This window comes from Lepisosteus oculatus, chromosome 6, assembly GCF_040954835.1.
Source record: "Lepisosteus oculatus isolate fLepOcu1 chromosome 6, fLepOcu1.hap2, whole genome shotgun sequence".
NCBI lineage: Eukaryota > Metazoa > Chordata > Actinopteri > Semionotiformes > Lepisosteidae > Lepisosteus > Lepisosteus oculatus.
In genome coordinates, this window is record NC_090701.1 from 39,675,981 (window position 1) to 39,803,414 (window position 127,434).

General features: G+C 38.7%; 1 protein-coding gene and 2 long non-coding RNA genes across 4 annotated transcripts in view; all 3 read left to right on the forward strand.

Moving 5' to 3' along the window:
• The first annotated feature begins 17,667 nt into the window (after positions 1-17,667).
• On the forward strand, positions 17,668-88,910 carry znf438 (zinc finger protein 438). Of its 2 annotated transcripts, none has more exons than XM_015354051.2 (5): positions 17,668-17,775; positions 63,915-64,057; positions 77,020-77,111; positions 84,076-85,837; positions 86,616-88,910. In XM_015354051.2, the coding sequence occupies exons 3-5, from the start codon at positions 77,048-77,050 to the stop codon at positions 87,226-87,228; spliced, it is 2,439 nt and encodes an 812-aa protein (XP_015209537.2). In that variant the 5' UTR covers positions 17,668-17,775; positions 63,915-64,057; positions 77,020-77,047; the 3' UTR covers positions 87,229-88,910. The 2 variants fall into 2 exon arrangements, with proteins under 2 accessions (XP_015209537.2, XP_015209539.2); XM_015354053.2 differs by having other exon boundaries at positions 84,271-85,837.
• A 31,349-nt stretch (positions 88,911-120,259) lies between these two features.
• LOC107078199 (uncharacterized) lies at positions 120,260-124,026 on the forward strand. The gene is made up of 3 exons (XR_001479165.2): positions 120,260-120,345; positions 122,326-122,407; positions 123,762-124,026. It is a non-coding gene; the product is annotated as an uncharacterized lncRNA (long non-coding RNA).
• A 180-nt stretch (positions 124,027-124,206) lies between these two features.
• Positions 124,207-127,434, forward strand: part of LOC107078200 (uncharacterized) — a 12,870-nt gene continuing 9,642 nt past the window's right edge. Inside the window, exon 1 of the long non-coding RNA XR_001479166.2 lies at positions 124,207-124,468. This is a non-coding gene — a long non-coding RNA (uncharacterized lncRNA). The remainder of the gene's footprint in view (positions 124,469-127,434) is intronic.

Below are 127,434 nucleotides of genomic sequence, written 5' to 3' on the forward strand. Positions count from 1 at the left end.
AGTTTTGGTCAGTGTTAATAATGTGGTTGATTTTACATTCCATCGGCTATCAATCCGTAAAAAATAAATATTTCATTCAATATTCACTGAACCGTAAGAATGTAGTATTGTACTGTAGTCCTGTGGGCTATAGTATTGTAAAATCATATTAGGCATCTATTTCTAAATAGTCACTGCATGCACTGTTTTCTAAAACACAGCTATCAGCACCCAGTTACAAGCAAATTAGTACAATTAATTTTGCTATTGATGCAAATAGCTAAATCTGTTAAGTACTTATACATATGATTATGAGTGTTTAATATATAATATATACATCATTTACATATGCCATCTACACTGAAGTGTTGGCAATGCTTAAATGCATTTTTCTAATTAATTTCTTTCCCAGTAAGCAGCAGGTTATGATAAGCATATGGAATGGCACCTCTGGTTCTTTCCTCACCTCTCAGCTGTAAACTGAGACCAGAAAGTCCTGCCTGTTCCAAAGCTGTAATCTGTATTGACCTGTGATATGTGATCTGCATGTGGCAGCTGGGACAATTAGGTCAGGCTGCAGGTATGGTGGGGAATAATAATGGCATTGGAACAACACTTTATGTATGAAAAAAACCCTGACTGCAGAGGCAATGAGGCATTGTGGTCAGAAAATAGTTTACTGGATGTGTGATTCATTCTGGCCCTGTTTGTGGAATTGCCAAAACTGAACAGCCAACTTCCTGTGATCATCAATTCTGTGGTGTACAGTAGCTTTTACAAGAGCTGCACAGCCTGGATTGAAACTGGCTGCTCATATTGAATAAGTGAAACAGATTTCATACTGGGCAGGCTGACTAGTAGGCCTGTCCGATCTGTCTGTGAAATGAGAAATAGGGGGCTGCACATATTGGGGACTAACGCAGAATAATGGCGGCAGGATTAATGGGAGGGAGTCAGAAGCTCAGTCAGTTGAGCTGGAGAGTTGAGTACGTCTCCCCTCTTTCTCTGGTATTTTAGTTTGTTCCGCAGCGCCAAAGAAAACATCATGGCTTCTCTGGCTTACCAGGTTAACAAGAATCTCTGCATGTTTTCATCTGAGACCCAAGGTCCACACAAAGAACAAATACATTTCCAACAGCACTCGTGTTGGGTTTTCCTTACTGTTGTGCAGCAGCGACAATTCACTTATGTAGCTGCACACGTAATTGAACGTGTGGCTCATACAGGCGACGTTCTCTTTACTTCTATTCCTATGTATAAATCACAGCTAATGAGGCCATCTTGGTCTGCAGTGATATTATATACTTTATTTATGATTGTTAATCATAACTATGAATTATTAACACGACCCGAGAAGCATGGTTTATACAATGGCACTGCAAGAATTTTGAGATTTTGAGATTTGTGACAAAATATGATTTATTTACTAGTAGATAACTAGTAAATTTACTAGAAAATAAAGAAAACAAACCTGAATTTACCAACTTAAATTCATGCCAAGAGCTTAAATAACAAGATAATTTATTTATAAGGGACAGAATGTTAGTTTTTTGAAAATGAAAACAACTGTGGTTCCAGCTATACTGGAGTATATTCTTCTTTGGTTGGTATTACTTTCAAAGTCATCAGATCTCAGAATTCAGACCACCTGTCAGTCAGTCACTGCTGCTTTCAGGCTAAAGAAACGTATTGTTGGTAGTTTATATGATGATGTGGCCTAACTACCTTTGTCACAGCAAATGCAAATGTGTATGCTGGGGAGAGGGTCTGTTGGAGGTCACTGAAGAAAGGCGATATTCTCTGTACCTAAATAAGTGAACTACTAGTTACACACAAACCACACACTTAGTACAAAAATAAATAAACCATATCAGTGCACTAATGCTTAATGATCTATTGTTCAATATTATGAGAGCTTGCCATTATGTGGGCAATAATTCAAATTTCAAATTAAGGTGGCAAACATGAAACACTTCCTCAAATATAAAGCAGAGAGAAGGAATCCTGTCTGTTTTGTATGCAGCTGGTGCCAAGTCTTCAGTTGCTGTGGTCAGATTCAAATTTTCTGTTTGTACAAGGGCACGTGGACACATCACAGCTACTTTGAGAGAGCATTTGTACCCTGATTAAATCTGAAAATGATTTCAATTCAATAAAGGGTCATTACATTAACAATGCATACAGACTGCAGATTTCTAGGACCCACTATGCCCAAATCTTTTACTAGATCTTGTGTATGTATGTGCAGTATACATATATGTGGACAGTATGTGGAATACAATATGTGCAGTTCATTCTTTGATGAGGTAGACACATCATTCAGACACCACCCATCTCCAAACCACAGACCCCCTCTTGAGACAGCAGTAGATTCCACTAAGGTCTTCTGACAGTTTTCCATCTCAAGAGACTTCAAGGCTACCAAAGTGGATTGAATTGCTCATATGCAGTATGTTGGCGTGTTTGCATATACAGTGTACCGACACAGGCCATGGAGATCCTTACATTCAACGTGCTCACTGAATATAATATTGAATTTGCTTTCGTATAAAAAACTCACATCAATTCTTTCTTTTTCTTTTCCTTTTTAATTTGCTTTCTCCCTCTCAAATACTAGCACAGCGCTGGCGGACCAGACCGCCAGATGACTTAACAGATGTTTCCTCTGGGATTTTATAGTGTGTATAGATCTGTCGCCCGATTGGGAGAGAGGCAGTCTGCAGCAGCTTGTGTCAGAATATTTCGAGGTCCACCAGAAGGCATCTTTGAAGGCTCTACTGATAATGTCTGTTTGGCACACCGACAGTGTGTCTGTATACAAGTACTTTGGAGCAGATACCTTTATAAGGAACTAACAGTCTTAACAACAAGCCTGTTTCATTTACACTGCAGTTTCTGAGTGACCTTTACTGTGAAAGCTGTTGTCATAGTCTTTTTATGAGATTACAATAACGTTATGATACATATATGTGTTTCTATACTTGATTCTAGGTGCAGTGTATATTACAAAGCATTTGTATAATCATGTACAGTACCCTGCAAAAGTATTCAGACTCTTCCTATGGTGTCTTATTATAAAATTACAAAATGATGCAAACACATATTTTTTAATTTAGGATTTTATTTAAAACCTGAATGCTCAAATGAATTCTTCTGAAGGTAAGATAAGTTACAACTAAAGTCTGAAAAAACTAAAAAGATATTTGCGAAAAAGTTGATTCAGACCTGTGAAGTCAGTATTTGGTGGAAGCACCTTTAGATAATATAAGATTACTTTATTAGCCATATACAATTTCTTGCATTAGGAATTTGTTTTTTTTCATACCCCAACGTGCTCTCCATGAGACACACACGTGGGGAGAGAGAAGCTTGGGGTCAGAGTACAGGGTCAGCCATTTATACAGCACCCCTGGTGTAGCTGTGGTTAAGGGCCTTGCTCAGGGGCCCAATGGAGTAGGATTCCTCTGCCAGCCACACGATTTGAACCAGCAACCCGGTGCAGATCCTTAGCCACAGTGCCACTGCTCTGCCCCAAAACATGTGATCGCACACGATCCAGATGTGACTCGAACCCACAATCCCCAGCTTTGGCAACAATTACAGTCTTTTCTGAGTAACTCTGCTGAGTACAGTAAGTCTCTGCAACTTGGTACAATTTTGCCCAGTCGTCTTGGCAGATTTACTCAAACTCTTCCTGGTTGCTTGGGAATTGCTTATGAACAGCAATTTTCAAGTTGTTTTCCAGTTTCTCAATATGTGTCAATACAGGACATTGACTGGGCCACTTAAGGACATTTACTTTCCTATTTCTAAGCCATTCTAGTGTAGCTCTGGCCTTGTACTTTGGATTATCATCCTGCTGAGAGGTGAAGTTTAAGTCATTTTAAAGTTTAAATTACTTTGAATTATGAATTCAAACACATTGTGCATGTGACATTATAGAAATTCTCAGTAACTCGGTTCAGGGCGCCCATAACAAGAAAATAGAAACGGATGAAAGTCAGGTCAGTTACTTTCAGAGTGCAACAGTAGGACTGAACAATGAAATAAAGGAATTGTGCGTTTATGGAGTGAAGATTTTAATTTTATAATTACATTTTAGTTTTATAAAGTAAATTAACAATAAAATGTTAATTTAATCAAATTTAATACCATTTCTATGAGTAATGTTCCATGGTCCATTTGCATAGATAATCACTCACTAGCTCCAAGTTTTTCCCTCACATTATATACTAGTCTAACTGAGATGCAGTTTTTACTATGCTTTGTCATCCTTTGACTGGATGGGCTTTAAAACTTGACAATGATAATGCTATGAGGCGTCATTGAAAAGTACCTGTATCGACACATAAGGTAAGGCGTAACATGATCATAGTCTACTGCAGTAAAGCACAGTCATCACATGGTAAATCTATGTACAATGTAGAGGAAAACAATCGTAAAAGGGTAACGCTACCCAGCACATTAATCACAATACAGTCTCAGGGATTCCAGGAAAGAAAACAACCATGGAGGAACGTATCGAGAACTTCAAGTGAAGATAAGAACACACATGCCGTCATCATTAGTTACCGAATCAGTTGCAGAGAAAGGTACATTGCTGGACTGGCAGTTCTGTCATGTTGTATTCAACAGCAAATCCAGGGTTATACTCCCCAGTCCCGGTTTCAAAAATAAATACTTAAATCTTCTTGACAGTCTCTGGAGAGCTGTCTCGTTTGGTATCCTAAGCAAATCCTTAATAGAAAATGACTTGATTAAGTTCCAACTGTGAGAGGATTGGAAGTATGGAGAGTCGAAAGAAGTGCCACTGCAACTGATGGTTTAGAAGACTGCAGACCCTTCCTTACAGAAGAACAGAACAACTGAACATCAGTCCTTATGTTATGTTGAACCGTTCATCCAGTTTCTAACCACTTTTTATACTATATATACAAACTCTACGCAAAAAACAGCTCAGGAATTGAACTCAAGACCAAGGAACCAATGCTGACCACTGTGCCACTATACTGCGTGAAACGGTGTTTGTGATTACCTGCGGTTTTCAGCAGTGAAGCACATTTTAGGGGACACAAGTGGGAGCTACAGTATGTACCTGTAGTTTGCATGCATGTAAATACTGGAAGCATATGTAACACAAAGAACAAGAGGTTTGTGGGACCCTGGTTCTACCTTTCTGTTTTGTTTAAAAATAAGTAAGGGGTACAAACATGTATATACAGTATCTATGCACTATATATAAATCATATACTATATACTTACACAAATTGTTAATTGTACATATAAAAATACCTTCCCAAATGTTAAATCTTCTAAAGATTTCAGGTTTTCAAAGTCTGGTTGCCTGGCACTGATGACTGAGCAGACAGATTCTTCTTGCACCACCTGACTTTCTGTTTCTGTTTTTTGAGATCCCCCATCTAATTAATGGACTGACTCAGATTGTCTTGTTCAGAACGATAAGACGAGATGAGGGCGAATGCCAGTAAGCTGCAATTTGTAGACTCAGTCCAGCTCAAGAAAATGCAGCATGAGTCATTTGATTTGCTATCAGTTATTTTAAAAGTCCAGCTGTAATCCAGACTGACTGCTTTAAAATTAAATTGCTAATCGTACACCTGCTTTGAAGGACATTCATAATTCTCGCAAGAACAGGGTATCTAAATAGGCCTGGGAGTGTACATTATACAGAGAGTAGGAAGGTCTTCCTTCCACAGACCCAAAATATCAAAAACTGTGCTTTACAACACACATTTATAGTTCTAACATTCAAAATTACATACAGGTACATCTCATCTCTTTTAGTCATACATGCAACAGATAATGTAAAAAAAACACATTAAAACTGCATGGGGACAGAAAGACTTAGGTACTTCAAATTGCATACACATTACCTCTCATCATAATCTCCCGTGACAGTGCTTCTTTCATTGGCTCTCCAAGTCAAATGATGTTTCCTAGCGTACAGAAATGGCAATGTGACATTCCTTGAAACGTCGGGCTCTCAAAAGTAAATACATGTCTAGAAAAAGAAACCAGATGGTAGACCTATCCAATACAGGAAATTTAAATAAAGGAAGTGATAGCTGTTGCCTATCAGGCCTGACACTTACTAAATCATTTTTGTATGTGGTTCTTCAGATGAGGAAACTGAGGCTCAGTAAGTGTGGTAACTTGAGAATACCACCTTTAATTACCTGATATAATGAGTCTGGAGAGTTACGTTTTTACTATTATTTTGTATTCTATGTATTTTGTTGCCTAATTGCTACTGCAGCTTTCATTTCAGTTGTAGAGTTGGTTCCCATATTGTTTGGGTGACTTGCACCCTGTCCCCTTTTCTCACCTTCAGATGTGTCTCTTATATGGTGTTCAAAGACTTTCTGACATTTTCTGAGGATAGTTGATGTTAGTGTTAGATAGATAGATAATACTTTATTAATCCCGTAGGGAAATTGATGTGTTACAGCAGTCCAGCCTAAGACAAGCAAAACAGACATCAGAATAGTTATTAAACAAAAGACAAACAAGATAAATAAAAATAAATACATGGGTGTGTGCAAAATGTGCTGATCGTAGTCACTGTAAAAACAATAAAATATGTGCAAAATGTGCATAGATTTATACAGACTGATTGTCCAAAAAGTACAATGGAGTAAACATGCTATCCATAGAGGAGCAAATGAAGGGCTAACAGTCCTAGCCTAGGGCAGCGTAATACACCCTGACAGCCGCCGGGAGGAAAGACCTGCGGAAACGTTCCCTTGAACACCGTAGTTGGAGCAGTCTATTGCTAAATGTGCTCCGCTGCCCAGTAACAGTCCCATGAAGTGGATGAGAGGTGTTGTTCATGATGGCTGTGAGCTTGGTCAGCATTCTCCTCTCCGCCACCACCTCCATGGGGTCAAGGCTCATCCCCAGCACAGTGCCAGCCTTCTTGATTAGTTTATTGAGCCTATTTGCATCTTTTGTCATGATGCTGCTGCCCCAGCACACCACAGCGTTGAAGATGGCCGCTGCCACCACTGATTCATAAAAAATGTGTAGCAGTGTTCCACACACACCAAAGGACCTGAGTCTCCTAAGAAAATAGAGTTGGCTCTGACCCTTCTTGTACAGGGCATCAGTGTTACCAGACCACTCCAGCTTATCATCCAGGTGTACCCCTAAGTACTTGTAGGAATGTACGCCCTCTATGTCCTCACCCTGGATGGAAACAGTGTTGAAGTTCTCCTTTTTGCAAAATTGACAGTTTTTGGTGCAATTTTTTTTTTGCACCAATGGTTATGGGAGTCTGGAACCAGCTACTCAATCATGTTACGGAAGCTGATGTCCGCTTAGAAATGGCCAGATGACATCCTCCGATCTATTACTGTAGCTGCTAGCAAACAAATGAGCCTAGACGGTCTGATGGGTCTTTTCTTGTTTCCACTGTTTCTTTAAGCTCCAGTTAAAATATTTGAAAATTTGGAGAAAATTCCACAATTCTTTCACAAGATAACAGAAACTTGATAATGGTCAAAAGCTAAAAAAATATGCCCATTTCCATGTTTTGTTCTACACCAGAAATTAGTGTACCCGAAACAGGATTCTCTGAAATGATATGAAACCATTATGACCAGGGGTTAGAAAAGCATTATTGTCATGTGTTGGTAAGCACATATGATTTTATTTACTTGTGTAAAAAGTTGTGTACTTGTTCCATGAACAAATTGTGAGGGCAGCTGAAATTTCCCAGAGGTCCCTGCAGGAAAGAAGGTTAATTATGGAGCCTCAACCTGTGTCACTCCTGTTTCGCAAATTATATGAAAATGGCCAGTATTGATTATGTCAAATGAGTTTTCTATCTTTTACAGATGCTGAAGATAATGTATCTGTCTTTTCTTCTGACTAAGTTGTTACGGGGGAAATTTTGGCTTCTTTTCCCTGCCTGTCATATTAATTCCATTTCCATGAGTAGTTGGCCCAGTGCATCACCGTCAGCTCTGTCATCAAACCTGGACACTCATTTCTGTACTAATTTCTGATGGATGATTTGACACTTGCCAGTAATTGTACACCACTTTTAATGTGCTGGTAAGGTGACCATCACGTTATTTTCCCAGCAGTGGTTTCATGAATGCTGCTGTCGTGCTTTAATGGCGAGATACACATACCATCGATTTTTATGAATAACCTCTCTTTGTACATGAAAGTATGGTAAATGAGAGGTTTGCTTCGCTGTCTTTGATGATATGGCTGCAAATATGGCAGAATACCCGAAGCCAGCTGCTCTTCATCTTGCAGTGTTTCCGATGATGCTTAACACCCAGGTACTGTGTTTCAATTGCAAACCAGCGAGTGTGAGACCAGGCACGGGACAGCCTTTTGGAAACGGGATCTCTCGCAAGTCAGTTCTACCTGAACACTGTGGCTGCAGGGCATTCGCTTCTGCTCTTTTGAAAGTATGTTCTCCTGCCTGCTGCCGCAGTAGGCAACACCTGCCAGGGAGAACTGTGGATTGAGGGGGCTGTTAAACGAGTGGGATGCACAGCCTTCGGAGCAGCGTTAGCTCAGACTGACAGCACTATGGTTGATAACCCAGGACGTTAACGTACAGTGCCAGGAACCATTACCCAGAAGCACAGAGTGCAGGTAGCAGGTAGCAACACAGACACAACTACAGCTGACAGATGTGTTTCTATTAAAGATATGGTACAGCATCTTTATGCTACACTCCACATAAAACTCATAAAGCTTTCATGCCTACATATATAAATTGGAGAGAGAAGTGTGTAGAGAGACTGAATGAATCATCCTGTTTGACATAATTAATGTACCTTCTTCGGGTTTCAAAAGGTGTTGGGAGAGATTTTGTGTTTATAGTGTTTAGCAGGCTAAAACAGGGAGGGACCTTCAACACTCCTATTTAGTTTCATAACGGCAGTTGCTGATGTTAATCTTCATCAGCAGGATAAACTTCATAAGTAGGCATCAAATACAGAAATTAAAACTAGTTGAACTGAAATCTTGCTATGGAAATCCTGTAATCCCAGTGACAGAACTCTGGCAAATTCTCATGAGAAGGGGAGGCAAAATGGTGACTTTCGACCTGGAGGGGTCTTTGGTCCTCACCGATCTGACATGATCCCTGAAATTGTCGACCAGTTCTCACAATATTTGAGTAGCACGTAAAGCCAAATTTGCGTATAGTCAAATTTTACTCTACAGCCCTTATAAAACTGCCCTACTAACCTCTAAGGTAATTCAAAATATTAAGTATAAGTATAAAAACCGTAAATAAAAATAAATAAGATATCTGTGTAGGCTCCCTAACTAGCTTTCATAAGCATGCTTGATGTTTTTTCCAGAGAATAAAACATTTTTCAATATTTTTATTTTCCAGAGCTACAGGACTAAATTGTCGACAACAAATTTTATTGCAGGTTATGCATTACAGCACACATCTGGAGTGAAAATCCCTCATCAACAGCTGAGAATAACCCTGTAATTGACACCATTTACATAAATAATCCTAAACAGACCTGCTGAACCCCCCTTGAAATGCTGTGCATCATCAGTTGATTACTTCATTAATCAGTGCAATAACCAAGTTCCTACTACATTGTCTATTCCCAGAAACCACAGCTCCAAATTCATCCAAAGAGAACTCCAGGTGCTCCAATGAATACATACTCCAATGAATACATACAATATTGTAATAAAATCCATAGACAAGGTGGTGTTTTTGTGTAGAAAAATGACCCGTACTGTACACTGCTGAAGCCTCAAGGCATCTTACTCTTCTATCCTTCAAGAAATTAAGACTTTTCTACAAGTGTTCCTCTTTTACATGGGCCATCCACTGACTGCCAGCAGGATTCACTGTCTCATTTCACTACTACTTCCTTCCAAAGATTCACAAGCCTGACTCCCTAACAGTAACAGTAACGCCCACATGTTACTGCTCAGTTACTCGGAATTCCATTTTCCTTGATAGCTTAATGAGACCCCTTGTTGAGGGTCTCCTTTCAAGCATTGAGAATACTAACTACACGTTCCAGCTGTTTGACAGCATTCATTTATAGGGTTACCAGCTCTCTGTACACTGCCATTCCCCCAAGATCTTCCAGCTATCAGACTTACCTTACATTCAACAGATGTACAGAGCATTTGTTGACTGTTTCTTCAATTGGACCAAGTGAAGGCTTATTCCATGCTGAAAAAAGAGAAGAGACACAACTTTTCGGCTGCGGAGCCTTTTTCAGGTACAGCCTTCTTTTCTGAGAGTGCACATTTGAAGAAGGTTCCAGGGCTAAAACGCTGTGTCTCTTTTTTTCAGCACAGAATAAACCTTTACTTGTTCCACTGCAGCCTATGCATGCTGAAGCAGCTACCTGCTTCAACTGTTTCAATTTATGCCCTTATGGGATTAGCTAAATCTGTTCTCACTCTGCATATTTTTTATTCAGCCATGTTTATTACCATCAGGTGATGATAATGTTTACCAACAGGAGGAAGCCATTCAGGGTCATCAAGCTCATTTTGGTTTCATCAGCCAATTGCCCCAGACTTCCTCACCCCTTTGCTTAAAGAGTTCTCAATTTTAAATGAACTACCTCATACTTTCCACTTAGTATAAAAGTAGAATAGAAAAAAAGCTTACAAAAGCTCCGATCCAGCAACTTGTCAGCTGCTAAGAGCTCAACTGGAATGAAACAAAATGTGTAATACACTGATTATTCACATCTGTAGGCTCATCATTAACTACGGATACATGACAGACGTTTTGATTCAGTTCTTGGAAAATGTCAACACGTCAGGAAATACAGACTGGTTTTACTTTGATTGACTGAGGCTAATCAATGCCATGTAGCCAGATCACAAAACTGGAGCCGTTTTGTCCTTTTTAACCACAAATTCCAATCATTGCTGAAGAGAACGTTACTTTATATTTTATATAGTTATTAATTCTATTAAATATTGTGCTCAGACATAACAGCAGGACACATTTTAAAATGCTCCCAGATGATTATTGCTATCTTTTAGTGAAAGTGGAAAATATGCACTTCACCTCGCCTGAAGTATATATGATTATACTGGAGGTATTAACAAATGAAGCAAATAAGACTAAAAGTAAATGCTAAAATCTGTTATAAAGGTTAATAATTAGAGATCACCTGTTGTTGTTGAACACTGAGGGGGATCATGTATAGGCACCTGATTTATTTTTGTTCTTTGTACATTGAGGAAGGCAATGAACATAAGACAAATATTTATTTACAATTATTAACAGAAAAACACAAAAAAAACAAATCTTATACTTCAATTTACCGTTATTAACAGAAACAGTGAGGACCTGGGTCCAGTCGTTTACAGAAGCAGGAAGCAGTTCTTAGCCCTGCAAATGAGGAACAAATACCACAGAGGAAAAACTGGAACCCGCTACTTACGAAATAAATGACCCAAACAAGGACAGAATAACACCCTAAAGAAATGTCGAACGGGAAATTTTCTTCCTGTACCAATTAGCGCATTAAAATACAAGAGAGATTTCTCTCGTCAAGCAGACAACACAAGAAGGCAACGGACATTCCCATAACTACAAAACATGAGACAAAGGTCTCTTTCCTAAACACTAGGATCGGTCTCCTCACTGCTTGGATTTCTGTCATCTGCTCTATAACAGAGTGAGTCCACCCATAGTTAGAGGATTAGAGACCTCCTGTGAAGGTTTGTGGAGTCTTATTTCTATTGCATGGAGGCCCAGCTTTTAGGCCAGGCTGGTTTACTGACCTCTCAAGAACGGTCGGATCATTTCTAGGTGTGTCTAGGCCTGCCTGGCAGCCCGGCCTCTGGCCATTGTGGCAGATCCAGTGGATAAGAAAAGGGACAGCTGTAGGGCCTCACTTCACCAGACCAGCACTCCCAAAGCTACACACAATCTTACCTTAAGAATGAGAAATATCAACAGGTGTAACTATTTCCCTGCTATCCCATCACACACGACAGCATAACAAATAAAGTTGTGGAAAGTTGTTGTGAGACACTAACTTGAGTTTACCTGGTTAAAACAATTTACTGAGTTGATGGCTACATTAGTTAACAGTAAAAGCCAACAGATACATGATGTTTCCATCGTCTGGTTAAAGCTGCTTGAGAACAGACCTGTTTATATCTTAAATACATTTGAAACAGTCTGTTGTTTCTTGAGCTTGCTGGCTGTGGATGTTGCTTTTGTGTCAGGTGTTACTAACACCTGGAAGCAAGAATAGAGCTGTGAATTGTGCTGTGTGGGTACAAAGACATACTGTACATTTGTACACAATCCTATCAGACAGAAACTGAGACCAATACTTACCAACCAAGATCTTAAATTACTGAACTAAGACCTGCATATACAGTATAAGCTGCCTGAAAATTAGACTGGCATTTTTGACAACCCCATTCATATTTGAGATAGAAACTAAATTTTGCATTCATACTTGGCAGCTTAAGAATCAGCCTAAATTTCAGTAAACTGCTTTTTGAGAGTGAACTGTAAATGTGAAAAAATTGGATGGAAATGTGATGTGATAGGAACAGGTAAGAGCAGTTCTACAGTAACTCTTTCATTTCCTTGCTTTAATACAGCTCTGTATTATCTGGTTAGTTAGTCACTTTCTTTTTGTTTGAATTATTGTTTCAAAATAAAAGTAAAATGGCCACCAACTTGTTTAAATCTGTGAAGTGTCAGATGAGATCAAATAGCTTTTTAACATTTCTTTCCATCAGGGGTCCAAAACCATCATCAGCAAGAAACCATTTTATGTAAATTTAAATGAAATGGTGTTTGTGCCCGTCTTACACATTTTGTCTGTGCAGTGCCGAGTAAATGATGTACAACAGACTAAATATGCCTTGCTACTGGTTCTACATTACATTATTATATACAGTAGGCCTACCACCTAACAATACATAAAACCACCAAAAGTATTTTTGAACTTATTGTAATACAAGCTTCTAAAGGCGATACATACAGCTGCAGAAATATGCTCACTGATGATATTATTAAAGCAGGCATGTTGTACTTGGCAGCTCAAAGCACTGTTTGCTTTCCAAACGCAACAGTGCCTTTCTTTCCACTTTTTTGCTTTGCTGCAGGATTCAGGAGTGGCTGGTTACTTACTTAAATTTAGATTGGTCCAAGGCTGCATTTTCAGTTTGGGAGTGTTCACACTTGAGATAAATTGACCCCTAAGGTGACTTAAGTTTGAAAGAAGTCAAAGAAGCCAATCAGCATTTACAGTACGTGCTTTAGATATGATACCTCAGGTCTGAACTTGCTATGCATCGCCCCATTCCCTTAACTAGAGAGTTGCACTGATATTCAATTAAAGAGAAATTGATACTCTACTTATTATACCGGCCTGGGACTCTACTCTATTCCAGACTCAGAACTGTTGCAGATCCTGCTGTTGTACTTTCAACAAGGAACTTTACATCAATTGGTCTAGTTCACCACATTGTACAAATGGAAACAAGCACTGCAGGGGGTAGGCTCTGTGGTGGTCTCCAGGGAGGGATTAATTAATCTCAGAATCTCATCCAGCTCTTTCTTGAAAGAAACTTGGGTATTTTGATTCAACAAAGTGGTTGAATTGCTTGTTTCATCCCCTCACAACCCTTTGTGTAAAGAGAGGTTTGGGAGAATGGAGAAAGCTACCCAGCCATGTTACTGAAGCTGTATTTGATATAATCTTCTCAATTCTTTAGTTTGCAACCAGATTTTAGATCATTGATAAAAACAAAGGACCCTCATCTGTAACTTTCGTTTCCTGTTCATTAATAAATTCTTAATCCAAGCATTTATGTTACCTTGAGTGACAGCTTGGAATTTTAGAATTAATCATTTATAAGGAACTTTATCAAAAGCAACCTAAGAGATAAATATGCCATATCATACATCTTATTAGCATTTATTATCATATTCCTTCTTAAAAGAACTCTTACATTAGTTAAGCAAGACTTAAATGTGTTGACTATCTTTTATAATCTTATAACCATACTGATGAGTTCTAATTTTTGTTTCCATTAGCTTGTTAAGGAGTAAAACATATGGGTCTAGAATTACCTGGCTCAGTTTCGTCACCCTTTTTCTGCATGGGCACTAAATTAATAATACTCCAATCACTAGGCATTATCCTTGTCTGGGGAGACAGCTGGAAGAGTTTTGTTAATGGCCTATAATAACATCTCTTGTTTCCTTAAGTTCAATTGATAGCGTACCATTCACCCCTGGAGATTTGTTTATCTTAAGTGCTTCTAGTACCTGTAACACTTCTGTGCTCAAGCTTTTTACTGTAGAGCTTTGTGCTTGCTCAGCCTGAAGCATGCTGTCTCTTTCTTCCATGGGAAACACCTGAGAGAAATATTCAATTACAACATCAGCCATTTCCTTTCCACCATCTGGAGGTTTGCCACTATTACCTTTGCTTCATCCTTTACTCGTCTTTTGCTAACAACAGAAAAAAAAAGTTTTATTTTAGTGTTTATTACAACATCACTTTCTGTCCCTCTCTTGGCAATTCATTCTATTCCTATAATTTAACTGAATCCTGTTTTTTTGCATTATTTTATAGAGTGCTTCCTTTCTCCTTATATTTATCTTAATGTATTAATCTATTTAGCATACAGTATTTGTCCAGGTTGTGTAAGAGAAATGCTACAGAATCTGACAAGACAGTGTCTGCAACCTGATGCAAAGTATGCACAACAACAATTACTTCAAATAGTAATCTAAGACATCAACAGAAAACCCCATACTGATGAGGGATTTAGCATATTGAATTTATCTATGTTATGTATATTTAATAAAATGTCTGTGCACTTGCTCCAAAATATGTAATTTTTCTGGTAATAACTACTGAATTTGTTGTGAATATGTTGCAGCTATTAGCAGTAAGTTTCTTTTCGATTGTATACATTAAGTTCCAGCTTTGCGCTGCTAGCTTTTAGGGACACTCACAAAATGTGTTAAATGTGTGTGTCACTTTAAAATGAAAATACATCTGTGCCACTATAGAAAAGCATGTGGTAAGCTTTCCAAAAGCCACTGTGATTCAGTGCCAGATCAAACCTTTAAAAGTTGTAAATTCTTCTATACCTTTTTTATACATATGTTTTAGTTATAAAGAGTGTTATCACTTTTTGCAAATGTGTCCATACGTCTGAAACTGATTTCTTAGTGAATAAGGTTACATCATTGATTTAGGAACAGCATTAAACCAAAATTGCTTCAAAGGTTTCCTTTGTTCTTGCGATTTAGCTTTTCTCCTCCAGAAAGACATGCTGCTCTTTAATGGAAACTTGGGGGGAATCCTGAGTATCATGCGTCACCATTTATAGTGGAAATTAGCACCTATCCTGTACACAAGGCAGAGACCACAATACAGTTGGTGGCTGTATATAAGCAATGACTCAATACCCTTTCAAAGTATATTTGTATTTCTTTACTAATGAAAAGAATGGAGCTCCTGACAAAGCTTGATATTTACAATTTTTTAAGTTAGATTTTTTTTGCTTTGGTAATGCATTTGAAATATAGGAGATGATAGTTCAATAAATGGATACAATATATCCAGTCCATGTGCATGGAGCATGGAAATATGATGAATGTACTCCATCACAGATGAGTAAAATACCTAGATGATGCTGATGATGAACAATCAAAGCACACAAAAATCTATTTTCCCCAGGGTTTTCAAATAAACCTTTCGGCAGACCCTTGATTCATCTATCACAGTTTATGAACTACGTGCACTACAGATATCCAGTTTGGCACAATAGCGCAGTGTTGTGACACTATATTTTTTTCTGCCTGTTCGAAACAGGTCATTTCCTGCATTACTCTTTGTTGTGACATTCCCTCCTCTGCCACACTGAGCCCTTTCCCTCTTATTTACTGTACCAGCACTGGTTTTAGACATCTGGAAAATCTCTTCCCTCTAGATCTCAAAATCCCACTCGAAGACTTTCAGATTTATCCACAGCTGGAGAAATTACATATCTCAAACCCAGTGGGATTCGGATTTAAATCTTAACATGAGCCCTCAAAAAATAAATACCCTCCATTTTAACATGGCTATTTACTGTACAGCTAATCGTTTAGAAATTGTACAAGTTCTATTAAATACCTGTATAGAATAGATTTGCTCACTTTTGTCTTAAATAATGAATCATCTATTTTTCACATACACATTTTTGTCCATTTTGTTGCAGGTGGGATTACTGCAGCAATCCAGATGAACTACCCTGTGCTCAAGTGTACATCAGTAGAGCCCCAAGTGAGATTGGAACCAACAACCTACGTAGCCTGACGTCCAGCCTTAACCACCCCCAGGAGCAAAGGGCTGCCGAGAGAAGGGAAATGTGCAAAAAACAATTATAATGATGGAGAGGAAGCTCGCTTTCAGACGGACAATAGGGAGAATGATCTCAGAATTACGAGCAAGAAGTCATCGCCACTTAACGATGCAGCCTGAGGCTGCAGCACTTGAGTCCAAAGACCCAAACCCCACCACTCCTGGAAAGAATAAGGCAACAGACAGGCCGGGGGCAATGTTCTGTTTCAGATCTCCAAACCTTCTGCAAGCCTACTTCGGCACTTTAAGAAGCTCATCGCGACCGTTAAGATAAAGACTGAACTGAGAGGCACCAGTGTAAAAATGCAAGAGCGAGTAACTAAATATAAATTGCCTGTAAACCAGGCTTCTCCAACTTTCGGGAAAAAAAAATCCCGTCTTCTTTCGGTATCATATTTCAATTTTCTCATATTTTACCCTAACAACCTAAACTGTGTCAGTTGTGAATCCAAATTTTCCGAAATAGTTGTTAAAAAATACAAATACAGTTATTAGATACACATTAATAATACAAAGAACGAGTTCTTCAATGTTGCCCTTCTGATCACACGTTGATAACTACCCGGGAGTTAAACATTTTAAAAAACGCCCACAACAAACCCCCACACAGCATCAACTCTTATATAAGCGGAATTCTATAATAACATTAACATAATTTACACTAACCCAGAATGCACCCAAGCAGACTGCACTACTAGACCGAAATAAATCTGAACTGAAGAAACTCCCAAACACTCATCATGCTAAAGAAAACACCAATTTTGCGCCACCTCGGACTCAATTCCAAAAGACCGCGACAAATATTTCACGAGCATGTGAAAGGAACACAGAAATTCATATAAACCTAAACTAAAAAAAAAAAACAACAACTTTCCCACAGGAAAAAAAAAATCCAAATGATTCGCATCTGTTCAGTGACACTACCGGCCAGCCTCCGGGGCTCTAAATACACACTGAGCGGTGCTGGAAAGGGGAGGAGAGAAAGACGGGAAGCCCCTCCTTTAAAGCTCTGATTGGCTATCGCGTTCCTGCCTGTCGCTCATTGGTCACATTGTGCAACATAATGCGGTGTTGTCTGAGCCATACCATTTTTTACGGAGAGGTAGCGTCAGTTTTTATTTCTATACATTTAATAACGTTTTATTAAAATAAGAAAAGAAAATTATATTTTAAAACCTCTTAGATAATTATTCAATGTCTTATTTCATTTTTAAGACAATAAAGAGAGGATAATAGTAACAAATGCACAACGAGTCAACACAAACTCCCCTTTTCTTTTCGTTTAGAAAGTACAGCTCAAAATGGCTGTGGCGAAACAGTTGTGTGAGTGCGCTTTTCAGCATGAGAATTAAACTGTAACACTTTTATAGACGGGAAGAAAAACCCTTTATCGCCCGCAGGACCCAACCGAAAGGTGAGGAATACAAGTTTTGTAGGATTGCTGAGATGGCTGCCGCCGCAGCTGCGGAAAATAAAACCCAATCGCGTTCTTGGGTGACGGGATTACGACAGTAACTTCAGCCAATAGGAGGGTTGAGGGCAGTGGCAGGCTGTGGCCTGCAGAGCACATTCAGGAAAAGCTGCGACGTCTAGACAGAGAGTACAGCGGTTGTGGCAAAGTAGACATTCCTGCTAATGAGGCGTAATTTCTCCTTCGCGGTGCAAACTTTGCTTTCATTTTTGCTGAGAGTGGTTGCTCTAATGTTTACGAGGCCGTATATATTGCACGCATATTCTTATGCATGTAACTTTAAGGCTGTGGCTGCGCTCTGTGTAAACTGCAGATTGGCAGTAGTTTCAAGGAACGCTCGTTGTCCCCCATGACTGAATCCTTCGTACTCATAATTGAACCGGCAAATGCACATTAGCGACGAGTTTAGCCTTGGGTGTAAAGAAGAATGCGATTGTCCAGATTAAAGTGATGCATCGGAATGCACTCAATTCTTCATTGTCGCCCCTGCCCAAGCCCGGTGGTTCCCTCTTCTATTCAGCTGATATTGTGATGTACAGTATGCACACGTCTCCCTGCTCCACACTGTTCTGTGGACAGTGGGTTAACATCTCGGCCTTAACATAACTCATATCTTTATTATTTTAAGCGCTGTAAGGCGGCTGCTTTGTTGGGACTTATCGAAATGATTTTACCCGTAATCACAAACTTTGATTTTGTAATCAATGTAAACATATATATATATTTTGAATTAGAGATCTGTAACGCACATCTTATCCGAAAGACATGCAAAATGTGAGCTGATGTATGCACTGGGACCCTTTATCAGTTGAAATGTTTGTGATCCATTTAGCATCTAAGGAACACTTTAGAAGATACTTGTGAGGTTTGATCAGGCTTAAGGTTTCCTTTCATTCTACACTGAATTACAGAGATGCGGTAGTATTCAAATAGCTTTCTCCCAATCCAATTCCTTGTCTAATGATACTGGTAGTTCCAGGACACTTAGATATGTTACTAAATATTCATACCGTTAAGCAGAAAGTGTTGGACTGAAGTTAGAACATACCAGAATACTAGACGTAGAATACCACACGTGAAATAGGTGATTATCTTTATTTTATCAGTTTTACTTTTTCTCCTCAATAATTCCCACGCAAGATAGTAGAAATATTTTGACTTTGGTTTCCATTTTGCAGTTGTTGATTGTGAAGTTTTTTCTTAGGAAGGAAACACATTCTTCGCATCTGCAAGTGAAGAACACGTTCTATTCTCAACTTTATGGGTGTCCGAATGGTCATCAAAGTGGGCTACACTTGTAACTCGAATGAGTAAATCAATTTCTTTCCTGATTCATGTTCATATGTGGCCTCCCTGTAGTATGGACTGACTCTGAATCTCATTTAGGCTGTTAAGAAGTTTCATTCATTTGGTCCGAAGTGAGAAATTTCACCTTCCAAAAAAAGACTGCTGCATGCAGGTTTTATGTCAAGGGAGATGAAAATGGAAAGTGATGAGGCATCATACCATAACCTTGTCCATAGTTTGATTGGATTTATAGCTGTAGGGTTGATTGATGAATCATTGTTGGGGGGAGGGGGGGGTTAGATGTGTTGTCGCACTGCTGCATTGGTTCACAGTCCAGTCATTGTCCAGTCACGGTCATTGAAGAACTGGTGTCTGTATGGCCTCTCCTGTGCGTTTCACGTGAAATACATGTGAGCAGTACATTTTGGGGTGGCACGTTGTTGCGGTGGTCAGTATCGATGCCTCGCAAGCCTGGGTTCAGTTCAGGACCTGGGGTACTGTCTGTGCGGAGTTTGCATGTTTCCCCATGTTTGCATTGGTTTCCTCCCGCGGTCCAACACAATACTAGTAGGTTGATTGGCTTCTGTAAAATTGGTACGGGGGGTGTCTGAAAGGCCAGTCCAGTCTGTGTGTCTGCCTGCCCTGCGATGGACTGGTGTCCTGTCCAGGTTGTATCCTGCCTTGCGGCCATTGCTTGCTAGGATCCAGCTGCCCCATGAGCCTGTATTGGATGAAGTGCTAAGCAAATGGATGATGGTACATTTTGAAGTAAGAGTGGTAATCACAGTCCAGCAGCTGACAACTGTGGTTTGACTGTTAGTCATCCACTATTTTTTCACAGTAATTTCACAGATGCTGACAAACACTGAACCCTCGAGGTGTATCTCTGGCTCCTGAAATCGTCTTTTGACATCTTCCCAGTTTTTGGATCCATTTTGTATCTCATTGGTTTGTCATGGCGGGAGATAAAGGCATTGTGGTCTCTGAGCAGATTATGAAAATCAAGGGCTTGTTTTATGTGTAGCAGAGACACTAGAATAGCTGATTCTTGTGAAGAGTTTTAAACAAACGAATCAATAATTTATTTCTCAGGAACAGCTGGGTCAGTCTAAGTATTAAGTGTACATAGACTTAATAGTGTACACAATTATTTATGTTTTCATGAATTAGATAGCCAATTGGTTTTCTTTTAGTTAGCAGTCACATTCAGTCCGTTAGCTAGGTCCTTCCTGGCTTGTAAAAGCTATCAATTGTAAAAATGTTATTGTTGTTGTTGCAGAACAGATTTGTCTTGTTGAATGATGATATGACAAACTCAGAGGGCCACGGAAATACTAAGCTCTTTATATTCTCTGGCACAGTTTTGGTGGGAGCGTAATCAAATCAGAGTGAAACTCTGAGAAAAAACATTTATTAATAACGATTAAGACACAGCATCCAATAGGAAACAAAAACACATGTATACAAAGTTGTGTTTTAGGGGCCTACTCTCTGTAGAACTCTTAACCAAGAATGCTGCATCCTAAAACAAGAATATAACCTAGAACTAAAGCTCTCTTCCTGCAGCATCAATGGCCAAAGCTAAATGGAAACCTCTTTCCTAAAGGAGAGAACATATTTAGCCTAAGGGTTCCAGTATACAGGAAATCATAATTTCCAAACCTGAAAAGGACAGAAAGCAACCAACCTGTAACAAACTTCAAATTGCTTAGCCAGAGATTGATCAGAACAAGGTTCTCTCGCATGGTACACGTTAGAGGAAGTCATAGTATTTATTTTTCTCTATTTCTCTCTCTCCCTTCTGTTTCCTTTCTGTCCTCCTGTTTGCTGTCTTTGTCTTTTTGCTGTGTTCCTGTGATGGCTCTAATGATTTATCACTAAGTTAATTAACCAGAGTAAACCAGGAAATGGTCATGATCATCTCTGTTTACCTGTCTCTTAGCCTACCTGCAGCTAGGTAGACATCTCAAATGAAACAAATTGTTTTTAGGTTTTCTGAGATGTGAACTTTCAAGATGTGAGTGGCAAACAATATCGATTTTGTAGCCCACACCTGAATTGTAACAATAACATCCGATTAATTTAGGCTGAGATATTCTGAGAAAATTAAGCAATAAGATACTGTTGAAGTCCATTTTCATTGCAGTGTCAACCATTATAGTTTTTAGGTATGAAGAAAAAATCGAGGCCAATTAATTTACATTTGGATATGCACAGTAAAAAGTCATGTAAGAGATTTTTTTTTTCAATCAGTAATGGGTAATTTCAGTGGTTCATTCAAATAAATTCCCTGAATGAGATATTCACCCAATACAGCTCAAAGTAATGAGGAAAGTTATTAATTCACTTAAAATTATATTTCAGATGTCTCTTAGAGCAGGGAATGTACAGTACCTACTGACTGGGGACAGCACAAAACCAGAGAATTATAGACCAATCAGCTTTATCTCACTTACATCTAAAGGCATCTAATTGCAAGCAGCAGTAGTTCAGGTGGCTAGCTGCGTCAGCATGCGTAGGCTGCAAAGGAACAAGAAATAGGTTTATTCCATGCTAAAAAGAGAAGAAAATAAACTCAATGTTTCAGCTGTGGAGCCTTCTTCGGGTGTAAGCTTTAATTGCAAGCAGCATTCTGCAAAAGAGAGAAAGGATAAATTGCCTAATGCACCTATTAGAAGTTTTCAGCAAGTACCTGGTGCAGGAGATAAATTGAAGGTATATCACAGGTATGTATTTGGACTTTCAGAAAGCCTTTGACAAAACGGATGACTACAGCCAAAGCTGTAGAAATCCAAGGTAATGTGCACTTACCCGGGAAGCTAAAGAAGGGTCCTAATGAGGCTGATAGCCTCATATTGGAGTGGGGTCATGAGCGGGGTACTACAGGGACCTGTTCCAGCTCCACCGCTCTTCTCTTCATCTTCCTGTGATCTAGACTGTTAGAGCAAGAAAGCCTGTAGCATTTGCAGAAGGTGCAAAAGGAGGTAAACTGCAAGCAGTGTACGAACGGCAGGGTTAATACAGGAGTTATTACACGTTGGTATGGAAATGACTTTTTTCAGTGGTTATGTGCACGGTATTACAAGCAAGACGCACGATCATGTGTTTCAAATATAACATGAGTGGTAGCGAGCCTGCAGGAGCAATACGGGAAAGAGATTTAGCAGATGCTGAATAAGGTAGCTGTCGACACCCTAGTGGAAGGTGACTGTGTGACCCTTAAAGGAAGGAGTAAATTAAATTATTCGATCAATAACTTACTACAGCAGAAAAGATAGGTCACATAGCCTCTTGCCATTTTTAGAAATTAACTGCGTATCCCAAATGTGGAATATACCAAAAATGAACTGTACATTCCAAACATGTCCTTATTTCATTCAGCCGTGACAATGAAACACAAAGGGAAGGGATTTCCTCACTGTGATTCCGCCTCAGTAATAAACTACTTTGCCCTTTGGTGTGTTGTACAGAAGTGAGTGACGCTGTCAAGAGAGTCATTTAGTGTCAGATGTATTTAAGAACAGTTTTGCTGTCCTAAATGAAAATGTTTATTTAGTTTCTTGTTACCGTTTTGCTGTAAGATACTTATCTGATTATCGGTTTGAAAGACATAAAAGCCTAGCGCCTTGCAGAATGATGTACCCCCTTCCAATTTTCTTGAATTAGAAACCATGTATTCCTAGTTTTTAAAGTGAAGGTTTTTAATCCAGAACTTGACTGCTCAAACTGAACACTTTGATGGGTGAATAAGGTTAATGCCAGCAGAAGCTGCAACACAAAATTACCCCCGTTGCTATGACAAACCTAAATTAACTCAGGTGCACAAAATTACCTTAATGAGCCACACAATTAGTTAAGTGGCCTCTGTCTCTGTGCATTAATAGTGGTTCACAGGATTTCTGAATAAATATATCTGCCTCTGTAAGGTCCCTCAGTCGCATTGTGAATGTGAACCAAATATTCAATCATGAAGACCAAGGCACTTTCGAAACAACACTGGGCTGGTGTTGCATAAAGACACCGATCAGGAGAAGGGTTTGAAACATTTCAAAGACAGTGAATGTCCCTTAGAGCACTCTGATGTTGATCATTAAGAAGACGCATCGTACCACAGCAACACTGCCAAGATCAGGCTGTCCCTCCAAACTGAGCAGCTGGGAAAGGAGGAAACCAGTGCTGCTTCTGTGAGGGCAACAGTGCCTTTGAAAGAGCTACAGAGTTCAAAGGCTGAGAAGACAGAAAATATACACAAGTCAACAATATCTCGCTTACTGCACAACACCTGTGTAAATGAGAGGGCAGTCCATCTCATACATGTCTGCATGCTTCACCATCCAAGAAGGTCTTCACCTTCAAAGTGATCGCTGCTAATGATCTGAATCATGCAAAAAGATGAATTTCAGATGTTTCCCTTCCAAGCTTAAAAATCTGTTTTTCTCACTTTGCTTATTTCTCCTCAACCAGTAACACAGAGACACAAGGCCGTGTTGTCCCATATAAGTGATATATGTTATGCATCTGTACCCCTGAGAGGGCCCTGAGTCACTACGTCACTGTGTATCAGCACAGGCTCAGGAAATGGCATGTCTGAAGGCTGAGCGTCTACGCTGATGATAATTACGTGGGACATTTGCCTTGTGCCTTTCTACAGATGTGTTGAAACAGTATACTGTGAGCAGCAGTGTTTAATTTGTACATCACAAAGGTGCTGGTTCCCCATATGAATGGGAGAGAGCAGATTTACAATGGGCAACTGAGGTGCTGGAGCACTTAACTGACACGAGCATAACACTTAACATCAATGTAATACGCTTTCAACACGTTTTCAAGCCGCTAAACGTTTTTTAAATGAGGAGATTCAAATACCATAATCCTCTACTATTAGGCCAAGTCTATTTTTTAAACATTTCCAGTCTGACGGACCTCCTCTCATGGGGCTACAGGGTTTCTCAATCTGACTGCACGATCTCCCTCTAGCATTTGCTGTGGACTGTATGTGACTGGACTCATATAGAAGTGTGCTGTGGTAGAAAATCCAGCATCCTGGGGCAGCTGAGCTTTCCTTGGTCTAAGGAGTAGCGCTATGCATCTCTGAGACCATGAGTGACATGATGACATGAATCCTGGCAGGGGAACAGCAGCGCTATGTGTGTTATGTATTTAGCCATGCATAACCGTTTTAACAAAAATCTAGCCTTTTACTTAAGGATAAAATTCTCAATTTTATTAATGCCACAAAACCCGTTTTTGGATTAATAAAGGTACCGGCAACACACACAAGGCACTTTTTTTGTTCAAACTACTAGTCTCATCTATCATTAGCCAGATTTTGGGAGCACATTATATTATCTTCTCAGACGGAATTCTTTTTTCTCCCCACTTCTGAGGAAATGTGTTGCTGAATATTTGAGCACGAAACACCCATCTGTCTTTTTTCTAACCGCTTCTTCCAATTCTGGGTTGTGGGGGAGTCGGACCAAGGCAAGGGTACAAGGGTACACCCAGGGCACACGGACACAGGACATGTACACACTCAGACCAGGGCCAGTTTTCCCAGAAGGCCATTAACCTGTCGGTACACCTTTGGACTGTGGGAGGAAACCCAGGTGACCATGACTAAGGGAGGGGATACACCCAGGGCCCCAGCTCTGCAAGGCAGTAGTGCTAACCACTACACCACCATGCTGCTCACTATGAAACGTTGGAAAGAAAATCCATCCCTGTCAATCCTTTCCAGTTCCTGACAATCTGGCAGCAAGCGCAGTGCGTCAACAGCCCAGTAAAACGCAAGGCTCCACGTCCTGTTCTATACTTTTACACTTCAAGTCTATTTTTGAGGCACTCACACAAAAAGAGAACAGAAGGGTTTTTCACAGAAGTGTAGTCTAGGAGTCAAGCAGCGAAAGCATTCGCTGTCTTCAGAATTTTTTTTCTGTAGACTAGACTTTTTCATGTCATGAGGAGGTGTAAGGGCATGTACATTCTGAACAGCCAGGTTGGAAACTGCGTGTTTCACTTTCAGTGTGGTCTCTTTGTGTTGTTTAATGTAAAGTGCCGAGACCTTGAAAATATTGAGTTCTGAGTGCTTAATACTGTGGTTTTGAATTAGTGAGGGGTTTTGCGGTTGTTGCAATTGAAGCCGTAAAGAAATGAGACAGTAAGTCCTTTGCTTTTGTTCATTGAATCAATGGCCCAGTGGAAAAGGACTTCCTCAGAGGAAGCTTGTGTCCAGGACGCAGCAGAAAGGGTATCGATTTGCATACTGAATCTCAACGGGTCATTATTTGCAAAGCAGGTTTAATTGAGAAAATCATATTGTCTGAAGAAGTCGAGCAGAGAGCAAATTTGAAACAGCTTTTGTTCTGTGAAGGCACTCAGTTTCCCTGGGGTTGTTCACTCTGAGGAGCAGCCTGGGTTTTTGCTGAACTCCTCATTTGTCTTTGGTATCTTTCAACCTATCGGATGAAGGTGTGCAGGAGATCAGGAGATTCTTCCTTTTCTTTTTGTCAAAAATCACTCTGCGGGTGAATGTAGACGTGGCAGGTGGAATCTAGCTGTGCAACTGTCCACCCGTGCAGAAATGCCAGCAGCCATATCACCCTGCAACTCCCAACTGGCAGCCCACTGAAGCTCAACAGGTGTGAGGCTGGTCAGTACCTGGATGGGAGACCTCCTGGGAAAAACTAAGGTTGCTGCTTGAAGAGGTGTCAGTGAAGCCAGCAGGGGGCGCTCACCCCGCGGTCCATGTGGGTCCTAATGCCTCAGTGTAGTGACGGGGACACTATACTGTAAACAGGCGCCGTCCTTCGGATGAGACGTAAAACCGAGGTCCTGACTCTCTGTGGTCATTAAAAATCCCAGGGTGTTTCTCGATAAGAGTAGGGGTGTAACCCCGGCGTCCTGGCCAAATTTCCCATTGGCCTCCTAATAATCCCCATCTATAAACTGGCTTCATTACTCTGCTCTCCTCCCCACTGAGAGCTGGTGTGTGGTGAGCGTTCTGGCGCACTATGGCTGCCGTCGCATCATCCAGGTGGGGCTGCACATTGGTGGTGGTGGAGGGGAGTCCCCATTACCTGTAAAGCACTTTGAGTGGAGTGTCCAGAAAAGCACTATATAAGTGTAAGCAATTATTATAATTATTATTATTATTAATTGTGTGGGATATGTGAAAGAATAACAAAGTGCTCACTACTGCTGCTGTTCCCACAGAACGCTGTGGTCCCATCAATTCCACTTGCGTCTGGCAGTCCCCTGCCCTCCTTTATGTTGTAAAAGATTCTGTTTTTCAATTATTTACATATTTATTTAAGAGGGGAGCTTGGGCGGTGTTTTCCAGTGCTGTGCATAAACGATGAAATTGACATCCATATTGGATTTGCATACCTGTCCGTCATTCATAATTCACTGCAAGAGCTTCTGAATTTGTGATTAGACGTTACAGAAACAGGGAAACTCCATTAAAGCCAAACAAGAGCCCCTTTGGCTTCAGTTAACCCCTGCGTGTTGCGTGGTGAAGATGATGCCAGTCCGGTTGACTGCTGTGAAGTATTTCGTTGGCCCTCTGCAGCCTTTCCCAAACGGAGTGACTCTTAATTGCATTTTTGTCAGAATCCCGCTGCCACGGTATGTTGGTTTTCGCAGTACTTTGACAGTTGATGTAAGCTGCATACAGTTCCTTCTTCTTTAAGGAAGCATACAGTAGCAACCAGCCAGCCACAAGCCTTTAGCCATTGAAGTCAAATGTAATATTAACTTTCCTTTTATAGCCAGGTCTTTAATGCTGTGTTGCTGTACAAAACACCTCCTTCAAAAGTCTGAGAGAAAGTTTGACCATTCCAATTTGATGAAAAATATTGAATTTAAAAACCGTTTGCCTTTCAGCAAAACTGGATGTCATTGAAAGAAGGGGAGAATAATTGTGCAAGGCACTGTGCAGCATATAGTTCATATGCCCATTTGATTTAGAATGCGTTAACCTATCGTCGCATTAGAATACTGTACATGGTTTCCAATTACTTGTAAAATATGTTTTTGTTTTTCTTTACATACAGTTATAAATTGTTTTAAATAAGAGGGTGGCAAACATTCAAAAAACTGAATTACAAGTGGAATGCAGATTGTAGAATAAAATGGGTGTGATAATAGGCCGATGCATATTTAATTCGTGGATAATTGCACTTCCAGCCTAAGTGCAGGAACAAGCTGCTTACTGCTTGCCTTCTAGAATTCTCTTGCAAATGCAGTTCTACATTACAGTCCCTCTCGCGCAGGTGCTCTGTGGGGGTGAAAACTGGAATAAACAGATTGAGTCGATATGTTTTTTTTTTCCTGAAAAAAATACCTTAATTCTGTCATGGGACTCTTACACACAGGAAAACCACTCTTGAGAATTAACACTGCTGCATTCCCAAATTTGGTCTGGGTATGTCAGTCTGTAGTGATTTAAGAAAGCAAAGCATGTGTAGCTGTAGGGATTTAGGATTTAGGAATAACCTAAATTATTCTCCCTGGGTAGCATTGCTTGCCATTACAAATAACACAGATAACAGGCTTTTTGGGTATGTAAGAGTATTTTCAGAAAACGCAGAGCACAAGAATCTCTGTTTTACAAAAGGTGAAGCATATTGAAGATATGAATATTCAAAAATCAAAACTTTAAAAGGCACTGTTTATGCTTGATCCTGTGTGAAATATGGAGTTGTGATATAGAAAAAAAAATCCCAGGAATCATGAGCGCGAGACAAAAAAAAATGAAATTATTTTTTTTTAGATTGGGTATCTTAGCAGGAAGTGCCAGCTTTTGAAAACAAGAAAGAAGGAAAATAATGATAGAAAGTGAAAATTAAATAATTGAAAAGGGTTTGTATTTGAACCTTTTGTTCATAAAATGCTTAAATATCGAGAAAGACTATTTCAGTCTTTGAGGAGCTATTATTACGGTGGATGTTTATTTAATAAAAAGTCTCGAGTGAATTTTGGTTTTCTGCCTTAACAGTTAACTGGATTTCTTGAAACTAGGTATCGATATCTTGCTATGGAAAAGAAGCTTGTATTATAACATTTTAATTCTCCATTTTGTTTGAATAATTAAAAACTTGTTTGCTCTCCAGACAGAGACGTGGCAGAAGTCTAGCAAATTTAATTGCAGGCATTCCGTAACCAAATCAACGGTGTCTCAGTTTGTATTCTTCATGCTGGGGTGGAATGTGTCTTTTACAAGTCACCTGGTCCAGCCAGCTGAAAATTGAACCCACGCGCTCTATAAACAGGAAACCATGTTTAGATGGGAGTAGCTAGGAATTCTTTATTAGTGACTGGGTCACATGAGACAGGAAGTGGGAAAGGCAGCCTAAATACCTGGGTGAGGAATGACTTCACCAAGCCTGTCATTCCTAGGAGCTGCATTCAGACTCCCATATGTGCTCGTGTTGAGGAAACAGAGGAGTGTCGTTTTAACCCAAGGCATCCTTACTCCTGTTAACCTTCTGTCTTTGATTTAAAAGCTAGCATTATCGGTCCTCAAAGCAATCTGGATTCTGTTTCTTAGTGATTACTCAGACCTTCCTGAAACAATTATGCTATTAACAAAGAATCTTGTACGTAGACAAGATGTGGAAATGGCAAATAACCAAAAGTGCACCTGGCCAGGGCTGTGGTTTGTCCACTGGAACATGTTGCTATTTAAATGAAATGGCATTTTTTTTAAACTAAGAAACTAAGCCAACTTGATAGTTCGGTCTTAGTAATGAAAATCAATATGTAAAAACAAAAAATCTTTTGGAATGAATACAACATAGTGAATATTCTCTGCCTGTCACTTAGTGTTGAGAAAGATCACACCATGAAAGCCTTTTTACTTTTATCATGTAAAATGGAAGGCTTATCTTCATGGTTCATCATCAAAATGTTTGAAAAAGATTTCTACTTGGAGCTTGCCACTGGATTTTCATATCAGTAATGTGGAATAAAAGATGTCGCTACAAAACAAACATGGTTTTTACTCACTGTAATGAATGTATTCATTGCTAAATCGAGAACCTATTTATTCAAGAACCATAACTCAACAAGAGGGATCTTGATCATTCTAAAATCCTCAGCTCCCTGACCAGTTATTTTTATGCGTTTATTGTAAAACCTCCATCCATTCATCCATGGTTGAACCGCTTCTTCCAATTCGGGATTGTGGGGGAGAGCTGGAGCCTATCCCAGCAAGCAACAGGCACAAGGCAGGGCACACCCTGGCCCCACTTCGTCTCAGGACAGACACAAACTCGGGCGTGCGCGCACACACTCACACCAGGGCCAGTTTCCCAGAAGCTTATTAACCTGCCAGCATGCCTCTGGACTCTGGGAGGAAACTGGAGCACCTGCAGGAAACCCATATGGGCGAGAAGAGAACATGCAAACTCCAGGTAGCATGCAAACTCCACAGATACAGGTAGCACTCCCGGTCCAGAATTGGATCTAGTGCCCTGATTCAGCAATGTTGACCACTCTGCCACCATGCCGCCTTAATAAAAAAACATATGATTTGTAAATAAATATTTGCGTGAAGTAGCAAGTTGGATAATTAAAGGTGCTGCACTGCCCTGTTCTAGTGATGCTCCAGTATGTGTGTGTGAAATACACAAATCTGACCACATTCGTTATTCCTATCCGGCCTGCAGGAGGTCAGCTCCAGGTTAGTGCACTGCTATGCTTCTGCTACTTGAGAAGCTTTTGAAGAGGGGCTTTTTGGTTCAGATCGGGGACTCATTTCCTCCAGGGGGCATTCCCTGTGCCGTGAACTCGGAGCAAAGCAGAACGTAACCCCTGTTCTCGGTGTTATGGAAATAAAAGTTCAAAAGGAAAAACACCGTGCTCTTTGTGTCGCCTTTTCTTCCTCTTCTGCAGAACCACAGTTTTTCTTGATTTATAAGGGAATTGGAGAGCCTGACTGTAATAGATTCAGAAAATGTAACTAATATTCTGAAAGGAAACTGTAAAACTTTCCATTCTGTGGGGGTTTTGCTTAAAAATGCTAGTTACTATAATTTCCTTTGCTGCATTAAATGTTGCTTTCATTTGTTCTTTGCAGACAAACAGAATAAACATGTCACTTGACCTGAGAGAACTGCCAGGTTTTACACTAAAATGTCATGCAGACTGTAGGTCTAAATGTTATCATACAGAAGATACAGTATTTATGACCTAAAAAGCAGCAGGTGTGATCAGTATGTAGTTTATTCAGGATGCACAAAAAAATCACTATTGCAGAAGTAGCACAAATGAGTAATGGCAAAAGTGTATAGTTCTCTAAATACATTCGACATCTGTGGTTTTACATTCCTGCCAGTTCCTGTACTTTTTAATTTTTTGAAATCATTATCATTGCAGTGTCCAGACAAAACAAGTTTCTCCACTTATTCTTTTCATTGTGAGTGCCTATGCTACTTTATTTTTACAAAAGAAATAACAGGATGTGACATAATAAAAGTCTGCACTCTATTTGAAGAAACCTTTAACTCGGTTCAATCAGGATGAATTTGTTTTAGTAGATTTGAACTCCACTATTCAGAACCCAGTGATGTTTCATTTGATCGGTTAAATCATTGGTAAGTGAAGTATTTGGCTTAGCAGAGTTGTTTATGTTTAGCAAAATACTAGAGTGGTTAACGCACAGTCAGAAAGTGCTAATTGAGTTGCATGGCTTCTCAGATCAATAATACCATATAGTATGAGACAGTGGAAAAACCTCAACAACACTACAACAAAACTGTGCATCTTATAAAAGGCTAAACTATTTTATTATTCTGTTTTCCCCACTATAACACTTATATTCAGGTAAATAATTAAATGAGTGTGAAGAATATTTATTGTTAAACCTCTTTTCACAGTAAATCACACACTAGTGGTGAGTGTTAAGGTTTCCTTAATTGTACTTAAATACTAAATTAAATTAATTGTGTTATGTTAAACTACAGTATACAGAATACTGACTTCTATTGTGTTTTTTTTTGTTTGGGGTATCCAGCTCTTTGCAGTGTGCAGATCATTTTCAGATGCTATTATTTTAACAGGCAGTGCATTTACAGCCTGCTCTCTTCTGATCTGGCAGTCCATTAAGGCAGCCTTTCAGTTACACCCCAGTTAAAGTTGGATATGCTAAGCCTTCCACAACTCACCAGAGACCTTTAAATTACAAGTTTTCATAAGCAGTAAAAGTGCTTTAGATGCTTTTTCTGTTGTTCTGTTTTTTTTGGTCTCACAGCAACATCTTTCCTTTCCTCTTGTAAGTATACAAAAACAGCTAAGGTATAAGACTGACCTTGGCAAAAATCTGAAGTAAGCCTTGAGGTTAATGCTAAACTGCTGTAATACATTATTTCATAGGTCTTAGAGGAAAGATAGTGAGTTTCAGCATGTACCTGTCAGTGCTAAATGATTGTTCATTTCCTGTGAACTGGGGATAGAGTAATAACATGCAGCTGCTAAGCTGGACTGTTCCTTTTCCTTTGTCTTTATCAGCTTCAGTCCATTCTCTAACAGCCCTCAAAAAGGTTTTCTGTTCCAAAAGGTAACTAAGGGTGGCTTTCTTTTTTTTAGTGTTATTCAGGCAAGACACGCAAGCTGTTTTCAACACATTGACATTAGAGACCATAGCTGCTCAAAAGAAGGCAAGGCAAAATGGTGCTTGAGTTTGTTTAGTCAGCTCATCTAGAATCACGGTTCTCTGTCAAATAGGGTCCACATCTGTGACGGGAAGACAAGAAGAAACAGAACCTAACCATCATTTTGGCTTTTTAAATACATTACAATGGCCCCAGTTGGCATTCCTGGCTCGCAGTACAGGCATCCTTGGTTCAATTCCAGACATATTGGTACAGTAGCTTAATTGGTTTCTGTGATAACCGGCCCGTGTGTGTGAGTGTGTGAGTGTGTGAGTGTGTGAGTGTGTGAGTGTGTGAGTGTGTGAGTGTGTGAGTGTGTGTGTGACCTGCGATGGACTGGCACCCGGACCAGGGTGTATCTCCTCATGCTCCCAATGCTTGCTGGGATAGGTTGCGCCCCCCCCCCCCCCCGTGAAACTGCAAACAAAGACAAGAATATGAATCTGCTTACATTTCCAAAGCAACAGTATTACACAGTAGATGACACTGCAATAGATCTGTGCTGCCAAAGTTTTTTTTTTACAGTGGTTGCTTTTGAATGGAAAGCCAAAGTAGCTTTGTCAATATTGCAGTCATTTCTCACTGACGCCACACAGAAGAAGAGCCAACAGATTGCGTAGTTCTTGAGAGTCACAGCTAATTAGGACAATAATTAAGACTAAAAGCTTTTCAGCGAGCATGGTTGTATTGACTTTATATTTGACTTCACCTTAAGGTTGAAATGACTAATTAGAGTTGAAGGAGATTTAAAGTTTATTTTTTCTTCCTGCCCAACAGCTTTTTGGTGCTTTCTGCAGTAATAACCCGTTTTTCTAGGGTTATGGTAACTGAATATCGTCAATTAGTTAGGACCAAAGCAGCCTGGGTAATCTGACTCAGTCAGGAAGTCTTTGTTTTTGCCTGCGTCATTAACTGTCCCATCTCTACCCTAGCAGGGGCGCAGTTGTAGGTTCTTGTGGTTTTGCTGGGTAGTGGTGCACTCTTGTTTTGGGATTCCTGTATGTGGTCAAAGAAGCTTTGGTTGTACAAAGCCTCAAACAGGTCATTTGTTGCAGTGTGCTTTCGTTCTGTCCTATTTATTGATTAAAATGTTTCATATCGTTTTTTTAGTTCCTTGTTTATTTTTCAGTTAAAATACATTTTGGTCTTTTTGTTTATTTTTTTTAGTTGCCTCCCCTGTTCTCTTTGCATATTTAGCAAGTCCCTCCATGGCAGCAGGGCCTTTAAAACGCTCTTTATGTACTCAATTTTGTAGATTAGAATGGGGACGGGTTTTAATCAGCATGTCTGCCTCCCCCCCCAAATCTTTAAAGCAATACAGAACATGTTCTGCGCTGCAGGCCTCATAATGACTGTGTTATGCTGCTGGTGTGTTACTGACAGCAAGCAGAAAGAGCCCTCAATTTCCTGAAGCACATCCTTGATATGTAGTTTATTTTTTGCTGCTTCTCTTATTTGCTAAAACTCAATAGCCAAGAGTGAGCACCTGTATTGTTAAGCACAATGTTTTTTTTTTCCTTAAAGCGTACCAGGAGCAGCACGAATTTTAACCTGGTTTACCAGAGGATGGGTATGAAATGCATTCCTAATCTAATATTTAGCCACCAACCACTTACCTCTTCCCATTAGCCATTACTGAATATCATTTATTTAAATGTGCAAGAGAACATTTCATGATTGGATATCTTTTATGTCACAGCTGGATTTTAGAGCTAATATTCCATTTAACCATTGAGCTTCAGGCTGATTAATTGAGTATTTATGCATTAGTGCCAGTCAAAACCAGAGAACTCACAACACTGGCAAGTATATTGAATTATTTTTAATAGAGTGTTAGATAAGTACACTACATTAGGCGTATGTTACGCAAGAAAAAAATGATTTAAAAAAAAGTCAATTTCAAGTATTCATTGAGCCTTTGCATTACTACTAGTTTTGTGGATTCTCTAAGTTCGGTCAGTGCCATTAAATTTATTAATTTCTGTGAAGCTAGGAATCTTTCTTAAGGTATTAATAACGCACGTCACAAAAACTTACTATCTCAGCATAAAGAGTAGTATAAGGCATGCTAGTAATTTTAACAGTAAGTGTGTTAATTTCCCTATGTTATCAATGGCTTTTCATGTAACGGCTATTGAGTCAGTAATTACGCTGATCGGTGTAGCATTTGTAATTAAGCAGTTACTGTATGAGTAATGACCTTGTAATTGTTAAAGCTAGAAACTCTTAAAATACAGTATAAAAACAATAGGGTAGTTTTTTTTAGAACTACTCTGGCAGAGCCTGAAGCCATTTTCTATGTAATCGGAATGCTGAGCAGTTCCAGTGTACTGTAGGTAAAGTGTGAAGTCTGTGATTGTCTGTTCGATTGTTTTTCTTTGCTTCTAGTCCATAACTGATAATCCCAGCCAGCTTCCTCCACATATTGGCAAAATAAGAAGAGAAATTCTTCGTACATTTTGGCAGGAAAGGGTTACTTTTCACATTTCCTGTGCAATTCCCTCTGCTCTTGCTGGGTTATGATTACTTTCTAGATGTTAAACATTCCCAGGCTCCTATAACCTTCTGGCTTGCCTGCACTGGCCAAGAAAAGTCCCAGGTGAATGCGTGGGCGAACCTCCTGTTTTTAAGGATAAAAATCTCTCTTTTTTCCGGTATAGCATTCTGCTCTTTTCTTTATTTCCTTTTATGATTCTAACTCAGAACAGTTTCTTTTGGTTTAAGAGACTGGGATCCATGCAGTTGATCTTAAGAGGGAGGACTGTGGTGGCTTAGAACATTGCAGGGGTTACAGTTTTGTGGCAGATTGAAACATACAGTTGTTGTGTATAGACCTTTTATGTTTCAATGGGTTTTTGAATAACAGTGTAAGAATAAGGGCGTTTTAAAAAAGCAGCACCAAACCTTTTCACTACAATTTGCCCTATATTTTAATATCAGATTCAATAATTCATGTGAAACATAGATGTGACAGGATATAAGTCAATATCTATCTCATTAACTAAGGAGACCTGAATCCCACTGAGCATGCATTTCACTTACTAAAGACAAGACTGAAGGCAAAAAGCCCCCGAAACAAGCAGGGACTGAAAACGGCTGCATTACAGGCCTGGCAGAGCATCACCAGGGAAGATATCCAGCGTCTGGTGATGTCTATCAGTCGCAGACTTCAGGCAGTCAAAGGATTTGCAACCAAGTACTAAACATGATAACTTTATTTAAGATTATGTTAATGTGTCTAATTACTTTTGGTCCCCTGAAATGACTGTGTATAAAAAGGCCTGTGATTCCTATATGGTTCACTCGATATAGACGTAAATACCCTCTAATTAAAGCTGACATTCTGCACTTAAACCTCATAGTCATTGTTGCATTTCAAATCCAACGTGCTGGAGTACAGAGCCAGAACAACATGGTGTGTCACTGTTCAAGTACTTCTGGACTGCCCTGTATATTTTAAATGCAAAAAAGGGTGGGAGAGAGCATGAGAGGGATTTATGACCTAGGTGCTTTCTGTGGACTCCTTAATGAGTCCGCTCCTTATTCAGGTAAGCAGACAAAAGACAACAAAATGTTAGCCTACCGTGACACTGCAGCATAGGAGAAGCAAGATGGCAGTTCTTCCTGCCGCTACGTCCTCCAGAAGGCTATGGAGATGACCTGTGGTCATGTTGTCACCTGATCAGTCTGATGAAGACCATTGGTCAGATAACAGTACAACACTAGGAAGCAGAGGCGTCCTGAAGGAGTCTCCTGCCTGTGAGCTAGGGAGAGAATGGAGCTGAAGTCCAGGTGAATTGGAAAGTTCTAGATTGCTTTTGGTTGGTACTGGTTATTACTTTAGCTGCCTGGTTCTGCTTTAGTTATGGATTTGGAGAGGCTCGGTGTAGTAAGATCGCAGAGACCAGTGTTATGTTTTGTTCTTTTGGATTTATTTCTTCAGCACTGTAAATAGAGCACTGTTTTCCGATATATCATCGCCTTTCTTTGCCTGTATCCCTTAGGCCCTGCTAAACAGATCCCTAACACCAGTCGACCCTGTGAATAGCATGGAATTCAAGTCAAGAGATGTTGCATAAAAAGTATAATATGCATTGGGCTAGTCTGAGACACAGTTCAAAACAGAGCTTCAAGAGAATGCATTACACAGACACGTGAAAGCAACGTGTTTGAACGGAAGAGATTAGAATAGCACATAATGGAAGTATTTTTAAGTCTGAAAGGTACTGACAGTCAACCCAGAGAACTAACAGTGAGATGAGAACCCACAGATACAAAAGGAACCTCGGTCTGAGTGCATTTAGGTTTAAAATAGGGACGTTCTTCATTACGCAATGGAGGTCTAGAATAAAACTGACCCGCTGTGATGCTGGTCCTTGAAGATACAGCCAGATGAGATTGTTAGGTCGGTAAGCTACTAGAAACTCTGTGAACAAGTTGGACTGCATGGCTTCTCACATTCATATTCTTTCCTGTGGACTATATAAAATCATAGAATCTTCACATACTAAGTTAACAGTACAGTATAAGAATAAACATTTGATTGTGATTTTTCACTAATTATAATTTCACAGACCCTTATATTGAAATTACTACGAGGTATCATATTTCCCGCATTGTCAGCAATTCCAGGAATTCTGTTCTGGAAGGATTAGACTACAGCAATGATGTACATCATTCAATTATTTTTTAAAATGTGCTGACAAGCTAGTTTTCGCTGTTAGCTAACACTTCCAATAACTGTCTCATTTCTTCGCTCTCTGTTTTTTTTTAACTGGCCATTCCACGCCCAGTTAGCTTTCTGTGGGCCAGAGCAGTGAACAAGCTGGATGGTTGTCCTGACTGGGATGCAGTCTGCGTGCGGTCCTCTCCGTTCCTCTAAAGAACGTAGCACACCAGCTAATTAATGCCAAGCTTACACGTGGAATGTGTGCAATGCCGTACTGGCAGCACCATCCTTTTGTTTTTTAGGTCTAACTGCAACCCCCCAAAAATTCCCCCTTACGAAGCTGACTGGAGACTGAAATATCCCCTATCCTCCCCACTGGGATGCATTGATTCGATTAACTCCCTCCCCCCATTTTTCTCCCCTGTGAGCTCCAGTTTTATTTATTTTTGATACTTTTTTTCTGGATTTATCAAAAGTAATTCCCGTGTCATAGAAGAATATATGGAAAATAGGACTGCTTCTGATGCCAGTTTGTGGACAATTCCTTGTTAGTGAGGTTCATGGTGTCAGCCTCATACCTGCTTTGGCATTAGTGCATAAAAGGACTGCTATACTGACTGTATAATGAGAGTGCTGTTAAGAATGCAATGTTATCTTCTGTACTGTATCTCTTACAAGCTTGTTGTTATCCCTAACCAAAGTTAAACCAAAGAAGTCATTGCTTGTAACTGGGGTATGAGGAAGTATAAACTACAATAATTCTAAAAAATATGAAATATGAATGCAAAGAAAGTTACCCCTATTTTTTCCCCTGCCTTTTTTAGCCCCTTATATGTATTTTCTAAATAAAGTCCTGGTAGGCAAGTTGGTTTGAAAAGGATGCTGTCTGGCTGTTGCAAAAGCAGACCTGGTTACTCATCTGAATCAAGTTCACGTTGTGAGAAACAAGTACATGCCACAAAAGCCTGACCCAGAAATAATCAAACTGAGCTATGTTTAGCCATGTTAAACGCTAAGTAATTGCTGTCAGAACAGTAATTATTTCCAGACTTGGCAATTCACAGCTGATTACTGTAACAAAACACTGTGGCCATCAGCTGGTGCTGAACACTGACTTTACAAAACTGTTTCAGTTCTCTAAAGAGATGACCATAATAACTTTATAAACTGGTGTGCAAATTGGGGTTACTGGTATTTTCTGATGTGGGTAGTCAGGCTGGTGTGATATATGCTCTCTTTTACACCTCTAACATATCCCAATCCTTTTGAGGATGCATGATTATGAGAGGTATATACGGTGGTGTGAAAAAGTGTTTGCCCCCTTCCTGATTTCTTATTTTTTTGCATGTTTGTCACATTGAAATGTTTCAGATCATCAAACAAATTGAAATATTAGACAAAGATAACACAAGTAAACACAAAATGCAGTTTTTAAATGAAGGTTTTTATTATTAAGGGAAAAAAAAAATCCAAACCTACATGGCCCTGTGTGAAAAAGTGAGTGCCCCCTAAACCTAATAACTGGTTGGGCCACCCTTAGCAGCAACAAGTGTTTGCGATAACTGGCAATGAGTCTTTTACAGCGCTGTGGAGGAATTTTGGCCCACTCATCTTTGCAGAATTGTTGTAATTCAGCCACATTGGAGGGTTTTCAAGCCTTAACCACTTTTTTAAGGTCATGCCACAAAATCTCAATCGGATTCAGGTCAGGACTTTGACTAGGCCACTCCAAAGTCTTCATTTTGTTTTTCTTAAGCCATTCAGAGGTGGACTTGCTGGTGTGTTTTGGATCATTGTCCTGCTGCAGAACCCAAGTGCGCTTCAGCTTGAAATCACGAACAGATGGCCGGACATTCTCCTTCAGGATTTTTTGGTAGACAGCAGAATTCATGGTTCCATTTACCACAGCAAGTCTTCCAGGTCCTGAAGCAGCAAAACAGCCCCAAACCATCACACTACCACCACCATATTTTACTGTTGGTATGATGTTCCTTTTCTGAAATGCTGTGTTACTTTTACACCAGATGTAATGGGACACACACCTTCCAAAAAGTTCAACTTTTGTCACGTCAGTCCACAGAGTATTTTCCCAAAAGTCTTGGGGATCATCAAGATGTTTTCTGGCAAAACTGAGTTGAGCCTTTATGTTCTTTTTGCTCAGCAGTGTTTTTTGTCTTGGAACTCTGTCATGCAGGCCATTTTTGCCCAGTCTCTTTCTTATGGTGGAGTCATGAACACTGACCTTAACTGAGGCAAGTGAAGCCTGCAGTTCTTTGGATGTTGTTGTGGGGTTTTTTGTGACCTCTTGGATGAGTCGTCGCTGCGCTTTTGGGGTAATTTTGGTCGGCTGGCCACTCCTGGGAAGGTTCACCACTGTTCCGTGTTTTCGCCATTTGTGGATAATGGCTCTCACTGTGGTTCGCTGGAGTCCCAAAGCTTTAGAAATGGCTTTATAACCTTTTCCAGACTGATAAATCTCAATTACTCTGTTTCTCATTTGTTCCTGAATTTCTTTGGATCGCAGCAAGATGTCTAGCTTTTGAGGATCTTTTGGTCTACTTCACTTTGTCAGGCAGGTCCTATTTAAGTGATTTCTTGATTGAGGTGTGGCAGTAATCAGGCCTGGGTGTGGCTAGAGAAATTGAACTCAGCTTTCCAAAGATGTGATAAACCACAGTTGATTTTTGTTTTAACGGCGGGGGGCAATCACTTTTTCACACAGGGCCATGTAGGTTTGGATTTTTTTTTCCCCTTAATAATAAAAACCTTCATTTAAAAACTGCATTTTGTGTTTACTTGTGTTATCTTTGTCTAATATTTCAATTTGTTTGAAGATCTGAAACATTTCAGCGTGACAAACATGCAAAAAAATGAGAAATCAGGAAGGGGGCAAACACTTTTTCACACCACTGTAATTTTTGCTTGTGATGAAGTATTATTGTAGAGTACTCCTGTATCCTTGGTTCAGGCTGAGTAGTAATTATTATTAATTACAGTGCTGTCTAGGTGCCACCCTTGATTAGAGAAGTGTTCAAAAGAACCTCATGGAACACCTACAGCAATTTTAACAATAATCGCCCATCTCCTATTTCAACATTGATTTAAGTAGTCATGGGTTTAATATTGTCCTCTTAAAGATATAAGGTGGCCTAAATTGGCTTATTGTACTGAACATATCAGGTAATCTTTACCGCTATCTAGAAACTTGTAAAGCAGGACAATAGTATAATTTGATGACAAAAAATTAGGCCTAATTAATTTAATGTGCCTTAGAGTGTAGTGAGTCTTGGGTGATTTTACTTTAATGGGAAAATTATTGTAGAAATAACAGTGTTCATGTGTAAAGAAGGGGGCTTCTAAGATATTAACATAATTCTTCTGAATTTACTTCAGCTGTCTGTTGCTAATATGAGATTCAAGTTGCTTGTGGAATCAGGCCATAGACAATTATAAGGAACTGAAATTCTTAATTTCGTAGAAAGAAGGAAGAAAAAGGTTAGGGTTGTAAAGCCTTCTTCAGGTGCAACAGTGCCGTAAAATAGTGTTTTTTCCTTGTTCAGTGTTTGTTCTGTTGTTAATAAGGCTCCTTACCGGAGGCTCATGTTTTTTTTTCTGTTGTGGGGGAGTGGATCGCTTTCAGTAGGATTCCTTGCATATGTGCAAACAAACAACTTTAACAGGTGCTATAGTAGATCTGATTCAAGTGTGCAGTACAGGAGTCCCTGGCGCTTCAGGTATATTCTTCTCTATAATTTAGAAAATATTGTTTCCAACATCCAACTTCAAACGATGGTAGAATGGGTTCACATCTTGGTTTGTAAGTGAAAATCGCAACACCCCTGATATAGCTAAGCATCTGGTGATCTCTACACAGGCCCGAGATTCATACAACAGATTGAGCAGCTGTTTACAGTAGATTGTAATTATCCGAATGCTGATTTTACCATTTGCACCATTACCTTTGGGACATTTTTCTAGACAGAGCTGGCAATTCTTCTGAGCATAACACTAGGTCACATATATACAGTGTATATATATCTTATTTCGAGGCCCCACATTTTTCTGTTTTTTCCTTTGATGGTCTGTGTAGTAGTTATCACACCTGGTATGTTACTGTTCTCTGCATAATTTCTAGGTAAAAACGGAGGATTTCAGTTTCTCAAACCTGTCTGTGATGTGGTGGCAAAGTCCACGAATATCATTATTTTTGGGGGTTTTATTTAAGTTGCATGTTTGCAATTAGAAGTGTGTCACAGAGGTGGCTCTACAGAATAGAGATGTGAGATTTGACTGGTGCACCTGACCTTTGTCATAGGATAGACCTTTTAAAGCAAGAGTCCCCTCATGTGGAGTAGGTGTTACTCTCCAAATCTACCTGCTCTAAATGTCAGGTCACAGAAATCCCATACAGGAAGCCACCCACCTGATATCAAGGCTACGCGTCTGAAAAGGATTTGGGTAAAGCCAGAGTGCGGTCTGGCACTCCGTTCTCTAGACTGGTACAAAACTGAAAGTCTAAGAAGATATTCGATTCCTCCCACTTTCTTCCCTATGACCTAGCTGCGATTTGCTTGCAGTGAAAGTGAAGAAAAAGCAAAAGGGTAAAGCACAAGCCGTGTCCGTAAGACGAGCCTGGCTCGTGCTCCGGCTCTGCTTTCCAGCGCGCCATTCCTGTGGCGAGCTCCTAATGGACTGAGGTCGGAGATGTTGAGAGAAGCCTGGGGAGGAGGTGGTCGGGATGAGGAATGACTGTTTTCTTCCTGCCAGCCATTCGCAGTGTTATCCTGTCACCCAGCGGTTTTAGGCCACATCATAGATTCTGAGTTTTAAACGCAAATTAATTTTGACCCCGGACGTACCCGGTGGCAGAGGTATTGGCTGCGACATCATTGCGCCTGTTTTGTTTTGGGCAGTATTTTTTTACGTTTTCAAAATGGAAACCCCCCCCCCCAAAAGAATAAAAGCCCATTCACACATCTCCCCTTGCCCTTGGAGGTTCCCCCCTCAAGCCTTCCCCTTATGGCCACCTAACACATAACTGCAACAGCAGCAGCACGGTAAGCCTCCACTCTCCCTCTCTGAGCACCGTGGGTCCAAGCATGCACTGCAGCTCAAGATATCAAGACAGGATCCCGTGGTGCCAGAAGAAGGAAAAAAAGTGAAGGCTCCCAATGCTCCCCATGCAGTGCCGTCTTTTTCGCTGCAGTTAGATCAGCCAAGCATGTCTGTTCCTGCCGCTACACGAGGCCCAGACATGAGGCATCGTGTAGCAAGAGTACCGAGTCGAAATGAGTAAGCATCATCTAGCAAGCGAAAGCAAGAGGAAAGAGAGGAACAACCATATTCAGACTACTGGACAATGAATAATAAACCAGTTTCCAGAACTACAGAATCTCCGGACACCCCAAAACGAGAAAAAAAAGGAGCTCGTAGTCTGTACAATAGGGACTAAAAACTAGCTTCATGGTATTGTATATAATGTGTCTGTATATTAGTGGTAAGTTATTTATTGAATAGTAAGGATTTTAGGAGGCAAAAGTTATTCCAAATATTAACAGAGGAAAAAGCTTGCATTGTGAAACGCCAGTCCCTTTTCCAGAATATACAGTACATTTGGAATATAGACATGCCTCAAGGGGAGAACTGAGGCACTCTTGCAGTTATTAGAAACTCCGAAATTAACCCTTTCTGACATAAGTTTCTTTTAGAATGCGAATCCCTTCGTCACATCCAAATGGAAGAGAGAAAGAATTGTGTGTGAGGCCAGTTTATGATCATGACAAACAGGTGAGAGGCCGTGTCTTCTGTGATTTGTGAGGGGGGCTAACAAGCAGCATGCAATATCTTAGACCTACTCCAGTCAATATCAGATCTTGACATCTGTATGGTGTGATCAGATTTTTTTTTTGTCATGGATAGCAAGAGGTAAAACCAAGCAGACAATGAACTCAAAATAAAAAGGTAGAAATAAAACTGAAAATTTAGCAAAGCACCCTGCAGATCTTTCACACTGTAGAGATTTTACTCTGCAGTCGCTTCTCTTTCTATATGAATTTGAAAAGCTAGAATGCAAGCTCCGCCAATAGCCTAAGGGGTAAAAAAGCCTAGTGAAAATAGAACTAAAAAAAACACATTCATTTTTATTATGGAGCTTGAAAAGAATTGGGCAAACAAGTCCATCTGTTTATCTGGTAGCGTCTGTCTGTTTAAAATCTTATGTTAAAGGTTGCTGACTGTGATGGCTTGTGAAGACGGTTATCTCAAATGTTCAACTAGTGGCAGAGCTGGAGGCAGGCCAGCTTTCTCTACTGCAAGACCTAATGGCAGGAATACAGACCAATTGATCTTGTACCCTAGCAGAGCACCAAAAGCATCAAATATTGTTATCAGAAGAGGCAGAGATTGGGAGACGTCATCTACATTTAACAATACGTCCTCTAAATAGAGAGATATAACAATGTAGAGTATTATTAATGGCAATAAATGCAGAAGCAGCACATAAATGACAAGCCAGAGCTTGAGGATACAAAACACCCCAACCAACCAAAGTGAAACTGGTCATATCTGAGTGTCCTAAACTGAAAGAACATACAAGCATTTAACTGTATTATTTAATTATTATCCCGAGCCTATAATCCAGATCCATCCATATACTATAGTCCTACCCAAGATGCTCAAAAGCCTTTCTGACATCTAATGGCAGAACAGAGCAGGGAAGGCAGTGCCTATAGTCATGATGATAATATGAGCTGATTCAACACCCATTCAGACGTTTCTTCCTAGACCTGTACATGAGAAAATCGGCGCTTCAAAGTAGCCTTTTCTAACGAGGTTGATTTTTAAAGCGGTAAGAGACAAAAAAAAACGGTAAGTTTAGCAAGCTGCATGAAATCGAGCTTGGTTTCCAGTTTCCACTTTTCCTAGGATGGGTTTTAAGCACTTGCAAAGGCGAATACAAGTAAAATGACACAATTCACGAGAGCCCTGATTGTCTGCACCCAGAATAATATCCATTGAAGTCCAAATAAGTTTCAAAGGGAATTTCGACAAGAAGTAAAGAAATACATGTTAGTGTATTTTTTACTGCCAAATTGGCAAGTTTTTAAATCTGTCAGTCTGTCAAGTTGATCACCTCCCTCATCGCACTGTAGCAATTTGAAAACTCCATCGCAGTGCAGTTAAACCCCCTTTTGTTCTCTAAAGAAGAGGAGCTTGCCATATAATAATGCTTATTAGCAAATCTGCAAACATCCTGTTGCTTCAGATGAGATTTCAGTATCATGGCAACATCTGTATTTCCCTTTTGCATCAAATCTAGACAGCTATCACGTTTAGTGGGAGAATTTAGCCCACATCCGTTCCTGGACAAAATAGAAACATTAGTCGGATATGTCAGTCATAAAATGTCAAAGATGAATTGATGTTTGGATACATAAAGAGTATACACTACCAGCTTCACGACTTGTGAAGAGATAGAATGACAAGGCTGAACTCAAACAAAAAGTTAACTTTCTAACACTGTTACAACCTCTGTCACATCATGGTCACCGTCTCGGTTTTTGAAAGCTGACTTTGCTGATCTGATTTTTCAGTTTCTTTGATGGGGAAGAAGTGGGAGTTGGGTTCAGGCTTTTTGGGATTCCTGCCATCTCAAGCTTAAAATCTATTAAAAACACGTGGCGAAAACCTAAAAAACAGATCGGCCAGTAGAGGGAGCTGTAGCCCCGAGGTCCCATGGCAGTGTACCAGTCACCTGATCTCTCAATCATTAGGTCAACCTGATATTTGGTACAGTCTGAAATATTCATTGTCAGCATGATTGCATGGTTTTGGGGATTGCTCTTGTGTGCTGGCTTCGATTATGGACTGTGGCTCAATCTGAGTAGAAGAACTTTGAACAAATCCCTATTTTTGCTGGGCGATCCATTTTCTACTTGCATACCTTTTTACACTGTTTGTTTCATAATGGGCGACATGTTGGTGCGGTGCTCAGCATTGTTACCTTGGAGAGCCGAAGACCTGGATTTAATTCCAGATCTGGGGTGCTGTCCTCATGGAGTTTTTATGTTTTCCCTGTGTTTGCTCATGAAACTGATAAAGAATGAATGAATAAGATCTCCTTTTTAGATTTTATACTATGGAGCGGATATATTCTGTAGCCGATGTCACAGATACAAATGCAGACTTTAGATGTTCAGATTTTCTCATGGTGAACACAAGACAGATGTGTGCTGCTGTTTCATACATGGTGGTGAACTGTTCTGTTCCTGTCTGCAGAGCACAGTCTCTGAACACCTGGACACATAACTCTACATGGTGTTTGTGCTCACAAACTCCCCAGCTGCCACCCGACAAGTGTTATGGCTATATTTGGAAATGGCTGCTTTCCCTTGTGTTTCTGAAATTAATTTTTCCCTAATCTTGTTTGTATTTGCATCGCATAGGTTTGCCTGTTCATTTTCAGTTAACTGAGATACAGTTGCCTTGGGGCATTACCAAATTTTAATGCCTCACCCTTATTGGCTTGAAAATGAAACAGGACGATGATCACATCTGATGAGGACATTTTGATTACCGTAATAGATGTACATTGACATGGCTATTATTGTTATATATTATATTAGCATAATCTATAATCTTATGTATAATTATTTTTATAATAAAATGAGTCGCATTCCTCACAACACAAAATGTAATTTGCTTCCCCTGTACTTGAGTGAAAAGTGTTTGTTTTAGTGAATGCTCTGTGTTGCACAAACTTATTTTCTTCTAATGCTGGTTAAAAGGTGTAGATATTTTTAATGACAATAAAAGGAATACATTTCCTTTTTTTAGCCTTGAGTCTCACTCTACCACGGGCCACATTTGAAATCACTATTCACTTTGTACTGTCGTTGGGCTTGATGTCAGAAGCAAGCAGTGCTGTCAGCTTTTAAAAACAGAGATTGATCTTTCTCCCTCGGCTAATTTTAATGAGTGACAAATTTCCACACGGGCTCTTCTTTGTTATAAATAGAGGTGTTTTTTTCTTCGCTCCCTAGAGGAAGTAAGACTCATTGACGAGCCTGTTCTTGCAGCAATTAGTTTGTAAAAACAAGTTGCTTAACAAATGTCATTGTTATTTGTGGATCAAACAAACAGTAACTCTACATTTCCTTTTACTGCCACATTCCATTTGTCTAATTAAACATATGAGCAGTATTGACTTTGGCCAGAAAAAAGAGGGAAATTTAGACATTATTAACTAGATCATTTTTTATTTCTGCTTATACCCACCCCCATTTCCCCCTACCTATCAAGTAGCCCATTAGAAAATACTTTGGTAGGTGCAGTGGGGTTAGCATCTCTAATGAGATCAGATCTGATTACATTATTTATGAAGCCCTAACTTATTCATGCCCTGTGCGTGCTATCTGTTACAGCGGTATGTGTGTGATTGATTCATAACGGTAATACTGAAGGTAAAAGGTAAACTGTTACCTGTGAGCTATCGTCCTTCTGTTACACTGGCCATCTATTCTGATATATTAGCAGATGTACATGCTCTTCTTGTTTACATGCCTTGATATGTTTTATATCCAAGAAAAAGCCTAGACCTAATCTCTCAGCAGTTTTGTTCTCGGGTTACCTCAAAAGGGTATGTGAAACAAGAGAATAAATCGAGCGAGACAAGCTAAGAAGTAGTGTTCAGGTGAAGTGACACTGCTAAGGGTTTCTGTTTTAAAATGAGCAACAATGAAGTAAAATAAAATGCAGAGTGCTGCTTCACAGTTTGAGCACTGCTGCTTTGCTCAGAATAACTGGAGGGTTCATAATCTGCTGTTTTGCCACAAACCATACTGCTGGTGAGCTGGTCAGCAGTAGTCCTTTCATGGTTGGTTTTCCAGCATGACTTAGTCTAATCCTTTTCCTGAATACCTAATTACATTTTAGGATTTGATTACCTCAGAAATATTTGTAAAATCTGAAATAAATGTGTGCAGTTACGAGACTGTGAGTAGGAGTGCAAGGGTGCATCTAAGTCACAGTACAACAACATTGCCTGAGAACGTTAGTCATTATGTTACTGGTGCCAGTTTTCTGGTGGGGGGAGTGATGTTATTGATAACCTCTCACCTCAGTTAGCAGTCACAATTCTTCCTCCTCTTCTTACAGGATGATTTCACTAAAAGCAATATAAGGTTGTAAAGTAAGCGTAGCTGATGTAGCTGACTGATGTAGCTGATTCCAGTCTGTATCGCACCCAGCCACAAGACTGGTAGTGGACTCTGTGGGTGTGAGGGGGATGGACTCACTTCTAAATTTGCTGCTTTCAGTTCACTTTAGTAGACTGAGCAAATCCCAGTTGTGAGAATGTGCCCCAGCAGTCCACACAGAAAACGTTCCATGTTAACTCCTGTTCCTCTGCTTAAAGGAGAGTCAAAATGTGATTAAGGTGACACAATATTAAAAGGGCAATTTTTTAATCATCCTGCTTGCTTCCAGTTGTGGCATGGAATCGTCAAGAGACAATAATTTGAAGCAACAAAACATTGTTCAATCATTCTTTCAGGTAGTTCTCTTCCAAATCTGTGATAAAATAAATATACTGTCTATGCCTTACATAATTTCAATATCATTTTACTTACGTGAGACAAAGAAGACCTTCCACTTCACAATGTTTTATTAAGCTGTTTGAAAATAACTTTTGCAAAGAATTTTTCCATGCCCGAACTGAAAATTGAGTGAGTCACTGGTTACATACAATAAATAGGTACATGCTACTACTGCAGAAGATGTGACATACAGTAGAGAAACATTTTTACCTGTTTACAGTTTAATTACAAGCTAAAAAACTTGTGACCTCTTTAGTGGTCTTGCCAAATAGAAATTGAATCCTCTTCAAACATCATTCTTTATATTGTATCCACAGACTTGTTTGAAAACTTATGTGACCCCTATGTAATGATGGTAACCTAGAACTAGACATATTCAAGATACAATAAAGGGAGTAGATGGCATACGCTACTGGGAAACTGTAACCATACCATGGTAATGTCCAAAGTTTGCATTTAAAATTAGAGCTTATAATTTTGGGAAAGTATACTTTAAAGAAATGTGGGAGAGCTTACAAGTGGTGAACTGTTAACACATGGATTAAAAGTTGACAGAAGAAATGTGGTCACTTCAAAAACCTGATGTTTAAAATTTAAAATGACTTCATCCCTAAAACAGTTAGGTTCAGCATGAGGAAAATAAGGTCTAAATGGTTTAATGGAAATATTAAGAAAAACATTCAAAGGAAGAGAGCACTGTACAGACTGCAAAAGGCTCCAGATTTAAAGATGGAAAAATAATACACCGAGCTTCAGGCACAACTGAACAACATATTAAAAACTATCAAGACATAGACAGAAAAGAACATTGCATTAGAAACCAAAATAATGCAAAGCATTAGCCGAAAAAAGACTGTTAATGGTTAGGAAGATAATAGGGGATTATTAATGGCAGAAATAGTAAATATGCTAAATTCATATTTTATGCAGATTTCTGCTGATGAATGCCTCAGTATTAAGTATTAAGTAATGTTAACTGACATGGTTTCTACAGGAGTTGGAATATCTTTAAAACTAAAGAAAATCAAAGGAGCATTATGGAATTGATTATAGAAAGAATTAAAGAGAATGCAAATATAAGAAATCATATAAAAACCAACACTGAACTAAGAAACTACAGCAAATTGTCAATGTCAATCACTCTTGCCTAAGTAATAACGCTATAGAAACACAGAGCTGAACTATAAAAATACTTGCAAAACAATATATTTTTATGAGGCAGCCAACATAGATTTAAAATGGAAGGTTTTGTAATAGATTTCTTCAAAAAAGTAACCCGGACAGCTGACAGCACCAAAGAAAATAGCATGATAAATGTTGAAATTACATAATAAACATAAACACTTTATTGCAGTATAATACCTCACCATATTTCTCTATACTCCCCTCAAGAGTTACCAAAAGCTTTTAATATGGTCCCTTATAAAACCTTAGTTCTCAAACATGGATCAAGAACAAGCAAGTTAACAAGCAGGACAAAGCACAGCATTTTAATGTGCATAAAATCTAAGTGGACACATCTAAGCATTGTTCTATATCAGGTTCTTTTTAGGCCTGTTGCCTTCTTAATCTATAATCACACATATTGCGGTATACTGCAGGTAACAAGCTAGTTAAACTTGTAGATAATGCAGTAACAGCGGCAAGGAACGTGGATAAGTTGATAAGTGTAATGCGAGCTACACATTACAAGTATGGACATTCATTATACAAGACCTATTGGGACCTATTGGTGAACTGCAGGAAGCTATGCATGAATGGGATTTGGGTGTTTGTGTAGCTTCTAATATGTCCTCTTCTAGATTAATGAAGCTATAAAAACCAAACAGGATGTTTGAGTATATACCAACAAATGTAGCATTTAAATTCCAAGCGACCTTGTGCTCAGACTTCTTAACAGACTAGTAACACGACATAGAATATAGCTTTCAGTTTTGGCCGCCATACCACAAAAAGGATATTATAACCTTAGAGTGAACTCAGAGAAGAGCAACAATAACAATTCACGATGTCATGGGCTTGCCATAAACGCATTGCTTAGCTTTATTTTAGAACAAAAAAAGCTGTTACTCCCGTATATGAAATCCAATGAAATATACATTACTTCCTGGCCAACTGCAAGGGCTTTCAGGAACATGCAGCAAGGGATTACTGTATATTCCGTAGGTAAATTCTCAGTTGGTAAATTTAAGACCTTATGGGAAAAATAGTGTTAGGGGAACTGAAGTCACAATTTAAATAGCTAAACCATTGTTTTCACCTATAATAAAGTAAAACAGGCCTTCCCTCACACCCAAAGAACTCTCCACTTGCAAAACGTAGTGTTTTTTTACCTTTCCGGATGGAATGAACCTTTACCTGTTCCTTTAAATCAATAGTAAAAGTAAAGAGCAATATATTTTGGAAATACTGTAGTATGGTTGTATTGGGGTTTCTGACACAATTCATATCTTTATTGCAGTGATGATGTTCACGGGGTCACTGGGCTTGTTCAAGACGTTGTAAGCAACATTGCTGTTCCACCTCCTGCACTTGCTCTCGTAGGTTTCTCATTTCGAACAAGTAATAGGTTTATTCCCTGCTGAAAAAAGAAAGGAAACACAATATTTCGGCTGTGGAGCCTTCTTCGGGTGTCAGGCTCCACAGCCGAAATGTCGTGTTTTCTTTCTTCTCTTTTCAGCAGGGAAGAAACCTGCTTGTTCCTTTGTAGCCTATGCATGCTGACGCAGCTACCCACCTGAACTTCGGTTGCTCATTTGTATTTCTTGTACGAATTGCAGATCCATTTACACCAAACAACCGACCAACAACACTATTCCTTAGTGCTTCATGCAGCTTATCGTGGGAATGATAAGTTTGGCACATTTGAAATGATGGATTGATTGATAGATCAATTTTGGTACGTCAAAAAATAATGTTAGTTATATGATCCAATGGAGCACTTATGTGCTAGAAGAGTTAGAACTGAAACTTTGCCTTTGAATGCAAGGCTTTTCTTTAGCTGTAAATGTGATCAGAGTCAGAAGAAATATGCACTACTAAGGGATGTATAAACTTACACTTACGTTATTTTAATGTTGCAGAAACCTATTTTTAAGGATTAATGAAACAGCAGGTATTCCATTCTGTAATTCTGTATTTGAAGTCAATAAATCACATTTCAGCTGCACTTGTACTTGTGGTTCTTTTGTTCAGTTTCTTTCCATTTAATAACAGAGGAAGAACAAGTGTTGAGAATTTTGAACACCTAATACTACAATAATATTAATATTAATAATAATAAAATAATAAACTTTATTTTATATAGCGCCTTTAAAGGTGGCTTCTCAAAGCACTTTACAGAATGACAACAACGATAAACAAAAAGAGTACACAAGATAAAACACAATTACAGTACACATAGGAGACCGTGGATGGTGGTACTTATAGTAGGACCAGAGGAGTAAAGAATGAAACCAGTTAAGTAAAGGCTTTTCTAAAGAAGAAGGTTTTGAGTCTGGATTTGAAGGAGTTTAGAGAAGGTGACTCCCTGATATCTTTGGGGAGAGAGTTCCAGAGCATGGGGGCATAACAGGAGAAGGCCCTGTCACCTGTACAAGACGGGTTTGGGGGACAGTTAGGAGACCAGAAATAGAAGAGCGAAAGTTGCGAGGTAGGGAGTAGGGCGACAATAGTTCAGACAGGTATTGAGGTGCCAAGCCATGCAGAACCTTATAGGTGAGCATGAGGATTTTAAAGTCCACACGGAATTTTACAGGAAGCCAGTGCAAGGACTCCAGGATAGGAGTAATGTGAACACTTGCACTAGACCTGGTGAAGATTCTGGCAGACAAATTCTGGACATACTGCAGTTTGTTCAATGTAGATTTAGATACCCCATCGAGTAGAGCATTACAGTATTCAATTTGAGAGAACACAAATCTTGATCAGCTTTTCAACCACAATTAGTGATAACATAGGGTGTAGTCTAGTGATATTTCTGAGGTGACAAAAAGATGTTTTGACAATATGCTGCACATGTGGGTTGAATTTTAAGCCAGAATCAAATATCACCCCAAGCTTTTTCGATTTAGTCTGAAGCTCAAGTACAGAACTACTGATAGGGTTACAGGATTGGCTTTACAAAGTTGTTGGGGGGTGCCAGTAAGCATGACTTCAATCTTGTCACAGTTAAGATGAAGGAAATTTTCTGTCATCCAAGTTTTATGTCAGAGATACGATTAAATAGAATAGAGACATCCACATCAGTGTCAGGTTTGGTATGGATGTATATTTGAGTATCATCAGTGTAGAAATGATAGCTGAGGCCATGTGATCTTAAACGCTGACCAAGTGGAAACATGTAAATGCTGAAAAGCAAGGGGCCCAGTATTGAGCCCTTAGGAACACCAGACCTAACAAGACCAATTTCAGACCTATACCCATTAAGAGAGACAAAGTGACAGCGATCAGTGAGGTAAGACTTGAACCATTTGAGAGCAGTGTCAGAAACTCCAAACACAGTCTCAAGATGAGAAAGTAAGATGTCATGGTCAACAGTGTCAAAAGCAGCACCGAGATCAAGAGGGATGAGTATAGAGAGAGAACCAGAATCAGAAGCTATTAGAAGATCGTTAGTGACTTTGACCAAAGCAGTTTCTGTGCTGAGAAGTTGACGGAAGCCAGATTGGAGGGGTTCGGAAAGGTTATTTGCCATGATTTAGTTATGTAACTGAACTGTGACAGCACATTCTAGAATTATGACAATATGACAAACAATACAAAATATATTATTCATTGATTTTTCTTTTCTTACCACAATGACACAGGAGACCTCTTGACCTTTACAGTGTATACAGAGCTGGTTCACCTCGCAACAGCTACTGACAACAAGGAGATGCTTGATGAATTGATGAATTGTGTTTCATGTTTTCATTTCTTTTTACTACATCATACCTCCTTTTAAAATACAATTAGCACTTGTTGAATCGTCACTACATCCCAACATAGCAAAATGTGTTTTTTGCCTTCTGAATATGATTTATCAATATTAACCATAGTTACTTAAATATGTGTTGTGTGACAGAGTTGGTTTTTCGGCTGCCAGAACATTTTACACTGTCAGTTGCAATTATCGTACTGTATACTACCCTGTCCCTGTTTTGTTAAAAGGAATGTTGTCCCATTTCACTACAAAATAAATTCACAACCATATATGCATATCTTTATATACTGTAAGACTGAAAGGCCAGTTAAACAGGCTCTGAAATTAGTGACCTGAAATCGGTGCTCGAGGAGGCAGTGAGGCATTCAGCAGCTGTGGTATTAAGGGAAAACCACATCCCATTGTTTCGTAATGAGTACTGTAGATTGTTTAGTTTTGTTAACGGGGAAATGGAACTGTCCAAAGTCAGGTTTGCAGGAATGTCACATGATGGGCTAAAAAGCCTCCGGCAGAGCCGGACATCATTGATGAAGCCTGGGAGAGATCAGCTGAACTGAGCTGTGTCCTTCCGATTTGAGATTCGGGGTTATCCAGTTGAAATTGTACTGGTTATTGGGATGGACCTGGTACGCATCTTTAAGCAGGAGATGTTTTGATAGATTTGTGATTTAATTGTTGGATGTTCTAGGTACATTTTTCTCTTGTTGCTTTATGCAGAGTAGATTTCAGGAAATTATGAATGGGGGCCCTATGAGTTTATAGCCTGAGTTTACAACCACGCAATAAGCTACCGGCACCTGTATACATCGAATCTCCGTTACTGCTCACTAGTATGAATGACTGTTGAGCACACTTCAGAGAGATATCCTTTCAGAACAGGTAAAAGCTTAATAATATGGTATATCTGTATTATTAAACTAAACTCTGAGGTGACAATTCAAAGGGTACATTAATTATATCTACAGCTTTTAAGGGCAGAAGAAAAATACCTTTTTATGTAAGCCACAGCGATAAAATATGTTAGTAAAATGCAATGACCAGAGAGCAAAAGCATGTGCAGTACTTTAGTTGTAGGAGTTGCTGAAACCTGGCCACCAGAGAACAACAGTATTAATGGATTTACAGTGTGGTAGTTTTGTTGATACTCAGTGGTCATTAGATTCTGTGTTAGACAGATCTAAAGCCTTTACTGCAGTTCTTATTAAGCAGGTCAATTCTCCCATTCCTTTGAGCTAGCCAGCTTCTTAGTTCAGTCCGTGAATCTTTGCAGGTCTCTTTGGGAACAATTCAAAGACTGGTTTCAAGGATGTTTACCGATTTGATCCATTTGCAGGAAACATGCAGTCTTTGATCTTTCTTTGCAAACCTTAGCTTATGTGGTTTATCTTCTTTCTACTCCATAAAGATGTCTTTGGTTTTTTTCCTCCTTAAAACCTATTGTTATATCCCTTTTTATTCTAGCCAGTGATTCATGTGCAACAGCCAAGAAGTAAAAAGACAGTGATGTGAATTCGAATAATTGCCAAGTGAAACAAGAAAGAAAAATCTTGCAGATTTATGTTTTTTTTTTCTTAGTCAAAAATTATCCAGAAGGACTTTGCGTCAACCTAAAGTTGCATTTATACTGAAACCTGATGCACATAACCTAGACTCAGACAGAGGACATATGAATATGACTTTCCCTGAGAGGTCTGTTGCATTCATATGATAAAAACATCGCTAGGTAGAGGCTAAGGGACACAGAAGAGGAAAATATAGTCTGTACACAACAGGAGGTTCATGAGGAATCCTGTTACTGTGAAAGGCAATACATATTTGTCCAAAATAGCTTGTCGGTAGAACCCAACCTTAGATATATTTCCTAGATACTGGGGAATTGGGTGTTGGCTTTTTAAGGGGATGATAGTTCAAACTTCAGTTTTTTTTTCCTGGACAACCAATGCCAATGCAACAGAGCTTAATTTTGTGAGGAGGAATGTGAAACATGAGCCCAGACAATCATCTGTGAATGTGGCCAAAAACAAGGCAGCAGAGAATGCCTTTTGGAACACATTTTTTTTATTTTTCTGGCGATTCCATATTCTCAGAGCTCCAGATGAGGGTTCTTGAAGGGCATTCTGCAGAGGTCAGTTTCACTGTGCAATGTGCCAACCACAATAAAACGTGGCGCTCTGTCTTGGCATGATGTACAGTACGTTTTGGTATACTGGGTGGTCACACGTTGTGGTCTGCAAAGGAATGTTAACTTTGGTCTTGTTCATAACAGGATTTCAGGAAGGTTTCAAAAAGGCCATTTTTTCATGCAAGGTAACCAGCTAGATACCATCCATGTAATACAAGGGTACAAAGAGTGATGGAATCACAACACAGCGAAGGCCTCAGCTGCCAGAGATGATTCACACTGAGCATGTGGGCTATTCTTGATCAATTCCTTGACACCCCTCTTCCCAGCACATCCTCAGCCTGGGATTGTTGATCTTGTGTAAGAGTGTTGCTCTCTTTTTATCTTTGTTTAGCTCGGATGTGTTGAGAGAATTCAAAGAAGGAAATGGAATATAAACCTCACACAATGAAAACTGAATAGTTTATTTGATAAGAGTTTTCTTTCTTCTGGATCTGCTTTTTAAAATATATCCCATTTAGAAATACAGGTCTAGAAAAATGCCAGTGGCAAACAACAATTGAAGCTTACCTTCTCTAAATGTGAGAGAAGAATATTGACTTAAGATATTTAATAAAGCAAAGGCAAATATTAATTAAAAACACTCACTGGATATATAACTACATATCCATTGCAGTTTTATTTAATTAACTATAAAGTAAACATGTTGTACCGCATAAAGTGTTACAGCAGATTGCTGTACTTATTATAATACAGTATTCTTTCTAGGTACTGAGCTAAACTTTCTAAAAATGTTTAGTTAACGCTTATTTCAGAAATGCTTGAGTAAATGAAGACCTTAGTTTTATTGCTTTACTTTCAGAGATGTTTTGCAGGAGGAAACATGATGGATGACAGTACAGTATGTGTCACTGTTAAGGCACTGTTAGTAGGGTTGGGGTTATTTGGCCAGGACTCCCTCAGCTTTCCAGCAAACAGCAGCTCTTGTGACTGCCCAGGTACTGTGTCAATGAGAGAGTGCCGCCGCTCCTCCAGTTTGAGATAGTACCTGGGATGAGAGACCTCCTGGGAAAAACTAAGGTTGGTGCTGCAGGAGGTGTTAGTGGGGCCAGTAGGGGGCACTCAACCTGCGGTCTGTGTGGGTCCTAATGCCTCAGTATAGAGACGTGATACCGAGGTCCTGACTCTCTGTGGTCCCAGGGTGTTTCTCGAAAAGAGTAGGGGTGTTACCCGGCGTCCTGGCCAAATTTCTCATTGGCCTTTACCAATCATGGCCTCCTAATAATCCCCATCTATGAACTGGTTTCATCACTCTGCTCTCCTCCCCACTGAGAGTTGCCTTGTGGGGAGTGTACCGGTGTACAAAGCTGCCGTCACATCATCCAGGTGGGGCTGCACACTGGTAGTGGTGGAGGGGAGTCCCCACTATGTGTAAAGCTCTTTGAGTGGAGTGTCCACAAAAGTTATATAAGTTTAAGGAATTATTATTATTATTATGAACTGTCCTGTCGGGCACTGTGGAGCTCACAGAGCATCAAAGAGGAGCCTTTTGAAGTTCCTCGTTCTTCCTGTGGAATGTTTGCAGGACGAGATGCTGGGAATCAAATGGAGGGAGTATAAATTGGAAATTTAAAAAAATTTAAAGTGAAAGCATCTATACATAATTTGCATGTGCTGCCTATGTCAGTGGGGGTGTTTGCCTGGCTTTGCGATTTTCTTCCGCTTCCAAAAGACATGCAGGTTAGGTGTGCTTGATATCTCTAATCTATGTGTTTCCAGGAGATCATTAGAATTTCTCCCCCAAACTGGCTTTTGGGAGAAGGTCGTTCCCATTGTAACCAGTACTGGTTATGGGGCAAGAGGACTACAGTCATTTTTGACTCTTTCGATGCTGAATTTTTACTCCAAAACTGCAAAGGCCCAGCAATTACCAAATACCACAGCAGGGACTGTAAGCTATGTGAACTTGATGTGACACAAAATCTTTGCTTCAGCTAATTCTTAGATATTGATGCTGTCTTCAGGTTAATTAAGCAATTAAGGACCAATTAAGTAATGAAGTCATTGGAAGGTTTTTGGCTCCTGTGCTGGCATAGAATACAGCTGCTAAGATAACCCCTGCTCTAATAGATCTAAGTGCTAAATTAAAGTCAACTAAAAAAATCGGTCGCCTAATGAAAATGTTTGTGTAGTTTCATAGCCTCATTTAACAAGAGACAGATATCATCCAAGACAGAGAGGTAAGAGTCCAGTCACTTGGTGTCCGGGACACGACTCCTTATAAGATCAAACAGTTGCAGATCTGAGTTGAGCAAGGTGCTAGACAGGCTGTCACATGTGGCCAGGTATACAGCATTTCTCTTATATGAGAAAAATATAGGTAATAAATGTACCTTGGTACCTTTAGATTGACATTAGCCTAATAGAATTATTATTCTTTTTCAGTGTCCATTTCCTGAAAAAAGGAAAAATAAAGGTAAACATTATAGCCTGATTTTTCATGTTTGCATTAAAAAAACATAAGGGTGCTGGGCATTATGAATACAGTGCTTTTCGTATTGCATTATTATTACCAATACAAAATGATACCAATTAATTAAAAAGGTCATAAGGTATCAGTTTATCTGATTGGTTTTGAAATGTGTTAAAGCGATCTTTTTATCTGTTTTTAAATTTAAGAACAAGCAAAACTATCCTTGAACATTTGCAGTGTAAAAATAAAAAGTAAAGGCAGCTATTTAATGTATACCCCATGAGTGCCTGTAACTTTGGTCCCCCTTGATTCATGACATTCGTGCACTGTGCTAATTGTGGCATAAAGCTAGATAGAAGTTGAGAGAGGGGTAATTTTCTTACAACCTAAAATAGAGCTGACAGCTTTTCATGTGGTTGAAGTTAATTTTGGCTCTCGAGCAGCTGTGAGATTTAAATGAACCCCTCCTGCTAAAACACCTTTTACTTTAGTTTAGTTCCCCCCACCCCGCCGTCTCGTTCGTTGGAGGTACAGTAGCTAGGGTACACCTGCAGGAAATCTGTGCACTGTTTTCAATCTGGCTTCAGCCTGGGGCCCGCGTGGTGTTGAAGCCGCCTTTAAATCAGGATGGAAATGGAAAACTTTTATTCCTCGATTGACACAGCTTGTAACTTAACCACGGCAAAAGTAGAATTACAAAAATCTACTAGATGGTGATCTTTGGAACTCCTTTTTCGTTTTTCATGGGGTAATCTATATGTATACATTCTTGTTAAAAAGTAACATATGAACGCAGAATGAGTTAACAGGCAGAATTCCTTCAGGATCAAGAGGAAACATGTTAATAAATGGAATTGCTGATCTGAGCCAGCGTTTACTTTATGTAATTTAAATTCACATTTTGGAAAGGTATTTTTGAGCAGTGAAAAGTTTTTGTTAATTTCTGATTTGATGCACTAGAAAACTAGTGATTTTACTAGACTTTATGGCACTAACTGTAGTGACGAACACCAGTTTCTCCAAAAACTGCATTTTTGTTTTGGTCTCTGTACCCAGTCAAAATGTACAGTATCCGTGACCCTGTTGTGAGACCCACTTTATACAAAGTAAAATAATTCTAGCAGTGAAGAAGAAGCTGATTGAAAATGGTGTTTCAGCAGTAAGATTTGATCTTGTTAGGTCATTCGTGGCAGATTAGTGAAGCAAGTGCAGGAACTAACAGAGAATATGCTTCTTCTGATTCTTGGTAAAAAGGGCTTTTTTCTACTTGGTAGGTCATCTGCTTTCAGACAGTTCATGAAAATGTTACAGTTTCGATGTACTGTGGCTAAACCCTGGAGACACAAAAATGGGTCATCCTTTGCAGGCGTCTTATACACCCCTTGAACTCAAATGGATAAATTACCAACCCTTCCAACGGCAGTTGAACAGCTTTAAATTGATCCAGCCTTCCGTTATCGGAGAGAGCTGCGTATTCCTGGTGAGGGTCCTGGCAAACGGGAAGTTTCCGGGAGCGAGACTGGATACACCCTGGATGAAATTCCAGTTCGTGGCCGCAAAGGTAACCTTACAGCGATGGCTGTAAGAGGTCCAGTTCTGAAGGAGTCACCGGTTTGTGACCCAGACCCATTTCTGTTGTAACTTTCCCTTTATCCAAAACTGCAGCTTAAAAGACATCGATTCCAAAACAAGGCATACTTGGAGAATGATGTGGGCCCTTCTCATACAGTGCCTGGAAGTGTTTCGTACATTGTGAGGCAACCATACATTGTGGTGGAACCATTTCTCTATAAAAAACCTATCCATTTCCAGTTTAAATGGAATTTGATTTTCTGAGGACATTAAATACATGTAACAGCACAGCTCCTACTAACGTTTAAATAGTAACTTAGTAACTCAGTAGTATTTAATATTACAGAGTTCTAAGTAAATACTGAGTAATATTGTGGGGGAAAAACTTTTTCTGAGTAAATACAAGTATCCTTAGTATTATTTCATTGTAAATAACATGCTGAATAAAATAATAACATTATTATTTCGGTACTTAATATAAAAAAGTAAAACCAATTTATTGACTGTTAAACACCAATACTTCAATTCATTATGGCTACAGTAATATAAATCAATAATTACATGGTTATCATGGCACTATAAAAGAAAACACATTTTTATCACATTTTTTCACTCGTTCACTTACCAGGCTGTGGTATGCATTCAATATCGGTATCTTTTACAAGCACTTTTCCTGCATTAAACATGTGAGTCCCCTAAACTTAACTATTACACATTAAGAAAGTCTTACTTAAGTCTGAGAAAATGACGGTAGATACTGTTGAAGTGCTGATTTATAAATAGGTTTTGAGCATTCATTTTGTATTTCTGTTTATTACAACATGTGCCAATATTTGTTATATTTTCCTCTGTATCTTCTAAAAGTATGTTTTTGAACAACCACAGACATTCATATTTATGCCAAAACAAAGGGGGTCTTTAGTTTACAGAAACACACAATGAATTGCACGTCACAATGACATTAAAGTATTAAATGGTATTAAAGTGTTAAAACGTATGTAAAGGAACAAGTAACAGGTTTATTCCATGCTGAAAAGAGAAGAGAGAAAACACAGCGTTTCGATTGTGAAGCCTTGTTCAGGTGTGAGCCTTCTTGTTCTTTTGCAGACTACGCAAGCTGACGCAGCTACCCACCTGAACTACTCAAAATGTATGTATACATTTAGATTAAAATGCAGTGACATTTGGTGGACAAAAAATATCATTTTGTACCGTTTTTTTTTATCAGTTTCATTATATCAAGTATAATCTTTAAGCTTTTTTAAATTAAAAGCTTTAATTACAGCTGCATTCTTGGTAAAAAAATGGTCTTTTGTTGCAGAAGATGTACATGAAAATGTGTCTGTCAAGTCTGTAATAGAAATGAGGAATGAAGAACTTTTGAAATGTGAGCAAAGTGATATTATTTGTGAAACGGTATTTTCTTCTACTTACTGTAATAAAACAGCAATTTTAAGTGAACTCAAATGCATCCAATAAATCATTTGGCTTAACTCAGACAGCCTGCAGTAGAAAAGTACAGTATATTAGAAAAAAAGGCGGATAACTTTATTGGATTTTTATTTTCTTTATTGTCCATCATGATTTGGGACTGCCAGTCTATATTAAATTATTTCTTTCTAGAAGAGGATAAAATGTAAGTAAATCTTTACACATTTCAGCTCTCTCTGTTATGGAGTATGGAGTTACACAGCGGCAGATGTACACTGAAATCTTTTTCCTCAGCCAGATACGTTCACAGTTAACTTTACGTGCTGGTGCTTTGGCTCTTGTGTTTAAAATAGATGGTGCTTCTGCACTACAGCTGTCAAGACATTTGCGTACAAGGTGACTAAATTAACCAGGCTCTTTAAAGGGCTCCTGTAAGACGACTAAATGGCAGGGCTGAGTGAGCAGGCACGATGTATTTAGGAAGGCAGGGGGGGGGTATTTTCCTACAGTGTTGCATTTCATTTGATATTTTTTAATAATTCAAAGAGTGCTAGATCCATAGTGATTACACTATCTGGATGTTTTCTATTTTAAAGCCCAGAATTAGAGCGTTGCTCTGAAACAATGGAAGTGTCAAAGCGCATTATCTCCCACGCTGCCTGACAATTCAAAGGGGCTGAAGATGTAGCGATAGTTTTGGTGAACAGATGAATGATGGTGCAGGCTTTTTTCTTTCTTTCTTTCTTTTTTTTTAAAAAAACTTTTCACTCATGAGATGCTGTAACAAGGCTGTTCCGGAAGGATAAAAAAATGTTAAATGAATAATTTACACAATGCGTTTCTTTATTTATTCAGTATTAAGTTGACAGCTACTGCCTGGCCTAGCAGTCTCGTTATGCAAATTCGTGTCTTCTTTGTCTAATCTGAACCCAGGTAGAAATCTGGTATTTTGTGTTGTGAAGAAAAGAAAAAATAAAAGGCTCCTTTAAACTGGGCTTTTCTGATAGCTTGCAGTACCACCAAATACGTTTTTTTATTTTTGTCTAGCACATAGACATATTTGAAGTCAACATGCTACAGAATGCTCATTATAGTGTGTGTTTGGAGTCGAGGCAGGTGACCTTTTGTAAATTATAATGCATACGTTTGTGCAGTGCAGTAGAGAAGGTGCAGACTCTTATTCTTATGCAGCCTTAGTGCCCTGGTTTCTGACCTATAATATTGCTGCTTTTGTATGTACTGTGTATGACATTTTCTCGAAGCTTTTGAAAGCACTTTTGAAAGGAAAAAAAAATGTTCAGGGAAGTGAAAAGAAAGCAGTGTGGTATATTTGCTTTCCATGCGAACCTCTAAAACAAAGACAGTGGATATCAAATATTTCTGTCATTTCCATACATGTCCCGAGCACTTTCAAGCTCAGTGATACAATGCTTACGAGCAGGATGGGGCAAGGCAATTAAAAAACCTTATGTAAGACCCGGGTCTTGACACTCCACTTAGCGATTAGTTTATGAATCTTGTGTGCTCCTGCCTGTCCGAGGTTTGACCATAGCAGGCATGTTTTACTGCATTTCCTTTCATCACAGATTGCTGATGGGCAGAAAGCTTGACTTGCCTTCCTCTTATTGATTGTGCCTTGGAGGGCAGATGTTTGGGGATCCTCGGTGTGCTGTAAAACAGCCACCAGCTTGAATCCTGGAGTGAACTGTTCCAGTGTGAGCTGTCTGTCTTCATGTCGGGCTGCTGTTTTCATTCTGAACTACCTGTGCATCTTAGATTGGGATAAAAAACCGGAAAATGGTATCTAATGACCCGGAGAGAAAAAATATACTCACGCTACATCATTTTAGAGTAAAACCTTTTTAACCAACGAGACCCCTTGTCAGACTTTTCTAAAACGGTTTACAACGATTCACAGGTACTGCAGAATAACACAAACTAGAAGGAGAGTCTGTTGCCCGGGGTTATGTGCAGTTTAGAAACTCCACACGCCATTGTTGGGAGAATGTGACATAACATTTGCAATTGCCATAAATTACTAATGTCACAGAAAACAGACTTCTTATTTAGGAGGTCAGTGAGGTTGCTCTATATTCTTTTCTGGTACTCCGTGTTACTGCATTGGATGGCGCAGTGACAATAGGGCCACCAGTAGAGGTCACTGTGGAGACAGCTACAAGATTTGTCTCCCTCCACTTGTTGTATACAAATCCTGAATGTACTGGGAATGTCTGACTGTTCATGTGCTGTAGGGGTCTTATAAAAGGGTATGTCTGCAGGTTCTGAATTTCGGAAAAAGAAGAAGGAAAAGGCAGGGATGGGCTGTAGTTTCTCAAAATCTTAATTGGAGACGGTTGCTATCGTTCAAAGTGTTTTTTTGTTTTAATATTCATTTCATGATATTAACGAATATAAGAAATTGGGTGTGTTTTTCAGTCTTTCACAGCTCGGAGCTCCTCAGCAATGAAACTGTAATGAAGAACATTTAAAACTGAGAAGAGGGCACACTTGTTTACACAAAGGGCTGTGGGTATCTTGAACTTTTGATCTTGTCATGTTGTCCTCCTCTGGCATCTTTTTAGGACTGATAAGATGGGGCCCTCAGCTCAATCAGATACTAGCAGCCAAAATGAGTTAGATGGACCAAATGGTCCCTGTTGTTTCTAATCTTTCTTACGTTCATATTGTGGAACAGTCCAGGAATTAAGCTCAGACTAGGCAGTAGGCTGTGCCTCAGCTTTAAAAAGGTAATATTCTCCCCTCTCCCCCACCCAAAAACTAAACCATGGACAAGTGGAATCTTCTGTCATATCATTTGCTTGACTTCCATTATATCCTTGTGTAATCACAATAAACATCTTTTTGTGTCTTTTTTCACCTCAGAAATATTGCCCGCATTAGGCAGTTTCTATCAATGTTGTGATACTCTTGTTTTTTTTATAGTTTTATAGTACTTTTTTGGTCTTTTTCCTTATCACTGTGAACAGTGTCCTTGGGTTTGGAAAGGCACTTTGTCATTGAACAAAAGAAAAGCCCAGCTGGTGTTGTGGGCTTCTGGATGCTATGTAATTTACAGACACTTCTGTTCTTAGATGCCAGGAGGAGTTTATTCCGAAACATGCATTACTCCTTTCCTTTGCAGTGATAGGGGTGTACAACAGCAAGGATGGTTTCCTTTCATTCTTCCAGAATTTTATTTACACGTTGTGACCCCAAAAAGTTTCCCTCAATGCAGTTATTTGATAAACTGTGCCTGGTACATAACCCTATTTTATCAGTACACAGAATTATGTTGTCACATTATTTTTAATCCCAAAGTTATGTATTATTTTACACTATTTTATAGCCACTTCATTTGTACATTTCACTAAACATACTGAATGCAATTGATTGACTAATTTGGTGCAAGTCTGTTGGCATCATACAGTAACTCACTTATATTTTAGAAGCCCCTTTTTACAGTCATGTTTTTATTAGCACAGTCACCTATATCTTAATGTTATCAGAGCCATTCTTCCACTTCCATACACTTCTCTCAGAGCTCAGACACTGAATAAGAATGACTGACACACATGATTGCCTTGAAGCAATTTCACCTTTCCCTGCCCCATTTTATTTAGTTATTATAGGTGGCTTGGTGCTGTTGAAATCAGTGCCATACAAATCTTGGGTGTTGAGTTTGATTTTGACCTGGGGTGTCTTCTTTGCAGCCTTTGCTTGTTCTAGCTGTGCCCGTGTTTTTTTGGGGGGGAGTGCCCTATATTCCCCACCTCCTGAAGACATGCTGGGTGAGGTAATGGTTGTCTCTGTGCCTCTGTGTGTGTCCTAGGAAGGACTCGTGTCCCATCCAGGCTGTAATACTCCCTTGCTCTCTACACAGGACTGCTTACCAAGTTAAAGTGACGTTCTGATAATAAATGTACAGAGCAGTTCTCTGACTATGAGATGGTAACATACTGTAGCAGATGGCTTTCCTACTTGTATAGTTTTAGGACTTGTGGACAATTTTTTCCTGCTCACTTCACTGCTGTATTTCTCTCTACCCCTGAAGAAGAATCTCATGCATCATAGGTCCATGACAGGTGGATATATTATGAAAGGATATAAAAAAGGCAGAGGCTTAATTTAAACCTGAATCAGTCTCAAAAATACCTGCATATCTGTTTTTCCCAAGTGTTTCTTTACCCACACTCTGTTTAAATGTTATTACATTTACAATTGCACAGAGGAGGTTTTCCTTGTTCCTCTTGTGAGAGTCTTCCATATCCTGACGCCATCCGCCATCGTTTTAATCTTTGACTCATTAATCTGTTCATTTCCGATTACAAAACATTGTTTTCCTTCATTGCATTGCAGCTCATCTCTGGCAAGACAGGAGCTCTACGAGACGTTTATCAGGTTAGAGGGCAGACATCTGAAGACAGCCTGGGGCTTCGTGATGAAAAAAGACTGAGCTGGTAATAGAATGTTTGTGAAAACTTGAAACCCAGAAACATAAGGTAAGACCCAATTTTGAACTATTCTCTTTTTACCTCTTAGAAAGCATTTGCTTCTGTTTGTTGGTTATAGTTTGGAAGCAACAGACATGTAAAGCATTTGGTTACTCCTACTGGCAGTTGAAGGTTAAGTCTTAATGCTTTCAGTTATTCAAAAAATATTATTCTATGATGTACATGTCTCCTTCAGTATGATAAATGGGTGTCACGTTACTATATCAAAGCCATAATCTTTCCTATTTTTCACTGCTGTTTTATGTAATAATCTTTTGCCCTTTTCTTACATCACCGAATGTAGCTCAACGCCAGGTCATACTTTTATAGATCACAGTTTTTTTTTCCGTCCCTGATACTCCATGGAAATGGAATAAGGAATATTCTGAAATAATTCTGGAAACTTCAATACTTGCGTCATGCTTTATAATTATGACTGTTATTATAATTTGAAACTTTGGAAGTGGTACTTATTTTAGGTTTGGGCTTGCCTGTGGGTAGTACTGCAGTGGCCCTTGTTGCAGTCTTGCTGTAGGCTGCTGTCCCAGCAATCCAGCCTCCAATGACGTGGCCTTGATTGGAAGAGGGATTCAGCTCTCTCTGGTGACACCCCAAGCTCACAGCACCTCAGCAATTCACCACTTATTTTATGACCAAAAGGAACCTAAATTATTATTGCGTTAACATGCGTCGTGTAGTAGTTACCCAGGCAAACTATACCGGCCCCTTTTTTTTTTACCCTGCATCCTGTTTTGTTGGCAGTCTCCATAATAATGAAATATAGTACTTTTTTAAAAATTAAAAATCCAACTAGGCCTAGAGACAAAGCCATAGTCAGGGAGGGGCTACTGCTTCGTAAGCATGTCATCTGCCCTGGAGACAAAGGCAGCCCCTCAGCTGTGACCCATCAAGATCGCTCACTTGTTCTTATATTACCTGCAGTCTTAAGAGCTGTGAATCAACCACATGACCTTTCTCTCAGGTGCAGAACACAGACATAAACCACTGAGATGGCAGCACTTATGAAGTAACATTTAAAGGCTTAAGTTCTTTAAATTTAGGCCGTCCCAGATGCCTAATTTTCTGTCTGTGAGGCTCCTAAGATTATGGTGTTGCCAGTTAGCAGCAGCAAACTACAAGCGCCGATGGATTTCACAGTCAAGTCTGCTTTTACCCCTGCAGCTTTTTCCAATTTAAGAAAGAAGTACCTTATTAAATTTGCTGAAGGTCATGTCTGGTTAATTTAACAGCTTTACTGTACTAACTATGGTAATTATTCTCAGAATTCCCTTTGATACTCTGGGACAGTGTTTCCTAGGTTTTTATGCCCAATGAAGACCTGAGAGCTGCAGCTAATTAGCATTGTGACCCCTTCAGCCTATTGATGGATTTTAGTTTTTCTTCTCTAAAAATTGGTATAGTATTCTACTGCTTCAGTTAAACTCAATGACATTCTCCCAGGAAAGGGATCATAACTTCCAGTCACTTCTGTTAATACAAGTTTCCTATTATATTACACATTTAAGCAGTATTCCATCATATTGGATTGTGGTTGTGCAAATAGATGGAAGTCTCCTGGACTGTTTTTCTTCATGGGTAAAGAACTGATTGTACAATCTTGATTTTGTTACGAAGGCTTATTATCTGGGTAGAAAAACATGTTTTCATACATGTTGAAAGCCTCAGATACAAACTCCATTGTGTTTTTTAACTGTATAGGTCTGTGGATTTGTAAATCTGTTTAAAATGTATATTGCTTTTTGAACTTTTCCGTCAATTTTCAAAGTTGCTCGTTTTAAGTACTACATATACCTCTGAGCGATGTCATCTCTCAAGAGAAAATTGAAGCATGAGAATGAGAAGTACTTGCTCAACTCTAATACATAATCACTTAGGGCAGATTGAGGAAGCAGCTAAAGCACAATCTGTCTTTGTATAACATTAGCTTTTTGACTTTAGACTTCAATCAATTTCCAACAGCAATAAAGCAGGTAAATGCAGAGGGTCTTCTTCACTATCTTAAGATATTTATGGTCTCATCTGTGAGTGTAATCTTCATAGCTGACTTGGGTTTAATCTTGATTTTTCTTTGCTGCATCTAGTATCCCTGGCCAGTGCATTTAATATTATTTTAAAATAAATCCAATTATCTCCTGTTGCATGCACTATACAGATCTAATTGCTTAAGACACTTTCATGTAGATTTAGCGATTTTTTAACCGCTGAACTCAGTGCATTCTTGATACATATCAATTTGTATAGTTTGTACCAACTGTACTATTTGATTAAAGGGCCACCACCTTGTGCACAATATGGACATCATTTCGAAAATTACTGAGAAGTACCAAGAGATCCCAGCTGATTTTAATACAGTATGTTCCCCAAAGCTTTGCTTATGAGTTGTGAATGACAGTGTTTGAGTAGCTCTTTTCTTTGTTCAGGCCTGATGGTGAACCAGGAGAACAAATACATCTAATACATCTACCTGTGTGACTGCAGTGACCGTAGCTTGACTTTGATCCAGATGTTAGAACCCTCGGCTCTTGGGACAGCTTAGTTAGTGTCCCAAAATAAATAAATATATTGCGTTATTCACCGTGGTTCAGACGAAAGCTTTCATAAAAGAACAATGATCCTCAGGCCAGACTTCTTTAATTATCTTTTAAAACAAAAATAGCTAAGTTTGTTCTGACTTTTATCAGGGATCATTTAATATGATCAATTAACACTTTCCTGTAATCATAAGGAGTTTTACTATCCTTGTAGTTCACAAGGAGACATACATTTAGATTTTAATTCTTCCATTTTTGCTCACTGAGCCATAATTTAAGAATAAAACACAAAAATAGTGTGTTTACAGTGACTGGTACATAAAACAACATACAGGTTGGAAATGAAGGACAGGTCGGAGGATGCCATCTTGCATTTAAGATTTTAATAGGTTCCCCTCATCAAGACATTAGATGATATACCAACACCCAGAATTTGTGCGTATATAATATACTGTAGTTACCATTATAACACAAGACAGGATACAGGTCAATTGAAACCTACTGCAAATGTAAGATTATGAGTCTGAAATTAACCTTACTTGTAATATATATAATTATCTTATTCAGCAGCAATAAAAGCTGCACCCAATTTGAAAACTTGACATACACATTTTTGTATATTTCAAGTAATTGGAGAACACAAGAAGACTAGGTGCACAACAGAGGTTCTTAAGGCTGTTTCGTGTTATTTAAGGAATATGACTAATCCACAAGGTTATACTTAGTTCTGAAAGATGATAAAAATAGCTTTGCTCCTGGGTCTTACAAATCCTTTGTATTTTCTTTATTATTAAAGTAAGTATTAAGTACTTACCAGGCATCATGTAGAAATTACAGTCTCCACTGTGCATTTTACACAATACCTGGACAGTCACATTCCTTGAATTCTCAACTGATGATACACTGATACCTATATACAGTGTTTTTTGTGAGCGCTTCACGGTAAGGCAGGACAAACTAACTAAAAGTAATTTTTGCTGTCCCCAAGCAGTCATACTTTTCTCCTTTGTGGTAAAATACAGATTCCACAATATGAGGATATATTTGGGGAAAGAGATTTGTTTTAATACCGTCAGGCTCGCCCCGGCTGCTGCTCTGCAGGGGGGTGGGGGTGGGGGGATTGGCATCCGGTCCACCCCAACCACTCAGAACCGGTTGCCATGAACACCAAGTGACGGGAGACCTGGATCACCTGGAGGCAATCACCATCCTGGCGTTCCAGGTGATTCAGGGATATTTAAGGGCTGCTAGGAATCTGCTGAGGGGTCTTGAGTTTATAGAGTTTGGACTCTAAGCCTCCCAAGTCTCAAGTTTGTTCCTTTCATATCGATCAATGTGGGTTGTATAAGGGAGGCAATAACAAAGCAAGGGGGAGATCCAGTAAGTGTGGTCGATTGAACAAGCAAAAGTCAAGCTCTTGTGTTTTGAATTTCTCCTCTTGACTGAGCTTGACTCTTGCTTGTTCTCTCGACCACACTTACTGGGTCTCCCCCTTGCTTTGTTATTGTCTCCTTTGTACAGACCGCATTGACCGACCCAGTGCTAGGACCATTCGCCTGTTTTGGATTCACCCTGTTTTGGATAATTCTCCAGTGCTTTCGCTTGTTTCCACCTCAGTGGCGAGCCTGCAGTTCTGTGACCGCTGCCTGGCTGCACAACTACAGTTTCATCTGTCTCTCACCCAGCAAGGGGGTTCTTCTATACAACTCCCGATCCACTGCTAGACCCACCAAGCAGCGGGATCAAAACAGATTCACAATGTGATGTGTTGCTGTGAAGTAGTAATACTAACCTCCCAATCTTTCCTTATATCTGCCTATAATACAAATTTGCAAAAGCGGAAACAGGATCACTCATTTGTTTTGTTTGAGCAATATAGTACCCAAATATAATATATAAAGTGTGATTTAGACTTTCCTTTGTGTAGATCACAGTCAGCAGAATTACTCCTCAAATGACCTCTGCTAATACCTCCTCTTGTTTGTAACACTTGTTCTTGTAAATGTTCTTATCTCTAACAATAAATCTATCTTTATAGGACCACAGCAGTCCTCTGTCAGCATATTCAGTGTAAATGGTAGTCCAAAAACCATGCTCTTAACACCTGAATCGTAATTCAAAACATGCACGCTTTACTGGAACCCAAAAAACTGAGACTTCATTGTAGCAGAACTTCTAAATCCCACATGCTAAATGTTAAGAGCTGAGAGTTTCCATGAATAACAAGTACATTTCTCAAGGCTCACATTTCTATTGATCCTTTTCGCCATTTGTTTCATTGATTGCCTTTCACTAAGCTTTGAACATAGTCCTCCCTGCACTAGGTTAATTAGCATCATAGAGTTCTGTTTATTTACAAAGATCAGCATTGTCAGCTGCACACTTAGAAAGAGTGGGGGGAAACTTGCCGCTTTGTGCAATGTTTTCATCCTTTCATCTCTAACTGCAACATGCATCTGATAAAACTAGACAAATAATACGCTCAAGACTAGAAATTTGCTTCCTACACAGACCTGAAATTTAATGTGTTGGGTTTGCTTATAATTACCTTAGGACTGAAAAGCAGATGTTTTCGTAATGCCCTTCTTAAGGGTGTTGTGTTCTTATTATAATTAAATTGCTTCATCATAAAAGTTGTGGGAAATATTTGTTTTTACTAAGTAGATACCAGGTATGGTGTAAATAGAAATAGGAAAACTGATTTCACTTTGTAAGAATATTTTGTGAATATACTGAAAGATAAACACCTGACTTTCTGAAACTACCATTGAAGTGGAAAAATCCACTAGAAAATCTTTTTAGTTTTACAGTGAAGTCTTGAAGCCTTGTCCTTTATCCCAGCACTTCATCAATCATTCTAGAAAATGTACAGCTTCTATACTGTTCCCTTTCACATGGTGAATTTCCAGTCTTCTCATCAGTACCTGTTCCCTGGAGATTGCCTATCAGTTCAAGTCAAATCTATAATTTATTTGATCATTTCACTGGTTATTTTCCTTTTTCTGTGTGCTGATGCTTAGCTGTAGTCCAAGTGGAGATGATCACATATTTCCATATGCTTGCTGGAAGGTACTGTATTTCAATACCTTGAGTCCTAAGCATCAATGTAGGAGTGAAGTGATGTGAACAGTGTTCATTAAGACATAATGGCCAAAGGAGGAAAGTCCCAGCAAATGGCTTTTTTTTTGCAAACTACCTCACATCTTTAAGGTTTTCTCATTTAGAAATGTAATCTAGAATGTGAGATAGCCCTTTACATATCACAGAAGACTCTGAAACTAAGAAGGTGCTCTTATTCATTGATGTTTGGGGCTATGCAGTGTGAAAGACACATTTTTGTCAGTTCTGCAAATAATAAATATGCATACACAGATATTGAGTGTAATTAGGCACTATACTGTTAAGCATTGATACATATAGTTATTTCTAATCATAAATCCTGAAAACACAAACATTAGTTATTTAATTTACAGCAGCTTCTTTAGGAAAAACCTGTTCACTGTTTTATTTGACGATTTTCTTATTGTAAAAGTCGGGTATGTAAAGACTATATCCTCTGTAAAGGACAGAAATGAAAGCAATTCTAAAAGTTGCTAAACTACAACCGTCTTGTGTCCCAAAGAGATTACATCAGGTTTTAAGTTAGACGTATCATGTGCACTGAGTGCACAAAGCATTACAACTTCTGGATGGATAAATGATCATAGTAATCTTTTGAGCACAATACTATGAAATATCTTCTAATCATTTACATTGGTTGCTGCAGCCATTAGTCAAAATGACTATTAACATGCAGTATTATCAAGATTTAAGTTAATATGTATAAAATGAGAAATCAGTATTTTGTGTGGTTTGTCTTAAATATCGGTTTGACTAAGGTATTGTATATTTCAGCTGACAGTAGGGAACAATAAACAGTCCCAAAAACTCATTAAAGGGGAGAAGTGCCTCTTTTTGTTACCATTGACTGCACAGCCAGGCAGCCTTATCTGCTGTGGTGCATATGTCAACACAACAACATAATTATATATATGAGAGGATGCCATTTTTCTGAACTTAATTGTTTAGCACTTACCTAATTGATCATCGAGTTTTATTATGGACTTTGTTGTGCAAATGTGGTTTAAAAAGTTGTATGATGACTTGCAGGTAAAAGGTTGAAAGCCACAATGAGAAGTAACTCATGCTGAAATAAGTTTGATGACTTTTGACTTTAAAAACTGAAGAACCTTTAAAATGGCTTCACTTTTTCACTGGGAATTACAGGTGTTGCTGTTGCAATGGTGAAAAGGGACCTTTCATGAGCAGAAATATTAAATGATTACAGTACTATCCAGTATCATCCTGTGCAAGTTATTTTGTCTCTCCGGCGATGGATTTGACCTTTAAAAAACAAGCACAGTAATAGTGTGCCCCAATTGCAAGACTTACAATCTTTATCATAATTCTGTAGGTATTACAATAGTACATTAACTGTATCTCAGCCCAGATAATCATGCCTTTTTTCCATCTTATTAGTGGAAATCACATATAATTATATGCAGTTATGTTTCAGTTAACAACTATGAAGAATATTGTGCTATTTAAAAGCCTATATATATTTATCATGGAAAACAAAGCTAATTATCTGCACCGATGGAGTCCTGTCATGAAATATGGACCTTTCCTGATATGTCTATAAATTATGACCGTGCTCAGTTTGCCAGGAATTTAAATTAAGTGGTGAATTGAATAGAGCATCATTTGTTTTAAATGTGGTGTGCAGGAGTGCTACATAAAATCAAAGTGATTTTGTGCTTGCATACATTTTAAACTCTAATCAAAGCTGTTTACAGCTAAGAAGTATTCAGGATATACTAATGCATTTGTGCCAACAGCTATCTACTACATTACTTCCCTGGAACTCACAAGTTTTTTTAATGACTTTTGTGACATAGTAGATTAAGAGATTACCCTGACAACAGACTCACATCTGTTATAGAATATTTATTAACAGTGTGGTTAAATTAGAAACAACACAGAAACATTAGCTCTGCTTTTGTTGCTTAGATTAATTTACTGTATATTCTGTCTCCATTCTTGAAAACAAATTAGCCTTGCTAAGTGTAAATTCAGAACTGAAGTTCTAAATACTGTTGAGTTAACTCAAACCTGTTTTCTTGAAAGATTCTAGTGAATCATCTTCTGTCCTATAGCCTGGCTGTGCAGACTGGTCAAAACGCACAACATCTTTGCGTAATGTGGTGTCTCCTTTTTCTAGTTCCCATTCCCTGTTTCCTCTTGTACTGTATATTTTCTTCCCATTAGAGTCCTACTGTAAGTAACTGATTAGATGGAGCTATTCAGTTTCTTGCAGGATTTTGTAAACAAAGTTCAACTTCCCACACATTCTTTCACTATTCAGAAATTGGATTTCCAGAAATTAAGCTGAAATGAGCCTCTGTTTTCAGATTCTGGGCTTGGAATGGTGTTTTTATCTTGGCATTGATGATTTTAAGGTTTTGTCTCCTTATAGTTCTTAGAAATCTGTCTCTTTTTGTAACTGATCTTTAGAAGAGGTTAAACGAATATTCCTGCACTGATGCTGTCAGCCTTGCTAGTACGTGCGTGCATGCTGACACATTTTTTGACATTGGCAGCTGTCACCAGTACAGCAAGTAGGCGTCCAACAGGTACGTTTTGGACCACACTTATGTACCGATACAGTAACACGAGATTTCACATGTCCTGGCAGCTTTATCTTCTCAGTCGGTGTATTTTGGTGTAGCTTCTCAGCTTTGGTGTATTTTGGCAGAAAATTCCTTCTTTCTCAAATCCCTTTTATTTTTACAACTTTTACTTGGATCTGTCGACTCTCCCTTGAGTCATCGCCATTAATGGCCCTATTTGGAGTTACCGGGTCTTAAGACTATAGTCTGACAGAGTGGCTGTCTTAGCCAGACAGGAATCCTTACCAATTAGAAGAAGGCACCCTCTTCCATCCACAGTACATTGGATCGGTGGTAAGTGAGTATATTTCACAATGCCTGGCAACTACTTCAATCATCTGGACATTGTTAACTATTTCTTGTCTGCATGACCTGCCTCTGATTGCCCACTCACAATGTCTGATGCTGGTAAGTGTTACAAGAGTGACTAGATACGTACATTTCTGGTCTTACAGGAACTTAAAGGAATGGAATCCTTTGGGGCTCGAACATAGGGGACTTGATTCGAGTATTCTTAATCCTCACCAGCATTGACAAAAACAAAGGGCAAAACCAATGGGTTTCATCAAAATCTACAGTGAAATTCAAACCAGAGGAATAAAAACAGAAATTAAGGGGAAATGCATAAATCTGAGAAAAGGAGGAATTGATTTTCATGTTGTTGAAGCTAGTGCTCTGGCCTCTCATAAGAAATGGCTAGATAAGATTCTTGGATCAATTAGTTGCTAGAAGCCAAACAGGATAAATAGGCCAAATAACATCCTTTTGTTTTTAGCCTTTCTTAAGTAAGAAAACCGTAATTCTGGAAACCAGCACAAGACTAGCAGAGGAAATAAATATACTGTATATACTGTTATACAGCTAAAGAATGCATGCACTCTTTCAGTGAAATAGTACAAATAAATGCTTTTATCACATTGACTATCGCAGGCTTCTTTGTTCTCTCCAACCTCTGTTTGTTTGTGAAAGAATTAAATTATTTTGCTTTTTTTTCATCTTAAATGTCTTTCTATTGCAAAAAGGTTTTACTTTTAAACCCGTCAGTTTAAGAATTACCATACCGTACTCACTTGCTACTCATATTTTGCAAATGCTTTAGAATTAGCTCTGGATTAACCTGCTTGTGCCAAAGGGCTGTCTCTTGTCTTCTTGGTACATGACCTGTCATTAGGTCCTTCACACGTATTCATCTGCACATTTATACCCACATTATTTACTCATCTGTTCCATATTGTTGTGATCCAGGTGTATTGCTAACTGTGAATTGAATATCGTCTGCTCTTCTTGTACATTTATGTTTGATATTTTTTATCTATTACCTGCAGTTGGTGTGGATACACAATAATTCTTCACTGAGTGTTTGTTTCTCCATCCACTCAGCCTGGTTTTTCGGGTTACAGACACTGAGTCACCACTGATTGAAAAGGATTCTTTCTTATTCTTATTCTAATTTATAGACTTGTCGTTAATCTTTGCTCTAGTCCGCATGCTTTAACTGTTCAGCCTGCGTATTGTGCTTGCTTGACCTTGTCTGATAGAATCAGCTAATACTAAAAGAGTGGAACTTCGGTCGTAGAATATAGTTACATCTGACCCCATGCCCCAGCACGATTCATAATCTTTCGAGGGATCCCTGCACTTATTCAAGAAAGCTGATATGTTTAACATATGCGATTTGTTAGCATTAAACTTGAAACCTACGTTTCGGTCCAAAAGGAAATGTTAGTTTGACTGACCTTTTTGCCATAACACTGAATTTTCTGTTTCTTTGCCTTTTCTTGAAGCTCATGATTAAACAGATGGTTTATTCCCTTGAATATGAACATATGTTAGGTGCAGACAACATCACAAAGGGTGACCTAAATAATTCCAAAGGTGGTTAACATGCATATTGGTATGGGTAGAAAAGCATTTCCTTGCCTTATAGGTATGGTTGACTCTAAATGCAGTAACTAAGATCTTTATTTTTACCACATGTATCCTTTAAATATCAATATTTTCTGTTAATGTGTTACTGAAGATCACATCCTGTCTCCCCCCCTTCTTTTCACAGCTGAGTAGTGAAGAATAATTCTTTGAGCACTGATTTCATTTTCTCCCTGACTGATTTACTGCTCCAAGAAGCATGAGATTACACTCTAAATCCTTTTCAGAATGCACTGTTCTCCTCACGCTGGTTAAATCTCCATTTAATAACAAAGAGGAAGCAATAAGAAAGGGGATTCTCTATGGATCTTATTTGCCTAAGCAACATAACTTCAACTAAAGCTTATTTTAGATGAAATAATACAGTGTTTCTGTGGCTTTCTTTTTAATAATTGAGGTTTTCCTTGCTCACATGGCAGTGAGCGAAAGACTAGTGATAAGAATATAAGGACAAAAGTAATGTTTCTAATAAGAGGTGGCCATTCAGGCCATGTTACGTATAAAAGCATGTTCAATCATAGCATACAAACAAGAATAATTCAGATGTATGTAGTGGTTATGCTCAACACTCATTAGAAGGGATAGTGGGGTTTCAGCTATGTAGCAGAGAATCAGCTGATTGGTCAGAGCTGGACAGTGAATCCCTATTCCTCAGAGCTGATGGTGCTTCTGGAGCCATAAATAAAAAAATAACACTTAAAATACCATCAGAAACAGAAGCTGGATGCATGTTGCTTGTTGAAGCCAGGTGGTCCGCGGGCTGACCTAATCATCTTTTTTAAAGCAAGTCTACGCTGTTTAAATCAGATGAAAGAATATTGTAGTGTCTGCTACGAAGGGGCTACCCCTAGGAGCACTGTTAACAACTGCAAGCTGTAAATGATGATAGGAGGGACTTGTGGGTTGGGTCTCGGTATCAGGGTTTCACCAGCCGTTAAGGGGACTGTGCTTGTCAATAATGGGGCGAGCACCAGACTAGTCAACTTGGCTGGCTTGAGGGTCTGCCGAAAGGGCAAAGTTTCCATTCATTCTCCTTGGCTGTACCCTTCTGTTGCCTTTGTGTTTTAATGAAGCTTGAGTTATGGCGGATCACCTCGACTCTTCATTCTCCCATCAGCGCCTATCGCTTCATTGTTTTATATTTATGCACCATGAATGAAATGATGTCACCCACTGAAAATGAGACTCTGAAACGCAGATATAACGATGATAGTGACAGCGCAAGTGTGAGTAAGATGCAGAATAGAAGTGAAAATGAGTAGTGAGGTAATTTGTGAACCATACCAGCAGTGCTGTAATTCTAATCCCAACAGCTTGATAAATGTGATGTGCCAGGAAGCAGAAGGAGGGTTTGATGTGATGTCTTCGTCTAGGTCCGGACATGAGACTAAACTTCTCTGATTGCTCAACAAAAGCAGCTCCATTCTTCACATTAACTTTTTAAGTAACAACATTTGCAAAATATGCAGCTTTGTTGTTTGTAAAAATATTAGTAATTAGTAATATTAATTCAATATTAGTTATTTTTAGTACATTAATAGGTGATGATTTTTGCAGGGTAAGAAGTGGACATAGGTGGTCCACCGCATCTGTGACTTGGTGTAAGTGGTCTGCGGACCATAGAACTTTGAGAACCACTGTTCTAGAAAACATGCCTGCAGTGTCCCTATTAGGGAGTGCAGTTGTCTGTTCACACAATATGTTTCACCTTAGGGGGAAAACAAGCTTCCTCTATTTGTCTTTTTGTTGCATGCCACATACAAAACCCTTACCAAGAGTTATAATCTGGAATGAGTACTTCAAGGTTGTAGATGACACTATTTTCCAGAAAAAAAAATGGATCTTACATATTCTACCTCCAGAAATCCTAATCATCAAATAATGCACTTAGATTACTAACTGTATTTGACTGCTCGTAGTCAAAATCATATGAAGCTATGATATCATCTTTGCATCTTTTTACATGTTGTGGGAGAGTCTAGATGTGGGTGGCTAATTTTTTCTCCATGATGATTCTAAATATTCCAAGGTACTCTTGCTAGATGATGAGTCTAAACGTGGTCTTTTCCAGAGGCAGATTAATATTTAATTCACTGGTCAGGTAAGGAGCCTTAGGAGCTTCTGCATTCACTCTCCTGGCATTACTTGATCATTACTTCATTTCAGATAAGATCACCTTATTGGCCATATACAATTTCTTGTATTAGGAATTTGTTTTTTTTCGCATACCCCAACTTGCTCTCCGTGAGACACACAGACAGGGAGAGAAGCTTGGGGTCAGAGTGCAGGGTCCCCCATTTATATGGCACCCCTGGAGCAGCTGGGGTTCAGGGCCTTGCTCACGGGCCCAACGGAGAAGGATTCCTTTGCTGGATTTGAACCGGCAACCTTTCAGCCACAGGGGCAGATCCTTAGCCACAGTGCCACTGCTCCATCCCAGAGCTCTCTGCTGCTACGAGTCATGGTGTCTGTGGGGGGAGGGGGATGGTTTATGTTGGTACTGATGTAAGGTGATGTAACACCTTGTTTCAGGGGGCGTCTGTTCCAACTGTCCAATTTTGTTTTGTGGGTCACGACTGGAATTCATGGTGGGATGGAGTGGGACTGGAGATGATGAGGGCTTGAAGTGTGCTGGATTAAATGTTTTTTGATGGGATGGAAAGTAACTTTGTTCGAGATGCACCTTTTTAAAGTAACAGTGCTGGAAATTTAAGCTAATGCACATTGTGCTGATTTAATATGGATGTTTTATTAAAACTTATGCTGTGTTTTTTTTCCATTATAGGAAAAATGACACGACTATAGAAGATAAAATGATGAAAAGCCAAGAGCTAAAAATGAATCATATCAATTTGAAAGTGCCAGTGCTCAATACCAGTAAGTACTAATATTTGCAGTTGGGGGGTATTTTATCTAGTAGGAAAGATTAAAAACTACTTACACATAAGAATAAAAAAATAAATCTAACTGTGAATATCTATATATAGAGAAAAACGTAATCTTAAAAATATTGCTAAACCTTTTCAGACTTCAGATATTGAACAATTTCAGTTTACACCTTGCAGTGTCAGACACAGGTGCTACAGCTGCATGGCTGGGCTGCTCTCTGAAGCGCAGTTCTCCACAGAATGGCAAATGTGAGAACAGGCAAGGATGTCAGCACAGATTGGTGGTGTCAGCATTTGACTGGATCACATTGTTTTCCAGATGGATAAACCCCATGCATGTCTAAGAGCCACCAAAAATATGCATTTAATAGACACCGTTACCTGTGTCTCAGTTTGCTTGTTTACTTTCACACCCTCTGCCTCTTTAATGCTCTCCTCTGCTCTTGGGTCAATTTTGAAAGATTTATAGATATATAAAATCCTGTCCCAATAAGCACTGTGCTGTGAAGCTCTGTAAATGTCAGCGTGACACCTCTTCAGGGTGGGTGTGGATAGATTGCCAACTGTTATTTCCAGACACTCTGCTTGGAAGCTCAACATACGTCTCAGGAGATAATGTTGGAGAACACATACCAGCTGAGACAGCATTCTTTTGTTTTAAATATTTTGAAAACTGATTGAGACTTTGTTCAAATTGGATGCATTGTTACAAAATACTCTTAGAAATACAGTTTGAAAATATAGTAAATCGTGGGATTTGAAAGCAGCAATAGAAATACAACTGCGTAGAATATTGTTTCCTTGATAGATATTACCCAGTGAGGCTTAAATTGCCAAGAGAAGTTTGCCACTCTAGATTGTTCTGTATCGTTGTATATTTTAGACCTAATTTAAGTCTCAGTGACCGGCTTTATAAAAGAATAAGCAAAACTTTGTTTGTAATCATTTCATCCAGGGATTTACCTTTTAGAAGTGCAGCTCAATGACAAAACACACTGCTTTTACAACAATAAAGTGCCAGAACAAGTCCAACTACATTTTTGTCAGCCACAATAGTTCCCAAAACATGACAGCATCAAGCCTGCTTACAGCCTCAACCGTATGTTGTATCTAATAAATGATACAGGTGGTGTGTTGTTAATAGTAACTGGAGTGGAAGTTAAGCAGTAAAGCTCTAGGGCCAGATTATCTCTGTGAAACCCCTCACTGGAGGTAGGCCTGGGATTCTGTCTCCAATTAGCCCCACTCATATGAGTTTCAGCAGACCTCATGCTTCTGCTAAGCTCCCCTTTGGACATATATCATTATCATTAAATGCAGGTGCAGAAAAAAAAAACAACTTGTACATTTTGACAGCAAATCGTCATTGCTCTGCGCCATGGGATGCCGCGCATTTCTGATTGTCGACATCTGTTGCAATAACGTTGCGGAGCTGACTGACAACAGGGTGATGATGCAACACCTGCACCTGGGACCAGTCAGTGCATAGCAGATGTTAACATCTTTATTATGCAAATTACTTTGTGTGGTACACCTAACGATGATAGAGAACAACTACTGTACTACTTTGTTAGAGGAATAGCTGGTGTAGGGTTTCAAGTGAAACAAATCATGCAGTTCCTCAGGAAAATTAATAAAGACAATTTGAGGAAATCTTAAACCCAGGTGTAGAGCATTGCCCAAGGCAGCGTTTATTATTACAACACCGATCTTGTCTGATCAGTGGTCTTCGCATTTAAGAACTGCTGTTCTGATAATTATGTGTGTTTTATACCAGCAGTATAGGCCTTTTGAGAATAGACTGATAGTGCACTGCTGAGACAAAACTATACCTTGACAGATACAGTGAGAACAGCTGCTGCAGACTGATTTTAATTCATGAAAGCGAATGTAGCTAACCAGTGGGCCTGGGATTTGTTATTTTTTTCTTCTGAATGAATAATTGACTGTACCTGGTAATGCTAGCGGCTCGAGTAATGTGAGTAATCTTTTTCTAATAAAAATTGTCACTTGGTATTATATAATCAGGTATGAAGTATTTTATGGTTAGCACGGTTTTATGAGCCATTTTTATATTATTCTTTCAAGCATGAGATCTTTTCCGGCAGCACAGTAGAACCAGGGCCGATTTCTGGGGGCCCCTAGGTAAGATCTTGGAAAGGATCACGATTTGCACGTACAGTGCTATGGAAAATGTAAGTACACCCCATGGATAGATGTGTGTTTTTCAACACATTTGCATGTATGGATATTTGATCTTTATTTCAACAGTATTGGTAGATAAAGGTGATCTAATTTAACAAATAACAATAAAAATTATTCTTTGCAATCATTTAATCAACAAAACAAAAAGTCATAAATGCAATTGTCTGCTGTGGGAAAAATAACTACACCCCAATAGCTGGTGTTGCCCCCTTCTTGTAGGCATTTCTTGTAATTGCCTATCAGTCTCCTACATTGACGGATACATTTTTGCCCACTCCTTCTTAAAGAACCCCTTCAACTGTGTGATGTTTGAGGCTTTCTTGCATGTACTGCTGTCCCCCCACAGCATTTCTATGGGGTTAAGATCTGGCCTGTGACTTGGCCATTCCACAACCCTCTTTTTCTTCTTTTTGAGCCATTCTTTTGTGGATTTGCTTGAGTGTTTTGGGTCATTGTCTTGTTGCAAGGTCCACTTACAGTTCAGCTTCACCTTTTTGACAGATGGCCTCATATTCTCCTCAAGTACTCATGTACAATGTGAAATTTGTGGTTGACTCTTATGGCAAGCTGGCCAGGCCCTGAGGCAGGAAAGCAGCCCCAAACCATTATGCTTCCACCACCATGCTGTACAGGTGGTATGATGTTCTTTTGGTCAAAGACATTTTGGTTTCGCCAAACATGATGTCTCATCCATCCAGAGCAAATTGTTTCAATAGTCCTGATCTTCACCTAGGTGTTGTCTGGCAAACATCAGTTGTGCATCTATTTTGAAATTTTCTCCATTTGTAGATGATCTTTCAGACAGTGGAGTCATTGACTACAAATTGCTTGGAAATGGCTTTAAATGGCTTTCTTCTGAGGCCTTCAGAGAGCTCTTTTGATCTTGGCATGATGTAGCCACACACCTCAATTGCTAAGGCCAAACCAGACCACAGGTTTCTGATGTTTATATAAAGCAGTACCCTCCAAATTACTCTCTAATGATCTTATAATCATTTGCACCTGTTTTGGTGCACCTCATTCTAATTTTAGGCATTTGATGCAATGATAAAGGTAGGGGCGTACTAACTTTTTCCACACAAGAAAATTGCATTTCTGTTGATTTAAATAGTACAAATGAGTGCAAAATGTGATTTTTCAATGTTATTTTTTAAAATAACCTTTATATATATAAAAAAAAAATAGACAAAGCTTTTTATGGGGTGTACTTTTTCACACCACTGCGCACTATTTATTATCAGCTTCCTTCACCCCAAACCTGTTTTACTATTTAGAACAATGAATTATAGACCGTAACTAGAAAACATTTATTCAGCAACTTTGAAGAAAACATAATAATTACAAACAACAGCAAGAAACAGACTTGTTACAAAGATAATATAAATATATTTAACATTGAAAGTAAAAGAAACATTAATAACACAATAAAGAGAAACAGGATCTGTTGCTTCAAAATTATAGCGAATCATAAACCACAAATGACTGCATTAAAACCTTTGTAGAAAGGAATTGTAGAAATAAATATGAAATTAAGTAAGAAATTAACAATTATACGTGATAATGAGGTGAGGTCAGTAAAGCTGAGCAGATGGCAACGTTTTATGAGAAAAATGTTCTATAAAATGATTTTCTGGAGGCAAAATCATTAATTATATCTTCATACGATAGAAGTCAAACCACTGCACAATTCATGCTCATTAGTTTAATTTTAAACTACTATAAGAGGCACATAGTTTGCAAGACAACTAAAAGGTCAATTGTAAGGTTTCCTTACATGTTAGATGTGATGAAAGATTAATACATTTCAGCATCACAACATTTGATCATCAAAGTCATGGCAATAAACCTGTGTTAACTCACTTATTTCTTCCTTCAACTAAGACACTACTGTAACACAATTGGGCAAATACCAGAAAGGACACCAATGAAAGCTGGGGTCTATTTCACAAAGCAAGATTTTATACAACTTTTGTAAACGTGTTGACAAAAGTCTGAATTTTTGGTTTAAAAAAAGCAGGATTGAATTGTACCCGGTAACTTAAGTAACATGCCCTCTATTCTCAACCTTCTTGGGGGCAGGTTGAATTCAACTTAACCTGACTCTGGGCTTAAGAGTCTGGCTCACCGACCAATCAGGGATGCAATTGACATGAGAGCTTTGCGGAGAGAAAGCAAGTTTAGAGATTGCCTGCCCTTTACAGTTTGCTGATAATTTTGAAAGATACTATTTCAGCAGACAGGATATACTTTACATTCACGATCTCTTAAGCACATACAATGTTAACTGCCTTTGTAGATCAGCGTTAAAAGAAACTCAAACTGTACAAAAGGCTAAGAGGAACAAGTAAATATTTACTCCATGCTGAAAAGAGAAGAAAAGAAACACAACATTTGGACCTTGGAGCCTTCTTCGGGCTAAGGGTCCTTGTGACTGGCGCAGTTTTTGTGTGTTGTGCAATGAGGGAATGGCGTTTGCACAAGAACAATTTTTGTATGCATTCATAATATTTGCATGTGTTGTTCTTTCTCTGTGCTTTTTCTTTAATGGATGAAGGACTAAATGCTCGCCCCTCCTGCCTACTGAAATGCAGTGAAAACACAGTTATTCAGGTACTTTAAACCTGAGCTACTTCTGGATACCAGCAGATAACTTGAACCTGAATTTGCTTTTGTGAAATGAAGTTAACCAGAACTCCTGAATTCCCGAAATAAAATCCTTAATAATTAAACCTGTTTTGTGAAACAGGACCCTGACCTCCCTTAAACATTTGTTTTCCACATCTTGGCTTATCAGAAACCAACGTAACATATTATGTTCTTAATTATGGTTCTTGATTAAGATCATCCACAGCAGCGAAAGAAAGAGCAAATAGAGGGAATTTTATGACTCGCCTTTGAACATGCCAATTAAAAAAAAAAGTGTTGCACATTGAGGTAGCCTCCTGGCCCTATAGAATTGCCTAGTCTACCTGTGACCCGGGCCCGGCCCTGGGTAGCACTACTGCACAGATCCAGGTCCTCATTTCAACTCTGGACACTAGGTTGTGTGGCGTCTCCATGTTCTTCCTGTGTGTATGGGTTCAGCTGCTAGGTGAGGTGCTGCTGTTGAACCCTGCAGCCAGCAAGGTAATGAACTCAGATTGTTTTAGTAAAATGAACAGATGTATAAATGGGTACATATTTAGTTAAAAGCATTAGTAATAAGAAAAACAAAATGTTCATGCTGTTTGGAGATTTCACAACACATCTGGTGTAAATATATGACATGTCAATCTTTTCCAGATTGTGATCACTTTGCTGCAGATCAGAAAATCTCTGGTATAACATCGTGCAGTGGGGTACTGAAGGGTGCTTTTTACAGGCCCTCACCGTATTTGTTCTTTAGTAGTGTACAACAAGAATATTGTTCTGGGACATTAAGTTGCCCATGACTACACTGTCAATACATTAACTGTAAATATAGCTTTTATATATGAAATGTCCAGCCCTGAGGCTGATTCATGCTTCAGTAAAATACTATTACATGGACTGAGGTTATGAGACAAATTTACCAGTAAGCCCAGTGCAGAAGGGTTCGATGAACGGCCAATTGTAGTTTATGTAGGGACAAATATAGGTGATGGGTCCTATCAGATACTTCCAACCTTCTGGTACCCTTATTCGTGACTGTATTTCTTTTTCAGTAGCTCAAAGTCCTGAACAGCTTGTTAGACAGCATCTCTAAACATTATTGTAAAAAAAAAAAAGGCAATTGAGATGTCGAGTCAATTGTGAAGCCCAAGGTACTTGCCCTGTGTGGAGCAATATTATTAGAAAATTAGGGACAAAGTATTAAAAAAATCTATCCCTGTAATGTAATGTTATTATATATATTGTCAGACTAATACAGTAACTTTGTTTTTCCTCTCAAGGATTGTTCAAAATGAAGGGGGAATAAAGGGGCAGTGCCATTTCCCTTGCTACAGGAATTTCACTCCTATTTAAACAAAATCACTTTGCCAGAAGTACAAAATATCATTCACTCCCAATGCTTTCAACCACAATTGCAACCCAACTATTCATCCTTCTGCCAACAACAGAGTTACTTCAAGGGGAGCCATGACGACCTCACCTTTACCACTCCCTGACACTGTTCCCATGTTTCTGTGTCACAGCTCAAGAACCAGTTATGAATTAACGCTTATGTTACCTGGAAAACAGCCTGGTAGTTAATTAGGGGAGTGTGGGGTGTCTGGAAATAAGAGCAGAAAATATAAAAAATGAATAAGTAATTAAATGTAACAGTCCCAAATTTGAACACTGAACAGTAGGTATTCTCCTAAATGATAATGATGATGAAAGGAATATGAGCCGGCGCTGAATGTGCTTTCCTTTAAATTGGTTGCCCAAAGTTTTTCTCTCTCTCCTGTCATATTATGCTGTCTTTCTGTGCAGCTGAGCTATAACTGAGTAAACTGAAACTTGTTTTTAGAATTTGGGAACTATAAACTGTAGATTTTACAATATTTATTTAAATTGTCCTTTATATTTTAGGAATGTGTTTAAACGTAACACGTATACCCTGTAATTAACTAATTTGTGTATGATTAAAAAGTTAGTGTTCTTCTCAAATGCAAAACAAAAAGTACTGCTTGTAATGTTCTTCTGTTTATAGGTTTGTATTCAGACATGGCAATTCTAACAAGGTTTTAGTAACCCATGTTAGCCAATCAGTTTTTAGCAAAATAACATTTTACTATGTTTGACAGGTGAGCCAAAATCATCATCCAATGCAGCGTGCCAGACTAAGAGCCTCCAGTTCAGAACGATTGCCCCTAAGGCTCCATCTTCCCTATCCCCCCCTGCCCTCCTCTCATGCCAGCCCAGTTCTTCACTGCCTGAGGCCTCAGTGGCCAGTCCGAAGTCCATCATTGTCCCAGCTCAGAACTACGCCCTGATGCGAGTCGCTGGACAAGAGGGTACCTTCTCCCTGGTAGCCTTGCCTCCGTCTATCTCGCCCCAGTCACCACAGCAGCTTCAGAAAGGCTTGACGTTCCCGAAAAACATGAAGCTACCAATCCCCAGGTACCAGCCTATGAAAAGCAAGCGCACCCCGGATAAAACCACTGCAACTCATCTAGCCAAGATGCAGCCACCTACCAAAACAGTCCTGCAGTCACAGCAGGCCGTCCACATCAAGACCTCCAGCTCGGAATCCGCTGGTACCACAGAGGGCTCTGAGCAAGTTATATTGATAGACTCGGGGTCGTCGGAGATTGCAGTCACAACCTTGCTGACGGAAAACACCATCTTGTATTCTGGAGCACAGGCAGAAAAACCTACAAAGTCAGACAGAGTAGATTTAGACCATGCTTCCTCCAGCGTTCTGCATTTTGGACCCGGTGTAGGGAGAGAATCAAATACCTCATCATCGCTACCAAGCAACATCAGTTCAATCCCAAATACAGAAGATGAGGGTGAGAAAATGAAGAGGTGCCTTTCGAAGCCTGCTGGACATTCTGCAAGTAGCATCACTGTTCTCTCACCAGCAGTCTTCAGCAAGGCTGTCCAGATCATCCCATCGCCTCCAAAAGGGAAGCTGCCCATTCCACCATATTCAAAAGTGAAGAATGCCTATTTACCGATGGCTAAAGCCCCTGAAAAGAGCTGCTCTGCAGTGCAAGCTGCAAATCTTGCAACAAGGGTACCGAATACTTCAGTTACACAAATAATTTGTCAGAAGCAGACACCCAACTCTTCGCCTCAGAACCCACTACAGGGTAATGCTAGCAGTTTGTCAAATGTGGAACTGGCGGCTTCACAGAGGCCAGCAGGCAAGAAAAGGGGAAGGAAAAGAAAGACAATAGAGGATGTATTAGCTTATGAGGCCAGAAAGAAGAGATCTCTGTCTTTCTTTAGGAGGAGAACTCCAGATAAGGTAGCACCTGTTAATAACGGGCCCAAAGACAAAGTAGTAGATATTTCAAAGAAGTATCGCAGCATCAGACCAAAGCCTGTACTTTTAATGGAGGCTGTTCCTCAGCTGGTTGGGCTACCTTCTGTCCAAGCTTCTGATTGTCCAGAACAGGAGTTTCTTATAGGCCAGAGTCTTCCAAGTAAGATTATAGACTATCAGCAACTGGACCTCACATGTGGAAATCAAGAATCTTCAAAAGCCACGGACCCTAGCCACGTGTACCTGGAGAGTAAACAGCTGTACAGGTGCCCCACCTGCAGTCGCTGCTTTCAGTTCAAACACCACCTCCAAAGCCACATGAACAGCCACACCAACAGCCGGCCCTATGTGTGTCCCGTGTGTCGGAAGACATATGCTCATTCAGGCAGTTTGAGCACACACATGAAGCTGCATCACACGGAAGGCCGGCCTAGGAAAACCCTGCGCTGCGAGTTCTGCGAGAAAGCCTTCGGCTATGTGGGAGTTTACTTCAGCCACCTGAAGGAGGTCCATAAAGTTATCCTCACTGTGGAGCCCTCTGTCAGTCACCATGAAGAAGATGTTGTTATAGAGGGGTACGAGTTATTGCTACTATTATTTTAGCTATGAGCTATTCGGTTGCCCGACCCTGAACCTAGAGTTATCGTATAGTGCTGTGTGGTTTGTTCAATTAAAGTACAGCATTTTATAACTACCTGTTAATTGTAACACTCTAGTGCTACAAACTCTTCAGAGTTTGCTGCCTGCCCAGCGTGCAGGTTGAATTGTATCATCCAGATATCAATAGGTACAGCCTGGACCATGTCCAGTTTTATTAAATTCCCACAGTCACTAACTGACAGTGACTAGGATTCCCCAAGGAACTATGCACAACTGACAGGTAGGGGTGAGAGTAGCTGCACACGGTCCTCTTGGAGTTCTGGCAGGCAATGACCACTATGATTTGCATAACAGCCACAGGCTTGTACTGAGAGATGTCTCTGTTCTCCATTGCTGCCCCTCTCCATTTATCAACTCCAGTGCTGCCCCTCTGCACTATAGAGCTGCTGAGTGTTAAATGATGAATGGCTGTGTGGGTGGGCGTGTCAAAGGAGCAGATCTGGGAGCCTCATTTTCTCTCCTGGAGGTGTGGGAGGGTCTATAATAAAAAATAATAATCTAAGAAAAAAATACTTGATTCTGTCTTTAAAATAAGGTTTACCTGCCTAATAAATGTATCAATGAAGTTAGAAGATCTGCAGAAGTTCTGCTTAGACTGTAATTCTTTGCATTTTACATACCTTTTTGACCTGGTGGCTTTCAGAAAATGGTTGTGTACAGTTCTGCCTTCTCATATGTCCAATTCCATTACAGGGTGAGCCCCTCCGATTCCATTGACAGCCAGAGGCAGGACCAGGAGGAACCCGTGGAGCTACAGATAAAGTGTGGTCGCTGTCAGGCCATCACCCCCACCTTCGCGGATATGAAGCTGCACCTGTTGTATGTGCACGGGGAGGAGGTCCAGGTACGTTTGAAGGAAGGGGTTGTGCAAGGGGGCAGGGAGGCAGAGGATGAGCTGGTCAAGCACGCCGCGCACTACTGGCGACAGCTCAACGAGAAGAGAAACCTCGTGAAGTGCGGGAGTTGCAAGGAGGAATTCTTCTCCTTCTCTCGACTGAAGAGACACACGTGCTCACACCACCAGGACAAGTCCGAAGCAAAAGCAGAGTGGTGTGTCCATGACAAACCCGATGCCAACAGCACGGAAAGCCCGCACAGCACCAGCCCCGTGACGCCCAACAGGAATGTGGCAGATTCAGCTCTCCACTGCATCTTGTGCCCGAGCATTCTGGGCAGCAGAGAGGGGCTGTTTGATCACTGGAGGAGCCAGCACAACTGCGAGAACCCTGCTGCGCTGTGGAGGGTGGTGAGCTCATTTACAGAGCGGAAGGAAATCGGCCTTTCCAGTGAAAATCCGGAGCAATAGGAAGCTGTCTGTTTTTATCCTCCGCAAACAGGCTTGCATGTCCCGAGTTTCTGAAACGCGAATACGTTCTCATTGCACAAAAGAGATCCTACGGACGCTATCTAGATGCTGCTAGGCTCAGACACTGTTGTAGGTGGTTCTATAGACTATACGAGATGATACTATGGAGTTTTAACAAGATGCTAATCCTTAAAATTATTTTTAATAAAAAAATTATCTAATTCTGACAAGGAAGATTGTAACTCATAATTCCCAGCCAATGAAACATTAGAAAGCATCCAGAGCATATCTGAGCTCCTCTTTGATGTAATCAGAGATGTCCTCCTGGAAGTGTGTTTGGCACCAAGCTGAAAGCTTCCCAGCCCCACAATGCTGAGTGGTTGACATTGTCTACAATATTCATTTTAGTGCCCAACAAATTAGAAAAGTTACAAGAGACCCCATTTATCATCACTTTTCTTTGTTCGCGAGCCATTATTTTTCTAGCACAACAGCGGTGTTACAGCTAGGTTAATTGCGATAGTGTACAGAAAAATGATCAAGCTGCAAAATTAAAGGTTTTTATTTGTGCAAAGGAGAGGAGCAAACCGATAAGTTTATATACTTTTTTACATAAGAATGAAGGCACTGCAGTGTGAGTTTATCTTAATGGCTGTAGCAGCACTTTAATCAGAATTTACATAAATTATTAAAGAGTCTCATAGAGGTTGAGACCCGCCAGCAATCAGAAATTGCCAATGCGTTTTTCAGTATCAAAGAATATATGAGGTAATAAATTATCTAGATTCGTGTTCGGTTTTCTCTCTTTTTTTTATGGCTAGAATCCTCTTGTCTCATTCAGCCTTACAGTGATGATGGTAATAACAGCTATTACAAAGACTGTAAATAATTCTAAGAAAGTTGCACATTTCTCAACAGAAGAGTCAAAACGTTTCTCAGCAGAACAAAAAAAATAAAAAAATATACATGGTAAGGTACGCATTTAATTAATCTGAAAATTTACACACAACAGGAAAAGATCTGGAAATTTTAAGTGATGAAAATAAGCATTTTAAAAGTTATTTGTTCATTTTCTAACCACTCTGAGCGTAAGTGTAAAGCCTTCCGTGTGAATAGCTTTATAAAGTATTAGAGCGTCTTCAATTGGTTATTTTATTTCTCAATTTTTTATTTGCCAGCCTGATTTCAATATATTTGTTTTACATCATTTTAAAAAATAAAGAAGTATATATGTGTTTATGTCATTCTAAATGCAATTAATTTCTTTCTTCCTTTTGAGGTATGTATATTTGTTTCTCCTTCTTTGACAGAATAAGCCATTTTTTTCTGCTTCAGAATCAGGCTGATATTATCATGATATGTAATATATTGTGATATTCTGTACGGTCTCCACCATGATGCCGTTATTTAATAATTTATTTTGTGACTTTCATAGATGTTTCTAAAAAAAACAAAAATGCCTTGGAAGTTTTGCTGGTATCTTTTCTGTATTGTCAATACTGTTACAAAACTTTAAACAATAAAGAAATATGTTTTGTGACGGGAGAAAGGTAGTCATTTAAAAATATTACCAACTAGTTATCAAAAATGTTCTAAATTTCCTTCTCTGAAAAAAATATTTAAGGTGTGTAGGGTGGATATATTTTGATCTAACAAAAAAATAAATGTGGTAGTGAAAGCAGCTTGTTTTGTCTCTGCTAGTTCTGTTTTTTTTTGTGATGTCTTAAGTGAATCTACAATTAATCTTTTAGTTCAACTAGCTTGTTGTTTCCTGGAGCAGTGGACACCATTCAGTGTTGTAAACATATGGAAGTATTTCATTATTTTGCATTCACAGAAAGCACACTTTACATTTGTATGGGACAATCCATGTCAAACTAGAACATACAGTCAACAAAAAAACTTTTATATGTTAAATCAGAAAACAAATTCTCTGCCAGTCGTGAATAACAAACCAAAACATTTTTTAGTTTCTCTGTAGTGATTTAATACTTGTTTCTCTGCAGAAACAACAATCATCTGCCAAAATATCCTCCAGGTATTGGGCTAACAAATATCCATTTGCAGATGAGTTGTGAATTTAATAAACTAAGGCATTTTCCTCTCATAATATTCTTAAGAACAATTTTATGGCTTATGTTTTTAATTATTCTGTCAGTTACAAAACAATGTGAAAAGGGTGTAATTCAAAGAATGTTTTAGTGGTATTTCTTTAATCTGAGAGTTGGAATAATAAAAACAATGAAAAATGACCATTTATCTTTCTGGTAAAAATCAGCAAAATACTGTGATTTATGATTTAAATATGATTTTATTAGAATATGCAGTAAAGGTTACAGGACAAAGTAGGAATGAATAGCTGATAAATACTGAATGGGATGCACAATGTGCCACAAAATACGGACAAAAAAGAAAGTGAGAACCCAAGAAACATTAAGAAAGAATGCTTGTGTTGGGACAATTAAAATATCTAATAGCAGGAACATGGGTTTAAATTAACAAAAAATTTGGCGTTTACTGAATAAACATCCTGAACCCTAGCTGGGCTTAAACTGAACAATACTGCAATCTGAAGCCTTCCATTCATCAGACTTGAAAATCTTCCTGAATTCAAAAAATACTAACCGAAAACAACAAAATCTATACTTAAACACTGCTGTACTGCATTGGAGTGCAATTTGTGAACTGTGATATAATTGATGGAGGCAAATCTATACAAAAACAAAAACAAAGTGAAGGCTGGAGAAAAGTATCACTCTTCCTAAAGTTTACCTGGACCCCAAACTACATCCATAACATTAAAAAAACGTCTAACTACTGTGGGATTGCAAACCCTAACCCTAGCTGGGGCATTAATTGACCAATTTTGCAATCTGTCTCTGAAGCCCTTAATCAGATTTAAAAAATGTTTCTCAATTAAAAAACAGGAGCGTAAAACAATCAAATCCGTTCTCAAACACTCTTCTAAATTTGTTTTCTTCAGTAATGTATCTTCTATAGGCAAATTTTCAATAAATTCAAAACTGCTGTAAACACGATATGTAGATGAGCATACATTGAAGGGCCAGGCTAGGATTAGAGTTACAAGATTTAACTAATTTTGATGCCATTTACATTTTTGGCTCCTCTTGAAAGAAGACAAAATGAGAGAGTTTGCCCAATGGAATGTTGGAATGTTTTTTTTTTAACTTGTCATGTGACACTGTATTCGAGTACAATTCTTGAACCATGCGATATAACTAATGCAGCCAAATCTAGCAAAAAATAAATAAAGTGAAGATTGGTGATTGTATCACTCTTCCAAAATCAAATCCCAATTCACGTGGGCCACAAAATATAGCCTCGAGGTTAGAAAATGACTACTTGTGCATTGGTAACCCTAACCCTAGCTGGGGCTTAAATTGATCACAGTCTGTCTAAAAGGCTTTCTAATCATCAGACTTTAAAAATGATTCTGAATTTAAAAAAAAATAAGATAAAACAATCAAATCCATTTCTAAGCACTCTTGTAAATGTGTTCTCTTCAATGCTGAATCTTCTTTAGAGCAAATTTTCAGTCAGTTGAAAACTGCTGTTAATACATTATGTACTGAACACATTTAAGGGCCAGGCTAGGGTTAGGGTTACAAGACACATCCAGTTTTGACACCATTTATTTTTCTGGTTCCTTTTGAAATGACAACATTGTGAGAGATTTCCCAATGGAATGTGTCTAAACACTTTGTCTTTTGATGATGTATTGGAGTACAGTCCTTGAACGGTGGCATACAGTATAATTGATGTGGCTAGATCTATCCCAAAAAATAAAGTGTAGATCGGAGAAAGTAACTTAACTTGGGCCCCAAGATACAGTCATGAAGTTATAAATTGTCTAACTACAGTTGGGACTTAAATTGGTCGATTTACGGTCTGTCTCTGAAACCTTCTATTCATCAGTTTAAAAAAAAATGCTCTCAATCCAAAAAATAAGAGCCTAAAACAGTCAAATCCATTCTTTAACACTCAATAAATTAGTTTTCTTCAAAACTGATTCTTCTATGGAGCAAATGTTTAACCAATTGAAAATCACTGTTAACACGGTTTGTACTGTACATGAGCACACCTTTCAGGTCTAGGCTAATGTTAGGATTATAAGAAACATAAAATGTTGGTACTGTTTAAACTTCTGATTCCTCTTGAAATGAGAAAATTGAGAGAGTTTTCCCACTATAATTTGTGTTTCTTAACAGTTTGTTGTTTGACACTGTAGGGGACTAAAATTCTTTAACTGTAACAGAATTGATGCAGCCAAATCTATCCAAGAAAATAAAATGAACATCAGACAAAACCATCGCCCAAGTTAAAGTTCACTTGGGCATTACCACAACCATTCAATATATTGCAAGGAGTGGATATTTTAGGCCACTGTAGGTTGCGTTTCCAGACCCATTCAATGTTGACTCCAGTTATACATGCAGTTGCACATTAAATGACAAATATAAGAGTTCAAACAGCAGAACAGGTTTTCTTACTACTTTTGACCTGACTCATTTTTGGAATACAATTACTGAACTCTGCCATATACTGTACAATAGAGGCAGCCACAAGTCTCTGAAAAAAAAGTTGCAGATAGAACCAAAATATTTTTTTATACACTTGTCCTAAAGTTCTCTTGGGACCCAAAATCCATCACTGAGTGCAAAACGTGTTTAAGTAGTTCTGAAATGTTAACCCTAACCCTAGCTGGGGTTTCAGCAGGGCAACTCTGCATTCTGTCTCTGTAGCCCTCCAGTCATCAGTTTTGAAAATGTTCCTCAATCCAAAAAGTATGAGTCTAAAACAACCAAAACCATTGGAAATAGCTCATTGAAACCGATTGTCTTCAAGAATGCATCTGCCTAAGGAAAATTTTCAATCAGGTGAAAAATGCTGAAATCATGGTATTGCAATGAGAGGGCATTTTAGGCCACTGTAGGGTTTGTTTCCAGAACCTTTCAATGTTGACTCCAGTTATACATATGGTTGCAGATCAAATGAAAACTACTGTATATGACATTTTATACAGCAGAACAGGTTTTCTAACAACTTTTGACCTGACTCATTTTTGGAATACTATTACTGAATTCTGCTATATAATGTACAATAGAGGCAGCCATAAGTCTCTGAAAAAAAATTACAGATGGGACCAAAACTTCACTTGTCCTAAAGTTCTCTTGGGACCCAAAATATAGCACTAAGTGTAAAAAGTGTCTAAGTAGTTCTGAAATTTAAACCCTAATCCTAGCTGGGGTTTCAACAGGGCAATCTTGTATTTTGTCTCTATACAGTAGCTCTCCAGTCTTCAGTCTGGATAATGTTCCTCAATCCAAAAAGTATGAGTCTAAAACAACCAAAATCATTGAAAAAACCTCTTGGAAAATGATTGTATTCAGGACTGCGTCTGCCTTATGCAAATTTTTAATCAGGTGAAAAATGCTGAAAATATGGTATTACAATGAGAGGGTATTTTAGGCCACAGCAGGGTTTGCGTTTCCAGAACCATTCAATGTTGACTCCAGTTATATTGTACGTGTGAATGAAAAACCAGCTATAGGATATGATGAGGCCTTTGTTATTAATAAAAAGAGGACCTGGAAACCATTGTTTGAACTAAAGCGATTGAATATCAATTAGTAATAGAAAGCTACTTGAGAACAAGATTTCGTTTCCAATTATGACCCCCCCAAAAAGGAAGGAATTAAACGATTGGGTTTAATTCAAAAAGGGAAATATCGAAGGATGCCTGCCGACTGAACCAGAGGTACTGAAGGATTGCAGCAGTTCCTGGGCCAAGGAGTGACATCAGGAGCTAAAAGAAACAGGGGAACAAGGTGGAACGGAAGGTCCACTAGGTGACAGCAGGGTCAACCTACAGTAGGTGTCCTTCTGAAAACTGGGGTCTAGCTGTGCATTAGGTGATGCAATCGTGGAAGGAGAAAGTATGCTGAATGACAGAGCTTAGATTTTATTAACCTTTTATGAATTTTATGAGTGGCAGAGAGAGAAAGAGGAAAAATAGTTTTGGTGTATTCTTTTTGAAGAACTACAGTCCAGTCTTTGATGTCAAGGATCCACTGAGGAGAGATGCAGGAGGAACTAAGCAGGAGCGGAGGAGGACGAGGCAGTAGGCTGATTATGAGCAACTGGATATACTTGCTTAAGTCTGAATGTTCACTGAAACAACTGATCTGGAGATCCATAGCGAAGGTGAATATTTTAAAAAGGATGAGGCTGAGTTTCTTCCCTTTCTTAAATTGTTTAATTTAGTTTGAGATGATCTTCAGGAAAATGCATAGAGGTTCTTTTGTTGGTTGTTTAGTTTGTTCATTTTTGTTTTATTCAATTGTATGGAGCACAGTCCATGTTTTGAATTATGCATGAGATAAAATGAGAGAGAATATTTTTTTCTCTTTCCTTTTTTTTGGAGTTTGGAGCACAGTCCACATAGAGGTGAAAATGTGAAGCAAAAGCAAGACTAATACAATATTCTACAATTTAGTTCTCTTTTGTTTTCTCTTTTTTGTGATTTGGAGCATGGCCCAAGTGTTAAAAATCATGCTGCAACAAAACTGCAATGTAATGAAATTGGCTTTGTCTATTCCCTCCCAAACTTCAGGTAAGAACTTCCATTGTGTTGGAGAATGGTGTAGACTACTGCACTCTAAGAATCAAGTTATACAGCCATGAAACATGAAGGTGGCAAATTTTAGAGTTTTAGGGTTTTCTGGTGTTCTTACAACTGTAAATGAGCCCGTATCTCTGGCCCCTCCAGGATTTGATCACAGCCCCTCAAGGGTCACGCTGACCCAGGCCACCGATAGTGGGAGAATTGTGCAGTGCCAAAAGGCTGGACCTCCTGTCCCAGAAGAATTAAAAGCCATTCATGTTCTGTGAGAAAACCCAGTGCAACACGTTTTAGTGAACAGTTTACTATAACAAGCATGCCTTGGGATGTGGAAAATGGAAATGTCCTGAAAATGGAAAAGTATTTGGCGATATGTCACAGGGGAATCTGAAGAAGCTGACTATATATTTTAATGTCAAAACGTTTCTGGCCCTGCAATGTAAAGATCTAGAACATTTTGTAAGGTACAATATGGAACAGTTGCAACACAAAGTGATCAAAGCAAAAGACTAGACTCAGCAGTCGCCAGATTTCAATCCCGATTACACCACAGCACCAAATATAGAGCCGCTAAATCTAGGGCTAAATAAAGAGAAGACCTGCACTGTAGGACATGGCTCTGAGCATGCTGTGTACAAGAAGTGCATGGTGTGACAAAAAGCTTGCATACTCGTTGAAAAAAATGAAGATTCCAATTTACAGTAAAAATGTAAGCCAGTAAAAATTAAAAGATAACAGCTAATGAATATTTAAGTACCTGAAGAGTAATTTCAAGCCTTTTCTTCACAGCTTCGGCGTTAAAAAAAGAAGAATCTCTGTTGTCTAAATACTGTAAGTTTTACGTGTACATTATTTGTTGAAAAAGAGGCTGAGCTAAACCTAAGTTTATCAAACATTTAAAAATCTAGATAAAAGTAAAAATAACATGAAATATGTTTTGCTTTTGTCGCCATATTTTTTATGACACCTGCAGAAAGGAAACTACCCTGAGGAGAGAAAAACATTCTAAGCTAAATTACATTGATATTTTGTGTTAGATTTCATCTACATTTAAAAGGTTTGGATAAAACACAAGTTAGCACATCATTTACTGTTTTATTAATGTTAAAATGTCATGATATTTTACTCATTTATAGTGACCTAATACTCACCGTAGATATTCACTGAAGTGCATATCTTACCTGGTTCTTAACCAATTCACTTTAAAATCAAAAGATAAATGCTACGGTAATCTGTGTCATATTCTGTCGCTTAACATGATCTGTGTCATAAAGCAATTAAAACGAGATTTCTTAGTATTGTTAGTGTCAGATGTACAGTAGTTCATATTCACATGTGTTAAAAATATAGGTTTAGTCTTGGGTTGTCTGAATATGCAGTTCTTGAGTTCTGCTATAAGCCATGTGACTTTATTCATGTAGATTGGCTTCTGATAGCTTTTAGAATGTCATGTTATGTTTTGTCCATGATTGTGTCACAACACTTTGGGAAGTGTGAGTGAATAAGTACCTGGAAATTAACTGATGCTCTGCCTTTACAGTATATCACATCTCTTCTGCAGTCTAGATTTTGCACAATTTGATTTTCATCTTTTTTGCATCCTTGAAAGAAGGGTTTTGTGGTTGCTGTATTGTAACTAACTAATGACTGTTGAGTCAAGTGATAGCTAGTCAATCGGTTATTTTATTAACTTTATTTCCTTGAAATATCTTCATACATGTATGCATACTGTATATTATTGTCTGTCTGTATCTTCACTGGATACACAACAAACTTTATTTTTAAAATTTCAAACCCTTTTCCCTCCGCAGAATAAAAAACCTTCTTTGGCCCAGCTACTGTACATATTTGTAATGCTGTCTAATGCAGTGTGACTAAACCACCTGGCAGTAAGTTTGGCCGTGCTATTGTTCACAGAAGTCATGAGTAGACAGCACCAAAAATAAAGAGCAAGAATAGCCCCTTTTTACTTAGGTGCTGTTAAGAAGAGGATCTATTTACAAAAGAGAAGCAAACAGAACATTTTTAAAAACAATATTAAACTTTCTCCAGGTGATTTCCAAATAGCATACTGGCCTTTTATAAATCACACTGTACAAGAGCACACCAACATGGAATAAGAGGAGACTAGACTAGAATTGTACAGCCCTAAGCTCAGTCCCCAGCTCCTGTTGACGGACAAGGAAGCCTCCATTTAACCGAAAGGTGAATCAGGGTCTGTAACCAGATGCATCATGGTGGAACAGACAAGAGACAAGGTCAACTCATTTAACTCTATGGATCTGTAACAGATAAGACGTAACAACCAAGACAGAAATGAAAAAAAAAAATGATATAAATAATGCTAAAGGGTACGAATATTACATAGATTAAATGTCCTTCCCATATCTCCCAGAACTCTGAGAAGGATGACTCGGCCCTTCGTCTACCCTCCAGCTGAATCTCTCCATAACAAAATATTGTACTTTTCTAGTGCCTCTGCATCCCTTTCTGGAGGAACTGAATCCCAGGAAGCAAGGGACACAAGCAGAGACAGCAGTGCTAACCACTGCACAACTTTGTTGCCAATCTGTGCGTCCTTTTCATGTTAATTTGAAAAAAAAAAACCCATGACAATAAGAAAAACATTAATTGGAAGAATAATTCTTTCCTAAAGGCACTATTATGATTGTGAGATATTTGACAATTAAAATTTAAATTCTATCGATGAATATTTTGATGTGTGATTTGAAAAAAAAAATAGCACCTGTACCTTACTGTGTCTTTTCTTTGTAGAATGTGGTTTGATTTAAGCAAACTGGAGATAAGATATGATTTGTAGCAAACAAATTCCCTTATGGTCATTGGACAGTAGACCACGCTGTTCCTCTATCTAGTAGTCTTGCTCTGAGAGAATGTTAGTAATACATGACTAAAGATTAATCTAACCACAGATGATGTCCACCGTTTTGCTTGCCTTCATCTCCTATCGCTGCTGAAGCTACTTGGAAGGAAAAGACATATTAGGAGACCGTGCAGGCATCCATCAGAAGAGATCTGTGAAAAGGGATTAATTGAGTTCTTCTTACACTTCATAGGCAGAGTGTAAAGGAAGCAAACAGCAAAGCATGCTTCCCGTCTGCCTTCCTTCTTCATCTGAAAATGCATGAAAACGTTTTTGTTTCTTTCAGAGATTCATTCATTCTTCAAATAACACATATATAAATTGAACAAGCTGGCTGATAACATTATACAATGAATGCAATCCATCCATCTATTTTCTAACTGCTTTACTGCGCTGCCGTGACAGTGTTTGACAAATAAATAAGAGATGTAGCTTGAAGGTCAGGGTCTCTGTTGTTTTATCAGCTTGAGTTGTTGTTTTATCATTCAATTCAGGGTCTCAGGAGAGCCATAGCAACGGGCGCAAGGCAGGATTCAGCCTAGAAGGGACACCTGTCCATCACATGGCACACACTCACACCAGGGCCAATTTTCACAGAAGATAGTTAACCTACAGGTATGTTTGATAGGACTTTGGGAAGAAGCCCACGCAAACACAAGAAGAACCTACAAATTCCAATATACAGTACATCAAATAAAGCAGAATTGTGCTGGTATGAACTTTCGTCTTTAAATTTAATGTATGTTTAATGGGTTTATTCCATGATGAAAAGACAGCAAAGATGAAATAGCTCAGGAGACTGCTTGTTTAGTAAGAGAGGGGGCAAATAGCCCAGGGAGGAACAGTTCCTTCTTCTTAACTTGCTATTTAATCTTTGCTGTCTGCCCTGTCTTTCTCGCACTCGAAGAAGGCTCCACAGCCGAAACGGTGTGTTTTCTTTCTTCTCTTTTCAGCGTGGAATAAACCTATTACTTGTTCCTTTGCAGCCTACGCATACTGACGCAGCTCCCCACTTGAACTACTTCAGTATATTTAATGTTTATAATATCGTTATCTATTTTCTATTACTTAAAAAAAAAACGAATTACTTTTTACTACAAACCCACTCAAATTGGAATTGCTGTTGAAGTCTCAGTTTTGTGGCTGCAGTACTCATGCCTCTTTGACCTATCCACCTGTCAGGGCTGTTGATTCACTCCAGCTGGAAGGACAGCACATCCTTTTCTGACGTCACTGCAAACAGTGGCTGTTTTTCCAATTGTCCACCATGTAGTAGCTTGGGGGAATCCCAGTCTCAGTATGTCGGCAACAATAACCGAGGCTCCAACCAGGGACATCGGGGCCAGTGCACTCACCCTGTTCTTTGAGTGAGCACCTTTATTCTGTTTGAGACACTTGGGGTTGAAATTGTTATTTCATCGAATGCACCTTTAAATGTTAGATTTCAAATACACCAAAACGCAGCTTAATAAGCAACATCAGAGAGGTTCTGAAATTTCAGATCAATTGCCCGACTCATTTTTCGTGCAAGTTTAATGTTGTTATAATATAATATGTTTTTCTTTATGTGTCGTTTCCTGTGTGATATTTTTGCAAGCCCATCGTACATATTCACAAGACCTTGTGGGTCAGATCACATCCATCTTGTGTGGTTAGTATATTATTAAAATCATTATCAAGATGTGCACTGTCGTCTTCCAGTGAGAGTACAGTGTATGCTCAGGGCAGCCGTCAAATCTGTTCTTTGCTTTTTAGTTACTGATTTTATATTTGTGTAATTGAAAAGAGTTTTTAAATAGAGGAGCATTTGCAAGCAAATCCTACAGTATCTTTGAGAATCTCCAGAGATCGAATGAATATCTCCAATCCTACAGTATCTCTTGTCTTAAAATTAAGATGAATGTCCATATGAAAGGATTTACCTAATCTGTACAATTGAACTAGTCTATCATCACCTACTGTATGTATACTGTTTAAACAGTTTCATTTTTACCCTATTCTCACTGGTGAGAAAAAATATTGGTATCAGAAGACCATAAGATCCAAAGTAATCTTAACAAACAGAAAGAGATTTATTTAACCTGGCTGACCACGAATAGGAAATAAACAGTTGCTGTAAAGCTAGCAGCTGTAAAGGAGCTGTCCCTTACTTAAAACCAAGACTCTGTCTATTCAGACTCAAATTACCGAGGAAGAAGGCCCCCAGTGGTTCTTTCTCCTTTCTCTATAAGTATATTTATATTGCATAGCGACTCACTTTTTCTATGTAAGATCCCCAAGACATCTGGGGATTTGAGTGTTGTACCAGAATGGTTTAGTCATAGTTAATTTGTGATCCAATTGCTAGTGTGCAAGCAACAAGATAAAACAGTAACACGGTAAAAACAACAAAAGAAATGTGAGACAGAGGAAACACATAGGTGACATTTAATGCTGACAAGTGTGCAGAACTACATTACAAAAACAAACTATAGATTCAAAATGGGAAATGCTGAGCTTGAAGAGGATACTCATGAACATGTCCTACAGTATGTGTTAATATAGACACATTCACGTGTTCTAGACAATGTGCGCAAGCAACTTGTATGGATATATTGTTAGAATGTTCAATTAAAGTCTTAAAATTGTATAGTGCACCAATCTTGTGACCAGGTGTGACCACCAGGGCAGTTCCCAGCAACTGCACATACTGTACAAACTCACAACAGCACCAGACGTACAGACCAGAAGGCTATGTGTCATGCCATATATTGAGAAACACTAAATCATCTTTTTTTAAAAAACATACAAGCACCAATAGCACCATACACAACTTTTTATATCAAACACAACTTGGTTACACCCATGTGTAATGTGTCATTTCTAAATTCTTTAGCAACTAATTAATAACAACCAAATTCTGGTGTGTACTGATAAATCATCATTGAAATTTTGTAAAGCAATTTAGCGGTTTTTTTTTGTTCAATAGTTGATATTTCCCTTCTCAAAATACAAGAGTCAACTGCAAAAAACATTTGACAAATACCAATAGTGGATTGTTAACATTCCTAAGGAGCAGAGCAGTTTGTATCTATAAAGAGAATAGCGCCTAATATATGAGGTAGTATATGCCAATATATCATTAAAATGCATAAAATAACTGCCAATATTTCAATCATAGTGAGTGATAACACTCACACTGCTACTGTATATGTCTTTGTACAGTTATTTCAAGAAGTGACTATATGAACAAGGGCTGCATTAACTAATACTGTGTTCTACAGGGGTTAGAAAAAAACATTAAAAAATGAATGAAAAATGACACTTGTTGTATTACATAATTTATGCATCTGGAACCCATATAAATGCAAAATGTATGGCAGTCCCACTCCCTGGAACTTTCAATAAGAAGTAACTCACAACTTACTGTACACAACAACTTACAAATAAAAACAGCATATTTCACAAGGAATTTTAGATGTAATCACTAAATAAAATCCCAATAATCCACAAAGCAGCAAGAAAACACCATGTAAGTACCATGGAATATTCAGTTTTAGAAATACAATACAGTAGGCTGCTCCTTTGATATTAGTCAAATACACAGTGTATTCGCCTGTTTTCATTTAAATTAGTGAAATATTCAAAGTGTTTTTTTACTGTATAGGCACCCTGAAGTTAATTGTGGCATTCCTGTGTGTTAAATAGCCTGCGGTAGTACTTAATGGCAAAGAAAAATGATTGTACGTCGAAGATAATAAAGTAGCCTTTATGGTTACAAATGACAAAGACAAGAAGATGATGACTGATGAGTAAACAAAGCGTAGTGTGTGTGCGCCCCTTGACAGTATTTGACAAATAAATAAGAGATGTAGCTTGAAGGTCAACTTCTCTGTTGTTTTATCAGCTTGAGTAAACAGTGGGACTCAAATTGAATTTACTTGGGTGACACAATGTAGCACTGAAGAATTTATAAGCCTCTGACACAGGTGGGAGAGCTGTGCTTCAGGTGGAGGTGTGCCAGAAGCAGAAACAGTCATACTCCATCTGATTTCAGGTACTTAAGGTAATTCTTTAATTTGTAACTGTGATCAAAGGGAATATATATTAGGGAATCTCCATAATAATTATATTTTATATTTTGTCTGCACAGAATTGAACAAAATTGTGTGCTTTATTGCTGCACTATTGAAGGATAGAGTTTGTCAGCAGGACTGTTATCGGTATAATGGGGCTCCTTTCTGTAATCTCATCAGCTTTTAACTCTATACACAGTTTAGATGGATTCCTAATACATCAAATTATTGAAATCCCACAATAAATTGAGAAATACAATGAGCTCTAATGTTTCTCACGCCCTTTAAAAAAAAAGATACATTTCAACATCAGAACAAAACTCAATCTCGAACATATACAGTAAAACGATGACATCTCATCTTTTGAAAATATTAAAGTAGTTTTCTATCCAAGATTTTCCAGTCTGTCAGAAAAAGGAACAATTGCTGTTTAAACCAAACACCCCAACTTGGAAGAGTCATCATTCCTCTGTCATGGCGTTGGAGAAACAAGATCAAAGGGCTTCTAACACGATCAGAAAGACAGAGGTAAAGAGAGCTGTCCCGCTGTGATGCACTTGTCTCAGTACAAAGCAACAGATTCAAAATAATCAGAGACCAGAGAGGTTTGCTTCTCAAATTAAAATACTCTGTGTACTCTATACCCTCTATCTTCTGGATTCAGGACCAGAATCTGAACCCTTCAAAGGGGGATACTGTAGAAATATCCTTAATCTAACGGATTTTATCTGTCTCCCTGCTGACAGAAAAATAAGTAAAATAAACAGTTTTAAAAAATTCTAGTGAATGCCTTTTGTAAAACAAGGGACTTTTTGTAGTAGACATCATTCTAAGAAAAAAATAACAAAGATGTTTCAGTTCACAGACAGCTTTTACTCAAGTGAGAATTCATGAATTGCTTTATAAAGGTTTTAAAATAAAGTCTTGGAGAAAGAAAGCATGGCAGCATGGAGGAGGCAGACTTTATTTTATAATCATGTTGCTGTCTCAAAACAGTGCTTTCAGCTGAGACTTTAGTCTTTATTGTAAACTAGGTTTCGAGCTCTGTATGTACGGTTTTACAGAAGAGCAAAAACTTCATAGAACAAAGTACATCTAATTCCAAATGCCTTTTTAAGAGAATGTTTTGCATAAACCTGTGGTTCCAATTCTGTAAGCAGCAATGTCAAGATTACTACTCAACAAAGATCACAATCTTAACATCCTGAAAACTGTCCTTTTCATTTCCTGTTTCCTTATGAGACAAGAACCCAACCTTGCTCAGTAGCCTTCATGTGAATTTCATCAACACGAACAACAACACTCCAATAACATGTGGCTGTTGCTTTATTTACGTACAAGAACAATAAGCATATCATTAATTGATAATAAAGATAGCCTTAGAGTTTCATTCTATTTGTGAACTGGAAGAAATACAAATGTGAAGCAGGGTCCAGGCAGTGCCAACAAAACATTTGACAGGGGTACAGGATGCATGCGAAATTCAATATCAGGTTCAGAGTGACATGTTTATCAGATCTATGGTAATTATGAAAGCTGATTGAAATATTTAAGACGTTTTTAACAGAAAGGGAAGATACTGGAAACTGAAGTATTTAATTGGCCTATTCCTCACCCTCGGGGTTAGTACAAGGTAACTTCATGTCTGTGACTTTGTGGCCTCTTATCCACAGATTCCTTTCCGAGGTGCCCAGTAGTGCCTAACATTTTAGACATACAATTATGTGAGGCAGTTCATATGGTCATAAACCCTACCAGATAAAAAATGAGCATCATTTTCAGGCTATATGTTATAAATCTGTCTTTGAAATGAATATTGGTTGACTTTTGCCATTTCACAAATCTGGAGGTGGGCAGGACCGTTAAGATACTTCTAATTCTGCTTTTTCATATATAAAAGTCATAGTTAATAGCTAAGAACAAATTATTTGCCTCATACAAATTATTTGCCATTATAGGACTCATAAGCATGGGTATGCAAGAGTGAGCAAGTTGTTTTAGCTGTCTTTGCTGGGCATCTGCCTTGGTCAGCTGCTCCTGAATGAAAGAGTAGACAATGTCCATTCATTTATGGAGGCTGAGGAATGGGCTTGTCCAGATCCTAATGAATACAAAGCCCATAGAACTGTACAGCTCTTTTCCCTGCTGAGAGTAGGGGACGCCAAGGAGCCTTACACTGCCAACTAGCAAGCCAAGCCGGGCCAGGGGCAGGCGTTTGTTCCATTCAGTTTGGTGGGCAGATGTCAGGATGGTGTCAACCTGCTGCTCTGGGAAAGGGAGGAGTACTTTAAATCCCTGGTGCTGCTACACCTCAAAGAACACTGTCGACAGAAAGTACTGCCCTCGCTCATTGAGCAGTTCTTTGTGTGTCCCCTTGCCTGGCAAGCAGCGTTGGTGGTGCTCTGCTCAGGCAGTGTGAATTCTTCACTCTTGTCAGTGATACAGTCCATTTGCACTACAATATACTGTATAGGATGCAGACATCTGAGTGAATAGCACCAGTACATCAACAGGGCTCCATGCCACTTGGAATTGTCTTGTGGATCCTTCTTCATCATGCAGACGTCTTTAGTCTTGCAGCCTTTGTCTACTGTTCAGTGGCACTGGCCCTGATGAAAAGCCTGCAGGTATCATAAGATCTCAGCCTCCCCGAAGTGCCCTATGACTTGAAACATATGCTTCAGTGCACCCCACTGACTCTATTGGGACCTCAACACTATGGAAATAGGTGGGTAGCTGCTTTCTGATGTAGCTTTGGCCCTCCAGTGATGAACAGTCCCTACCTTGGGATCGACTATTTGCTACTCCTGCATTTTATCAGGGGTCAACACAAACAGCTATTCCGATATGGAACATATCCTGTGATCTAGCCATACTTCTGATCCGCCAGACCCCCTGAGTCCACTGCGTACACATTCAGGGACAGGGTTTTTGCTTTGGTGTGGAGTTTCCCAGCAAGGTGTACAAAATCTAATCCACTATCTGACCCGGGTAGAGGAATTTGAAGAACCTTTGCGAGTATGGTCAAACAGGTTTGGCCCGCCACTGTGCTGCGCTTAAGACGTACCAGGTGTGTGTACCTACTGTATGTGCTAGGGATGACACATCCAGAGTCATATCTGGGTAGGATGCTGAAGTAATGTGGGGGAGAATGGAGAGGGGCCAGTTGGTGTTCTGCCTTTTATCTTACTCTGTTGGAGTTTCTCAGCTGATGAGGATGCTCTTTCTTATAGTTCTTTGTTATTTGTGTACAGTAGGGATATGGCTTGCCTGTCCACAGAGTCAAGCACCCAGGAATCTCATTGTCAGGGTTGTTCAATTTGCTTTAATCCTTGGTCACAGTTCTAGAAATGCATTATTTGTTTTGCTAACTGGACCAAAACGCCTCCGTCAGGATAAGAGCCATTTAAACAAAAAACCAAGAACGTGCTTTAAGTTCTGTTTGAATAAAACAGAAGCCAGGTTGTAGACAAAGAAGGTAGTGATTCAACACAGCACTGTTGTAACAGAAAAAGAATTTCTTGCAGACACATTTCTACACTGTCGGGCTCAACATTTCTAGTCAACAACATGGAGGAATATGAGGGAATCTGATTCAATTCAAAAGTCCTCAGCATTCAAAAAGTGAACTCAGTGGACTCCAGAATCAACAGTGAAACGTGAGTGAGGAACAAGTGTTGTCCAAACCATTACCCTGGCTGTTTTAAAAAAAAACAGTTGGATGAGATCCTTGAATCAATTAATTAACCACCAAATTGGCTGGACAGGCCAAACAGTCTCGTCTTTCCTGTAATCTTTCTAATGTTCTTAGGATTTTTGTCAGGAGATTAATATCTGCAGCAAAACAAAAACAACCTTTATCTGATGCAATTACAGCACAAATGTGCATAGTGAAAAGTTCTGAATGCAATAAGAGAAAATGTGTACAATATATGTTGTGTTGTAGAATTTGTTCCCAGTAAGTTTAAGATTTTTTATTCCTTGAGCCTATGCTCTCCAAGAGAAAGGAAAAATAATAACATTAATACTGAAATATACGTAACTCACTTGGCCTTACTAAAAATATTTTTATCATTCATTTCTTGCAGGTTGTTGATTAGTTTTTTTCTTTTTTGTCAATAGTGTGCATTGTATAGTTTTACAAAGCTGTTCTACTGTATATCTTTATAAAGGGAGAAAAAGGAAGTCTTTAATAATAAGAATAATGCCCACAGACAAACACTGGACGCTTTGGGATTTTGCAAGTTTAAGTATTAAACTGGATTGGAAATAGATTTTTTGTTTTTGTACATTTGTAGACATTTAAAGTTGGGCAGAATTAGTGTTATATAATGTCTATAAGAGGGTATTTACCTTTTGTTTAATCATGGCGTTATTTGGCCTTTGGATCCTTAGTTTATTGGACATTTGCAATCCAGATGGTCAACACTCATGACATACCTAACAGTAGACTCACTTGCCCCAAAGGGACAGTTACCATCTGTTATTCAGCCATGGTTAGGATTAATAACTCTGTTTTGATGATCTTTACTTTTTTTTTGTATGAAGAGCTTCAGCATCATATTTCCCTGGCAGTATTCTTACTCTTAAGGATATTGTTAATAGAATTTATCTGGGAGACAATGAGGTCCCAGGCGTAATGCTACTTAAGTGCAAAGACATCGTCCTGCATTAGCAAAAAAGAAAGATGTGGGACATCTTTACTGTATCACCTCCAGTCCTTAGATGATTCCTGAAGGAAGCCTTAGATAACAGGATGTTAATGTCCCCCTTGGGGAATTACATTTGCTTGAGTGGTAACCTACATTTACAGCACAATCTTACAAATAAGGTTAATGAAATAAGCCTTCCAGACATGTAGAAAATACAGTCTGCCGCAGTACAGAACTAACAAGGTTAGTGGGATTATGTGCAGCCAAGCATGGGCATATCTCATTTAAATAACAAATTCATTTTATACAGTTTGGTTCAAACTCTAGTTGAATGGGAGTTGAAAAGGGAGCTGCTAACTGGGTGCCTTTCTACTTGTCTAGTCCTTGACTGAGGGCAGATGTGTATTACTATAATCCGAGAACAACAGACTGTGCACACTACCTACTTCAGCTCATAAGGCAGCAATTAGCCACAAAGTCTCTGAAATTCCCAGTTCCATTTTGATGGGTTAATTAGCTGAAGAAATGGCGCTGCAATATCTCCGAGGCAGGAAGAAGGGAAGGAGAATCACCCGTACTGTCCCCCTTTAATATTATATAATTTATTTTATATCAATTTTTGTAAGTGGTATATGTGCCTTGGACAATTTCAGCTTGTAAAAATTAATGTTCACCCACTACTCCGTGCCTGTCTCCTCTTTTTATGTGTGACTAACGAGAGATCGTGTAGCTCAATTAATTTAGGTCTTCCATCTCTCTCTCACTCTCTCTCCAACTCACCACCCCTCCCCACTTGAACCGGTATACTGTAACAGGGATTCCTGCAATGCACCTCCCTGGGGAAGGCTTGCATCTGACTTCTGTAGTCAGAATCAATTAAACTCATCCATTTTTCTCTGCAGCATTTAGATGAGTCACATTTTTCAGGCACAGTTCAACCAGACAGCCGAGTCTCCTGGGCCATGTGCCTCCTGGGCTCAGCCGCCCTGCTGTCAGCAGTGAAAAATAATTCCTTTTTTTGCAGCTTACAAAAAGGAAATGGAAAGGTGATAAATCCAATGAAATAAAATATCAAAATCATAAGGCATAATAGTTGTTTACTCAGCAAAGGGGAAATGAGAAGTAACCAGAGGTAATTCAGCCTCAACAAAAAAAAAAGCTGCTACGTTTCTTAGTCGCTTAGGCCTGCATACAGTAGTTTTTAGTGGTTAACAGACAAACCACTGCACAGCACAGAGGCAGGACTCCACTGTGGGCAGGTAACCCAACCCCAGGACTGTGTCCCTGTCATTGGGTTGTGTGTGTGCTTGACTGTAAACTGTCATGGGACGTAAACTCTCTTGAGTAGTTTAGTAGTAGAAGCTGAACATTGGCTAGACACTCTATAGACTAACAATATACAGTAAATGAATCAGAACTTCTAGGATGTAGTTATTTTTTCTTGCACATGCACTTTGTAATGGGAAGTGATAATTTAGTGAGGAGACACCAACACCTGAAATTTAGGTTTTAGACTTACCTGTGCATTGAACTCTTGTAATACAATTGGCTTTGCTTTGTCTCAACTTTGAAAGATCCTGTTTTCCTCACTAAAGTTGGAGTGAAAGTCCCATAAAACAGCAGCATCACATGGAGCAATAGGGTGATGGTTAGGTCATTAACCAGCGTTTGTTTTGTGTTTTTTCCTTGCTTACTCCCCTGCTTGCATTAAGTGTCCTCTATAACTGTGGTTGTGTCATTTAGCATAAGGCATGAATGCTAGTAAAATATCCTCAGATGGGATCTCCTCACTGCTTTACTTTCTCCTCTCTCAATGGAGGTGACTCCCAATCTACCTGTCCCAATGCTTGGAGCCTCAAAGCACATCGAAAGGAGAGATTAGAGGATGGGCTCTCTGACACGTGCACTGTAGAGCCATGCCTCTTTCTTCATGATGGAGAGCTGAATCCACAACTGCCTCTGGACCCACTGTTGCCTGGCATGCAGTTCCTCTTGCTGGCTCAAGCCCACCCATCCCTGAGTGGCTTGGGCAGCTGTGTGCTGCTGCTGGGGCAAATCCTGACACAGCTACTGTATATATACATTTTTAAATCTCTCTTGGATTTGTATTTCAGCAGAGATAGTTTTGGTTAAATGGAGTTTGTATCGAAAGTTCAGGAGGGGTGACAACAGCCGAGCTCAAACAGACTCGGCTGTTAGTAATTAGCAATCACTCCTGACGTCATGTCCTCTCCTAAAACACTATAAATACTGTATGTGACCTCTGCAGCTACCCCTTGGTCACTCCTCACTCTGCACAAGGGTCCTAGCCTTCTCGTCCTGTGTTTAAGATGTTAGCCCTCAGCCAAGCAGGTTAAGCCCAATTCTGACTAAAATACTCCATTTTGGTACACTTAATTCTTGGGTGTGGTTATTCCTAGTGAAGTGGAATAGAGTACCTCTAAAACATTCGGTGGTGGCAGTGTGGAGGATCATAGGACTTAGGATATCATGAAAATTGTGCTGCATCCGTAGTTTGCACATGAGAAAACCTCTAAAAAGGACATAGAAAACAATAGGTTTGATATTAAAGGGCTGGTTATGTTTTACTTTCCCCTGTTAGCCTTAAGGTGGCCCACATGAAGGAAAGGCTTTATTAGTATAGAGATAGAGATAGGAAACATAACTTGTTCAGTTTATTGTTCAACACAGATGCACACACAGTCTTAAAGAAGTCCCTGTCGATTTCCTCATCTGCACTCATCCTAAGAGATCGGGATCAATGTGAATGTCCTAAGTGCATCCTACAAGCCTTAATGACCTCAGGAAAGGTGAACACCTGCAGCTCATTGAGTACACTGCCCCTAGGGTTATAATGGATTTGTATTTTATTTTGTATTAACATGATTAGAACCAAATGTGTCCATAAATCACATGTTAATGCTCGTGCATTATGCAGCTTGGAAAAAAAAGTTCACTTTGTCTCTAGATGCCATTTAAAAAAAGCCCATTAAACAGACTTCATTTGCCAAAAATATGCGGTCAACCTGTGTGTGAACTCTAACTAATATGAGTGACCTTTGTTGGCCCAGCTTAGTTCCTGTGTACTGAAACACCTGGACCACCCTCATTCCATCTGGCACACATCCACATCTAGCTTTGCAGCTTCTCAAATGCTAACGTGCTGAAGATGCAAATAACGTTCGGAAAGCTGGTCTTTAGCTGCTATTAAGAGTGAAAAGTTCTCAATGCCTGGAAAATCTGGAGCATCAATCCATCAGCTTGATCGGAGGACGGTCTGTAGCCAAGAATTCTAGTGCCTTGACTTCATGGGGTTTGGCAGGCCAAAACCTCAAGATGTCTATACACAGGAAATGACCTATTGTTCCTTCAATAAAAAAAATAAATCTATAACAGTCTTGGAAGAAATGTAGCCCTGAAACCTGAAATAATTTCACCTCTAAAAGCAATAACACTGTCACGAACCTGGATTATACACCTGCCAGAAAGAACTCACTAGTACTTTATTGTACTGGCAACTCCCCACAGAACATCTTCGTATCTATGTACTGATCTTAGTGTCAATGTTTTTTTTTTAATTTTGCTCACAAACCATATTGAATGCTTATAATTTCAATGTAAAAAAACTTCAATTTCCATGTCTGAATTAATTAAATGCATCTAGAAGAGTTATTATGATGTTTGTTAATTGTAACCTGTGCCTTCTAGCTTCTGGATATTCATTCAATTTCTTAACCTCAAATTCTCTCCTGAAAAATTAGCCAATAAATCACATTTTCCATTAACAGATATTCTCAGATGTTACTCCTTAACTCCAGGCTTTGGTTGGAATCAATAATGCTGATTATGTTGGGAAAGCCTGGCAATCAATTTAGACCCTTCCTTTGTGGGGTGAAAAAAAACCTGAAAGACTGAAATGTTTCCTCTTAGCTCTTCGGAGGCAAAACCATATTAAATGAAAAGTGTAATTAAGCATTAGTTTGGTTAATACTGTAGTTAATGCAGATACAATATACACATTTTCTCTTTTAGCCCTGAAAGTCTCAGTGCAGGTTTAATTCACATCACATTTCAATTCCTAGTTTCTGCCTAGAGGTTCTACTGTACATCATCATCATACAGTACATTTTGTGGTAGGCCTGTTATAAGAACTCACTTCACTGATGAACCAAACGGGTTTGAACACAGAGCTCTCGGAATTCAAAAGCAGTCATACAGACTTAATGCGCAAGTGTTACTTCAGTTGAAGATAATATAAAAACATACAGCACTGACACACTTAGCTCTGTGTGCTTACGATCTCTTTAACACTGTTAGCGAGCTAGAGAAGACTCCTGCAGTCACTGGCTTGACAAATTTTATGGTCTGTAGCTACTCAGGACACAGAGGGTTTAGAATAAAAAGATCATGACAGATCCCTTAAAGGACTGTTTCTGAAACAAAATAAAATGAACAAACAACTTCTTAAAAAGAGAGAAATGGTAGTCGGAAGCTAAAAAATATTCAACATCTGAACCACAAAATCATCAGAATATAAGGTATTGCCTCTCAGAGCAAGCAGTAAAACACAATAAAGAAAAATTAATTTAGAGAAGGCCAATAGGCGACAGTATCTTGGAGCTTTGAAACAAAAATATCCTCTTATCCTCTGTGAAAGGCAGCTGTAGGTGTGTGTTATGTGCTGTTTTCTGTGCTATGCTTTGTGACATGAGAGATTGCTTCCAGGAGAAAAAAAAATCAAATGCCTGTATTTGTTATTTAAGAATTGACAATATAGAGAAACCAGGGTCTTGTCATTTCAGAAAAATGTAATCCTGCAGGTCAGAAAGGAGATCACTTCAAAATGAACAGGGTAGTTGCTATTGAAGTGTCTCCTTCAGAAGAATCTCAACAGGCCTTTTACAGTTACTGCCCTGGCCTTGGGGAAGTGCAGGAACCATCCATTGATGAATTCTAGTCTCATTCCAGTTGGCTTTTATGAGGCAGGGCATGTAGTGTGATTCCGCAGAAGCCTGGTAATTCACTTGCCTCTTTACATCAAAGGATTATATAGTAAAATGTGGAGCAAGGATCCTATGTCCTTTCACCATTGCATGCTTCATATTTAAATTTATTTGCATTGATTTAATAAAAAATTCTTACAAATTGCAACTTGGGCAGCTGTTCATAGTACTGAGCTTTAAAATAGACTCCAAAAGAAATCGTCTAATACTGTTACTTATTACAAAGTTATCAAAGAGCTGAGACAAACATGTGCCTCTTCACTGGTATCTGAGCCCTAGTTGCCTCATGTCTTCCCAGTTCATCCCAAAATGTTCACCATGGTATAACTCATATTCTCATCTCGCAAAGCTCTTTTTAAGTGAGCAGCATGTGGACATGTGTGGTCATGTTGGAACTTGATCAGTGTAGTCAGGTTACCATTAATTGCTACTATAGTAACAAAATGCTGCTGGCCATACTCACACTTGGACCTCTGAATTGATCTTGGCTTTTGTGTCTTGACTTGTGGAGTTCCAGATTGGAGCCTGTCAATTTGCTATGATGGACGTTTTTGACTGTGATTTCCCCAAAACAAGGGATTATGCATTAATTTAGTCCAGCCTCCATCATGCCAATGACAAATACATTGTTTTAGTGAGCAGAACATATAGACCACTTTCTCCACATACCCCCCCCGTGCCCAATCTTTCAGTACATCATACTACATTACACTAATGAAATGATTGTTTATGCAGCAAAGTTACACAAATGTATCACTGCCATGTTGTGAATGATCTAATAATCAAAACAATGCCCAAAACATTAAGTCAATGCCAAAATCCATGTACTTTATTTTTCTGAAAACAACTATTTGCAATCTTGCACAGTTTTCATATTTTGTTGCTTTAAATCTTGCACTCATGACACTTTTAAGTGGCAATCATTTTTATGTACAAAACCATAGTCCATACACTCAAAGTAAAACGCAGAACTAAAGAGATAACTACTACGCTTATCTCAGTAAGTTATTTCAGTCAGGAGTGAATTTCAAGCAAAGATTCCAAAATAACTCAGGAATAGAGCAGAAAAGTAAAAAAAAGTAGAAAAGTGCAGATCAGAAGAAGGATATAAAAACATCTCAAACATTTCCTTATTATCTTTTTGAGCTTGTTTAAGCCAATTAAGAAGGGGAAGACACTCAGACCAACAGCAACTTTGAAAGAGCTACAGAATTCAGTAGCTTGGATGGGATGCTTGTGGCTCATAATTGTACATTACATCACAATACAAAGGGGGCTTGTATGGAACAAATCCTTTCTCAAGTTTTGTATGACATCAGCAACAAATGATGTTCCAAAAGCTTTTCTGTTCATGGCAGATAAAATTTGACCTTTGTCTAAAAGCAAAGCGTTACATCTAACACGAACCCATCACTCAGTCAACAGCATCCCTACTGTCAAGCTTGGTGGTGGCACATCTTATACAGTAGGTGAGGGTTTATCTAATAGTTCTCTAAAAATCTATAGGACTATAAAGATTGTCATGACTGGGTCTGAATAATTTTACAAGGCACTGTATATGCATAGACTGATCACTTTCTTATGCTATACAGTGAGCTTTATTTTTAAGTATATACAGTATAGTATTTGTATAACTCAATGGAATTGGAGGTCACTCATACAATGGAAATAACCTGTCTTTGATTATGGCAGAATTACAGATTAGCTCCCAAATTTAAACAATAACCCCTTGAAATTTCAATGCGTTTCATTTATTTTTCACACATCATTGATATTCTAGGCGATCATTTTCTATACCTATCCTGGACCTACACAAATAAAATACCTTTTCTCATAAGGGAGAGAGGGGTGAGTGTTAAAAGCAGTAATATGTATAGTGTTTTAGACTATTCATTTCTATTGGATTATAGAGGTTAAGTTCACCCAGTCTCTCTTCACAGGGGATATATCCCTAAAATCTGTAACCTAAAAAGAAACTCTCCTGTACCACTTATATATACTATACCATGGATATACTTACAGTATAATGCTCTGCAAATCAAAATAAATTGGCCAGATGATTTCGGGAAGAAGCGATGAAGCAGGGGAGATATGATGGGTAACATGGGGGAAAATGCATGTGCAAATTTTAAATTGAGCCTCAAGACAGTGCGAGAGGCCTCAGGCCTTTGAGAATGTTCTAGATGCTTTGAGAGGGCCTCTCAAATACAAGGGCTTGTCCAGACAGCATGATTATGTGAAAACATGGATGAACGAACCATGGATAAGGAGGAAGGGGTGTATACTTCACAAGCTTATCAAAATACAGTACCTTACTAGGAAGCCTACAGTACAGTACACACCACACTAATTAGGACCTTTAAAATGTGCTTATCACACCTTTGATGGGTTCCCATCTATGTGTGAAGCTCTTTTCTTTAGGATCCTTTGGAATAAAAAGTACCATATAAATGCAAGACATTATTATTGCTTCTATTATGATACAAGGGCATATTGCTATCAATAGCAATGTTGTAGTACCTTGCAGTGTTTGTGTTTAAGCACACTCAGTGAAATAAGAATAAAAGGTCCTTGAAAAGATAATTGACCCTAATTCCTTTGATATCTAGCTTTATAAAAACTATAAAACTGTATTTAGGCAACCTTACACATTATACAAGATTTAAGAACAGACAGGGTTATGACAGTTCAAACTCATTCATACTGCTTTACCTGTTTGTCATTCATCTGATGTGCCTGCAAATATATGGAGTTAGTCATTTGTGTATTTGAAATACCGCTAAGCTGTTTAAGGCAATTGTAACATTCTTTAAAGCTTGAGAAATTGTGTTTTGTATGAAAACTTCTGGACAGTTTACGGAACTAAGTTCTGGCCAAATTAAAATAAAGTTGTCAGATAGTCCAAAGAAATCAGGATGCCTGGATTAATATGGAAAGTATGGTTATGCTCTCCAAAGTTCTTACCGAATTGCAGTATTATTTTTCATTTGTTCAAGCATGGGTTAGCTTTTTGAAGTCAAACAGAAGCTTGCCCGACCAGCCGTCAGCAAACTGCCAATCAATTCTCATTGCTGTGGCTCATAGCAACTGAAAACCTGAAGTGAAACAGAATTGAATAAAATGAAATTGTAAACCATTGAGAACATTTTGGGCGGCACGGTGGCGCAGTGGTTAGTATAGTTGCTCCAGAGTGCAGGGGCCCTAGGTTTAACTTCAGGGTTTGATGTCTGTGTGGAATTACGACTATTTTTGTGCCCTATGCTCATGTGAGTTTCCTCCAGGTGCTCCGTTTTCCTCCCACAGTCCAAAGACATACTGGTAGGTTCATTGTCTTCTGGGAAAACTGGACTTAGATGTGAGTTTTTGTGCATGTTTGTATGTCTGTGTGCGATATTGCGCTGCGATAGACTGGTGTCTCATCGAGGGTGTATACTGCATTGTGCCCGTTGCTTACCTAGATGGGCTCTGGATCCCCCTTGACCTTGTATTGAATAAAGTGGTTAGAAAATAAATGGATAAATGATAACATTCCAAATTAAGAATAGAACAGGTTATTATTTAAGATAAAATATGAATCCTTTAACAATTTACTTAGAGTGTACTGCTCCAAGAATAAGAAAAAAAAGTCTTAACTTGTGAGGCATAGACACACACATACCTTTACTCACACTTATACACTTATATTATTTGTTTCCCCACTGAATTATGATAATTTTGTCACGTACTGGGTAATGGGATCACTATCGCATTTTCCTCCATCCCCCCTTGTCTGTCATCGGCTTCCTTGTGTGGGGTTACGAACTCGGTCTCTGCCTGGGTGGAAAAGTAATCTGATCCCCTCCATTAAGGTGAGCTCAAGGAGGGGTTTAGAGTTCAAACCCAGGCTCTCATGGAAGTTAATGTATTTGACTTGTTTATACTTTATGACATAAATGATCCTTCTTGGAGCTACTATAGATAGTTTTATCACAGCAGAAAAATTCCTGTTGCTCTCTAAGTATCTTGTATTAACAGTATGCAAATCAGAATCACACATTTTTGATAACATGTGATTTCACAGTTCTACACCAGGGTTTCTGGTTTATCTTCAGAAAGTGATGACCTCACTAAGCACACAGTCAATAGATTGTTTCTGGTGTGAACAATCCAATAACCCAAAGTTGCAAAGTTTCTCAGTGTTGAGCTAAAAATCTAATCTTTTCATCACTAATCAGTAAAAAAAGAATCTATCCTATCCAGTTAGGATTTTATTTTAAAGCTGTGGGGGGATATTGTTAATCTTGCACTTTTGTGGGCCTGCTCATTTGTAAATACACTTATTTCTGCCACCTAGTGTTCATTTTTCAGGCTTTTCAACAATATTCTGGAAGTAAATACTAAAAGAAGAAACAGGTGTTTTAAGAAAATTTAGCAGGGTTCACTTTATGCTTGTGTGAGAGGACAAGGATGTGTGCTTCAAAGGAAAATTCACTGCCCTATACAAGAAGGTGAAAACATGCCTTTTAAGCCTCTGCTATACAAGTGCCTTGTAAGTTACGCCTTGAATGAGAGGTACAGACAAATGGAAATTGTATATTCTTAGAGTACATGTGTTAATTAGCAAAGCATTCATCTCAAGGCAGGCCGGTGGTTCATTTCTCCTTTCTAGTTTTATGCTGAAACACCACAAGAGTCTGAACACACAAAAGACAGTAGTGTTCTGAATAACCGCTCATATGAAGGAGTTTAAATGCTGTGTGATGCAGCCCTTTATTCTGATCTGTTCACACAGGTATAATTACTGTGCTTTGCTCCACCCAAGATTACAGGGGTTTGTTACACCCGATGCCAGAGAAAGTACTTCACAGCTTAAATATTTAATTAGACACCTCACAATGAAGCACACAGCTTGGGAATAATACGAAGTCGTGTAGAAGTGGCTGACTAAGCTGCTCTTATACTACATATAAGCTCTCCAGATAGGAAGTAAAGTATTATTGCCAGTAGATTTATTTGGTGACCGATAGCTGGCTTCCTGTTCTCTGGTCCAAATGGTTTTCTGTCCAGGAGGCTGGAAATGAGGCTTCTGCACCCCTCCCCATGCCAGAAATATAAAAATTGAGGGGAGATCTAATCAGAGTCAGACTGAAGAGTCTACAGTTAGGCATTTTACTTCTCTGTCTGCAAGTGGAAAAGTGAGACTGTTTTCATGACAGTTTTACCAGCAATAGGCTACCCCAGTGAAACAAGGCTGCTTTGATGTGCCATTGCTTTGCCATAATGATATTCACCTCTAGGCCAGACATACTGTACTCTATTCCAGCAGTTAATTCCAAGGCCATGGCTGAATTGTTGGCGGAGGGGTTGGTATAGACAGCAAAGCATTAAAACAGTATTACTGCATATAATTATTTATCATTTTCCATCTATCAGAATTTTGTGTAATCAGAAAGGCACAGATTATATCCCAAGAGTCACTGAGGGACTTGAATGCCAACCTTGAAAACAAGTGAAAGAATTTGACCATGCAATACAATGTAAATTAATACAAGTGACGTCTCAAACAATCCTAATCCACTACAATGATAGACCAGACTGAGGTTTAAAACAAAAATAAACAAAGCTGGTGTTTATTTGACGAACATGTTATTGGCTCAACCCAATGAAGAAGAAATGCAGTCTATCTCAGGTTCAAAAGCCTCTCATTGTGTACCCCCAGTGGGAATGAAAAAAACTGGGGAACAATACTGGTACCTAGTTTAAGATTCGTCTTAGCCTTGATGTCATCTGAGTGCTGTGTTCAGATGAATTCTGATCTTTATTTTCCGTGTTCAAGCATTACCGAGTGAGCTTGGTTTCTGTCAGCCTGAGCACTCTGTTCACAGGGGAAACCTTGTTATTATACAAGTTAAATGCACTGACTACTGTACCTACATGCTTACTAGAAGTTTGCCCTGTAGCAGAAGCATGGTGCGTCTGTCTCCCTAGAACAAGGTTAATGATAGAGGTTCAAGACTTCTGGGTTTTAAGGTTTTACAGTCAGAGGCAGGGTGAGTTGAAAACCCAGCAGGAGGCCAGAAATGATCAACATTAAAACCTTACTCTCTGAATCAAGCTTTAGTATAGGTAAAGAGAGGTCCCCAACCTAAAGCCTTTTCTAACGACTGAGAGGGACAGGTACTATTCTGCGAACAGAGGCTGGAGATGGAAAAACCTGGGGTTGATTCATCCATGACCTGACAGCCCCCCTTCTTTTTCACTGAGCTCATTTGAACTGAAACCCTGTCTCCTGGGTCCAATAGCTTGTCAATTCAATGTCCATGGATGAGGTCATTTGAGTAAAAAGAGCATCATGCCATAGACTGATGTGATGATGCTTATGAATCATCTTTTTAATCTGTTATGCAGGGGTGTTACAGTGAGTCTATTAACCAACAGTATTTAACTCATCATGTACAGTAGTTCTGGCTATTTCTCTAGATCATTAATGACTATTTTCAAGCGAGAAAACCCCTGAAACCTTTAAGAGATCTGCAGTTTACCTCAATTAGGAAGGATACAAGTGACTTTTTAGATTTTTCTTAACATAGCTTTGTTATTCTCAAAGCAGGTTAAGATCCAGAGAGAGGAAGACATACTGTACAGAGAGGTCTGCCTTTCAATTCAGCACGGAAGTACTGTACATGAATATGAAAAGCATTTTTTCCAGGCAGTTGGTCATTATAACATTTTCATACAGATGATCAGTTTTAACATTTGTATCACCAAGACATTCAATCAAAAACAAAAATGAATGAAACAACTAATCAATCCTTGCATAGTAAATCTAGAAGATGTCTGCCTTTCAATTCAGCACGGAATTACTGTGTACTGTTCATGAATGTAAAAACATAGAAAAGCATTTTTTAGGAAAACATTCCTGTATATTTGCCACATTCACAAAATACCTACTGTACAAATGGTTAAAGTAGTGTGTAATTTTAATATCAGGATCTCCCTGTACAGTATGTTTGGTGCAAGTCACCCCTTGTGCTAGCAGTTACTCTTCCATATGGCTATTTAGTATCCTGTGAAGCAATGAAGAAGCTTATGCTTGCTTCCAGTGTTAGCTGTGGTTGTCTTTCATACCCCCCCCCCCCACACAAATAACAGAAGTCCCATGGACTCCTTAAATACTCATGCTTGAGTGCTGGGCTTTTTGTTGTTTTAGTGCAAACTTGTTGTACAAATACAGCACAAGAATATTGAACATTAACAGGATGTCATACAGTATGTTACATCAGAAAGACTTAACATTAACCACAACTACTGTATTTACATAATTACAATTGGCATTACATTACTCATTTATAACAAGTAATTTACTTACAGTATTGATACAAATCCTTTAAAGTAGAAAAAAAGGAGTTGTATTATAATAGTGAACCCTTCTGGATTTTGATCAAAGAATAAGTTTTCACAGCATTCCCTTAAAAAAAAAGCTTGAACATGCATAAAGATATGTTTTTTTTTTTTTAAATAAGGGCTCTAGGCACATAAGGCTTTCTTAGATGGGCCTTTTTAGTTTCTTTATTATATTATGCATTACAAAAGTGCATATACTGTACTGTATGTATGTGAGCTGCAAAAGAACACGCAGAAATCAATTCCACACTGAAAAGTAAAAATAAGGAAGGAAAAACCCATCCTTTTGGCTGTGGAGCCTGTAGGTCTTGATACTGTACATAAAACTCTGGTTGGTACAACTACATTCAAAGAGTGAATCTTATTAGCAGTACTTCCTAATGTTGACAAATCTCACCAATTAGCAGACAATGTGTCCACAGTTTACCTCTAATAAGAAATAATGACCTAGGGTACTATATATTGCTTTTGTTTATTTTTCACATTTCATAACAATTAGCTTACCAATCAATTGATTTATTCATTGGTAACTAATTCTCATTAAGCCATGGAAGATGCATGATAAATAAAGCTCCTAAAGGTATATACAGTAGGGATCATTCACAACAAACAAATCCGAGTCTCTTGTCAGAGAATCAAACTGCTTGTTTAAGTACCTTGAGTACAGGAACAGAACTTTATCACAGCCTACGGACTGTAGTACCCATCAGCCTTGGCAACTGGCCTGAGTGGTGAATTTAGAGTGATGATGAATTATGACCTTTCCCAGGGCAGGTCTGCCTTCCTCCTGAAGGCCAGTGGGAGAGAATGATCATGTGTCCCCATCTGCACCATCTTGGCAGGTCACACAGAAGCAGACTGCAGGTGGGACATCACCAGCGAAGGGCTACTATCGCAGAGCTGTGTTTGGAGGAAAGGGTTTCCATTCATACATTATCCTGATGGATTACAATTGCATCAAGGTCAGCCTTTCATGATCCTTACAACTGAAGCATTTCTATTCCAGGTCAGCAGAAACTCATCCATTTCTGATGACTGTTACAAAACCTTCGGCAATGCTTTAGGTTATGTTGTGTAAGTGTTTAAAGAGGAGCTGTAGTCCCAATTTCTCTTACCAGTCATTAACTCTCAATTAAATAAATTCATTGCTGCTATAGAACATGTTTACAAATTCTAAATTAAGTACAAAATTTGTAACTTTGTGAAAGTACAGCAAGTGGGCATGTTGTCACACACCCCCAGCCTCACCACCTACGAGAACAACAGTTTGCACGAATTGCGACATGTGGCCCTTCCTGCTTACTAGTCACTGTAATGAGTGATGTACAGTACAAGCAAATAAGTACAGGTTGTACAGTACAGCAGACATTTCACCACTAAAAGTTCTAGTGTGATCTGCATAGAGCTAACGAGTAAGAAGTATTTGTTGCCAAAGCCCATCTCAAAATGGAGAGCAATATTTCTATTGGATTAAAAGATGTACAGTAGGTCAGGATGTGAACGGCAGAACCAACTAGAACACACCTCTGGGAGTGTATATACTGTGAGTGTAGAGCTTTAAATATTTATCAGGTAATTTGCAGCTTTCATAATCACTTGAAGTGATTTTTTAAAAAATGGTTCAAATCTGAATAATCATGTTAAAGGTTTAGAAACATCAAACCTGAATAGAATTTATTCAGATTGTCAGGTTAGCATGGAAAGTACTAACAGCATGGAAGAATCAGACAGCGCACACACTGTATGACGGCAATAAGGAAAGACTCAATTTCCATTTCTTAGCTCATCTGTGTTCCCCCCACATTTTCCTTGTTATCATATAGAGGGTAATAAAATCCCTGCTGTCAATGCATGAACATGGCTTCCCAAAGTGAAAATTCAGTATCTAAAACTGCTGAATAAAAAACTCATCACACCACTTTTTATGCTTAAATATCTTCAGGGAAAAACAGTCAGAATCGAACCAGCCATGATCTAAAAATCAACAATCCCCTACATCTTATTCTTGGAAGCCCTGGATGTTTCAAGCAAAAGCATCCAAAAAAAACAAAACTTTGTGATGTCTAAACTGGAACATGAAAGGCCCTGCAGCCAGAGCCTGAAGCCTCTGTGTGACAGTTGCCAAACACCTTGCACTCATAACCCAAGTCTGATTTCAACTCAGGTTTCCAGACATTAAATACCTTTCAGGCAGGTCAAATGGTTTTCCATGCTGGCTTGACATTTAGCAGTTGTGATCTATACAGTAAGTAGTTCAATCACTTCAATAATCCAGGCTACAGGAACAAGACCTATCAGAATGTGTAAAGTATTTAAGCATTCTAGGACCATATTGGAGTGAGAACAGCACGTATGTAACAATGACCTTCAGTCTTGTAACTGAATCATGATTCTTTTTGCTCTGCTTTATTAGAAATGATCAGGAGTTGCCTTGTAATGGGGAATTCTACAACTGTCTCCACAAAGGAACAGCATGTTCTGCTTTGCCGTTCTTAATGTAAGGCTTTAACCGATGCTCATGGAAGGATACAGAATAGATGCAAAATGCAGCCTTTAGAGCCATTTCACACAGCAAACTGGCAAAAGCAAACTTTTATAGATTCCAGGCTGTCCCATACAAGAAAAACCGAGCCAGAGCATCCAAGTGATTTCACAACAGTAATAAACACTAGGGGGCCAGTCTGCAGTTTGTCTGGCTTCTAGTAATCCAAGTAATTCATTTATTGACAGTATTTCTTAAAAGGAACTTGATCTTCTAGAGGGAGCTGGTTCTTTATGCCCACAGTACTCTGATTAAAGAAGCATTGTTGTCTAAATTAATTACTCCTATAGTTTCCACTAGTGTTTTGGGAAACCTAGTTGGGCAGCTTGTTCTGTACTCCCTATACCTACAAAGAAGTTCCCTCGGTTCTCAGCTTTAAATGCACTTCCATAAAGTATAACTTATTGTTTTGGAGAGAATTTCTAGCTTTGTTTAAAATATTCTTATCACGACTTCACATTTGCAGTTAAAGATCTTTGTAAACATGGCAACTCCCTTATTGTGATAAGGCTCCAGCTTCTACAATTTCCTGTTCAGGGCAATAAAATCTGAATTAGAAATTAGAACAGCAAAGTTTCATAGAGCTTTTCTGTGAGAGTGATATACTGCACCTTAGTAATGTCAGCTTCTACTTGTTAGTGCTCATTGCTTGAAACCTTGATGAGGGATTTTCATGTTGTGGACACTAGAAATAATCATTTTGACAATATGCTGCGATTTGCAGATACTCTTATTCCACCAACCTACAGGTTATGTATAAAGAAAGCTTGCTTTAAGAACAAGAGATGATCACAAGCAGGGCTAATAAAGGAAATTGTATTACATTACCATTATAATTCAGCAAGCATGATAATGTTGGAAAGTGCCAATGTATGCTGAATACGCTATATCGAGAGCCTTAATTTCGATTCTGGGAGCCAAGTAATGAAAGACAAACCCTTAGGGCATATTTTGTATGGTTCTTACACTCAGAGGGACACCCTGACTTCTCTTTATCATTACTAGCAGACTGCTTGCAGCACTGATCCTGATCATTTCTTTCATATTCAAACACCGACACCTCGAAAGAACAACTTGCTGTTCGTGCTCTGCTTCACATAGAAACACTTGCTCAATAATTCATACCAAAAAGAGACCATAGAACATCATACAGAATTTCTCTTTTCACCAACATCCTACAGAAAAGGGCCATATACTGTAAGTGAATTAAGAATCTTAATAACAAACTGAGTTTCAATTCTAATTATAGTAATCAAGCTATTACTGGCAGTTATAGATAATACTTTATTAATCCCGTAGGGAAATTGATGAAATCCCATAGGGAAATTATACTGGACAAAGTTTGGTTGCAGGATTCAAATATCTGAATCCAGTTCACAAATATTTGTGAACATCTTTGATCTTTACTTAAGTCATTACTTACTCCCAAATTTACCCATCTGCTTGCTGTGCTACCTGTCAGTCAAACTCAGATGAGACAAAGGTGGCACTTTTGAGATCACAGAATCATTGCAATCAGATTCAACACATTAAAGGCAATAAGAAGCTTCAGGTTAAGGAATTTAGCTTCCAGAACAATTCTTTGAAGACATTCAAGACATACCAATTAAACTTATTCAAGCTCACATTATTTGTAGAACCCATTTTGGATAGTTAGATCAGCCATCAACCCATCTGTTAATTACCAAAGTAACATTATGTCAAGTCAACATGCTCCACTGCATAACCTTGTCTTTCTAGCCTTTATCTGATAGGGGACCTCAGTCTATCTTACAAGGATAGATGCACTCCTCTGGTTACATAATAGTTCAGTTCAGCAAATCTTTGCATAATCTGAATCTTACATGAAGTTGGAAATGCACATTTTTCACAGCTATTGTGTGAACATGTATACAGAATAACTATTCATGCAGAAATTGTCCCTTATTTTCCCAGCCATGTCCGTGAGTGAGGAAGGAGGAGGAACAGGAGAGAAGTACAGTCTCACCTGGGTTTGTTGTTCTTTAATGGTTAACAGGTGTGTACTAATCAGCGGTGGGCAGGGAGCAAGAGACAAGATGAATCCAGTTCAAGCAGCAGTACATGAGGCAGAGAGAAATTCAGCTTTCCCCATTTATATACAGGGACAAAAAAAATGAGAATAGAATTATACTAGAATAATTAAACTCCAAACATAGCATATACTTTTAGTACATATACACAGTATAAAAAATGAATTAGCAATTTGTTTAAAAAAAGTACATTTCATTATCCTACACCTCAGTAATTAAAATCACTTGGATCTTTACAATTGGATTACAATTTCCAATGAAAAGGTGCAAGATAACATGCAGTAGTGTGTACAAAAGAAAAGCAAGGCTGAAGTGAAAAACAGCTCTGGTGTTTGCTGGTGGTGGCATTCATTTACTAGTTATCTCAGGGCATCATTATTAAAATAATAATTCCTTGTCACCAAGAGGAGAGGGTGTGGATGTTATAATGGCTCCCTGTCAGGAAATGCTTGGTACAAGGCAGGGCAATAAAGGAGCCAACAAAATTAGTGACAGTGAACCTACATTAAAGTATTATTCACCAACACAAAGTTTGAAATTTGTTTACTCCACTGACCAAAATATATTTTCTACCATGAACTAAGATTGTATTGTATACTGGCCTTGCAATTGTAGAATAACCAGTGCTCCCGGCAAACTGTGGCTCAGTGCGACAACTGTAGTGGACAAATGCTGAACTAATGTCATTCTGCATTTGTCTTTGATTTAGTAACATTTACCATTCCCTTTTCTTCTAGCTGTAGCTTCACAGGTGTGCTGGACCACAAATTCACTTGGCAATTAACCATGGTACAGACAAAATAAAACTTGTGGCAAATGATCAATAAAGTATCACATCATGCAGACAAACAGACCTGCACAACTGAAATTCCTTGTTCTGAAGGAAGGATAATTGGCATTTTAATTGGCCAGGTCACTGGAAATTAAAGCTACAAATCTAACTATCCATGTAAGCCAGTATTTTTTAGCTTCTACAACAGAATCACCATGTAATTTGTAATGCAAGACTTTCAAAAATGCTGATTTTGAACATGAAGGCATACAAAAAGGAATGAGACATTCAAATTCTAGCTTGATGTTTAAATAAAACTACTTTGCTGCACCCTTTATATTTATTTGATAGAGTCTTGCTGCTTCAAAAAAAAAATTTAGTTATGAATCATTTTATAAAAGATTGTAAAAGATTACAAAGGAGAGTTTGTTAGCTAACATCCAATTGATCTACCATTTCTTGACAAAGATAAGCATCAGTTTCAACATCATGACTGGGTAGCATGTTCCATACTTAAACAAACCTGTTCTTACCATCTCCTTTTCCAGGTTTTATTTTCACTTCCATTTAGTTTCCAGACATCTCCTGGGTCTTGTTTCACAGTTTCAAGTTCACTGGATTAAGTGCATCAACAACCCTAAGGATTTTAAATATTTGAATCAGTAATGTTCTCCATTGAAGACTAAAAAGACTCAGTCACTTTAGTCTGTCAGCCCACTAAGAGTGCCAGCCCAGGACATACTCTTAATTCCAAGAATGTATCTGGCTGCTCTTCTCTGGGCTATTCCAGAGCAGTAACATCTTATTTGTAAGATCCTGACCAACATGTTACACTGGATTCCAGTAATTTAGAAAAAGGATGAACCCTGCACAGTTAACAAGATAACAAGGAAGCCATAAACTAGGTGATTAGAAATATCCAAATTAATTATCAAAAGGATAAGTATAAAGGCCCAAAAGCCAAAAGAGAGACAAACCTTCAATACCCAACACAGGATCCAGGATCCAGGAATCAGGAATCAGGATCCAGGAATCAGGAATCAGGAATCAGGAATCAGGAATCAGGAATCAGGAATCAGGAATCAGGAATCAGGAATCAGGAATCAGGAATCAGGAATCAGGAATCAGGAATCAGGAATCAGGAATCAGGAATCAGGAATCAGGATCAAAGAGGAGGCAATCCTAAAGTCCATAAACCAAGAAGCAGTCAAGAGCAGGTTCCCAGGAGGCCCTGATGTGTGCAGTAACTCAACAGGTACAACCCAATACTGAGCAAGGTAGAAACAGACAGCAGGGTTTAAGTAGGCTGAAGGGGAGGTGCGGTCATAGGTTAACGAGGTTGTGGTTAGCCTATGCCTCCCCAGAGTGGATGAAGTAGGCCATAACTGTATAGGTGCCCTCTGGTGGCGGGATGCTGGTACTGAAACACAACATTGTGAATAATATTCTTAAATAAGGTCACACTTGCACTGTCATGTTTGTGCCATAACCCGAATTAACATTACTACACCATGGAGTGCCAGAGGAGTCTCACCACACCTCAGTCAGATGGTTGTCATGGTTATACAATCAGACCGGAAGCCTCTTCCACCTGTGCACAATTTGCAACCACTTCCATTGCAGGTGAATCAGGCTATTTAAGATCTGCCTGCACATTATTCAGGGCTCTTTTCTCAGACTGATGCTGCGGTCTGAATCCTAGTTTTGCTGACTAGTCTTGAGTTCTCTGCTTGTGCACCTTTCTGAGTTCTCAGGTGTTTCTGACATCTTCATAAAGGTAGCACTAAGTATAATAGTGATTAAGCCATAGACTGAGGATACAAAGATCATTATATTTTGGTAACTTTAAAGTTATGCATTTTTTATCTTTGGTATCATTAGGAATATGTGTCTCGGGAATGAAATAAGCTGATGCTTGGTTAAAGCTTCTCCCTTCTTAACTTACTTACAATTAGCATGTCTTTGGACTATGGGAGGAATCTGGAGCACCAGGAGGAAACCCACATCGACATGGAGAGAACATACTGTACAAGTTCTGTGCAGACAGCAACCCAGGGCCCTAATGCTGGGAGGCAGAAATGCAAAACACCAAGCCACTGTACTGTGCTGCCCTTGCTGGAATTAGACTACTCAATATTCGTTTTCTCTAGCTTTTCTATTTGTGTTACATCCCTGGTGCATGTTGTACCAAGAGGGTCTGCCAAAGGTTCAGCATAAAAAAAAAAAAACATGAGACAAGAGTAAGGAACACACTACCCTTGATTAGTATCCTTGCACAGCATTCTTGAACAGCTAAGGACTAATTTGGAGGTTTAATGATTTTGGTGGCCTTGTTCTCCTGTATCTAAAAGTCTGGCTGACTACCCTGCATCTGAAAGTGATTGAGTTTGTAAGTCTGTTCAGTTCTTCCCCACATCTGCCAAAGCATTTAGCCTCAGAGTCTGTAAACTTTGCAAAAGTTTGTCACAATTTATTAGATAGCTCCTGTATGATTTGTTGCTTTTTTAAAATGTGATTAAAGAACATATTTCTAATCCAGAAAAAACAATCATTTCAATAGCATTAGTTGTTTTCTTCTTTGTACCATTGGCATTCTTTCACATGCATTAAGAGTGTTAGGTCTCAGTCCTGAGCTTTATTATTCAGTATTTCAGAGTCTGATCTGAACGGCCATTTGGATATCCCTGATGTTCTATGCTGTTTTCGTTTAAATGGCAAATCAAGGTGACTCAGTAGGAAAAACAAAATATAAATATAACTCGATCATTTATGATTATGGAAAGTTCATATGGCAAATGTTGAAAACAATCACAATGTAAAAACTTAAATAAGAAAATAAACAATTCTTCAGCAATGTATTCTTTACATGGAGATCTAATAAAAATATTAGTTATAAAACTGGTTAATAATAGTGTTAATATTTAATGATTTGCATTTTGCATTGTAAAACATACACACAAAGGACTTGATATGCATTTTTCAGTACACGTATGGACATGAGTAACATTTTAAATTTGGGGTTATAATATTTTCCTTACTACAGTTTAGAGAGTAAAGCTGTAAGTTCAAATCAATCACACATAATAGGAGAATCAAAATAAAATTATTGTATCATGGCCTTAAGATAAAAGAAGGGGAGAGATTTATGTAGACAGTCCCCTGTGCAGAGTTTATTCATAGGTTTTATATTTGAATTATATGGTTTTTAAAAAAAATATTTTGTTATATGAAATAATGCTCATCTGCCAAAGGGCTAGATCACTACTGTACTGTATATGAACTGGTCAGTAATGAAAAGTACATGAAACCAAAATTATGAGCATTGGTAATGGCCCCTCCACCTCTTTCCCTACAGTTGTACTCTTTTCATGATGTGCATGATTAGCCACTGACTTAAACAGGCAGACAGATTAAGAGCTGATATAAGCCAACCAGAACTTTATTAATTAAAACAGGTTGAGTCATTTTCAAATACCACTTAGCTGATGAGAATCCTGATGAGCTCAATACAGGGGTCTCAGTCCTGTGCTTGCCATTAATTATACACACTGGTTTATTCACAAGGTTAAATGACACAGTCACCTGGATATGGATAATGTGTTGTGATGCATATGGCATTTACAGCACCCAGCAGCCGTATCCTTAATGGAAATTATCACAATTTTCTCCCCTGGGGATCTGGCTGTACTATTCTGTTGCCTCTGTGTTATTTCTGCATTTTCATTTTTGTGAATTTAAATTGAAATTAAACAGTGACATGATTTCTCTAATGATTACATAGACAGATAGGGTTTATAACAACCTTTAGTAAACAGTTAAGTTAAACAATAATACATTACATTTTCCAATAGCAATTAAGCAGCTTATGGTACATATATACAAAAAAAAGAATAGAAAAATACAAACATATACTGTAGTAACATACAAAGAAAAAAATGAAAATAATCGTTTTTTAATGTTTAATCCTTTACCTCATGCGTCACACCCCCCAAAATTTTTAAAGCATCCAGCTGGTGAAGCAGTTAATTACAAGAAAACAATATCACTACTTTAAAGGTCACAACAACTTCACCAGTAAGAACACCGTTTATTAATTTGTCTATTTAAACCTTTGTTTAAACAAGTGCTGCCTGGCCAAATAAATGAACGTCAACAACACACACAAAAATCCATACTGAATTAATCTTTCATAGTAATACACCACAAGATCATTCACCAGCC

Bases quoted from the DNA above. Each gene is read 5' to 3' on its own strand.
- znf438 (XM_015354051.2), top strand. From the start codon at position 77,048: ATGATGAAAAGCCAAGAGCTAAAAATGAATCATATCAATTTGAAAGTG. The intron at 77,112-84,075 runs GTAAGTACTAAT...TATGTTTGACAG, and splicing joins AGTGCCAGTGCTCAATACCA to GTGAGCCAAAATCATCATCC. The intron at 85,838-86,615 runs GTACGAGTTATT...ATTCCATTACAG, and splicing joins GAAGATGTTGTTATAGAGGG to GGTGAGCCCCTCCGATTCCA.